We start from the raw sequence: 144,179 nt of genomic DNA, 5'->3' as shown, positions 1-144,179 counted from the left end.
GCAGCTAGCCACCAAGGATCATGTGAAATCTCATTTCTCAGAGATATTAAAGATTTGATTAAACAAATGCTTGGAGGTTGTATGAGGAACTTCCAGACATCTTCCCCAGCTTGTAACTGTGAGATAAGGTGCTTTAAATGTAATTCAGAGTCATGATAGAGCCTTTGCCTGGATATCCAATCATTCCTATGTCCTGAAGTCGCAGTTTATCACTACATGAATCCCACTCCATATTTTCCCATGTTTTCTTCTGTTTGATTAGTCCTTGAGGTTCAGATCCAGTTCATACCAACTCAGACCTACCCCGTACCCTCTCAAATGCTTTTTAAATCCCACTGGAATTTTGCCAGCACTCTTTAAAGGTGGCTAAGGGAAAAATCTTCTCTCTGGATAGTGAAGAGATCCAGAGACCTCCCACTGTTAAGGGCAAGAGACAGCAATGCCTGGGGTGATTCAGAGCTGCTTTAGGCATTGGAAGGTGCTCTGCGATATCGCTGAAGTATTTTCTTCTTTAATTCCTTCCATGGGCTGTGTGCTTCTGATATAAGAGATTTGGCAAAAGAAAAATAAATTATTCTTCCACTTTACCCTGGTGTAGGTTTGAATTTGAATTTTCCACACAGAACACAAGATGCAGCTTCACCATCATTTCCAACCACAAAGATTTGAACAGACACAGCTCAGCCCAATAATAAATAGGAGAGTTTAGGGCTAATTATAGCAAGCCTTTTAATTTCGATCTGGAGTCACAAAATCAATGGAAACTCCTTGCTTCATTAAATAATTGCATTTGCCAATAGCTGGACCTGTTCCATTTGCAGGTGTGCTAAAAACCTCCTTATTTAGTGGTTGTCTTGCTACAAAGCCCATTGTTTTTTTCCTAAGGAATGAAGCCACAAAACTCCAGAGAAAGTGACGACATGAGGAGAGGGGAACATCTTGGGCTGATGTGAGAGAAACAGGGTTTGTGCTTTTGTCCTCCAAAATTCAAATGTGATGGATTCCTCCTCCCTCCACCTCCAAATCTCCAGCATTGCATGGAGAGATGGAGGCAAAACAGTCTTGGTTTACGTGGGAGAAAAAAATAGGTTCTCTTGGCCAAATTCATCATGTGGGTAACAGCAACATTTGAAAATGAAGTAACAAAGGTTATTCTGGTAGCCATGGACTAAATAAGATTCAGGAGGTGAAGAAATGAAGCAAAACCCACCTAAAACCCATGTTTTTTTCCCTTTCCAAATCTATTTTCTGTACTGGAAAAAAAAAAAAAAAAAAGACAGACCAGAAGCATGTCTTGATAGCCCTCAATTACTCCTCTCTACACAAATCTGTCTCATCATTTGTTATCTTTATCCTACTGACTTGAAGTGTTCAAAATTCATTTAATCTCTTTAAAAAATCCAATTGGATTTCTGTGTTTCTGGAAATTTTACCTTTCCAGGGATAGGAGGAGACAGTAAAACCTTGAACCAAAGGTTGGACTTTTGGTTGCAGATTGGACTCGATGATCTTGAAGATCTTTTCCAACCTTGATGACCCCATGACTCTAATAGGAGGAGTGGATTTAAGGAGATATCCTACAAACATCTGGAATTTACTTTGACAAACAAATTTAAAGTCTGCAGACTGATAATTCATGGATAAATTTGATTTTTCACATCTAACTCCCAAGAAACAGGAGTTCTGGAGGTGAGCACCACCAAAGGGAATGGCTTTCAGTGAAAGTGAGGATGAAATTTAGTTCCAATATTAAAACATAAATGAAGCTGTCTCAGACTGTGGGATATTCTGCTGGCTGGAGACACTGGTGGCTTGTGCTCATTCTCTGCTCTTGTGAAACCAAAATTCATTAAAACAACAATTCTGGAGCTTCTTCAAAAGTCTCCCTTTGGTAATGAACAGCCTGATGCCTCCCCAAACCAATCCAAGCTGCAATCTGTTCTCCTGCTGAGTTCCAAGCAAGTCATCAGGGTTCCTCAAGGTGTTTACACTGAATTATAACAAAATCTATTAGGATTAAGTGACGACTGTAACAAGCTGAACTGCCTGGCACAGTGTACAGCAGCTTTTCCATCTCCCATCTAAATATTTATGAATCTGTTTTTTAGTAGCACCAGCTGGCTAGAAGCTGCCTGAATATGTGGATGTCTAAAAATCTTAGGTTAATTCCTTAAGGTCAAGGCAGACTCATCATTAGCTATAAGAAGAAATCTTTATTTTTGGGAATAAAATCTAGCAAAGTACTGGGCGTAAACAACATGAGCATTTTGATAAAATTTTGACTCACATATCTTCAGCAAAAGAGAATACCTGACATTTTCAGGGAGTAGCCAGCGTGTGAGGGTGGAACTAAAGGAAAGTCAAGGAGTATCATGTTGGAACAAAACAGGCAAGCGTCACCTTAGCATCCACAACTTGGAACAGACAGAAAATATTCTCTGTCTTGCAGCTTAAAATGAACGTTTCAGTTGTTCCATTCACAGTGTGCCTAAGGCAGTCTGTAGTGAAGGGTATTAAAGCTTCTTTTAAAACACATTTCCCCCAGAACTGCTTGGCTTTGAGGGAACCTTGAACAAAAGGTGAACTGGAAAAAAGGAGAATTATACAGTGGAATTCAGCTTCTGTCTGAGCAGTTTCAAGTGTATGAAAATGGAAGAGGAGACTTCATTCTTTCCCACGGGAAAGGGAATTTGCCAGCAGTGCTTGCAGCTGATGTTTGGAAGAGTGGTTCAAGATTGATCAGTGTTAATGAGTTTTGTATTCGCTCTCCATCCATCTACCAGAATTTGTCATCTTTTCTGTCATGCTCTTATTTTTAATTTTTTTTTTTTTTTTGGTGGAGGCTTTTGGGTGATTCTGCAGGAGTTCATAGAATCATAAATTCATACAATGATTTAAGTTGGAAGGGACCTTAAAAATCCTCTTGTTCCAGCCCCCTGCCATGAGCAGGGACACCTTCCACTGTCCCAAGCCCCATCCAACCTGGCCTTGGACACTTCTAGTGGGCAGCCACAGCTCCAGCAGATAAAGGACATATATTGAAAGCTGCTGAGGGCAGCTGGAAATGAAGCTGCAAATATCCACTGTGTGGAATACTGCACTCAAGAAAAAAGCAGACTGTGAGGACTGGGGATTGATAATGATATTTAAAATAGGGAGAAATCCAAGTGTATCTCAGACCTTAAGGAGCTGAAACAAGAATACAGCAAATTTGGGAGCATCTTGGGCCTTGCTTTTTTTACGTGTGTAAGTGACCCAGAGCAGGCTGGATGAGGGTCTGGCCAGCCTGGTCTAGTGGAAGGTTCCCTGCCCATGGTAGGGGTTTGGAATTCAATGATCTTCCAACCCAAATCATTCAGTAATTCTGTTCCTCTGTGACTCTCTGCCTCTGTGTCTGCAGCTCTCATGCACTCTGAGCCCTGGGCAGTTCCAGGTCATCTCAGTCATGGTCTGGTGAAGTTGCCTCTCTTCTCCAAACAGGAGCTGTTCTGTCCCCTCACAATGCACAAGAGGCCATAGGAGACTGGGAGAAGAACGGTGTTAATCTCAGGCTGTCTACCCATCCAACCCTTGCGCTCCCAGCTTGTGAATCTCTCAGGTGTGTCTGCACCAAATTAACTCGAATTGCTCAAGCAGAGCTTAAAAATTGACCCTGTTCAGTGACCAAGGGCACTCAGCCTTGCAAGGACAGATGGTGCAGTTAAGGAGAGCAGCTCTGCTGCCACATTCAACATGGTCACCCTCACTTCCACACGTGTCCTACCATCTGAAGAGGGCTGAAGGCCAGCCAGGCATCCCTGTGTTTGTGTTTCCTTGGCAGATACCAGAGGAATAAGATTAAACAGCTCTGCTGAACCCAAAGGATTGGGTCACCTGCGAGGCTGGTGGTGAGATGGTGATCCTCACTTCCTGCAGGCCAAACAGCCTGAGTTTTTACCCACTTTGGGCTTGATTTCCCATCTTTATTACTCTGTGGAACTGAGGATCAGTGTAGATGAAGATGATGTTTCTCTTTTTGAGAACTGAGTGGAAAAATCCCCTGTGTCAGAGAAATAATCAAGGAATGACAGCACAGAACAAATGTACTATAACAGCTAGGTCAAAGATAAATATGATGGACAGTTGTGGAGAAAGAGGAGGATTTTTGAGGATAGCCCAATGGGATCCTGGGGTGCATTGGGAAAAGCATTCCCTGCAGGTCAAAGGAGGTGGCTCTGTCCCTCTGCTTAGCCCTGGTGAGGCACATCTGGAGTGCTCTGTCCATTTCTGGGCTCCTCAGAACAGAAGGGACAGGGAATGGGTCCAGTGGAAATCTGTGAAGGGGATTTGGGACTGGGGCATCTCTTAGGAGCAAAAGCTGAGGGAGCTGGGGCTGTTCATCTTCAAGAGGAGAAGACTGAGAGGGGACCTCATCCCTGTCTGTCCCTGTCTGCAGGGAGGGCTCAGAGAGGGACCAGGCTCTGCTCTGGGGGGCCCAGCAATGGCACAGGAGGAGCAGGCAGGAACTGATCCCAGGAACTTCCACCTGGACATGAGACAGAACTTCTTTCCTGGGCAGTGACCAGGCTCTGAACACAGACCAGAGAAGCTGTGGAGTCTCCCTCCCTGAAAATATCCTAGAACCCTCTGGACACAATCCTGTGCCCTGTGCTCTGGGATGGTCCTGCTGGAGCAGGGAAGTTGGGCCAGATGACCCCACTGTGGTCCCTTCCAGTCTGGCCCATTCTGTGATTCCACAACTTTGTGATTTTGGTAAACCCCTCCTGCTTCTCTTATTTTGGCTCAAATTAGAATGAATGGATGAACACAACCCACAGACACAGGTCTGTGCCAGTTGTTGAACACTCCCACTTTTCTCCACCGGAAGACAGAGAAAAGCTCAGGAATGAGCTTGGCCAGCTAGTTTTCGTGCTGGGAAACAAATCTGAAAATCCAATCTGGCAGATGAAGCTGAAGGACTGTAAACAAGGGATAGAACAGTCAGATGAAGATTGAAATGGATCAAAGAGATCAGAACAAACAACAGTCGTGCCTGTGAGAAAATGACACTTTTGGGGTCAAACTTTGATTCGAAACTATTTAGAGCCTGTGTTTCAATGTCACAGGGACAACTACAGTGAAGACCAGCAGAGAAACTGGTTGTTAGAAGCATCTCATATCATGATATTACATTAAATTATCTCTTAAGCTGGCTGGTTTGTTCATTTACTGTGGTACATTTTGGAAGTGATAAAGGTGTTTTTTGAGGATCCCAAAATCTTCCATGCTGGAAAGGAAAGTTTTCCATTATCATTAGGGGAAGGATGCTGGTGATTGCTCAAGAGCACATTTAAGGGCAAGCAGGATGACTCAGGGATCTCGTGGTCTTGGTTATGAGAAAATATTGCCCAGATATGACCTTTAGTTATTTCACCTCAGATGAATAAGAACTCATCCTGCCTCTAGAAGATCCTGGAAGCACAGCCATGGTGAGATCTCCAGGACTTTTCACAGCAGTAACTAATTCATAGATAAAACCTAATAGGTGAAAGAGGAAGGAGATTGTCAGAAGCCTCAGGAATCCTCAGGAAAAGTCACAGTGAATTATTTTGCAACAAATGCCACCAAGGCTCTCATACCACCCATCTCAGACAAGAAATTAGCTGGTTGGCATCCACCTCGGCCCAGAATGTGAATGCCTGGGACTTGTAATGCATTAATGACCCATTAGAAAACTTGATTTAATTATCCTGGGGCTCAGGGCTTGGTGGAATCAAAGATTTGCCTTAAAGCCCATCTGGTTTCAAATTTCTGCCATGGGCAGGGACACCTCCCACTATTCCAGGCTGTTCCAAGCCCCATCCAACCTGGCCTTGGACACTTCCAGGGATGAGGCAGCCACAGCTTCTCTGGGCAACCTGTGCCAGGGTCTCACCACCCTCCCAGAGAAGAATTTATTCCCAATATCCCATCTAAACCCACCCTGCTTCCATTTTAGGCCATTCCCCCTTGTCCCCTTGATGACAGTTCCAGTGAAAATATTTTTAAAAAAATCAGTTTTTCTTCCGGCAATATTCATGAAAGAATTTTAATGTTTCTCCAGAAGTCATATTGGGAGAATGTGGAGTTTTTTGCTTTCTCAGTTTTTCCCCTGAGTTTTATTACCCAGCTGTCTAAAAGTTCAGAAGAGATGAGGACGGTTACTGGTAAAGAAATGCATCTCTCCAAGATGTTTTGTTATGACTGGCACAGGGATTGAAACATTTATTGGTTTACTGCAAGTTCAGATCCCACAACCCCCCATAACTCTTATTCTGACTGCTTTACAGATGCTGCCCTCTTCAAAATTCAGCCTTGAGAGGACATGTATTGTTCCCTGAGATATTTAATGATTGCTGAGCCCAGGTAACTGTTTCTACCTGCTATGAAGTTGGGTTTGAGCAGCCATCAGCAAGATTTTGCAATTTAACACCTCGCCAAGGCATTGTTTAATTGACAGTAACTCTCTGAACTCAATGCTGCAATATTGAGGAATTAGACAGGAGAACAATTTGTGGACAACAAGTAAGTGCTGAAGCCTCTCCCTTTTCAGTCTTGTCACTTCAAGCTGTCATTCAGAATAGTCCCTTATCTCACTTCTTCTCCACTCCCTTCGCTGGGCTCACCTTGGAAGGGCTAATTAGCTCCTTGTCAACCACTGCCTACTCCTGAGTCCTGAAAAGGGGAGCTAAAATCAATCTGTCTATCCAGCAACATCAACCAGGAAGGAAGGAAGGAAGGAGAAGTCAGGTGACAGAATGAGTGGCAGGGAATAGTGAAACCCCTCAAAATAATTATACCAAGAGCTCAGATGAGTTTTTATCAGTTTAATGAGGAGGGTCTGGGCTGAGTTATTCTATTTAAAAGAGAGAAAGTGAGGCACAAAATAGATCTGCTTGTGGTCAATCATCAGCAGGAAGAGGAGTTCATGGAAGTTTTTGTGGATAATTCCACTGGCACTGCTGCATTCAGTACCTTGGTCCCAGTTGTAGGCAAGAACTTCCTGAGTTTAAGTGAGAGGCCTGAAATGCAAAACCCACCAAGAAAAGGGATTTCTGCTACAGAATCATGGAATTAGGTAGTTGTTAAGGCTGGGAAAAACTTTCAGGTCCAACCTTTGGCCAAATACCACTATGCCCACTGAACCATAACAAAAAGTGAATAATTTAGAGACCTGAGCATCCAAGAGATTCTCTATGAAAGGATGGATCCCTAGAGAAGCCAACTTAATTCCCAGAAAAACACTTACTATTTTTTTCTTGTTTTTTAATGTTTTGGGGGGGATGTTTTTCTTTTTTACTGTTGTATTTATTTATTTATTTATTTATTTATTTATTTATTCATTCATTCATTCATTCTTGAGGAAGTTTTAGAGTTGCCACAATATTAGAGTGCTTTGGGTTGTTGGATTCACCTTGGGGAACTCTCTGAGGTCAAAGAATTTTCCAGTTGTTTGGGGAAAGGATTTTCTAAGGGTCCCCAGACAGACTGTATTTTTTCAGGGAATACAAGCAATTGGCCACTCCAAGAAAAAAGGCAGTTGCATTTCATGGAATGCCATATATATGACAATAAAAGTTCATTTTTCTCTAGGTAATTTGCCTCTATTTCTTCCTTCATTGTACAAGTCCTTTGGGAAAGTCACTCCATGAAAAAAAATAACTGAGGAAATTGCTAATACTGTTTGATATCTGGCTCGCCGTATCCAGGAAACTGGATAACAGCTGTGCTATTGACAGTGGATTTGAAATGGGCATTAAGTGCAATTTTTGAGATTTCTGCTACTGGAAGTCATTATTCTTAAGCATAAATATTTTTAAAATGGACAATTTCTGTGCAAATTAATTACATGTTCCCGTATTGTTTACCACTGGCCCATTTTCCTCAAAGAAAACAAAAAACCCTCTTTCCTAAGGCTTCTAAACAGTCATAATTCACATATGGCTTTTCTGGAGCACAGTTTATTGCTGGGTTCAGTTAAATCTTAGGGCAGCAGAATTGTTCCAGCTTCAAAAAGCAAAATCTTTGTAGATGCTCCCAGGGAAGGCTCCAAAGCCAAATGGGAATTTTGAACTGCTCTGCTCTGCCTGGACCTTGAGGCAAGGCTACAGGCAGGATTTTCTCCCAATTCTGACCTTTCTTGGTCACAGATCTTCAGGTGCTCTTCAATTTCTAGAGGATTTGGCTGTAGCATCACAGTCAGTGCAAGGAAACTACAAAGGGTCACATCCATCCACCCCTTTCCCAGATAAAGCTTTTTCCTGTGCCTTATTTAGATTCTTCGGTGCCCTATTTAGTTACTTCCACAATAACTTGCAAAGTTGGAAAGAAAGAGACAGGGACATTGAACTCATGCAAGATGCATGGTTGCGTTTGTGAACAGGAATGGAGGTTGCCCCACTTATTTCCTCAGGAGAGGTTTAAAGTGCCTCACACCCATTAAATCTTATTTTTAACTCTAAGTGGGTGCCTGAATTGCATCGCTTTCAATGCAAAATGAAAAGGAATTGTATCGTTTTCAATGGGAAAATTAATTTCCTTCCTGAATAAGAAGGAGTCAAGCCCCAAATCTGGGCATTAAATTTGAAGGCACTGACAAATAAAGGATGGGATATATTGTTTTATTTTTTGATCATTTTGCTTTCTCCCCAGACGTCACCCACTAAGTGTGATACATAGGATAGGTCCCAGTCATATTTAAGGTCTCAAATTGGGCATCCTCCAAAGGCTGCTGCTTCTGTTTTCATTGTTCAGAGTGCCTGAGGAGTCTCTGTAATTTAGGCAGAATACCTGGAACGAACCCATACTTGGTGCACTTTCAGTCTCCATCACTCCAGCTTCTCTGGGACAAGAATTTCTGAGTATATCCAGAATTTTGCCCCAAATTGAAACACTCTGTGCACCTACCCCAAAACATCTTCAGTTTGTCATTCTCCCTTTTAGGTTTGACACATTCTCCTAGAAACATGGCACCTCAGCTTGTGTAAGGCCTGAGACATTCCAGGAAGTCCTGAGACCTTTCAGGGTGAGATCCCCATGTAGACCCTAAATTTCAGGTGTCTACAACAGATGGTTATCTGAGGCAGCTGATCAGGTTCCCACCATGGGCAAAGGAGGTGTAGTCAAGAGAATCAGAGAATTCACCCCGTGCTTCCTCTGGCCAAGGCAAGGGCCATTATCTGTTTCAGGATAAGATGAATCATGGAATGGTTGGGGTTGGAAGGGACCTCCAAGACTGCATGGGTCCAACCCCCCTGACGTGGGCAGGGACAACCAGAGGAGGTTGTACCAAGCTCTGTCTAACCTGTCTTTGAACATTTCCAGGGATAGGGCAGCCACAGCTTTTCTGGGCAAAATTTCTGCCAGGGTCTCACCAAACACAGAGAGAAGAATTTCTTCTCAAGATCCAATCTAACCCTGCTATCTTTCAATTAAAAGCCATTGTTCCTGGTTCTATTATCCCTTTTAAGAAGGACAAAACCTCTTCTCCAGAGACCTGTTCTTTACATTCCAGAAGTCTATGGCTTCCCTTCTCTGTTTCCTTCATGTGTGAGATGTGGACATTGCCTTTTAAGAAACCCTGCCCATATCCCTGCAAAAAAACCCCACTTTTCCCCTACTCCTTGAGGTTGTTCCAACTCATTTGAGCATGATGGGGATCCCTTCCAGAAGGAGTTTTGAAGGCTTCCAGGGATGGTGACTACACCACTTCCCTGGGACCATGTTCCAATGCTTATCCACTTTTTCAGGGCAAAGCTGTGAGACACTGGGGCCAGTCCAGATTGGTCATAAACCAACCTCTGACAGCTGTAGCCCAGCTTGTCTTTCATTCCCAGGGCAGTGCAGCAGCTGGATGGAGCAGGAGGCTCGGTCCTGTCCAACTGTAATTTATGCCCTGACATGTGGGGAAATCTGTGCAATTTATGCTTCTTTTAGTGCAGATGTGACCTGTTTGAGCAGGACTCCACTTTTTGAAAACTGAATTGTCTGAATGACTTTGCAGGTTATGCTTGCTCCAAACCTTGTGTTCAGTGTCTAAACTAGAAAGATGTCTTTTGATTTCTTTTAGCTTCATTTAGGTTATGTTAAAATACACATTTTGCATGGAGAAGGGAAGGTGGATGAATGAGGCAGCACTCTCAAAGAATATTCCCTGGCTGCAGCAACTATTTCAGTGCTGGAATAGCTGGAATGTTGCACCATCCCTCCTCTGAATGGGTCTCAAAATCTCCAGTTTCATGGTACTTCTAAACACAAAATAATATAAATATAGTGCTTATTGGTTAATAAAGAGATATTTGATAGCTGTAATATGGCAGCTTTGGCAGCCCCAGGACTTCACAATGCTTTGCATTCACAATCTGAACCATAAAAATACTCCTGGTCTAGGCATGTGAACCCCAAACCCGCTCAGAAAGCAAAGGAAAACCCAAAGCAATCCTGGCCAAATGGGTGAGCAGCAACTGGTAGATTTTATAGCCACCTCTTTGTAAGATCTCTTTACCTTCAAACCCTTTGTTACTTTTAATAACATTTTAATCTCAAATTCCACCTAATAATGAAAGTCATATCCCTTCTTGTTGTATCCAGAAAAACTCTTTTCACTCTTTCCCTCTCACCACTTGGTCCAAGCAAACCCACTCTGATCTGAGAGATTCTTGCCAAAAGCAGCAGATGGAGGGTCACCAAATGTGCTACGTTTGCAATATTTTCTTTCCCCCTCTTCGGTGTTATATTTCCCTCTTCTAACATTTGACAGAAACCAGTGTGGAAAAGGGAACAGGAAAATACGAGGGTGTTTAGGTCTCTCTGGTTCTGTGAATATGAAATTTTATGGTGCTGGAGAAACAAAGGTCACCCTCCCTTCCCCTCTCCCACCTCCGTTTGCATTATAAATCTCTCCCTCGTGTGTAAATTGAGGAGTGTTACTTACTGGTAACCTCCTTCCTTCAGAAACACTTTCAGCTGCCTTGTTTAAAACTGGATATTCACAAACTACCAGGAGGTTTTATTTTATTTTCTAAAGGTGTGTGAATAAATTACCACAACTGAGGTGGAGCAGGCAGCACACAGGGACCTGTGAGTGGGAGGTGAATGCCACAAGCATCTTCCCATGCTGTGCTCTGGTTTTGGTGCCCCACAGCTTGTCTCTTAGGCTTCCATTCCAACAAAAGCTGGGATTTGTTGTTGTTGTTATTATTATTATTATTATTATTATTTCCTGGTAATATTTTGTAAAACACAGCAACACGATAACAGCAAGCTCAGCCTGTTCAACAATATGTAAATATTTTCCTGTGGGAAATGAGATAGAAAATTCATGTCCATGGATTTCAAAAGGTCATTTGGGCAGGTGTTTGAACACCAGCTATCTGCATCCCTAGCATAATTATATCACTCTGGCAATAATTCCTGTTTAGGTGCTTACCAGGCATGGAGAACATGGGAAGTGAGGTGTGTAATGGGGATGGCAGAGGGATTGAGATGGAGGACAGGAGATCAAGGCACCAAACAGGAGAGGTGAGAAAGAGACACAGCAAGGAGGGTTCTTCAGACACAAATTTGGTGGCCTGAAGTAATGCTAAAGGCATTTCCCAAAATACTCATCTACAAATATCACTGTTTTTCTGTTCCAGGGCATTTGGCACCTCTTGGAATAATCAAAGAATCATGGAATGGTTTGGGTGGAAGGGACCTTCAAAAGGCACACGGTGACATTCTTGGGGTGTCGTGTACAGGGCCAGGAGTTGGACTCGATGAGCCTGATGGGTCCATTCCATACGATTTTGTGATTCTATCATCATCCAGTTCCAACCCCTGCCATGGGCAGGGACAGCCTGGAAGTGTTGAAGTCTGGGTTGGATGGGGTGTGGAGCAACCTGGTCTAGTGGAAGGTGTCCTTACCCCTGGCAGGGGGTTGGAACTGGATGATCTTTCAGGTCCTGTCTGACTCAAACCATTCCATGGTTGTATGATTTTTTAGGGGTTTCCTATGGAGGAGTAGGCTTAGCATACTACGTCCTGTGCCTGATTTATTTTAAAAACACTTTGCTTTGCCAGGTTTCTTTCAACCGACATATTTTATTTTCTACATTGACTCTGATTTACATTTTCTACTCAGGCAATGACTCTTGCATTCTTTATGTTATCCATCCTTTGTCTTTAAGGCTGTTTATTTGTCATTGACTGCCATCAGCCCTTCTGAAGCAGATTGAAGAGGTCTGAGATGACAAAAAGAAGAAAAGAGAAGAAAACCTCTAGCCTTCTTTAGCTGGGTGCAGAATTTTGCCTTGAAGGAGGTAAAATTAAAGTGCGTTTGTGCGTGCATGAAGTTGGTGTTCAATCCTCTCCTCTGTTTCTGAACGCTGGGGAAGTGGAAATAATTCCTCCCGAATTTGCAGGGATCAGTGCACAAAGAGACACAGAGCACTGAGTGGTGGTCCTGGGTCACAAGAATCAAGATGGGTGGAAGGTGCTGACACACAGACTCAAATATGCCTGTAAAAATTTGAAATATCTCTACAAGATTCATTTTAAGGTTTTCTTTATGCAGGTCTTGGACTTGAAGTGCCTAAGAGAGTGTGTTTGAACAGTGTGAAAATGTCACAGCATTTTGGGGGATGCAAAGCTTTGTTTTTCATCAGGCCCTCTGGCAAAGCACAAAGGACTGAAATCCCACATCACTGAAATGAGTCATTGCAACTCCTTTTGGGGTGGGAAGCGGAAGCTTGGACTTGTTCAGAGTGAGGAGCTTAAAGATTATTCCAGTAACCAGGATGAGTTTGATAAAACCTGGTTCTCCCTTCTTAAAGTCCTGACAAAGAGCATTTGCCTCCCTCTATGTAAGTTTTTAATAATGTCAATATGGAAATAACATCCAGATTTTGCTGCCAGGTTTTCTTTCAGAATTTTTTCCTCCCTCTCTCCTTTTATCTCTTGAAAAAGCTCATTTGGATCATTAAAATAATGTAAAGGAATGTTTAGGGTTTTTTTTTTTCAAACTGTGGTAAGGAGAGTAAAAAAAAATCTCAACTTTATGACTTTTCACCTTTAGGAGGAAAGTACAGAAAGTTACACTTCACCTACACTGGAGTCAGGACTTCATCTTTTATCAAACAGATAAAGTACCACAGATTGGTCTCAAATATTTTTCTGTACATGCTCAGTTCCAGGCATCAACCTTTTGTAGCACATTTCTTTCCTGGTAGCCACTTTGCGCTGAACATTCTCCAAGCCCCCCCTAGCACGGAAAATGGCTGTGTAAGGAAAAAAATGTTCAGCATTGCTCAGAATTCCTAATTTTTTCCTGATCAAAAGTAAGTGCTGCCTCCATTGTAATGCAGTGGCTCTATATTCAATCATGGATGACTTCAGTGCTTCATTTTATGTCCCAAAGTCATTCCAAGTTTTAATTTTACATTTATAAGGAACACAGTAATTCAGATTAGGATTCTTCCCAAAACCAAAGGATTTTTGCTATCAAACATGGTATTTTTTCTGCAGAAAGGAATTATTTACAGACACAACAATTCCTGGATTAACTCAGTGGTTGCAGGGACATCCCTCCATGGGTGCACATTACAGCCTGACCTCAGTGTCACACCCATAATTCTGTTCCTGCCTCTCACCCTGTTACCATTCCCAGGTAGGTTCTGAGTGCAGCTCCAGGAGTTGATTCCAAAGGCAAAGAGCCCAACATTCCCACACCCTGATCAGGGCCCCTTGTTCTGGACTGGGAAAATCCTGGTTTTCCAAATGATGACCCAAGCACGTGGAGTCTGATTTGCTCTGGTGACAAAGCGGGAATGCAGGGAGAGGTATTAATCTGAATTTGAAAAGAAGAGGATCATTTGGTGCTAATACAGATTCCCCAATACTGAAATGAGATATTTGGATTTCAAATGCCCATCTTGGCTGGCTGTCTCCTGTTGACTCGTTGGGATTGGAAATCCCTCTTTGCTTCAGTCCTGACATAGGCATGGAAAAGTTTTCCAGCAGAAAGCCAGGGAAGATCAAGGAGCTAGGAAATCTCCCGCCTTTTATTCCATGGGAGATTTAAACCTGTTCCTAGCCTGGATCCAGCCTGTGATGACACTGCAAACGTGCTTAAGAGCATTAGTCAGAATGCCAGCATTTATCCACTCAGCAATGACTCCTAATTCCCATTACAGGCAAATCCCCATCTCTCGCTGCAGCTTGATTACAAGGGTGATTAATTTGAAAGTCAACATATTTACCCAAAATATAACATCATTAAAAAGATTAAACATAAACCTGCATATTTACAAATATCCTAACCTGATGTGATTAAAACAAACAGCCTCCTCTCTGTTTGTCTGGATCCAGGCAGACGAGCTTCTTTTCCACCTTTATATTTTCATGTCAATAGATGGCACTAGTATTTTCTCAATTTTTCACTACAATATTAGATTTTCTTATGATACCTCCTGCCCTCACTTGGATTTTCAAAGGATGGAATTGTTCATTTCCAAGGGGATATTTTATCCTTAGTAAATACATAATATCACTCTAGTTTGGCTCTTAGCAAGTAAATCTTTGCATGCTTCATAAAGCCTCAATGCCACGAGACAGATTTTTTCCCACTGTAAAAACAAAATGAATTTAAAGTTTTCATTTCCATACTGATGGAAGAGTCCACCAGGAAAACCCAGCAGGATCTCTATAAAGGGTGCCTTAAAAATCCTATGGATTTTACTCCATCATCACAGGGAAAATAGAAAGACATTGTTCCTTTTCAATTATATTTTTATTTGAAGAATGAGCAGTGGGTTGCATGAAAAGCAGAGATATTAAAAATTGTGAGTAATATTTTACTCTACCTTCACAAATACAGGAACTGGTGAAGCTTCCCTTTGCATACCAGCTCTGCTTTTCTAATTAAACCTACACTTTAGGAAAACCTATTTTAACAATCCAGTAGATGTTCTTGTCTCTGTCAGTGCAGAGCCCTCTTGAATTAAAACAAAAATTCAGCTGATCATCATCATCCCAAACAATTTTTAGTTTCATTTGCCAGTGCTTAGAGAGGATGTTGATGTGAGCATCTCCTTCATGGTGGGAGAACCAATGGGTTTGGATATTATATTTTATATATATACTATCAAAAAATCTATACTATTACAGAGATAACAAGAGTAAACAGGACAGAGATTCAGTTTATTGTCTTGCCAGAGAGACTCTGTAGGAATAGTGTCAAGACAAAATGAAAAGTTTGCTGTCTCGGTTCCCCAGATGTTCATAAAAACTATTTCTTCAACTTGTGAGGTTATGGTGAGGATAAAGATAATCGCAGGAATTCTTTTCATAGAATTTTTTCATAGAATCACAGAATGGTTTGGATTGGAAAGGACCTTAAAGACCACCTCATTCCAACCTTTCCACTATTCCAGGTTGTTCCAAGCCCTGTCCAACCTGGCCTTGAACACTTCCAGAGATGAAGCAGCCATGGAATTCCTGCACAACCTGTGCCAGGACCTTACCATCCTCACAGGGATGAATTTCTTCCCATTATCCCATTTAATTCCACCCTTCTTCCTCTTCAAATCATTCCCCCTTTTCCTGTCCCTGGGGTGCTTTGCCATGTGTGCCACACATTGAACAGGATTCAAAGGGAACTTCGGCGAATCCATCAGCCATGGAGCCTAATTAATAAACATGCAAATTTCCTGATATCCATATATTGGTCATGCTCCCACTCCACATGGATTTAGGAAAAGCCACAAGTTAAATCAAGGCAGGTCAGCGATGGGTAAGTCCCTGTGATGTTGTCCTGAGATAACACAGGTCGTGACTAAGGAATTATGATTAAAACCCAAAGGAACAAGCAAGCCCTGAACCCCACAAGTTTTGTTCTCCTCAGATCTCTGCATTATAGACAAATCTGTTTAACTCTGGTGGGTAATTGTCAGCTGGCACAGGGCAGCAGCATTTTGCTGTTGCAATTTTATGCCTTTTAACAATTGTGGTGCCTCCTTTTACAAGCACAGAACTAATTAACATGCCAGTTAAAGCACCTGAGTTTTGACACAGGGGCAAGGAGAAAGTGCAGAAATCAAACCACTACAATTAATTATGCTTGCTTCTTGGAGCTAGGCACTGGTGTTCTGGGATTTTCTGCCTGTCTTCATCCCTTTTGTTCATCTCCCTCCTTGGTAATAATGTAACACTTGTAGAAATTAATTTGGTGGAAATTGATTAAAGGTGGACATTGTTTGCTCAGGAAGGTAATTGTCTCTAACACCTGGTGATGGGAAAGATGTGCATCTAGAGATGCAGGAGGGTGCACGTTAATCTTCTCTTGAGCTGGAACTGTTAGGAATTGAATCAAAGGGGTGATCTTGGCCAGAAAAAACAGGAAGGAAGAAAAATAAAATGAAGGTTACATGGAAGGAAAGTGAGTTCAGCAGCAGAACTCAGCAAGAGAGAGAATTATCACAGAATCACAGGATCAGAGAACGGTTTGGGTTGGAAGGGAACTTCAAGACTGTCCAGTTCTAACTCTCTTGGGCAGGGACATCTTCCATTTGACCAGGTTGCCCAGGGCTTTTAACTCTTCAAGAGATAGGGCAGTCAGAGCTTATCTGGAAAATTTCAAGGGTCTCTTTCCCTTCACAGGTCAGATTTTTTTCCTTATATCTGACTTAATTCTACCCTCCTTCTGTTAAAAATCTTGTCCTGACACTAATTCCATAAATCTAAAGGATTATGCCTGACTGAGCCAACTCAATGAAAGTCCACTCACACTTGAATATTTGGGTATAATTTCTGGTCATTAATATTTCCTGCAATTAGGCTTTTGACTCTGGTCTTCATTCCTTCTCCAGTTTATGCAGGTAAGACTCTCCAGGGAATAGGTCAAACCCATCTTGTGGTTCCTCCTGTAATAACTTGAATGAGGTATTTATTTGAACAGATATTTATTTAATTATTTGTTTTCCAGCCAGTCTTTATTTATTTTTCCAGCCAATCTAGAAGGGGATCTTAACAACCTGGTCTAATGCAAGGTGTCCCTGCCCATGGAAAGGGGTTGGAATGAGATAGTTTTTAAGGTCACCTCCACTCCAAACTAATTGAAAATTCTATTAATTTCCCTTCTTATCTTACGCCACCATGATCAGTAGGGGGGAATCTCTCCAGCCAGATAATTTCCCTGTTGTCCCATCAACAAATGAAGGTGAACTCAGTCCTCCTCCACCCATTTCTCTGCCAGTGGAAGTCCTGGATTACAGCTGAAACCAAGGGCTGCTCTGTGCCATTTGACATCACGTCCAAGACCTGACCCAAATGGATTTTAGCCTGGAAGTCAAGGATTATCTTCCAGACAAATCACTGAGCCATGAACAAGAAAATGGGAAGGTAAGGAAAGGTGATTATGGAACAGCACAGAGGGTGAAACCTAAGAGGAAAATTCTAGACAGGGAGTAAGAAAACCCTGTTCTGGTAACTAAGATCCCAACTGGCTAATAAAACTTCAGCAATTTTTCCATTATTAGTGGAGTCTCAGATCATAAATGAAAAAGTCATAAATGAAAAAATCATAAATGAAGAAGAGAGCAGAGCAAAAATCAGAAAGAATAAATTGGGAATGCTGCAGCTTCATGAGGGATTTAAGAAAATTTGCTCATCTCTCGCTAACATCATTTTATCTCTCTATTTCTTTAATATCGATTTTTTTTGTCAACCAGACAAATTATTCTGCAGTATTTTTAACACTTTTTTTTTTCAGAGAACCATCTGTTTGCATGATAATTTCCCCCAAGTCCTTATAAGGGCTGTAATAATCCCTTCATGTTAAGTTTTAATATTTGATTTCCAACTGCCTTAGCTCAGAAGAAGCAGCACAGGGAAATGTGTGTATTAACAAATAGCAGTTCCCCATAATTCCTGCAGAAATTAATCATAAAAAAAGGATTAAGTTTCAACCACCTCATCAGGGCACAGTATTCACACAGGTAAGGGTTGGAGTTGTGAGGACAGAAGTGCAGAGGAACAGAACAAACACAGCCTGGCTCCAAAATAAATTAAACTTGAATGTTTGGGGAAGAGTAAGAACAGAGCACGCAGAGATGACACATTCTCAATTTTCTTCCATTTTCCAGCAAATTTTAGTTCCATATCTGAGATTGTTGTAACTTGCCAATTTATTAATTTGCAACAGGAATTTTTTTTGAGTGTTCACTCAGCTTCAAAGGATGGCTTGAACCCAAAATTGTCATCTTGCAGCTTTTTGCTCTACCTATTAAATTGTCTTTATTTCAACTTGAAATTGTCAGTTTTCCCCTTTTGTTTCTCTTCTCCCTCCTAAGGAGGTAAGAGTGAATGCTTGGATGGGGATGAGCTGTTGGGGTTAAACCACAATGAAATCTTTTAAAAATAACTTCCTTTGGATTGTTTTGTATCTGCCTTCCAGTCATTTATGCAGCAAGTTCTGGCAGAAGAGGTGGTGAATGGCCAACCCTCACTCAACTTCTCTCAAGGCTTCTGATCTTCCAGCAGCAAAGAGGGGGACACAGATCTCTCCTGGAAAAGATTGGAAAGATGAGATGAACTGAGCTGAAGAGTATATTTAAAGTATCAATGTTTATATGTGCAATACTCAAATGGTTCAGGCAATTAACCACACACACACATCCCATAACAGAACAAGGGCACATTTGGTGTTGCTACAATATTCAGAGGGGTCCTCAGCCTTCAAAACTGCCAAAATCCCCTTCCAAATACTTCTCCTTCCTCTTTCAAGGAAGATAATCCTAAACATCAGACTTGTGCTGGGACCAACAAAATGCACCCATGGGACATTGTGACAGCATTTACCTCTGTCTCACATGGAATAAAGACCATGTGCCCTGGATGTTTCCTCCTTGGGAGCTAAATTCCCCATTCTGTGATTGTCCCCACACTTTGGTAGCAGAACCTTTGATGTTCACTTTCCAATATTGGATTAAGCATTACATGAAGACTTTGCCTTTCAGATTCCTTTTGCTGTACATTATAAATTTGCCTGCTCTGCAGAAGAGCAGAACAAGGACTTTGTTCTTTCATTCCAGCTGAGAGACAATGTCAATAGATAAGTGTGTATTAAACTTCAAGATCATTTTATTTATACTTAATTCAATTAAACTTTTTTTGTGCTTTTGTTGGCAGTTTTCTATTAAGGTCATTCAGTTGAACTTATACTTAAAAAGAAATAGCTGCAGAGTCTTGCAACTTAATATAGAGGAGTGCTTCAAGTGCCAAAGTCCAAGGTGAGTCAAAGGGAACTGTTCAGGTAGATCAGAACGTGCCAGCAAAAAACCAACTCCAGCCAATTCATTCCTGCCAATCCCAAACAAAGATTCTTTTGTCACTTGATTGTTTTATTTGTGTCTTCTTTTTATAGGGGCTCTGCTCAGTCACAGAGAAAAGTGGGACTGCACTGAGTTTGAGAAGTCTCAGCAGTGGAGCAAGGTCCCAAGAGCACTGGGAGTTTTCCAAGGGGAAACGTCTATCCTGAGTTTGAAGAACCGTGAATATATTTGTGAATCTATGCGAAAATCATCACCATAAAACACTGTGGGAGGAAAGTTGCTTTACAAGAGCACAGAATGAGAGAACCACAGAATGGTTTGGGTTGGAAAGGACATTTAAAAGTCATCCAGTCCAACCCTCCTGCAGTGAGCAGGGACATCTTCAACTACACGAGGCTGCTCAAAGCCCCATCCAATCTGGCCTTGAACACTTCAAGGGATGGGGTCATTGACCACCTTTCTGGGCAACCTTTTCCAGAGTTTCACCACCCTCATTGCAAAAAAATTATTCCTTATTTTTAGTCTAAATTTCCTTTTCTTTTTAGTTTTAAACCATCACCTTTTGTCCTATCTCATCAGTCTATGCAACAGCTTGGCCCTGTTTTCCTTATAGCCCCCCTCTGAGCACTGGAAAGATTGTACAGCATCCAATACTCCCCCTCTCAGAGCCCACCTTCAATCAGATGTGAGCAAGGCCAGAGAGATTTGCATTTTGGATGGGATCTAAATCCTAGAAGATGCCACCTGGTCAAGAAAAACAAGGAAAATGAGGGTATGAGATGTGCTTGAAGCTAAAACAGATTTTGAAATGGACCACAATCACCCAGAATCATGGAATTACTAAGGTTACAAAATACCTCCAAGATCATAAATTACAATATTTGACCAAACACCACTGTAACATCAGCAAAAACAGGAATCCATGGCTTCTATCCCAGATAAATTAATACTCATGCCAAGTGCTGACCTGCCTGTAACAAAGGCTTCTGAGTCTGCCACAAAGTGTAATTAATTGGGTGGAAAGATCTCCCTGGATTTCAGTGGTATCTGCATCAAGAATCCCATTGTGAAGGAGAGGCCACTCCTGGAGGGATCTATCAAGGCCAAAGCCATGTCCTGCACACTCTTGGCTTTCACTTGTCCTAAGTCTGAAACTGGAGCTGGCAATAAATATCTTCAAATATTATTAGAAATCTTCAGTTCAGTCATTTTGGGATGTTCCTGCCAATAGACATTTGCAGTGTCTTGGTTGATGTCTCTGCAGAGGCATTTCCTGCTTACTCATGCAAGTATCTACGCCTGAAAAGATTCTCTGTAGTGATGTGGAATCAGGGATGCCAAGAATTGTGCCAGAAGATTTCATGGTCCAGACACTGAGATGCTTCAGACATCTCTCCATCCTACTTTCTAAAAATCCTATTTTTTTTTTTTAATTGATTTCTCTTGAAAACAATTCATTCTGTGATCTGAATGGAAAGCAGAAACAATAATACCGCACCAGTAGCTGACCAAAGCAGAAAAAGATCATGAATAAATAGATAATTTGGGTTTGCTGGTATTGGATGTCAAAGCTCTTTCTGTGCATGTATTCACCACGGTGTTGCTGTCCTTTCAAGCTACATTTAAATCTCCCCTAATGAGTTCTAAAATAACCAGAGAGATGTTAGAATTGATGGAGAGATGCTGTTTATACGAGAAAAATGTATTTGTAAGAATAGACAAAAATCATTGCAAGATGAATGACAGTTGTGTCCAGGATAGACTCTAAGAAATCTTCTTGTCAGCTCCTGCACTGAATATTTTTTTTCCCAAAATATGTGCTTCTTTTTCAGACTGAATAGTGGCAAACCGAGGGTTGTCATGAAATCTCCTTCTTTAAAAGAAATCATGAGGGAAGAAAAAGAATGCCAAGCAGATTGAAAGACTCACAAGAAAATTGCCATTAAGAACATTGATTTATACAGACACAGACCAAGTAAATATCCAGGAACACATCCAAAGCAATAAACTATCAAAAATTACACTGTGTCCAAAATGGCATGGCCAGCAGGACCAGGGCAGTTGTTGTCCCTCTGTGCTGGGCACTGGTGGGGCCACACCTCAAGTGCTGTGTCTAGGTCTGGGCCAACAATTAAAATACTTAGGGGCTGCAGCATGTCCAGAGAAGGGAATGGGGCTGGGAAAGAGTCCAGGGAATAAATCATGTGAGGAGTGGCTGAGGGGGTTTAACCTGGAGAAAAGGAGGCTCAGGGGAGACCTTCTTGCTCTCCACAACTCCCTGACAGGAAAGTGCAGCCTTGTCAGGGTCAGGCTCTTCTTTCACGGAACAAGGGACAGGACAAGAGGAAATATCCTCAAGTTTTTCCAGGGGAGGCTCAGGTTGGACATCAGGAAGAATTTCTCCATGGCAAGGGTGCTTAAGCACCGGAAGATGCTGCCCAGAGAGGTGGTGGAGTCCTCACCTCTGAAGGTGTTCAAGAGACAACTGGATGTGGCACTCAGTGCTCTGTGACAAGATAGGGATCAGTCACAGGTTGGACTTGGTGATCTTGGAGGTCTTTTCCAACTTATATGTTTCTATGTGAAAATGAGGTAAAAAGAAAAACTTCCTCGAAAATATCAGACATCTTTGTGGTCCTCCTGGTTCTGGAGTGGGTGAAGTAGAAGCTCTCATCTCTATCACAAATAAATAGTGCCAAAACTATTCTATAAATCTCTTTAGTTTTAATATTTCTCTGTGAAGTGTTTAATTGCTACTCTTTTGCTATTACAGCCAGACTAGCATATTCCTGAGAATTTTAGATAATTCATTACCATACTGCTAAAGACTGCAGTTCCTGGAGTCTACATGGATTTTCTGTAATTATATCATAAAACCATCATAGGAAGGCTTGGGTTGAAACAGACTCTGGAAGCCCATGTGTTTCCAATCCCTCTGCCATGGGCAGGGACAACTTCCACTATCCCAGGTTGCTCCAAGCCTCATCCAACCTGGCCTTGAACACCTCCAGGGACCCAGGGGCAGCCACAGCTTCTCTGGATAACCTGTCCAGGGCCTCATCATCCTCATATTGAGGAATTTCTCCCTACTACCCAATCTAAATCTCTGCTTTTTTAGTTTGGACTGTAGATGTCATCGCCCTGATTTCTGTGTGTGCTGTAAAGATGGAATTATGAGAAAGGAGTAGCTTTACATTTCTTCAGTTTATTATCAAAGTCTATATTGGCTCTTCTTACCAGTTTAGCATCTCGAATGCCCCCACACATCAATGCTAAGAGAAATGTTCCTGCAGCACAAAGGCCATCCTGTTTTACATTTCCAAGTTCATCTGTGAGGTGCTGTTACACACAGATTGAAGCATGAGATGCGATTATTCTGAAGCCAGGCAAAGGTAATAGGATGGCTCTACCTGACCTGACTTTGAAGTGTGGTTAAAACCACTTAAGAACAAGAAGAAATGTGGCTCCCTGATGCTCATTTTCATGGGCAAAAAGCGAATCACAGAGTACAGCAGAAAAATATTCTCTTATTACCAGAAGTTATTCAAGGATTTGATGGAGATGTGCAATAGGGATGTGAACTGCAAGATCAAGTGATAGATCCAGGACACTATGGTTGAAAATCCCACTGTGAGCTTCCTAAAATGATGGGATTTTCTTACATGCACAGAGTGCTTTCCAAATCTAAAGATGGAAAAAGCACTCAGTGCTGTTATGAAAGATTCCTCAATAATTGATTCACTATGTTAATCCTTTTCCAAAATCAACCTATATCCTTCTTTCAGTCTCTGCTGCTCAAATCTAGTCACAAAAATGGGAAAAATAAACTGCTTGCAACCAGTCTCAACAAGGAAAAAAACCCCAAAATTTCTCTTTCTGGTTCTTTTGCATTGTTTATCGATTTGTTCTTAGAATGTGGTTACAATTATTTTATTATCTCCTTCTTTGGTAAGTTTCAGTTTTTGCTCAATGGGATTGTCTTTTGATATTTGAAAGCTGATCTTTTCATTTCCAAATTTCAAAGAGCAGGATGCAGGAATCAGTCTATTGGCAAAGTCCATTTTCAAGTAATCAGTTTTTCAGCATTTTCTGCACTTGTTGACCACACCAGGATCACTGGATTTCCAATTATAGAATTCTTGTAAAATTCCATCATGCAGAAACTTAGTTAAGTGCAGCCTGCTCTCCTCCAAGGAGAAAATAAAACCAAACAAAAAAACAAACCCAACCCTCAAACCCAGTTATGTTTTGCCATAGTGAATCAGACCTGTTATTCCTGCCCCTGGATTAGAATAACAACCTTAGAGAAGAATATAGAATTTATTCTTGCAGAGATCAGAGGGAAAACTATATCCAGTGTAGAGATCTAGACAACAGACCACTTTGGGTATCTTTGCTTGTTCCTTTCTTCCCTCCCAGATTTTCAAATTTGGAGAAAAGCCAATATTTCCCTTGCTGAGGAAGCCCAGCCATGGAAAAAGGAATATCTGACTCCAGGATTCAAGCTAGAGGCCATAGGTGTGTGAATTACAAAATCACTGAATGGTTTGGGTTGGAAAGGACCTTGAAGATCAGATCATTCCACTCCCTGACGTGGGCAGGGCCATCTTCCACTATCCCAGGTTGCTCCAACCCCTGTCCAGCCTGGCCTTGGAAGCTTCCAGGGATGGGATGTCCACAACTAAAAAGGCCACAAAATTTTTCTGGGGAACAGTAAGCACAGCCTGGAGAGATCCATAAAACACATAAAACCTACAGCAGAAGGAATGCTGGGCTGGCAGCCACAGCATCTAAAGATTCTCTGCAGCAGCTCCTGAGGACCTTCAAACTCAACAGAAATAATTGTTTTGCAGAAAAACGAGTCCTAACCACCCTCAGATACACTCAGATATGCATCTTGATCAGTTTGAACTCTTTGGCATCTGCTGAATGTTTTTTTTATCTCAGCTCTTCTTTAATTTATGAAGGAAAAATCACCTGCCTTGTCACTCAGGGAAGGTTGTTTGTTCCTGTGTCATCCCACACTGCCTAGTCCACACCAGGAACATTGGAATGGCAGCTGAGGAGACCACATTCCTATTCACAGTGAGGGAAAAAAGAATCCAAAGACAATAATGACAGGATGAGGTTTCCTTGCCTTGTGAGTGTGAAAGTCGTTGTTTGGAAAAATAAAAACTGGTTCAGTTTAGTTTAATATTTGCCAAATAAAATCTAGATGAGCTCTTCATTGCTTCTTCCCTGAGCAATGGCTCATGGATAGAACAGAAAAATCAGTGAGCTGAGGCCCCCTTCAATGGCACTCTGAAGTGCAGTACACGAATTGTCACTGTTGTCATGTTTAAAAGCTGTGGTCTAGACCCCACTTCTCATAACTACTCTGCAATAAAGCAAAACCAAAAACTCATTTTCCAATTGTTTCCTCTGACAGTTAAAATACTCCCAACATCTCCCACTTCCCTCAGTTCCTTCAAGCAATCATGTGAATTTCAAGGATTTAATTGCAACTTGGAGACCATTTTGTAAGACCAGAGGCCATAAAACAAACCTTATCAGCCTTGGTAGAGACACTACAAAAAATATTGTGGGTTTTGTGCCTTCAAGGGGAGGGAGAATGTAGTGATTTGGCAGAGAAGACAAGAAGGAAAAGAGAGGCACAGAAAGTGGGTAGCACATGAATTATTATGGGATAATTTTGGTTGGAAAAGACCCTTAAGATCATTATTGCACCCTGTAAAGATTCACAGTGTGGAAGCTGCTCATCATGAAAATGCAAATTACTCGCTCTGTTCTGAAGAGACAGCAAAAAATAGTCAAGGAGTTGCCAGGGTTGACAGGAGAAGTGTTCAAGCAGATGAGCACCTCACACAACTAGTTTAAAACAGGCATTGGTTTTTATATTAACTCAACTGGCATTTGAGGAAGAGGGATATTTTGATGGGAGAAGAGGAAGGAGGCATTAGTTGAAGAAGGAAAAGGGAAGAAGTTTTAATCCTGTTGATATAGAAGGAAAGAAAGGGGTGTAGCAGCTCTTTTTCCTGACCTGTGATGAACAAACCTGAGGTCACTCCACAGTGATGACAGCCAAAAAAATGTCCCAAAAGTTATTTCTTAAGTGAATATTTGCTTTCAAACATGACTCCAGCTGGTGAGACTTTGAAGAGACTTGTCTGAAACGTCACCCTCACACAAAGGACTTCATATGGTCATTGTAGGATAAAAATGCAGGCAAAAGGATTATTATCCAGATTTTATTTGGGAATTGATCTCTGAATTTCATGGCTCCCATGCTTTCTTGAGGTGGGGAAATGGTTCAAACAAACTTACAAAGAGGCAGCCACAAAACTCGGCCACCACACCAGTATTTTAGGGAAACTGTCCCCAGGTCCTTTTCATTATTAGGGAAAATAAACAAGGCTTTCACTTCTCTGCATTCAGGTTAAACTATAAGAGTTGCAAATCCCCAGTCCCCACACTTAATTCCTTTCACCCTTTGGGAATTGGTTATTTTATGGCTGAACTATCTCCATGGATTTTTGTACCTTTCTTTAACAGTCATAATGACAACTGCCAAGAAGTTTTCCAATAGCAGTGAGGCCATTTGCCTGATCCTGTTCTGGAATATTAAAATAAAATGAAGTTGAAGAGAGCTGGTGAATGAAAGAAGAAATGAAAAGTATCAGACATGGGAAATAAAGGAAGCAACTGCCCCCAATACAAAACTCAGGTGAGTTTTTTGGGTTTTTTTTGGGGGATGGGCTTTTGGGGTGGTGGCGGGGGAGGGGGGGGGAGAACAGTGCTGCTGAAATTGAATTTAGCTGGAATGGACCAATCCTGATCATAAAATAGAGCCTTCATCTTGAAGAGGCTGACAATCAGCAAATAAATCAAGGAGAGGCTGCACTTAATTTCCCCTTTGTTTCTTAAATCTTCCCTTGGCTGGGGATAAGTTCAGCTTCTGCACCACTGTGATATTCTTGGGCTGCAGGGCATGAGGGTGTGCCTCATGTTAGAGGGAACTGTTGGAAAAGATAAAGATTTGACAGGAAGGTCTCACAGATATGTATGTATAACTGAAAGATCTTTGAATAGAGAAGCTGAAGAAGGAATAGAAATGATAGCAAATTTTGATACAGAGGAAAAGAAGTATCAAGCCAGTTTTACTGGATGACTAATAAGGCCAAAGGTATGTTAGTATGTGAGTTGGAGGGGGTTTATAGCCCAGAGAAAAGGATGGATTCACCTCAAACAAAAGATGTTTTTACCAAGCAAAACGATTTTCAGAGGCAAACAAAAATACCTGTCAAAAATACAAATATGATGCAAATAGAAAGAAAAATCTCAAAATTTTCCACTGGAAGAAAACTGAAAAAAACAACTTTTACCTTAAACTGTAACATGCCAACTTTTTGTGATTGGAAAATAGTAACATGAATATGGTAATGTTAGTAGCTGCAATGGACTACAGGTAATAGCAAAAGTATTAATTAGTTGTCATGTTTTAAGATGCTCTGCAATAAAAAGTATATAATGCATTGAAACCAGAACTAAAGTTGGCTTCAAACGAACCCACAGCTGTGGCTAAAAGGGCTGTGCTAAAAAGGGCTGGGGTCTTGTTACCCATGACCCGTGAATTGCTGTATTATCTAGATACAATAATCTGCATTTTGAAGAGCCTCCTGGAGCCCCACATTCCTCATTTCAGCTCTTACAGGGAACCACCAGTTTGGTGGCAGTGGATGCTCTCAGATATTCCCACAAATATCTGATTTTATACTTCTAAGCCACCAATATCTCATCCAGCAGAGAAAGGAGGGTTGGAAATGTCCTCTTCATAGGGAAGGCAGATTGTTACCCCAGTCCATGGATGGATTGTATTAGGTTGCCTTTCCTGGCTGGAGTCTTCCAGGCAGCTTCACACTCGGCCCTTGGTTTCAGTGGAATTCCAGTAGTAAATCCAGAGCTGCATTTGATTCCTCCCCTGTCAGAGAGATGCATTAGGTCTTGCAGCAGGGTCTGCTCTCTCATTTCTTCCAAAGAAAGCCTGCAGGACTATTTTGGGCAGCCTAAAAGGAACAGGCTACTTCATCAACTCATTCATGACTGACTTGGCACTGAGCAATCCTGCCAGGAGATGCAGTTTACTGTAATCAATACTTCCTGGAAGACTGCTGAGCTCTTCTCCAAAGGCTTGGAACTCCCCTAGTGTTGCTCATTTACTGGCCTGGATGAGATAAGCAGAGGCTTTTGATGCTTTTGTGTATTCTCTGAGTGAAACCTCCCACCAAGTGAGCATTCTGACTTCCACAATTTTCCTCTCCAAATTTCCAACAGGACGTCATCTCCTAGCAGGTTGTCCTAGGGATCAACCTCTATTGTGGGGTTTCACTGGCCCAGGTGCCTGGTTCTGCATGGTAAGAAGAGGCAACAGAAGAACTGGTAAACCTCTGGATCCATTTTGCCAACAACTCAAGGTGTAATCAACTTTTTCTTTTTTTAATCCTTTCCTAAAATTCAGTCACTCTCTTGCACTGGTTTATTCTCCTACTCAGCTGTGGGTCTGATGTCGTGGGACAGCTCTGTGCAAATCTCATTTCAGATGGGTCATAATTTATTGCCTTATTCTTCAACTGTGATTTTTCCCCCTGCTGTTCTGGCTTCAGGGACCTACAATAATCATCCAGTCCAACTGCTTGGCCAATTCAGGCCTCACTGAAATTTAAAGTGCTTTTTCCAAATGAGTCTTAAACACTGGTGGACATGAGGCATCAATCACAGAATCAAGGAACCATTTTGGTTGGAAAAGACCTTCAGGATTATCAAACCCAGCATTTGACCAATCTCTACCTTGTCACCCAGCCCAGAGCACTGAGTGCCACATCCAGTCATTCTTGAACCTCTCCAGAGATGGGGATTCCACCACCTCCCTGGGCAGCCCCTTCCAAGGGTTCAACAAACCTTTCCATGATTAAATTCTTCCCGATGTCCAATCTGAACCTCTCCAATTTTCTCCTCAGGTTCCCTCCTCAATCCCCTTCTCTCCAAACTACACAAACCCAGCCATTGGCTTCAGCAGCCCACCCCAGATCCTACAGATGGAGCAACAAATCCTTCTTTTCAGACCTCAGTTTGGAGTCATGAAGAAATGTAGTCCTGGGAATCACTTGGTATCAAGTTTTCATTCAACCACCTCTCAGTCTTAACCAAAGAATTGCTTGGAGGGTGTTCATACTCAACCCAGATCCACAGGTTTTTGGGCTGTGAGAGCAGAACATCCACAGGGCTGTGCTATTTCTCAGCCACTGTCAGTTGCCTTCCTCTTGTAATTCACTGCATGTTCCTAAAAGAGAAAATGTTCTTGTCATAAATTAACAACACTGGGCCCAATCCATGTCCAGGCAAACATCAGGAGTGTGAAAAGTCCAAAGCATCTGGCATGTTTCAGCAGCTTACTGGACTGTCTCAGTTTTTCTCTGGGCTATTATTTGTTTCATTAGAAAAATATTAATAACCAAGAAGAAAGAGGACACAGCATGTGACTTCTCAGTCATCTGAGGAGGAAGAATTATTTCCATGTGTTCCACTCCTTGATTTATCCTCTGCTTTTTGTGCTTTCTTGCCTGGAAGGCCCACACTGGATAATGAGCTCTTGGAATAACAGGTAACCCAGTAAAACAAATTCTTGACCTGCTGATATCAATTTTCCTTATTTCCTCATCCCATCAGGTGTAAATGCTGTGAACATCAGCGTTCATTATGATTTTTGGTTATGTCTAATTAGTTCTTTCCTTTCTTCCTCCCTTGTTCAGAACTAGGTGTGCCCCAAACCAGGTAAAGCAATGCAATCATCCCACAAATCCTACATCCACTGCATAAGAAGATAATTTAAAATTATTTTGGAATACATGAATATATTACTGGGGCTGGAAGAACCAAGATGGCATTAAGAGGATTGCTGGTGATCTGCTAATTATAATGTAAATCTTAATTTTTCTCGCAGCACAAAACTTTACACAGCTGGACACACCTGAAAAACATAGCCAGCTTTTCATGAATGTGAGGAGTTTATGTTTTCTCTCCATACAGAATATGTATCCTTTTTTTCTGGGTATCTTTAGCCCTTCAGCTGAAGTGATAAATTTTCTTTCAATTTGCTTTACTGGTAATTCATTCAATCTTGGCCCGTTGGCCCAAAGGACATTTGTTACACACCTGCAACAGAGGCAGAGAAATGTCTGGGGGAGCAATGAAATGTTTCAGAGCTTGGTTTTAAAGTTGTCACTTCTGAGCATAACAAAGTTGCTGGTCATGGCAGAATTTGACCAGTGGAAAAGTTATTATGTGAGTTTGTGGGAGATTTCCCCATTCATTGCATTTATTGTTTTTTCTTGACCTGCTTCCAACAAGATAAACGAGTCTAAAGGGCTGTATTTTAGAAGGAAGGAATGAAACAAGAAGAAAAAGCAGCATAGCCATCACTGACCTGCAAGGAATCTCAAGACTCCTTCACATGAAGGAAGGACAGGAATAACAGGTTCAGAAGCAGAAACCAAAAAGACCCAGAATAGTAGAAGGAAAGAGAAGAAAACACCCTTTCCCCCCCTCCTTTGGCTGGAAGAAGCAATGAATCAGTTAAAAATCTTCAAAAGGGTGACATTTTTGAAATATTTTTGAAGTATTACTAGAAAGGTACTGTTTTCCAGGAAAATGGAATTCTTTTCCTTTCTGATATATATAAAATGTACTGAGCATGATGCAGCCAACATGCACTTGGTGGAGGAGAAAGAGAAGGAAAGAGGTGACAAAGCTCATGTTTTCTGCGAGCCAAGGGGCAACACACACGGGGTGAACGGCAGTAAAAGGGGATGAAGGACAAACAGCTTCCACCAGTCCCTCTGGAAACCCTACCCCCGCTGATATTGGGAAAATGTTAAGATCATAGAATAATCATCAAGAAAAATCATAGAATTCCAGAACTGATTGGGTTGGTAGGGATCTTCAGGATCATTTATTTCCAAGGCCATGCTATGGACAGGGACATTTTCCACTATCCCAGGCTGCTTCAAATGCTGTCCAACCTGGCCTTGGACAATTCCAGGGATCCAGGGGCAGCCACAGCTTCTCTGGGCAACCTGCACCAGTGCCTCAGCACTTTCAGAGGCAAGAATTTCTTCCTAATATCCTGTCTAAATCCACTCTCAGTCTGAATCCATCCTCCCTTGTCCTGTCACTACCTGCCCTTGCAAAAAATCTCCCTCCATTTTATTTGCAGGTTTCCATCAGGTACTGGAAGGCCACAATTTGGTCACCCCAAGGCTTCTCTTCTGCAGGCTGAGCAATCCCAAATCTCCCAGCCTGTCCTCACAGCAGAGCTGCTCCATCCCTCTGATCCTCTTGGTGGATTCCTCTGGACTTGCTCCAACAGCTCCACATCCTTCCTGTGCTGAGGACTGAGCTTTCTTGATCTCTTATTTCTATTAATAATGATAATGATAATGATAATTAATCCAGCTGCTCTGTTCAAGATCTACTTCACTTTCTGGAAAAGGTTGCATTTTCCATCATGTCTATCTATTCCCCTTTCCCACCTTTACCTTAAGTCTCTCCAAACTGCCCACCTGGGCTCCAGGTTGGAAGTGTCCTGCTCTTTTCCTCACTCTGTAGGCAATGAGCTGAAATCCACGTGCTCATAACCAACCAACACACAGCAGGGCCCAGCTGCCCAGCAATCCAGGGGATTAAGATCCACTCTTAGACCAGGATTTCTCCTCCTGATGGCAACCATTTGATGTGTGCTCTTCAGGCAGGTAATTACCTTGTCCATGCTCTGAGCAGGCACAAAAAACTCCATCACCAGCAGAGTCACAAGTTCACCAGCTCTTCTTCACCTTTAAATCCCATTTGCAAGCATTTCTTGTCCCTTACACAGTCCCAGAGATGCCTCACGTAGGTTTTTGTTGCTCTTTGAAGGGCTGTGCACATCATGCCTATCAGAGCATTATCTTCTGCTTATCAGTCACGCTCTCTAGTCCCTCATTACTCCAGTTTGGGGTTGCTATAATTAGACTTCACATTTTTCAGACCTTTGTAGCAGTGCTCTAGTTCACAAATTGAGGAGTTCGTTCATGCCAAAATGTTTTCTTTCCTTATCAATTTCTTCCTTTTTTATTTTTAATTTGCCCAGTGAACCAAAAGATCAGTTATTTGAGGAGCTCTAATTTAGAGAAGAAATTAAGAAATACATTTGCAAGACTCTGCTGTTAGCTGTTTAATCTGCTTAACTAATGGTGTGATGGATTCTCCATCCTTGCAACTATTAAATCAAGAACTTTTGAAACTTACAGTGGATTTTTCTTCTTTAGACATTAAGCTTTAGCATTAGCATGAGTATTAGATTTCAAGAAAAAATTAGAACTGAAAAATCCCATTTCCTATTTCAACAGGCAGGAGGTCAGAGCAGGTAATCACAGCACTCCTTTCCAAGCAAATCACCTGAAATGCAGAATACACCATTTATGGTGATGTTATATCTTGATCAAGTGCCCCAGTACCATTCATGCATGACCAGTAGACCCCAAAACTCAACTCCAACCCTCTCTTACACCAATCCTAAGGGCAGCAGAGGCAGAAATCTGAATTTCCCCCGAGGAGCAACAAGAGATTCACATGCCGAGGGCTGATCTCCATCAAAGAAGTTTCTCTGGGGAGGTTTTACTTTGTCTTTCAAAGCTTTCTCCTAAACTGAGAGTCTTAATGAGCCCTAATTCAGCAGCAATTCAGCTGCTGCAGGTTTTTTTTCAGATCAGTCTTCCTTTTAATTCAAGGTATCAGGACAGGCAGGGCTGCAAAATTGAAAATTAGCAGCACTTTTAGCAGAATTAGCAGAACATTAACTTCTCTCAGAGTAGGATTGTAGGTTTAGATTAGATATTAGGAAGAAATTCTTCCCTCTAAAGGTGCTGAGGCCCTGGCACAGGTTGCCCAGAGAAGCTGTGGCTGCCCCATCTCTGGAAGTGTCCAAGGCCAGATTGGAAGGGTTTGGAGCAGCCTGGGATAGTGGCAGGTGTCCCTGCCCATGGCAGAGGTGGAAATAGATGGTCTTAAAGGCCCCTTCCAACCCAAAATATTCTGTAATTCCATATTATGTGACTCTGCTTAGGATGGCTCTTACGGTTATCCCACCCTGTTGTTGCATCACAGCCTTCTCCGGTCTGCAGCATAAATATGGCCACTAAAAATTTAACCTTAAAAGAATTCACCCCTTAAAATTATGTATTTTTTAAGGGAGTATAGGACAAGAAGAAACTAAGATTGGATGAAAACAATATTTCTTTTTGTTAACTCTTTTCTTTATGTTTGCTGGAAATAAGATGGAACAGGGAGACCCAGAAGGGAAGATGTTTTATTTTGTGCAGTGTGGAGAGTGAGGAGGCTTTGGCCAAAGCTGGTGCCTCAGCCATTGCAATCATGTGCTTAATAAATATTACTCTCACATCCCTAAAAGGCAGAGAGAGGTGTCCTTAATTTTAGCCCAAATATTGCTCAAATTTTTATCCTGACATCAGTCAAAACTTGACCCAAATTTCATTGTAGGCTCACAGCTCACTCTGGAATTTCCATTTAGCAAAACTGAGTTTTAGGTCAGTGAAAAAACCCTTCAAATTTCACATCTCCTCCTTCACTATAATCCCCCTTGCCTCTGAAATGCTGGAATTCGCTCATTGCTTGAGGCAAGAAATGTGAACAAATGGACCACAGTCTAATTGAGTCTAATAAATCCTGTGTTCCTCAATAAAATATCACATTTTTAGTTCCCTGTTGTTTCTCTGTGACCAAGCTGTGCTTTTGAGACTGCTGAGCACATTGGAAAGCACAAGTCTGAGATGTTCACATACACTGCAGAAATGCCATGTTTGCTGAAATAAACCCCACAATTTACACCTGAAAGCCACAATGACTGACCTGCAATTCAGTATTGATTGACCTTCAATTCAATATCAGGTCAAATTAATAGAAGGAATTCCAGCAAATCACATGATAACAAAAACACATTTCCCCTGTGATTCAGATCTTTCCTTTTCTTGTGTTTTCTGTCCAAGATGAAGAATATTAAATGATATCCTCTCCAGGGGAGTGTTTTTAATGATGTGCTGTTTCCACACCAGCTCTGTAACTGCAAGCTCCACGATGCCTTGATGGGTTCATCCTCATTGAACCTGCAGGAGCCCAGGGTTTGGAATCTGCACTCACCGTCCTCGTTGTCAGGAGGATTTATGGAAAGATGGTGACAGCACCACAACTCATTAGGTAATTAGCTAATTACTCCAATGCGAAATTCACCCTACAATGCTTCTGGAGAGAAAACCAGCTCAGACAATGTCTCTATAACCCAGAGAGTTTTAGTAAGGAACAGGTCTTGACACTGGATTGGGACCATCCAGGTTTTTCCCAAATCTCTGCAAGGTCGCTGTCATCAAGAAAGCGAATATTCATTACATTTATGATTTCTTTTTGTCAGCACAGTGATATGGTACGTCTTTGGTGCGTGGTGAGCATTTTTACCCCTACTGGGACAATGACAAAAGGGATGGAGCAAAGGGAGCTGGCAGAGCTGGGAAGATCTCTCTGAGGATCTGTTACCCTGAGGTTGTTTTCAGCATCTGGATAGGACAAGAGGAAATGGCCTCAAGTTGCATCAGAGGAGCTTTCGATTGGATATTAGGAAAAAATTCTTCACTGAAAAGGTGTTCAAGCACTGTAAGAGGCTGCCTAAGGAAGAGTGGAATTGCCATCCCTGGAAGTGTTTAAAACGTAGATGTGGCACCTGGGGACATGGCACAGTGGTGGATTTGGCATTACTGGATCAATGGTTGGACTCAATGATTCAATTGTCCAAAGGCCTTTCCAAAGTGTAAGTTTTGCATAAATGTTACAAATTCCTTTGCATCCTCTAAAAAAAGAAGGGCCAGGACTTTTCTTTTAGCTCAGCCAAAGAAAATTCAGGGTTGCTGAAATTATCAAAGTGCCTCTCCTCAAGTACCTTGATCCATCATCACTCTCACCAATGACTGTGGGTCACACATGTTTTTTGTCATCTCTGATAAAAACTTATCCAGGAGGTTCTTCATCCTCCAGATGCCTTGAATTTGGAGTCCTCGTAAAATGAAGTGACATTGTGAAATTCAACAAAATCAAGTGAAGTCACAGCTATCCATGTTTAATATGGAACAGTAAGAGACAGCCCAGGTGATAAGGACAGATCTTGTGTCCAGTGCCAGACCAGTTCTGGTCCATTCCACCTTTTACTGGACAGTCAGCACAGGATCAGTGAGGGCAGAAGGCTCCTGTGTCCTGCTCTAGTATCGATGGTCATGGAAAGTTTTATTGGACCTCAGGGATGATGACACAAGAATTATGACATCCTGCAGGAGTAAATGAGATTCTTAACCTGGTCCTTGGTGCAGAGACAGAATCACAGAATCACAGGCTGGAAGAGACCTCTAAGATCACAGAGCCCAATCCAGACCAACACCTCAACTAGACCATGGCACTGAGTGCCACATCCAGTCTGTTTTTAAACACATCCAGGGATGGTGACTCCACCACCTCCCTGGGCAAACTATTCCAGTACTTGATCACCCTTTCTGTAAAAAACTTTTTCCTGATATCCAACCTATATTTCCCCTGACACACCTTAAGACAACCCAAATTCCTCAGCAGGACCATCTTGGCTTGCCCAAGTCTATCAGTTTCTGTTCAGCTCCAGCCAAATTTCAACCAAAATCCAATTCTGCCAGCAGTGTTTTGAAAAAGGTCTAGCATTTATTTTCAAATTCTGCTGCACCCATTAATAGCCCATCCCCTCCCTTGCCACCAAGGGAAACTACTGTGTTTGTTTTATCCAGTGGTGCCATGAGAGAGAATTTTCACAATCAGATTTTAAAGAAAGTAGGAAAAAAACATCCCTCACTCACCTGTACAACCTTACTTTGAATTTCAGGCTAACATTATTAGTATATAACTAATGATGAGTTCTTCGGAATCTGAGCTGCCAAAAATAGTGTGTTTATACACTGAGAAGGAAAATGATGAAGTTAATGAACCTGAAGTAAAGTTTTGATCCATCACAGTAATAACAGCAGCATCATTCCTTACATTTGTCAAATGTTCCATTACTGCAGCATCTCACAGTCATTAGTGCCTGAGCTCAACTGCCTTAGGAAAAATAACCTCCATTTTACCTGTTAATATTTAAGGGACAAGGAAGTTACACGACTTACTTGTCAAAATCCACCCAGGGCATTTGTGCTATTGCTGGGAGCTAAATCCAGAAATCCCAATTCTCAACATCTGTCAGAGCTCTGTTCACTTCCAGTCATTAACACACACACAAAAAGAAAAAAAAAAAAAAATCAAGATGATGTTAGTATTGTTCTGTCCTAGACCTAACTTAGATGTTAAGAAGGCCTGACTGGAAATGCTTGTCCTTGGAAAAGTGTCCATACTTTAGTATCCAAGAAATGCTGAGAGACAGGAGTAAAGGTGTGCCTTGAATATTTTCATATAACCTTTTAAAGGCTACAGCAGAGAAGACACTGATGCTGTTTTCACAGAATCAGAGAATGGTTTGGGTCAGAAAGAACCCTAAAAATTGTCTCATTACACTATCCCAGTTTGCTCCAAGCCCCATCCAGCCTGGCCTTGGACACTTCCAGGTATCCAGGGGCAGCTACAGCTTCTCTGGGAAATCTGTGCCAGGGCCTCCACACCCTTACAGGGAAGAATTTCTTCCCAATATCCCATTTATCAGATGATTTGAATTGCTGTGCAAAGGGCAAGCCAGGATTTGATGGACAGGGTGAAGCACTATCCCTGCAGATAACCAGGGAGAACTTTTACCTGGAACAAAGCTCTCTTCCCTCTCCTCCAATATTTCCATTTTGTTCCCTAGAAAAATTGAGGTCAGGAATGTGTTAGCAAATTGCTTTGTGAAACTGGTCTTTCCTCTGTACAGAGAGGAAAGAAATTCTGCCACAATCTATGGCAAACAGCCCCAAATTCCATCTGATGACCAGGAGACTTCTTGTCTTCATAGGGGTGAAGGTGGCCTTTTTCTGCCCAATTTGCAATGGTAAATATCTGGCCATTTTTAGTTTCTCACTCAGAGAACGAGAATTATCACCTTTAGAACAAGTCTGCAACGAAGCTTGATTTCATTCAGATGGATCGAAAGCAAGAAACAAAATATCATCTTTTCATCAAGGCAGATAAATCATATTGTCCTTCACACTTCCAAACTGGTCAGAAAATTCCAGACCTATGACGTGACCAGTCCTACCTCCACTAACTCATGAGAGTCCAGAATAGATTAAAAATAACTGCCCAAATTTATGTTTTGGTTTTGATTATTTTTTTTCTTCTGAAATTTTAGTAATATCCAGTTAATTTTGGTCAAGATGCTGACTGACACAATTGTACTTGTCCAGCCTGGGCACCTCAATCTTCCTCTAACATTTCCCTGCTGTTCTCTTCCCATTTTCCCATGTCTTTTCCACTGGCCAGCTGCCACTGACTATCTTAGAGCTTCATTTTGCTGTGGAGAAGGCTGAGCTGTGTTCATGGAAACTTTTTAAAAGCAGGTTTTTAAAAATATCAGTTCAGGAGAGAAGAGCAGATTAATTTTAATTCTGCATTTTCTCCTCCTCAGAAATGTTGGCAGCTGCTTGAACTCCACTCATGAGGGCTAAAACACTTCCTTATTCTCGCTGCATTTTAATTCTCCCAAAATATATTTCAATACTGCTCAAATATCACATAAAGGAAGACACTTCCCCCTGCTCTCCACCTGACAGGGTAAACTTACAGGAGCAAGACCAAAGTGAAAGAGATCAATTTCTCTGTCAGCATCATTTGGAATACTAAATGAAAATGAGGCATGTTTGCAGTTTGCCTTTCAGCCTTTTGATGGCAGAATGAGGGAGAGCAGAGTCTCTGCCACGCAGGTTTTGAATCCAGCTGTTCACAGGAGCGATTTCTTCAAAAAGGCTTTGCCTGAAGCAGGAGTACAAAGTCACTTTTTATTTGGGTACTCGAGCACAAGAGAGTGATCTGTACATGGAGATCATTAACTTCACTCACTGCCAGCGATTTCTGCTGCTTTGCAGCAGCAAAAAAAACTCCAACCTTGTCACTCATTTCCCTTCCATAGAGATGATCACTGAAGGCAGATCACTGAAATGCTGAAATGCACATTTCCTGTCCCCCAAGACAAGAAATAGGTTGGCCTGTTGGAACAAGTCCAGAGGAGGCCACTAATTTGGTCACGGGGCTGTCCTTTGGAAACAGGCTCATAGAGATGGGATTGTTCAGGCTGGGGAAGAGAAGGCTCCAGGGGGACTTTAGATCCCCTTGAAGTGCCTAAAAGGGACCCGCAGGAAGGATGGAGAGGGACTTTTCACAAGGATATGTAGAGATAGGACAAGGGGGAATGGATTTATGTGATAAATTTAGATGGGATATTTGGAAGAAATTCTTCCCTGTGAGAGCACTGAGGCTCTGGAACAGGTTTCACAGCGGCTGTCCCATCTCTGGACGTGTCCAAGGCCAGGTTGGATGGGGCTTGGATCAACCTGGGATAGTAGAAGGTGTCCCTGCCCATGGCAGGGGGTGGAATGACACCATCTTGAAGGTCCCTTCTAACCCAAACCATTCCAGGATTCTATAAATATTCAAAGAAATGTTGTTTGTGCAGCACTGGCTGCTTGGTCTCAGGTTTAATCCAGTGCCAGACTGAACAGTGCCAGGCACTGAGGAGGAATCTAAATGAGGACTTTTGTCTTCAGGACATTTCCAGCCCATTTAGAAGAGGATCCCACTGGAGAGCCAGAAATAATTAAAAAAAAAAAAAAGAAAAAAAAAAAAAGAAAAAAATAAAAGTGGGCATTGTGATGTGTGTTGGTGAGTCCAGTGGTCTGTTTTCAGACTTCTGCCATGGTAAATATCCATTAGGCACTCACTAATTACTGTGTGCCTTCCCAATTCCCCTGCCTCTAACAGAACTGAATGAAATTGGAAAAGATGCAGGCAAAGTTGATGGGGATTATCGGGGAAGTGGAACAATCACTTTGCAAAGCATGAGTAAATAAATTAGGCTTCATCATTCCAGAAAATGAGACAGTTGGGAAATGACTGAGGTCTGCAGGGTCCTGAGTGGCCTCAGAAAGGGAGTGACTGTTCATTCAGCATCTCCTTTTTAATGCAAAACAGGACAAGCAGAACAAGAGGTACTGGGAGTTCTGACATGGAAATAGCAGGTGGCAGCCTCAAAACGAGCTAAAAAAATTCACACAGCAGGGGAAAAAAAAAAAAAAAGGACAGGATTTTTCTAGCTGCTAAATATTTGCACATCTTCAACAATTGATGAGACAAATTAATGGAAAAAATGTAAATCAGCTAAATACAGTGGCACCTTTTCCAGCTCCACAGGTATCTGTAGGGTAGAGTAGCACCTTTCTGTCTTTTCCTCTCATCCTGTCACTTGAGACTTGGGAGAAGAGATGATACCCACCTTTTCCTCATCCTTTTTCACTGTGGTCCCCCCTCATCCAAGAAATTATGGAGACTCCTTTCCCCTCCTTTAACTGTTGTGATGCATTTATAGAAACAGTGCTTTTATGTCACTGCCAGAAAAATGAAATTGGTGACTCTTGAGCACAAAAATAAAAGCCGAGGTGTCTCATTTTGTACCACTGTGAACACAGGTCAGTACGAAATGAGCCCAAATCAGGTTTGCTCCTGAAATTCTGCCTAGAAACAGCTGGAAAAGGTCTGTGGCCTCCATAGTGACTCTCACCACAGCAATGCCTTGTAATTCATGAAGGTTCAAACACATCAGAAAAAAAAAGGGGAGAGAATCTTCCCAGACAAAAGTCCATGAGTTGCTTTATGCCTAAAAAACTTTAGGCTTTATAAAAATTAATAAATGTTTTTCTCCCCATGTATCAGGGAAAAAATACTGCATAAGTAAATGAAAGCCATAAAGAAGCAAAAGGGAGGATAAAAAGCAAGTATGCATTTATAAAATAGAGCCATATCCCATAAACAGAAGTGAAGCAAAGTATAAAACCTTTTCAATAAAAACTTTGAACATCACAAGGCATCGCCCTGCTCTAATTAGAAACACTTCTTGTGTCTTTTCAACCAACAGTCATGATCTATGTATTAAACTTTCAGATTTTATTTTGCCTCACAGTGGCAGGTTATATAATGCTTTGAAAATGAGCATATAAGCAAGGTTTATTACTATTTAAAACCCCAAAAGTGTGGATTGCAACATTTTAATTCCCTTTTTTTTTTTTAATTAAACTGAACCAAGGCTGACAGCCTCTAGGAAATAATATATTTGTAAGGATGCACTCCAAAGACCTGCAAGATCTACTACTACCCTCAAAAAATCCTAAATCACAGCCCTTCCCTGCTAATGCATTTTGCTTCCCATTATCCCTGACTTAGTAAAGAGCTGTTTGTGTCATTTGTAACCTCACTGAGTGCATTATAGATGGTTTATTTAACAGTTATAAGTCACTAATGTCAGGTTGCAGCTTCTCCTAAGGAAGATATTAATAGTACAAAAGTGGAGCCCACAGTCTGAATAAGTTCAAGATCTTTGGATGCTGCTTCGTGTGAATTGGTTGCAACCCCTCCATAATCTCTTATTTTAGTCATTCTGACCTAAAATCAAGAAGAACTGTGAAAATTCAATGGTTCTTCCCCATCTTTAACATCCAGCTGAGGTGGATGAGGACAGTGTTACATGATACAGCAGATGTGTGTCACTAGAGGAAGAGAGGGTGACATCTCACGCCTCTGCTGGTGTCTGGACAATATTTTGGGGGGTTTTCTAGCCTTTAAAAGAATAAAACAGCTCCTGGAAACGCCTTGGTGCTGGATGCAGTTGGAGGAATCCTGGCTGCTCTATCTGGGTATCAGCAACTCACACAAATGAATGTCCACCTGTTTTACCTCTGGAAATGAAATCATCCCTCGGGGTGCTGACAGGTGGTGGTTTGTGGTCGCTGCCAGTGGAGAATGTCAGGACTCTTCTGAGAGAATATTTAACAGAAAAGGTCCATTTGTCAGACTCCCAGCCCCTTGCAGGGCTCAGCTGATCCATCAAGGATTCTCTGCTGTAGCTGCTGACTCCAGGAACTCACTCTGCAAAGTTCACAGCTTCTAAAGTCCCTTGCCAAAGTAGTGATGGTCATGTAGGAGTGTTCTTATTTCTGCAAAATATCTGTGTGACACCAGCCTTTGCTCTTCTCTAATGCAGGGAAATCCATCAAGTATTGCCCCTGTGGGCAATGGTAAAGGACCTCACCTGTAAAGAACTAGAATTTCTTTCCTGCTGCTTCCTGGCTATCCCTTGGTTTGTAGTTTGAAGGATAAGGAGTTATTTCCTTTCTAAAGAGTGAGATTTAATGAACCTCTCTTGCTTGCAACCCTATATTATCATAGAATCACAGGATGGTTTGGATTGTAAGGGACATTAAAGTCACCTAATTCCAACCTCCCCTGCCTTGGGAAGGGACACCTTCCACCAGCAGGTGAAAAGATGTTGAAGACTCTTTGAACCTTGCTGGAATACAATTTAAATTACCAGAAAAAAATGCATTGTGAATTCCAGGAATGCAGTTAAATGCTCCTCAGGTCCAAACAGAAAATGCCCTTGATTCCTGTTGGGATCTCTGGACCCTGCTCCCCCTTCCAACTACCCACAGACAGATTTCTGCTGATTCTTTAAACCAGGCTCCCTTCCAAGAGAGGAAGCTGTGGCAAGAGCTTTCCTCAGTAATAAGACCTGTAGGGACAGGGATTTTGATTATTTCTGTGTTGTTTAAACATGTTTCCCATAGTTACAAACCATCAAAATAAGTGACATGTGCATTGGAGGCAGAAAAAAAAACCACCAAAACAATCAAACAAACCAACAACAAAACAGTTTCATACTCTTTGTCCAGGGTTCTTATGTTTTGCTTCTCTTGGGGGCCACAAAGTTTCCTTCTGACACTGGGAGGAAACAGAAAGAAAAAGCCATAAATCAACAGTGTTGAGGTCTCTGCCAGGTACAGAACAAATGTGCAGAGAGGCAAAGAAAAGCAGATGCTCACAGTACCCAGAGGGCTGACTCTGCATTTCCCAGCATCTCCTGTTGAAAGATGTTTCTCTGCTGGGCTGCTGCTTTTCCTGCTGCCCACCTGAACCCCAGGCTGGGAGAGTCACATGAAGGGACCATCCTCTCATATCTCCAGTCCCCTGGGGCTCCATGTCTTACAAATCAGGTTATTTAAATTTATAATAAAATAAAAGAATTGTTCAGGCTGGAAAAATCCTCAACGATCATTGAACTCAACCATTAACCCAGAAGTGACAGATCCACCACTAAACCACATCCCCAAGTGCCACATCCACACATCCTCTAAATCCCTCAAGGGATGGTGACACAACCACTTCCCTGGGCTGCCTCTTCCAGTGCTTGGCCACCCTTTGGGAAAATAATTTTTCCTCATATGCAATCTAAAATTCCCCTGACACAACCTGAGGCCGTTGCCTCTCATCCTGAAGTGTTTTGCCTTCTAAGGAGTCAAGATTTTAGTTCAGTTGAGATCCTATTTCAGCATGTCTCTCTGACAGCCAGGAGTCATCCTCCCATTTTCAGTAAATTTTTTTTTCTGGCCTAAGTAAATTTCTTTTTTCTCCACCTGTACTAACTTTCTAATGAAGTGACTCTTCTCCTTTTATATTAAATGCTCCTGGTGCTCCTCTATGTGATCACCTCATTTTAGTGAACTAAGCCCGGTCTTATCTTCTTTGTTTCTTCTTCAACAGGTGAGCTTTTCACCCCTGTGAGACCTTCAATCACATTTTTCTCATCCTCATGTTTATATTTTTTCTTTCCTTGTTCTGGGTTTATAAGATGCACATGTTCCATTTATTTTATGGATTGCCCAGGAACAGGACTGTGCGTCACAGCTCCAAGAATTATTTCCACTAAGAAACTACTCCTAATACATCCTCACCATTCATGTACCCTGGATCCTGAATGCTTTAAACCCTTGTCACCACTATGGTTTGGCTGCAAAAAAACAATTGGTAGGACTAGAAGAGGATCTTCCTGGAAATCACACTTAGAGGAAAGAAAGCATACAGAAACTGGCCTGTCTCTAGTTTTTAATGATCTAATCAAAGACAAATTGCTCCTTGTCTGCAACATGTAGAAACAAAGATTAAAAATGGACAAAGGTTGGAGAAATCAAAGAGGGACCAGACCCACAGAGATGTTTTAATTTCTTCTGAAGTAAATGGGAGTGGAGTATTTTAATGACTTCATGGGTATAAATGGCTAAATGGCCTTGGTCTGCACACTTTGAGAGGTCATTTTAAAAGGCATTTGCTCTCATTATTGAAAGCTCTTTTAAAGTTTATGAAAGTGGAGAACTGCCACAATAAAGATCACAAAATCACAGGATGGGTGAAGTTTGAAGGCACCACAGTGGGGTCATCTGGGTCCTCCTCCCTGCTCAAGCAGGGACATCCCAGAGCACACAGCACAGGATTGTGTCCAGACACTTCTGAAATATCTCCAGTGAGGAAGAAAAAAAAAGGAAACCAAAGTTTAATATATCTGATGAGGGTGAGGGTAGGTGTTTAAAAGTTTTAAGGAGGAAAAGTTACTTAAAAGAGAGCATCATTTGTTGTCAAAAATTACCAGCAGTGTATGGAGCCTTTGAATCCCACTAAGAGATTACTAGTTCTGAGATTCCTGAGAATGTGGAGGCAGGATTATTAAAAGTAGTGCATTGCAATGAAGTAGTGCAGGAGATCTGATGACACTGGCTCAGTCTTTTGCATAGTTAATAAGCAATAATGAAGGCCACAAGTGAGGTGTTCTCTGCTCTCTCCCCACTTAACATCCACAGACAGACCATTTCCACCATGCTTTATTGTTTTCCATATTTGCAAAAAAACCCCAAACCAACCAACCAACCAACCACCCAAACAAACAAACAAAAAACCCCAAAACACCAAACCCCAAAAACCTCTCAGAACTAGGCTCCATCTGCAGCTTGTGAGGCTGCAAAAGGCAAAAAATTCCCCCAAGATTGAAAGCAATAATAGGTTGTTCTCCATGCAAATTGGGCAAAGCAAATGCTGGGTAATTGGCTAAAAATGAGACTCTGATGATCTCTGTTCCAAACTGTTATTTAAGACAAACAAATGTATTTGCATGTGAGGAACTCTGCCAGGGTAGATCCGGAGGAATCTGAATAGCTGGGGTGTTGATTCAGGCTAAGACTGCACCATGAGGGGTGGCTGGAGAATGGGGGATCAAAGAGAATTTGCTCCATAATTGTAGGGAATTGGGGAGGATTCTGTAGGAAGCAGAAAGCTCCTGTCTTTGTTGATACCTTCAGGAATGGTTATTCTGAGACAGGCTTACAGAACATCTGGTGACATAACCTGCCTCTGATGACAGAGCAAACACTTCAGGAAATTAGAGAGTTGTATTTCCCTAAATATTCCCTCTTGGAGGTTGAATTGGGACTTTCTTTGCTGTTGAGAGACTTTGGGGGAATGGATTTAGGTCAAAAAAAGGATACATTTAGATTGGATATATGTATCAGGAAAAAAACCCTGTCATCTTCTGACCTGGAGAACCATCAGTGGAAAGACTGGTAAAGATAGAGGCTAAATGAATTACATGGAATCATACAACTGATTTGGTTGGAAGGGATTTTTGTTGGAAGGGAGCTTAAAGATCATCTCTTTCCAACCCGTGCCATGGGCAGAGACACCTTCCACTATCCCAGGTTGCTCAAAGCCCTGTCCAACCTGGCCTTGGACACTTTCAGGGATGAGGTATAAGTTCTCTGAGCAAACTATCCCAGGGCCTCACCATCCTCACAGGGAAGAATTTGTTCCTGATACGTAATAATAATAATAATTCATAATTTAAATAATTCATAACATAGCACTCACTCTCCATTGTAATTCAAATCTTCCCAGTTTCTTCTAATGAAGACAGTTCCCAAAAGAGTGATAACTGGGGGAGGAAAGCCCAATGATGAGCAACCGAGCATCAGATGTAAATAAAGTCCCCTCAGGAATGCACATCCTGACCATCTCCAGGAACATAATGCTGTAAACACAGCAGGACATTTACCATGCCATGGGTTAAACAGGCTGACCCCAATCTTAATTGCATCTAGGCTGACAAACCCTCTGGCAGCTCCTGGGAAACAATAGTGGGATAACTGGGGAATGTGCATGGAATGTGCTGCTGTGTTAGCAGCGGTGTAGCTGCGATCCATAAATCCTCCTGCAGGAAGAGGAGCCAGCTCAGGTTTAAAGCACCTGGTTGTGGGCAGGGACTGGGCAAATGTCAGTCACAGGCGTGGAGTGCTGCAGAGAGGGCGGCACAGGAGATGGAATACTAAAGGTGCCTTTTCTAAAGGTCTCTCACCTTGTTCTCATTCTTCTATGGAACAGCCTAGAAAGATTGTTCCAGCAGAACGAAGGCTTTCAGTTAAACAGAATCATGGAATCAGAGATTTCTTAAGGTCAGAAAAGACCTCTAAGTTCATCAAGGCCAGCTGTCAACCCAGCACACTGCACCGACCACTAAGCCTTGTCCTCAACTTCCACATCCACACTTAAAGTGTGGGTGACTACACCACCTCCCTGGGCAGCCTGGTCCTATGCTTCACAACCCCTTCCATGAAGAATTTTGTTCCTAATATCTAATCTAAACCTCCCCTGCTGTAACTTGAGGCCACTTCCTCTTCCATTTTTTGGAGAATCACAGAATTAGGGTTGGAAAATACCTCTGGATATCATCCAGTCCAGTCCTGCTGCCCAAGGCAGGGGCACCTGGAGCAGATGACACAGGAACACATCCAGGTGGGTTTGGAATGTCTCCAGAGAGGGAGAATCTATGACCTTCCCGGGCAGCTGTTCCACTATTCTGCCACCCAGCATTGAGAGAGTTTCTTCCTCAGGCTGACGTGGAACTTGTAGTGTTTTAGTTTATGGCTGCTGCTCCTTGTCCTGTCTCAGGGTTCTGCTGACAAGAGTTTGGCACCATCCTCTTGGCATCTTCTTTACCTGCAACAAGATAGCTATATATATATATATATATATATATATATATATATATATATATATATATATATATGATGTATATTATATATATATTATAATAAATATATTTTATTATATATATATATATATATATATATACATATATATACATATATATATTTCCTTTTCTGCAAGAAACCAGGGTCCAAATATTAAAACTCTGCATTATCTTAATCCAGCACACAAGATACTGTGGGTTTACATGGCACAATCAGGGCTAAAATAATCAAAGAAACTTTGTTGGTGGAGAAGTGCAAAGGCAAGAAATTCCTTTTAGGTGTGGGACTGAAAAATAAAAAGTGTTTTGAAGCAAGAGTGAGGAATAAAGAGTCCAATTTCTTAATCCCTGTGGTGAAAAATATCTCAGCAAGCAGCTCATGGAGATGCCCTGGACAGCAGCATGGAGATGACAAGAAATGCAGGCTTCTGTAGGAAACAATTTGATTTTCTGTCCTGCTAAGAGAGAACATTTTTAATTATCATTCTTCCCATACCTGTCTGTCATTTTACCCTTTTCAACCCAACCTCCCAGTGCTTGCTCCTGACAGCTCTGACCTTTTGTAGCAACTCAAGCACACGAGGGTGGGTCAGACAATGTGAAAACGTAGAATCAGAGTTGGATTTAAGTGTAAGGATTGATCCTTAATATACAGCATGTTTTGTTTTTTTTTAATAATCATATCTAATAAAATAAAAAAATAAGATAAATATTTGAACAAGCAGTTAAATAAACTGGTGTGTGTGTGAGTATATGTGAGTGTAGACAAAGTTTCAAGAAATAAATAATAAACATTCACAAAAATAAATATTTAAGTAAAATAATGCAGACCCTGCCAGTGCAAATCAGAAATGTATCAAATAAACACCTCCACTGATGCCTGCCTCAAACCAGCTCCAGAGTTTTGAGCCTGCTCTAGTGATGCAAGAATTATAACAGATTTCTGATCTTAACTTTTAGAAATTGTTTTTATTCCTCTTTCTCCCCCCATAATTCTGACATCTCTGCTCCTCAGTAAAGGTCCAGAACTCAGGCTATAGCAGTATCTGCACTTTCACCTGTCCATCCAATCTGCAAACATAAAAACCCCCTCATAATTGTGTTTCATATAATCACACTTAATGTAAGTAATCAAATAAATGGGCTACTCACACTGACCTCTCTCTCTGTCCCCATTTAGCTGTGAATCATACCTGTGGGATTTTGTCCTTTAAAGACACAAGGAGTAATAAAACTTTATGTCCAGGGAGAATATTCTGCCTCAACCTTTTGGCTGTTGGAAGTTCTCCAGTGTAAGAGAAGAGTCTCAGTTTTTGGGGTTCCTAAAAAAATGACATCTCTCCATATGCAAAGATCTATAATTAGGGCAGATTTAAAGATTTGGGAGTAATTCCTTGCTGAGGCTGAATATTAAGACTTCACAGAAACCTCACAGAAGGAGCAGGAGTTTTAAAGAGAAGATGCAAATTAAAGCTGTGAGTCTGCTCCAAAATCCAGACCTGTCTATCATCCAACCTTCAATCCTTTAAAGAATTTCTATGAGCCCCAGGAATTAGGAGTGTGAAATTGGAGCTGTTGGAGGTACAGAACAGGATCCTTTTCAGGAGTCAAAATCTGGTTCATGCAGCAGGAACCTTAAGATCAAGAAATGTGTTACAATCTGTTCCATCAGCAGTTACTGCTGATATAGCACATCTACAGCCTGGCCCAAATGTGTGTGGTCATGGCTTGCAGCTGACTCAGGTCAGGTCTAAATTCAGGCTTCATCATGGACAAATAATTTGATATTTCTCATTACCGGTGTCAAAGAATTCATGCTACACAGAAATTCCCCATTCCCCATTTAAAGCTGTTGACTACAGCAAGCCGGGAAGCTGAAATGACATTCCTGAAGATCTCAGATATTTCCTTGACCCAGGAACTCTCTAAAACATATCTTGTAACCAAATTTATCTTGTAATAAATAAGGAAACTCATGAAGATGTTGGATAAACTTCTCTGGATGCAGCCTGAGGCCTTCTGGAAAGCCTGATGGAAACATTTGTGAGGAAATGTGGCCATGGAGAACCACTTGTTTTCCAGGCAAACAGACAACAGGAAAAACTTCGGCATGAAGCTGTTTGCTATGCCTGGTGAAGGTGACAAATCAGACAAGAGACCAAAGAGTAAAATGGGAATTGTGTCACTTCTCATGCTGAGGAAACGAGTCCAACCCAAACCCTTGGTGTTTAAATAACAACATTCCCAAGCAGAGCCCAGGATTAACTGTCCCCTTGCAAATCTTCACTAAAGCAATCACATCAACCCTCCACCACCTCATTTTAAAGATCTGTTCTCCTCTACAGCTGAGGGTCAAAAGCTGAGGGAAAATAAATTGCCTGAACATTGTCCTTTTATTTTATGGGAGCTGCTGGAGGCCATGGCTGAGTCACATCTCACAGGGATGGAGACTTGTCTTCTTTTTTTTCCCCCTGTAGAAAAGGGTGGAGAAGGTGCCCTGTTCCAGGCCAGGTTGGATGGAGACCTAAGCAAGGTGGTGTTGGAAATAGGAAATAGATATTCTTTAAGGTAATTTCCAACCCAATGCAAAGCATTGTAGGATCCTATGGCATGAAGGAGGGATGAGGAGTACTACTGTCCTGGATATTGTAGCTATAAATCAAACCTGTCCTTGAAACTGCATTGGAAATTTTGGTTATGAACATCAAAGACAATGCTACAGGTCCAAAACCTGGAGCTCTTTAAATTAGGAGTTTCTGAGCTCATTAAACTCGTTGGAGCCCAGATTTGTGGATAAGTGAGCAGATCCAGGAGCAAAGGATTCAGGAACACAAATCACAGAATCATGGAATGGTTTGGGTTGGAAGGGACCTTAATGATAATCTCATCCCACCTTTCTGCCATGGACAAGGACATCTCCCACTATCCCAGATTGCTACAATCCCAGTCCATTCCTTGAACACTTCCAGGAATGGGGCAGCCACAGCTTCTCTGGTCAACCTGTGCCAGGGCCTCACCACCCTCAGAGGGAAGAATTTTTCCCTAATATCCAATCTAGACCAGGTCTTAAACTTAAAACCATTCCCCTTGTCCTGTCGCTCCATGTCCTTGTCCAAAGTCCCTCTCCTGCTCTCTTGGAGCCCCTTTAGGCACTGGAAGGGCCTCTAAGTTCTTCATGGAGCTTTTTCTGAGAGAAAAGTTAAATATGTAAGGTGTTTCCTCACATTTTACAGATTTTTGGAGGCGTACAGAAATATCTGTGGATGCACAGCATCCTCTGCTAGGATTGATAGGGACAAAATCACTTTTTTTATGGGCAGGAGTTCACTGAACCAGGCTGTGAACTGTGAGGTGTGAACTGTGAGACCCTGAGTAGCTACGTCCCAAGAATCCCAATGTCATTTCATGCTGCAGAGCTGGAGAGATAATGGCAATTATCTTTGCTTTTTTTAATGGGATTTAATACATTAAGAAATCTCTCCTGTCTTAAGTTCGATGCACAAACTAAAAGGTTGTGTGAGAATTGGGGTCGGTGACAGATACAGCTTGTAGCGATGAATTTAATTTAGAGACCAATTGAATCCCAAATTTCCTCTACTTTTTAAGCTGCTGATTCCAATGCTCCAAGTCCTACAGGTAAAAAGGCCACTGAAAGTTCTCTCATCTCACCTTGTTTCAGCAGCCAGCAAAATAATGGAGGGACATGGGAACAGCCATCCATAAATAGCAGGAATTAGAGCCAAGAATGGTGGCAGCAATGCCACTGACTCCAATTCATCGTTCCCAGAGGATTATTCCAACACCTTCTTGCATGACCCAGCTTCTCTTTGTGCAAATGACTCAGCCCAAGAGGGTGTTTTAAATGACATTTATTATTTACATTTTTATAATGCCTTTGGAGATTACTTCCCTTTCCCCCATGCCCCCAAATCTTTCTTTTCATTTCTGCTCCAGCTTTCTCACTGTGCTGTATCATCATGACTGCGAGAGGCAGAGATGAGGAATAAACAGTGTTTTGAGCACTGCAGGAGTAAAATAAATTCAATGCAACAGCTCATCTGTTGAAATTTTAGCCATAACTGGGTGCACTAAAGCCTGCTCATTGTTTGTCAGGGAAGCAGTGTGTATTTCCATGTACAATTTCCTCCCAAAGGGCTTTGTAGTAAAGATGATTTAGCAGACAGAACTCTTCCCTTGTTTCCCACAGTTTTTGTGCTCATTTTAGCTCGGAGGTGGCTGCTATGAGGGGTAAGAGCACACGGATGAGGAGGAGCAAAATTATTTAAGAGTAACTCTCAGTTACAACAGAATGCAAAATTGTTTTTCCGTGATGTGATGCACATTAATAGCCTGCTTCCAAAACTTCCTGTCTTTTCCAGTGATTTCTATGCATTTCATTGCTTTTGAATGAGAAGAAACAAACTCCTTCTCTTTGCTTGGAAAGCGGAGAAGCCGCTTCAAACAAACTTGAAGTCTTTGCTTGACCCAGAGAAGGGATTTTGGCCAAGACAAACATTACCTGGGATCCTTCTGGGAGATGAAAAAGAGCTTTCTTCCTTTATTTCCTTATTTACAGTCACATGGTAATGTCTTTTGCTCCTACAGAACTCACTTGGCCATCCAAGGAGATGTCCAAGGCTCTGACATTTTCCTTATGAATCTTCCTTACCACTCCTGAAGAGCAGCTGAGATAGCTCATATGAGCAAAGGAAATCTCACTGTCAGTGATGGATGAGGTTACTCCATATATCCCATATTTTAATAGGAAGTCCCCATGAAACTACTTGTCTGAGTATGTTCCTCATCCATAAAGAGTAGAAATGTTATTTATAAAGTGTATAAAATAGTCAGTTTTCCCTGTATTGATGTCTGAGCTGATTCACAGTGAGAATTATGGGAGGATTTGGGTTGGAAGGGACTTTAAAGATCATCCAGTTCCACCCCCAGACACAGGCAGGGACACCTTCCACTACTGCATGTTGCTCCAAGCCGTGTCCAACCTGGTTTTGAGTGCTTCCAGGGATGGGCCATCCACATTCACTCTCATTTTCAGGAACGCTGTGTGTTTCTAGGTGTGATATGTAAAGATTATACATTTTAAAGGATAATTGAATGTAAATATGCAGCACCTTTCAGCCGAAGTGCTGATTAACTCTCTCACTTTGCTCCTTTTGCCCTTCCCTTATGGAAGATATTCAGGGACAGGTTGTCATGTTAGGACAATAGGAGATAACGATTTTCATTCCCAGCTGCAAAAGAAAGGGGAAAAGAAAGAGGCAAAGAGTTTATGACATCCCAAGCCATTCTAGAGCTCAGGATAGATTGGAGTGGGAAAAGCCTGACCCCCCGACATCAGCAGGGATTGTGATGCTGGTTTTCCTCTGTGCTGGCCCAGACAACTTTGGGTTGTGATCAGAAAACTTTCTGCTTCCCACCCAAATGAACAGGACAAGGGGAAATGGCTCCAGTTGCACTAGGGAAGGATCACATTTGATATTAGGACAAATTTCTTCACTGGAAGAGTGGTTAAACACCAGAACACACTGCCCAGGGAAGGGATGGAGTCATCCTGGAAGTGCTCAAATACAAGTGGATGTGGCACTTGTTGATACGGCTTAGTGGACATGGGAATATTAAGTTAATGGATGAACTTGATGATCTTGGAGGTCTTTTCCAGTCTTAGTCATTTGTTGATTTTAAACGAGTCCACTGTTTTCACAATTCCAAACCTGTGCTCACCTGTTGGTCTCTGCTCCCTGCCCAGCTCAGGGCAGGGCTGGACAGAGGTACAGGAGGTGATCTCTGATATCTTTGGGTTGTAGGTGGTGAATTGCCAGAGACCTTTGCTCACAGATGAGAGCAGGAAGCTGGGGATGAAAATTCAGTGCTCTGACAAAGAGACTGACTTTTCCCCTTTGTCAACAAATGAATGGATATTGCAGAGTGCAAGATGTTCCAAATTCAGGATTCTGCTGTTCTGGGCATGTTCAACATCTTCCCCTAAAGAATAGTTAGTTGCTGGAGGGAACAAATCCTGTCTGGAGAGACCTGAAGGGTGAGAGGTGTTTCTTTGGTGTTGAGATGGGTTTTATTGCAAGTGAGAAGGGACTGTCTCAGCAGGGACACAGCTGGGAGGCAGTGTGAGCATGTGGCTGCTACCCCACAGCAGGAAAAATTGTCTGTGGCTTCTCTGATGCTTTCTTGAAAGGAATTATTTTGTTGCTGTTTGGAAGCAAACCAAAAAACTGCCAGATCCAAAGGAAATGTTTCAAGTCACTCAGCGCTTTGAACTGGGGAAATGTTTCAATGGAGCTTTTTTCCTTTGTGTAAAATGAAGAAAATTTAGAAATGAGAGTCTGCTTCAAATGCTAAATATCTGTGTTTCATACAGGGGAAAATGAGAGAATTATTATCCTGCCTTTTCAGTTTCCTCCACTATTCTCTTGCTCTGAAACCTCAAATGCCCTCCAGGCTCTTTGTTCATTTATAAACTCCAGGAAATTGTCCTCCAGGTTAAGAAGGAAACTTGTCAAGAAAATACAAGGATATTTGAAAACTCAGAATCAGTAGCACAGAATCTGTTCCATCTACCCATGGACTGTTCTCATTCACCAGTATCACTGGGGCATCACCAGCCTAACAAAGGAGATTTAGTTAAAATTATTTGGAAGCTGCCCAGGCTGGCATGGGGTGGAAACACAAATTCTCTGAGAATTAGTGCTGACTATTGCAAAGTACCACTGTTGTCATGATCCTGCAGACTCCTGTGAAGGCACTGATAGAAAGGCAATAATAGCACTTTGAAAATGATAAGTGGCACATTAAACTCTGCTCCAGTTGCTCAGCTCCCAGCGATAACAAGTGTTCAGCAACAAATATTAGTTATAAAGATGCAGCACAACGTGTGCCAGGAAATTACAGGCAGAAAAAAAATAATCGATCACCTCAAAGGATGTGGATGCAGCACAAACCTGAGCTTGGAAAGTCAGAACTTCTGGGTTTGTGCCTGAAATACGCTGGCAGAAGATAAAGGTCTTATCACTTTGCTAAAATGAAAAGTACAATTTTTTAAGAACAGATTTCTGAACGTCTGGAAGAAATCCCAGCATTAATTTTTAAATGAAGGATTTCAGTATTCCGTCTTCCAAAAACTTAAGGAAGATGGAGACGTGTGGTGAAGGAGATGGAATAATTCCCTGATTTGCAAATTCAGAGTCTCGCCCTGTTGGTGATGTTTGTAGAGATCATACTTAATGTGAGATGAATAAAATAAAATTTTCCAGCTCTCCTGGACTCTGCTGAATGGCTCAATAACCTCCACATGAATTTATAATTTGCTATTGCTTTTCAAAACACCAAACACAAAGTGAGTAGGAGGAAGACTCAGAGGGGTAGTTAGTGAGGGGAATGGGTTACTGGGGAAGATGATTGAAGAATCCCATTGTGCTTGGATTTTCCTGACATTTCCTTTGCAGGGAAGGCAGGCTGAGATCAGCATTTCCCCTCTTCTTGAAGTGTCTTATCTTTGCAGCCATGTGTTCCTGGGCTGTGTTAATGAGTGTGATATATAATACATTTCACACCGAGCTTGATTTACAAAGGATGGGGTGAAAAACCTGCCATTCCGATGGGATGGGAATCTTAATGGAGCAGAATTTTCTGCAAATGCTACAGAGTTGTAAATAATGGAGGAAGGATAAGAATAGACAAGTCAAGTCAATACCTGAGCTGCATCTTAATTGCTCAGCTCAGTACAAAAAAGTAACAACACATGTTGCTTATGGTGAACTCAGCTGGAGAGATTTTCATGGGTTTTGCTAAATTTGTGCAGCCTGCAGTTGTTATCAATCATAAAATCACTGAATAATGGAACAGTTTGGGTTAGAAGGGGTATTAAAGATAATTTCATTCCAACATCCCTGCCGTGGGCAGGTCCACCTTCCTCTAGACCAGGTTGCTCCAAGCCTCTTCCAAGCCTTGGACATTTCCAGGGATGGGAATGCATTTATAAGGTCTTTCACCTGGGAAAACATAAACCAGTGCAGCATAGGCTGGGATCTACCCAGATGTGTGGAGACCTTAAAAGACGTTCTCCAGTTATGGAGACACAGGAGGCTTCTCTCGCAGCAAACCCGGTTCTGTACTGCTCTGCTCCCTGGGTCAGTCCTGTGCCCCCTTCCCTGTCCCTCAGTCTTTCTGTCACTCCCACCCTGTTTCCCTGTTGGCTCCCACGCCCCAATCCCACCTTTGTGCCTCCCCCATGTCCCCTGGTAATTAATTGGTCTCTGATGTTTCCCCTACCCAGAACATCCCATGTACTTGAACCTGCACCCTCACCACGAGGTCTCCTTTGCCTTTTCCTCTGACCCTGGATTATCCACGCTCGTGGCTGAAATAAATATCTCTGTGCAACCCATACAAAGGCCCTTCCTGCCTCTTTACCTGCAGCCATCTTAACAGCTGTCCAGGCTACAACACAGGTGGGCATCAGCTCTGTGGAAAGGGTCCTGCAGATCCTGGTGGACATTGAGCTCGATGCGAATGAGCAGAGTCCTGCCATGGACAAAAAAGCCAACAGGATTCTGGGTAGCATCAACAAAGTCATCACCAGCAGAGATAAATATCTTTATCCCACTCAACTCAGCTGTAAGGCCACACCTGGAATGTTGTGTCCAGTTTTGGTATGTGCCATGCAAAAACTTGTGGAGAGACTGGAGGGGGTCCAAAAAAAGGATCAAATGTCTGGGAGACCTGAGACGAGGAAAGACTGAGATAAACAAACTGTGCTTGTTCATCATTGAGAAGAGTCATGGGAGACCCTGTCACTCCATTCCAGTATTTAAAGGCTGGCTGAAAGGAAGAAGGAGACTCCTTTTTTTTTTTTTTTTTTTTTTTTTTTTTTTTGAGCAGTCACATGGAAAAGAGGAGAGGAATTGGGTACAAGTTACTCCAGGGGAGATTCTGATGGAACACAGGAAGAAATGTATTCACCACGGGAAAAAATGAGGTGTGGAAGGGTCTCCCCAAGGAAGTGGTGCGTTCCCCAGCATTGAATAATTTTAGGATTCAGCTGGAAAAAGTGTTGGACCTTTCTGTCTAGACTGTATTTTGGCCAAAGAGGTTGGACCAGATCCTTGAGACTCCTTCCAACCTAGCATTCCATGATTCCATGATTGAAAAGTAGGCTTCTCTGAGCAGAATGAAAAATTTGTGGTATGTGTTCAGAGGTGTCCATGAAGATGCTCCAAGAGCTGGAGAACCTCTGATCTGGACCCAGGCTGGGAGAGCTGAGAATGTCCAGCCTGGACAAGAGAAAGCCACAGGGAGACCTCAGAGCCCCTTCCAGTGCCTAAAGGGTCTCCAAAAGTGCTGGAGAGGGAACTCAGACTCGATCACAAGGACATGTAATGACAGGACAAGGGGAAATGACTTTAAAATGCCAGCAGGATAGATTGGGTATTGGGAAGAAATTCTTCCCTGTGAGGGTAGTGAGGCCCTGGCACAGGTTGCCCAGAGAAGCTGTGGCTGCCCCATCCCTGGAAGTGTCCAAGACCAGGTTGGATGGGGCTTGGAGCAACCTGGTCTGGTGGAAGCTGTCCCTACTCGTTGCAGGGGGTTGGAACTGGATGATCTTTAAGGTTCCTTTCATCGCAAAACATTCTGTGATTCTCGGGTTCTGTGAAATAGAGATGAAAACAAGTGGTGACCATTAAAATCTGAAATGCTCCTTCTTGCCATGGTTCATGAATTGCTCTTATGACAAAGCACTGTCCAGACATGGAATCAAAAGAAGACTTTATTTTTCTGGGAGTTACCCTTGGAAGCCCAGAGACCAAGCTTCCCATGGACTTGTGCCTCAGGTGTTTTTGTCAGACTCCTTTCTGCTGCACCCAGGGCATTCTTTTAAGATAATTGCAATATAAGATTCCTAAATATAGATCCAAAATGGATATGCCTTGATCCTGATGTTTACTAAATATCCACTCCCAATGGTCAGTTTTCTAGGAAGCAGAAACTTGGAATTATGCACAGTGAGTGTCTGAATTCAAAAAGAGAAAAAGAAGTGGGTGTGCCTCAGCTTGATGGATGCAAAACTGAAAGTCAAGGTGGTTCAGGTTGGGGATTTAGTTTCATGTTTTCTTCACTTGTAATTCAGAAAAGCCTCTTCCAGCTAGAGGCTGGAAAAAAAACCCCAAACAACTGTATTTTTTGAAGTCAAGGTGTTTTTCTTCCACAGGATTTATTAGATATTTTTCAAAATGTTTCAATAGAAAATTAATGCCACAGAGGGCATAACTTAATTTACTGATTTATTTACTGGTTGAAGGGAATGACCAACTAAACTCAATGGAAAACATTTAAAGGGAATTTTGATCCCTTTGGGAGTCCATCTTCTCTTCTCTTCTCTTCTCTTCTCTTCTCTTCTCTTCTCTTCTCTTCTCTTCTCTTCTCTTCTCTTCTCTTCTCTTCTCTTCTCTTCTCTTCTCTTCTATCTTCTTCTTTTTCCCCCTTTTAGAAAAATGAAACAAATAAGGATAAAACCCTACCAAACAATACCAAATGAAACAACTCCATAAGTCCATTCAGATATATCCTGGAAGAATTTGTTGGTATGTTGGAAGTTAAGACTTCGCTTGGTCATCTTTTATGGGCCAAAAAAAGTCTCAGTAAAAATCATCCAGACTTTCCAGACCACCCTCAAAACATTTTTCAACCCACTAATGTTGGTCACTTGTAAAACTTACAGATGCCTTACACAGGACCAAATTAAGTTTTAGCTTAATGGTGCAGAAGAATTTATAAAAAAGGAAAAATACTCCTTTGAGATTCTCCTTAGGTGCATGAACTTCCTTCCTACACTTGCCAGCGATCACCATCTCCTGCATGAAAAATGGTTTTGATTAGAAAAACAAACAAAAACCCTCAAAAAAACAAACAAAAAACCCCCAAAACAATCAAACAAAAAACCTAAAACAGATAATAAAATCCATTTCTGCAACATGAAAGCCACCAGAGCTTCTTTTATTTTATGCTCTTCCCCCTCACTCTATACAAAATATTTTAAACAACATTTTTCTTTAAATTACACACACATTAAACTTTTTTAGTATTTAAGGGAGTTTCTTTTAATGTTCTTTCTTGCAGAGCCCTTTGCTGGTAAGTACATGTTAAAATAATCATCTCCCTTGTGTAACCCAGCAATAAAATGCAGGAGAATAAGCTGATAAATCTTAATGCATCCAGAAAAAACAAAGGCCCTTGTAGAACAAAGAGATGGGAAAAAAACCCCAAAACCAAACCAACCAACCAAACAAACAAAAAAAAAGGGAATGAAAGGGAGAAAAAACTAAAAGATTTTGTCAGATTGATTTTTCTATTAAGAACTCCTACACTGTAATTCAGAAAATGAGGATATATTTTCCTGAATCATGATGTGCTCCTGTGATTTCTTCAGGGGGTGATGGGCAGCTGGGAAAAGGGGATCAGGAGGGGAATGTTAAGTTACAGGGAAGCCACAGGAGCATTTTGCTAAAGTGACAATTGACAGGGAAGAGGAGGAGCTGATGTTTAACCACCATCTGTATTGGCAACTGAAGCGTTCCTCGGTGTCTCCTCATCCAGAAGGTTCACTCCAATGCCACATGGGGCTCGACAAGACTTCAGAGCACAACTTAGGGCAGAAATCCTATCCTGGTGAACTGGAGTGGGACCTGCAGGATGAATAAACCACTTACTCCTTTTGCCCTTGTAACATTAACCTGCACTGCTGGAAGGACACATTTTCATGCCTTGAAATCAGGATCAAGAGCTGACAGAATAAATTTATCACAAAGTGCCACATCTACTTGTTCTTCCAACACTTCCAGGGATGGTGACTCCACCACTTCCCTGGAACTCCAGCCCGGGCAGCCTGGAACTACAGATCTAAAAATCCAGAGCTTGGAACTACAGATCTAAAAATCCAGAGCTTGGATCTGCCAAAGAGGAAACCAAACCAAGCACAGGTCACACTTTTCACCACAGAAATACCAAAACCTCATTGATGGATTGCTTCCTGGCATCAGTTTTAAGTGGGAAGGTACAGTCCTGGCTGATCCCTCTGGAAGTGTCAGATCCAGCTGAAATGTCCTTGTTTTGTTGGGAAACACCCTTGGAAAAATATGTATATCATAGAATTATGGAATGTTTTGGGCTGGAAGGACCCTGTTTAAGGGCCCTGAGCAACCTGGTCTAGTGTGATGTGTCCCTTGGGAGGAGTTTGGAATGTGATGATCTTTAAGGTCCCTCCCAACACAAACCATTCTGTGATTCTTCAATGACTTGCAGTCTTCTGAACCAACCTGATCAATACCCAGTTAATGAAAAGCACAAAGACAACTGATCACAGGGAAATTAGAAAGCAGGATTGGACTAATTTAGTCCAAAGTTATGGAACTGAAGTTTGTCTCCGTACAACCCTTGTTGAGTGCATAAAGAGAAAAGGGAGCATATGATATAAGATTTAAATGATTTATTTACTTTGGGTATCTGTACTAAGATGTTCCAAACTCCATTGCTGAGGTTTTCTAGCTTTGCATGGCCTGCCATAGGAGTTTGGAATCATCAGCTGAGGTGTCTGTGTCCAATCCAATGAAGTGTTCTGCTTAAAATCTCTAGTCTGGGACTACAGAACCATCACAAAAGTGAAAGTTTTCCACAAGTACTGCCCAAACAACCTGTGTGCCAGCCCAGAATCCTGTCCCACCACCTGGGCTCTCATTTAAATCAAGCAAGAGGTTTTCCATTGCTCTGGAGAATGCTGTTTGAGTTTGTATTCACAGCTCACTTGCCTTGGAATGCTCAGAGGAAATGTTTCTGTCTGTTTTCCTTTCACATCAGTGTTTCCATCTTGGCTGGTGGGGCTGGGGTGGTTTATTACAGTGTGAATAATTGTGCCAGGGACTTCATACGTGAAAAATTAATGTAAGGGGAAGCCGATTAATTTGTCTGATCTACATGTGAAAATAGAGAAAGAAACCCTGCCTGATAAGGCCAAAACGTTCTGTTTAAAGCTGTTGGGAAGGTGATGCTTTCATCAAGGGCAGTTATAATTCAGCGTTGTAGGGGCAGTTTCATTCCTTGATTCCCTGCAGCACCTTCGCATTCCACTCTCTTCACTTTACCCATTCTCATCCACAACCCCATCCCTGGAAGAATCTAAAGCCAGGTTGGACAGGGCTTGGAGCAACCTGGTCTCGTGGAAGGTGTTGGAATAAGAAGCTCTTTAAGATCCCTTCCAACCCAAACCATTATAAAACCATTTTAAAATTGGTTTCCTCTGGGTTTTGCATGGACCAAATTAAACCCATAATGTGTGCAGATAAATGTACCATTACCCAGCACTGAGATATCACCCAGCTCTTTATTAAAACCACTTTTCTTTTTAAATCCTACCCAGGGACCTGGGAGAGAAGGCAAATGCTCCTGTGGCCCATAAACTGGCCTGGAGACACCTTCCCTGCTCTGCTTCCCAGTGACCAAATATAAATGTATGAAAGTTAATCTTTGATTAGTGTGCAGAGAAATAAAATTCCTGGAGCCAGACACAGCTTCCAGAGCAGTGGATGGAGGCCAACAGCCAAACTCCTCTTGAAACCCAAACCTTCATTAACCTCTATATCTGGAATTTTTTAAAGACAGATTACATCCTTTTGATTGAACCAGAGCAGAGATTTGAGGAAGTCCTGGGATACTTTTATTGTCTGAACCCTTTAGTGAATTAGAAAACCAGATGTTTAATAGTTTTTCAGATCACTGCAGTCAACAGCTTCTTTGTGCTTTCTCTGTTAAACTGGTTCCTTAATAAAGAGGAGTAATCCTTTAGTTCATCAAATCCAAGCAGGCACCACTTGTGTGGATCCAGGACTGGATACAGGCAGTTGTATCAATTTGGGAAAGCAAGGGAAAAGCATCTTTGCCAATAGTCTTGCCAACGTGGAAAGGATGGTTTTAAATCAAGTATTGCAGAAGATGGTGGTACCAGCTGATGGTTAATTAATGGAACTGGACATTAGGGTGGGACCTACTTAGGGGAAGGCTGAGATAAAGGCCCCAGGAAGGATGAAAATAGGTGAGAAAATGATCCTCTTCCCACATTTGTGAGCAAATGTCTGGAAAACACGCACAGAGAGAGAGAGAGAGAGAGAGAGAGAGATCTGCTGCACAGAATCCCTGGAAATGATGGAGATAAAGTGGGACAGAGGTGTGCAATGGATGAAAAGGCAGATAGGTTACACCAGTCTTCCACTTGTACAGGAACCTATTTTTCTACTAAAAAAATTGCTGCTAGGGAGGATTTTTCTCATCCTACTCTGAACGGTCAAGAAAACACCATTAGAATAGTTTGTTTCAGGGGAGAGTGAGCATAGAATGTGTGTTTTTAGAGTCATTTCCAAGCACAGACAAAAGAATATGACTGGAACAGCACAGGAAAACCAACAACCCCTTCTGTTACTGGAGGTTTTCTTGTTTTCTCATGAGAAAGAGGAAGAAAGTGTGAGAGGTGCAAATAAAAGACATGGTGGAAAAGAATAGAGGTCAAGAAAAGAAGGATAAAAGGGGATGGGACACAAAGACAAAACATCTAGGAAAAAGAAGAAGGTAGACATGGACTGGTTTTGCTAAATGAGAAATAACGAGGATCTGCAGTGCTGTGTGAATGAGCCAGAACCCGTCCAGGGCAAGGGAGAGAAAGGGTAACGGGAAAAGAGAGAAGGAGGGAGAAATTAAAGCAGCAGCAAGCGAAAAATAATCAAAGATAAATAAAGCCGACACAAAAAAACGACTTTCATTTTCTGTTTCTGACACTCCAAAGTGAGCCGTAGGAGCAGAGTCTTTAATTTGCCTCCTCCCCACAGTCTCAACCCCGCTGCTTCATCCAAGCTGGGGAGGCTGCGCTGCTCGCAAACCTCCAGTACCAATTTATATGTTAATGGATTTCGTTTGTAAATCAAGGCAGGCTTCGGCAGTGCCTCCCCCCACCCCAAATTCACTGGTGCGAAATGCTGTCCATCTCCACAGGGCTGGGAATTGCCCGACTCAGAGACACAGAAGACATAAAATCCTAAATAATTGGATCATTGATGGAGTTCATCCCCATGGATTAGGTTGTTGTTTAATCTCAGACCCTCACCTGCTCAGTAGGAGCCTTTCTAAGAAGTTTTGTAATTAGTCAAGCCAAGGAGAGGAAAAAAGTTCCCTCCTCCTTTTCGTCTCTGGTGTTCCCTGATTTCCTTCTTCACTTTTGAAAGAGTCTGTGAGTACCTGAACAGGGCAAGTTTGCTACGACCCTGCCCATATCCAGGATGGGAAGCAAATGGAATTATGAAGGTCCTGGGTTATTTCCTGTCTCCTGCTGGAAGACTCCTGAGGGACAAAAAAAAAAATAAAAAAAATCCTGATCTCCCAAAGGAAAGATGTCTCTGAAAGCTTTGAAAGATCAAGAAGTCTGTTTTCTCAGCAGAATTAGAGATTGTGCTCAATTCACTTCCAGGTTAAAGGTTAAAATAAGATATTTTGATTCCTTCTGTTCCCAGTGACAGATTTTGAAGGGAGTGAGGGAGGGAGGGAGGGAACAGCAAAAGAAAAAACAATTCTTAACCTGGAGGATGCTGATGGTATAAAAATCCTTGATTATAAGGACAGAAATTCAGGGTGCAAGTTCAGATGTGATTTCTAAGTGGCAGAGGGGTAGTTCCAACCTGGGGTCTGAAATTGGAACCTCTCACTACATGGTGCTGCCTAAGGATTATGAATTCAGGTAGGCAGAAAGGAACATGAATTTGGGTCTTCTCCTCTTCAGAGGACACACCGGCTCAGTTATTTGAACAGAAAGCCTCTGACAATCACTGGCTTTTCACAGGACAGTGAAAACAGCTCAGTTTGGTATGCACAGGTCGTTATTTGGAATAATTGACACCAGTCCTTAACACTTCAGGATTCCCAGACAAGTTTCCAGCAATCAATACCAAAAAAGGGGAAATTACAGAGCAGTCATGTACTTCTATATTTAAAAGCAGCCCATCTTTGGGGAAGATTTTCTTTCCATATATTTTTGCCCAGGATTCTTTCTTGCTGCCAGCTTTTGTGGTTTATGGCACTCAAAGGATTCCCCAGTATGAGCTACAGACAGGAGAAACCCACTGCTCAGTCTAGGCTGGACCTGAAGGTTCTAAAGATATATTTTGGTTGAATTTTCCTCTTTTGAACTCAGGAACTTTAAGAAATGCCACATTAACAACAATGGATATCAATAACAAAAGACATTCACATCTCCCAGGCTGCAGGTCAGGGTTGCCATGCCCTGATCCCACAGTGTCATGTCTCTTTATGGGAAATCATTTCTAATGATTTTCAAGGCTGATTTGTGTTATTATTTCTATCTTGAACCTGTTTAATGCAGTTTGCTGCAAATCAGGCTGGCTGGGAGCAGGGTGGGAGATTTGGGGCCACCAGCCTCGGGAGCTCAAAGATCCTGATGCCAAACTGGGGGCAACTGCTGCATAGACCAAGCCTAGCTGCTGGAGAGACAAAATTTGGGTGTAAATATTTTATTGTTTCAATTCTAGATGGCTGTGAAGAAGAGGATGGAACCATCCATGCTGTCCATGGTTGTGAGAGTGCTGTGTGTGCTGATGGGGTGCTGGTAAAGGCTCTGCTCTCCAGGTTGCTCATGTCTGTATATTCCTGCTGGGAATACATGCTCCCCCACACTGATATCCTGACTTGGGAATATGGATCTGGGACAGGAGGAACACCACCAGCTCACTGAGTGTGGATGTCTCTACCACCCTTTTGTTGAACTGACAAATTCTCCAAATTTTCTCTTGATCCAACCATGTTTTTGTCTCCCCATCTCTCTCTCCCTCAGGTAATGATTACCACACTTCCACTTAGGAATCACATCCTAACTCCCAATCTTGATTTTCTCATTTCTATCTTTAAAAACAGGGGATATTTCACCATCAGCATCGTTCAGGTTAGAGGATTCAACCATGAACCTCTTGATGTGCTTTAAAATTACTAAAGGAGCCAGGGTCTCTAAGCCTGACCATGGGGTCTTGGTTCCAAATATTCCTTCCCACTTGGAATCCCTCTTCGCTGTCCATGGTTGTGCTGGGCTCACCATCAAGGAGACATCAGGACTTTAGGCAGCCCCAGGACCCCTCAGTTCCTGGACACACTCAGTGCTCCAAATGAATTTCACCATGTTCTTGCAAAATATCATCTCCTCTCCTTTACTGCTACTGGAAAGGCCTTTCCTGGTACACCCCAAGCTTGACATTTTATTTTTCCATGGTTGAAGATTTCCCTGGATGCATCCAAGCCTCTCTCTCTTGTTTCTCCCATCTGTTCAGCTTCCCAGACTGAAGCAGCAGCTCCATGGCCGTGCACTCAGTTCTATGGAATGCTGATCCGTTCCACTCCCTGTTCTCACCAGGAATCTGCTTCTCCTTGGATGACATCTCAATCCTTCTCTGTATTGACAGTGTCCTTCAAAGTTTTGCCTCCAAATCTTTTATTGGCAAGCAACTTTTTTTTTTTTAATTCCAAGGTTTCAAATAAAAAATAAAAATATCAAATAAATCAGCTTAATGGTGGAACATTTTTATTGGCTGGTGTCCTATTCCTATCATAGCTATCCAACTATCCAGCACTTTTTTTTTATCCACCACACACATGAATTCCCATTTTCTCCTCTAACACCACAATGAGATGTTTTGGTGAAAATAGACAAAATATTCTGATCACAGATTTAATATCAGGGAAATCAGCTGCTTTATTTAATGAAGATAATTAAATACAAAGGACAAGTACTCTCTGACTATGTGTGCTCTGTGATGCACTTTCCATTTCCTTTTATTTTTACTAATTCTTACAATGCCTCCAAAGCCTTGTCTGACACTTAACAGGGATGAGCCTTTGTACACCAAGCTGATTTGCAGTGAGAGCACCAACGAGGCCAATCTTTTAAATCACTTTATTTTGACAGCTAACAATAGGTGCCAGCCCTGAAATCCAGCCTTTCCCCATCTCAGGAATCCCTGTCCATGGCAGAGGGGTTGGAATTAGATGGTCTTTGAGGTCTCTTCCAGCCCAGGCCATTTTTGATTCAATAATTCTCTGATCTTAGGTCAGAAGGGAGTTTAATCCATGGGCAGCAACTGAGACTCAGCAATTCCTTCCTTGCCTTCATCCTCTTCCAGAAAAATTCAGCAAAATTGGCTGAGAGGATTTTACACCTCAAGAGGTACCAGGGCTTGGCCTGAAGGGGTTTCTGCAGAGGAAGCAGATGGTCAGCATTTAGTCCTTCCCTCCAAGGCTGAATTTTCTGTGTTCAAGTCAAGCTTCTCTGTCTTTCCTCTGTGCTCCCATATTTCCACCAGGTTGCCAACCCTTTGAAGAGGACATGGCCTCTTATTCCCCATGGAAATGCAGAACACCCATGATAGATGGAAGCTTGTGTTGAAGCCTCAAAGCTTGAGTTACAATATCACTAATGGTACAAACATGACACAATGTGAAAAAGCTGCCAATTATTTCAACAATTGATCAAAGCCAAGAAAATCCCTGTATCCATTAATCAACTCTGATTGTCCATCCCCTAAAAACCCTCAACCCACACAGAGTAGGAGAGGACATCTTCCCTTTTCATTTACTTTTTTCTCCTGAACAGAAACTCTCCTGTACTTCTACTTCCTGCAGAACTCCTTCTTTCTCTCCTGCTTTCAAATCGTTCCCAATATTTGCATAATTTCCTTTGGTCGTTGCCACATCTTGGCAGAGGTCACTTGTCAAAGTGCTGCTACAAAGTGTTGTATTTTAATTTTGAATTTCTGTGCCTTTGAAGCTCAGATTTTCCATTAGAGAGGAGAAAAAAATAGCAGCCTCTGCCCTGCTGTGTGCTGCATAAATCATAAATCATCACGGAACCATAGAATGGTTTGGGTTGGAAGGGACCTTAAAAATCATCTCCTTCCAACACCCTGCCATGGGCAGGGACACCTTCCAGTACCCCAGGTTGCTCCAAGCCCCGTCCAACCTGGCCTGGGACACTTCCAGGGATGGTGTAGCCACAAATTCTCTGCATAACTTGTGCCAGGGCCTCGCTATCCTCACAGGCAGGAATTTATTCCCAATATCCCATCTAGCTCTGCCTTTCTTCACCTTAAAATCATTCCCCCACATCCTGTCAGTCCAGGCCCTTGTCCAAAGTCCCTCTCCAGCTCTGTTGGAGCCCCTTTAGTCACTGGAAGGTCTCCCCTCAGAGCTGACCATCAGGATCATCTGTCCTCTCTTTTCCTCCAAAATCCAACATCTGTCCTTTCTTTCCCAATTTAGAAATTTAAAGAACTCTCCTCAGGAGCCAAGAAACGTGGCTTTTCAAAGAAACAAACATCTGTGAAGCAGCTGGAAGCAGCTGGTGGGGACTTCATTGAGGAGTGTGCTTAATTTGCCACAGCTCCTCTGGCCATGGTAGTGGCTGATGGCCTCTTCAGAAGCCATGCTATTACTTCTTAACGTGACAAATACCTTTTATTTTTGTTTGTGCTTTCTGGGACACAGGAGATGAGCAAGGCCCACATCACTGCCCTGGAACTTTGTTTGGAGAATGATTGAAGATAGATCTCAGTGAACAAGTACCTGGAGCTATCTTCCACAGGGATCCCTTGAGGACTCTGACTTCCTGCTATGAGTCTTTTGGGGAAACCATGAAGGGAACAAAAAAAAAAAAAAAAAAAAAACAACAGTCTTCTTTCTTTATTTCTCTGCTTAGATCTAGTCCTGAGAGGAGCTCAGGAAGAGATATTTACCTCAGGCCCTGATTCATCTTGGACACAGATAGGAGTGCTGTGAGCCCAAGCACTCCTTGAGTCACAAAAGAGAGAGACTGGAGACAAAAACCTCCTGTGCTGGTCCTAAATCTCCCTGAAATGTTGTCTTGCTCCACATAGGCCTTTTCCTACATAGGCAGTTGTAGTGAAGGGGTGATTTAGATCATTGAGAGGACCACTGTAAAATGTATCAGCCAAAGTGGGGTTAATGTGATGTTGTAAAAGCAAGGTTCACTGTTATTTAAGATAAGGAAGAAATGTACAATGGAAAACTGAGTTGGAATCAAACTAGAAGGATTTACAGAGAGATGTGAGACACAGAAGGGTAAAGGAGACCCTCTAATTGAGTCACAAATTTCAGAGTGGCCCCCCTTGCTGTCTAAACTCCCAATAGAGCCAAGCCACAGTTAGGTCCAATCTTAGTCTCAGATTTGGGCAATGGTTTATGTCTAATGGAATTGTCCACACCAAGTTTGTAATAATTAATACCGAGTACATAGGTTGGCAATATTACATTATTATTAATTCAGCTTGATGTCAGAAAATCACTGAGGATCTGCCACAAGTAAAGATCTCTCCACTTTGGCCAAGGAAGGATCTCTAAGTTAAGGAATCTCAAATGTTGAGGGGTGTCACTGCTCCAGGAGAGTCTCTCCTTGCCCACAATCCAGTTGGAATTCAGGGACAACTCAAATGGGACTAATCCAAAGATCCAGTATTGGGAACAGGTCTCTCTGCCTTGTGCTGCAGCCTTGAGAGGTGTCCCAGCTCCTGGGGAGGAGATCACTCCCATGCTAGTTCATAGAAGGCTCACTTAGGCTGTCCTATTTATGGACCGAAGAGGTCGACTCAGAGTCAAATTGCATCAAATGAAAATGTATGAATGAAACTCCTTGTACTCACAAGTTTCTCCATTCCCTGATAAATGAGCCTTGGAAAAGCCACCTGTTACTCATGCTGTGATCAGTGCTCCAAGCTCATGTGCATTGATGCTCACTGTGCCACTCTGCTCCTCTGTGGTTTTCTTGGAGGAGTTCTTGGCCTGGATACAGTTCAGGCTTTGTCTCCTCTGGCTTTTGGACCAAACTACTGCTGATTTGCTTAAGGGGTCAAGTGAATCCATCAGAACTGCCCAGATAACAGACTTTGCCTTTTCTTCCATTTTAAGATTCTTCACAATTTTCCAGCACAACCATGTTTTCCCAGTTTAGCAACCAAGACATACAAATTCTTGCAAGTGCAGTGTACAATTTATCTACCCCCACAGCATTGCTGTGCTTCATCCATGTGAGATGACGGTGAGTTTAGAGTTAGAGAATGGGTTGGGTTGGAAGGGACCTTAAGGATCATCTCATTCCACCCCCCTGCCATGGGACACTATCCATTAGACCAGCTTCTTCCAAGCCCCATCCAACCTTGGAACACTTCCAGGGATGGGGCAACCACAACTTCTCTGGGTGTGCCAGGGTATCCCCACCCTCACAGGGAAGGATTTCTTCCTAATATTTCATCTTAATCTCACCTCTTTTAGTTTAAAACCATTCCCTTTGTCTTTTTACTACCTACCCATGTAAAAGTCCTTCTCCCTCATTTTTATAAAGTACTGAAAGTCTGTGATGACGTGTCCCCAGGTGTTCTCTCTGCCTCAGGACTAGGGCCTGGGATGGCTGCAAGGAAAGATCACAAGGACACAGGACAGTTCAAGGGGACCCCAGGAGTCCCCTTCTAAGCTAAATTGTCCAGTGACCCTCCTTTGCAGCCTCACCATGCAATAACCACAGTGCAAACCAAAACCACACTGACCTCCTGCCTCTGGAACACACACACACCTCAGGCAGTGTTTTCATTTACAGTCCCAGGAGCACAGTGAGAAGTGCTCCCTCCTTCCAGCCTCCTTTGGTGGGAGCAGCTCAGGACCTCCTGAGCCAGCTCTAGGCCACTGATCCAAGGCTTGGGTCCTCGTGCTCTCCCAGCCCATCACCTCATGAAGTACCAGATGGTATTTCCCTTCCCTAATGCTACACAGTCATTGAATTCTTCAGGTAGGAAAGGATTTTTAAAATCACCAACCCAGCACTGCCAAGTCCATGAGGGATCATGGAATAGCACATGTAGTGTAAGAAAACACCTCCACAGGAAGAATGAAGGCCTGGGACACACCATCAAGTGCTGCTGGTTGAAGAAATGTTGGATCATGGCTCCGGGAAGGGGAAACTGGGATAAGAGCCTCCAGGCTGCCCCACAGGTCTGCAGTCATTCCAGATTTTTCAGAACATCCACATTATTTCAGCCAGGCCAAGATAAATCATTACATCTGAAGATGTATTGGGCTATGATGGCTTTGGATTAAGGCTCTGGAGAGCAGCAGTCCTGGAGTCCATTTTCCCAAGATTTAGACTTCATGTAGTCCTACCTATAATCTTAAAATGTAAAAGGTGATGGAGCAGAGTCAGGGAGATAAGGATGCAATTTTTTTTTTTTTAAAGATTCCAGCCACTCGAGGATAAGCACCAAGGCAGTGAATAATTTGTTGCTCAATTAATTTTTTGTCACATTTTATGAGTGATATCCTCAAACCCCTGTGCACTGAGCTGAGCTCCTGCTCAGAGTCTGTCTGGTCATGCAGGAGGTGACAGGGAAATCCAAGTGAGTTTGAGTCTTCCAGTACCTGATGGGGGACAAATAAAAATAAATAGAGGTGCTTCTTACAAGGGCACTGAGGGATTGGACAAGGAGTATGGCTTTAGGATGAAGAAGGGTAGATTTAGATTAAATATTGGGAAGAAATTCTTCCCTGGGGGGGGGGTGGGGGGGTGGGGGGAAGGCCCTGGAATAGAATTCCCAGAGAAGCTGTGGCTGCCTCATCCCTGGAAGTGTCCAAGGCAGGTTGGATGGGTCTTGGAGTAACCTGGGACAGTAGAAGGTGTCCTTGCCCATGGCAGGGGATTCATATGAGATGATTTTTAAGATCCCTTCCAACCCATGCCATTCTGGAATTCTCTTGATTGGTTTTGCAGAGATGTGGGCAGGATGGCATCAGAATTACCATGGCCTCACTGGAAACTTGAACCCCACACCCCTGTCCTGTACCAGAAAAACTGCCAGACCTCTGTTAAATCTCAGCTCTTCACATGCTACAATACTGGGAAGGAGGCATCAGGCTGTGGGTTTGAGAAACCTAAATACAAACAAGCTGCACTGCATAGACAAGACGAGTCCTTGTGCCTTGCAAATGTACTTTATTGGGACATGTATTTTTAGAGGTATGGAGAGGATGCAAAGCTGAAATTTGGGTAAATTCAGCCCCTCTTCCAGAATAGAGAGCCCAGGTGGCAGCTGTGGGGCCAGGAGAGGTTCCCCAGCCCCCAGGAGTGATGCAAAGCACACATGGGGTGCAGGTAGGGGCGCTTTTAAAAAGCAGACAGGGCTGGAGTTTCCACCTCTTTTATTAGAAATAAGACACATTCATTTTGTGCTCTGAAAACTGTACAGGAAAAAAAAAAAAAAAAGGTGTTGACAAACATGGAGAGGGAGGGGGTGGAAGGCATGGAAGGAGGGCAGGACATGAGAAAACAGGATTAACCAGAGGAGCTGAGCAGAGAAAGTTGAATATCAACAGTTTTTAAACAAACATTTATCTCTGTAATTACATAACATTGTTAATGTCCTGCAAAGGTGGCTGCAGTGAACTAGTGAGTGGGGAAGGTTGGAGTGAGGAGGGCAGGCTCAGGTGGGCAGGGGAAGGAAAAAATAAAACAAAAGATAAAAGAATTAAAACACAGTAGAAAGATAGCTGTATGCTAAAATTCATAATGTGTAATTATAATAATTACAATATCATACAACCCAGCATTTGAGGGAGGCCTTTGTGCTTTCCTGTTTCATGAATAAGGTAAAACTGAACAATAATATCACAGTTTTATGAGCAACCACTTCCCCTATTTTTAACTATTTGGATTCATTTAAGTTTTTCTTTCCATCATTCATATCCTATGGTTACTGGCAAGGTAAATGCCACTGTCCTTGGAGATCACCCAGGTGGCACAAAGGGGAGTCAAAGCAGAGATCTGTCACATCAGGCAACATCTCCCCATGGGGGAAGCACAGCTGGGGGCAGTGATTGCTTTGCATCTTGTACCCATTGGTTGTTCTCCCCTAAAAATGTGATGTTTGGTATTTTTTAATTAAAAGGAGATCCAAGTACAGTAATAACTCAGACCCTGTTCAAGCTTTGCAGCTGTCTGGCACAATATGGCCACTCACAACCAGAGGTTTGTCTCCATCCACCTCCAAAACTGGGAGAGTTGGTCCAAACATGAGACAGACAGTGCTGGGAATAACAAAAATAATAATAATAATAATAAAAAATAAAGTCTGTGTGTAATGTAACTGTTCTATTATTTTAATGATAAAAATATTGCACAACACTTTTTGGGGTGAAATGTAGACACCTTTTGTTTTTAATAACCTTGAGAAATGTTTAATGAAAAAAATTAGTTTTTTTTTTTTTCGTAGTGAAATGAAAAGTCTGCATTTTATGAGGGGGAACATCTTTCTCTCCTGATCAGCTCCACTTCTTCCTTCTTGTCGGACCATGAACCTGCTGCTGGCTCTGGGCAGTGGGGAGGGTGGACAAGAGCCAGCGAGGGGAAAATAACCAAAACCCAAACTGAATAAAGCAAAACAAAACATTGCAAGCCAGTGGTGAAGGGGCTGTGTATTCCCACCATCCCAAACTTTCCACGGAGCAACTTGCCTTCCACCTTCAGCAGGTGGCATCATCACCCCATGGCTGTGCAGTCCTACGGCACAGAAAGGCATTCGAAATGACAAGAGCCAAAGAAAAGAAAGGTCTTGGGTTTCAAGTTCTCTTTTTATTGAAGAAAAGAAAAGAAGAAGGAAAAAAATAGATTATTTTGTTTTTTTTTTTTTCTGTCTGTTTGTTTCCAAGTGGACGTTATTCATGTTGTCAGTTTGTCTCAATGTCCTAAGGCAATGTCTCTGTTTACCAATATCTCCAGGTACAGCGGCAGATCTGTCTTTCCTTTTTCTCTCTCTGCCTTCCAGGGAGGGGCAGCTTGGAATAAATTTGAGTCCGAAAGCAAGGACAAATAACAGAACCAAAAAAAAAAAAAAAAAAAAAAAAAAAGGAAAAAAAGGGAAAATAAAAAGGATGAGGCCAAGAGGACCTTCGCAAGGCCCATGCTGAGTTTATCTATTTAACAGTCAACGACATGACCTACATTCTTTTTGTTGGTCTTGTTGTCTACCACCTTCCACCCTCTCCCTGGCGATGGGGCGAGCAGGGTTTGGAGATTTGGAGCTGGTCCTTTCCTCCACTGGGGAGGGATGAGAGGAGGAAGCCCCACCTCTCCTTTCCTCTCCTCTCCACCTGAGCCATGGGTGATGCCACCACGTCCCCATCCACACCAATTCCAGGTCGTGGCGTGGCACCCACGAGTGGCAATGTCCTTGTGGCCACTTCTTGGCGCGTCCCATCTCCTTCCTTCTTGGATGAGCTGGTGAGGGAGAGGTTGGGGAGTGAGGGTCTGCCCCTGCCAGGCCACATCCCAGCAAGGCTCCTGCAGGTGTCCCCTGTCGGTGTCCCCAAACAACCTCGACCTTCTGGGCCCTCTGTGGTGGCTGCTGGGTGTCCTTCCACACTTCCCTGCGGCAGAGCAGGAGGGCTCCTGGTGTGCAGCAGCGACCCGAGAGCATCTTGGCAGGGCTTGTCCCCTGGAGCCCCTTCCCACCCTCCTCCTCTTCCTCTTCCTCTTTCTCCTCCTCCTCGCTCTCTTCCAGGCTCACTCCTCCAGTCCTGCCTGGGAAAGCTCATGTTGTCCTGAACCTACAGCTACTATACTCTATAAAGTAATATTCCCCCTCTCTGCTGAGAACAATACAAAAGTTACTCCATCTTACCAAAGGTTTCAAAAGAAACCAAACACTTCTCTTGCTTGGTTCTGATTTAATTTAATCATTTCTTTAAAACGTGGTTTTGTTTTGTTTGTTTCGTTTGTTTTCTGGAAAAAAAAAAGGAAGTCCTTTTTCTTCCCTTTCTGCTCAGACCTCTGTCTGAAGGTCAATAATGTCTTGTCCCACCAAGGGGATGGTGGCCCCTGTTTTCTCCCACTCTACAGTTTTTAGTTCTAGGGGAGACTGTGCCACAGGTTCCATGTCCTTTTTAACCCATGATGGCGGGGACTGGACTTTCCTGATGCCTTCCCAGGGTCTCTTGTTTGGCGTCTGCTGTTTTTCTTGCTGCAGGAGGAGGAAAGTGTAAGAAAGGAGAGAAAGAAAGAAAAGAAAAGAAAAGAAAAGAAAAGAAAAGAAAAGAAAAGAAAAGAAAAGAAAAGAAAAGAAAAGAAAAGAAAAGAAAAGAAAAGAAAAGAAAAGAAAAGAAAAGAAAAGAAAAGAAAAGAAAGAAAGAAAGAAAAAGAAAGAAAGAAAGAAAGAAAAGTTAGTGCAAAATGCAAGAAATTCCATGATTTTACCTCCTCTTGTATCAATAAATCAAATTTTCTGTGCAGCTTCTCATGCAAAATAAAGTGAGGTACCAATGAAAATGACACTTGGTGTACAAACTGTCAATTTTCAAGAAGAAAATGTTATTTTTCTTTCCAGTGCCACCTCCATCACCTAATGACTGGATATTTCAGCTTTCAGCTGAAGTTTTTGCTACTGAAAAACTGACTGTGGTTTTGAGAATATCAGATACTTTTCTGCTTCCACAGATCAGGACAAGGGGTGATGGCTTTAAGATGAAGGAGGGTAGTTTTAGATGGGATATTGGGATGAAATTCTTCCCTGTGAGGGTGGGGAGGCTCTGGCATAGGTTGCTCAGAGAAGCTGTGGCTGCCTCATCCCTGGAAGTGTCCAAGGCCAGGTTGGGACAGGGTTTGGAGCACCCTGGGATAGTGGAAAGTGTCCCTGCCCATGGCAGGGGGCTGGAATTATAGGATCTTTTAAGTTCCCTTCCAACCCAACCCACTTAAGGAATCCAGATTACAACGAGGTCTTTCTGAACAACCATCGCATTTGATGCCCATTCCTTATGCAGCACAGTTATTTACAGACTCTTTAATTGCAGCAAAACCTGCTCCCTGTTCTGCCAGGGAACCAAATCTGTGCTGCTTCAGGAGCTGGAGCTCAGCTTGGAGGCTGAGAACATTTCCATCAACTCCACACCAAGTTCTGCAGGCTTTATTGACCCAGTCTCCCACTAGGACCCCACCATGGATATTGATTCAGAAAAATCTCTTCCTATATTTGTGCTGACACGCACCAAGACAAGGCTCTGGGGAGGGCTGAGGGGCTGGAAAATGGGGGTGCTCCTCAGTGGGTAGAGAAAGGAAAGGTTTTAAATGAGCTGTTCCATTCAACTTCTGCCCTCCAAACACCAGTGATGCTTTACACACTTAATTATCTCCCAATAAAAACCTCCAGCACTGGGCAAGAAAAGGCTTCCCTGGATGTGACAGAGCCATTCTGAGCCACCTGCCAAAGGAGAAGTGGGAAGGAAAGCAGCTTGTGGAGGATGAGAACAAGGAGGGAAAAGCCTGGAGAGAAAGTGGGGAGCTGGACACGCTGCCCAGGACGTGTCACAGCTCGATGCTGTCACCAAAATGAATTGACTGAGGGGAGGTGAAGCCCCGTGGAGGCTGTGGGGTCACTCCAGGATGCTGCTGAGATCGTTGTAGCTCTGTAGGACACCTCAATCCCCATCTGCTGCAGGCTCATCCAGCAGCCTCTCAGTTTGTCCTTCCCTGTTTTTGTCAGGCTGATGTTTGTCCCAGCTCCACACTGCAGTGCTGACAGGAAAGCTGCTGTGGAATTATCCCTGCAGGGGCATCGGATCACCCAAGCCAGGAATTCTCCTCATCTAAACTTGAATATAAAAATAAGATGTGCCTGAAGTTGGTCCTGCACCTCACATTTCCCAGGAGGAAAGCTCTGGGTGACAGTGTTTGGTGGTTCGGGGGTGGAGAATGTACAAACCAGGTAAACAATTAAAAGTGAAGTGAAAGCATTCTGAAATAGTTTTCATTTAAAGGGAGAAAAAAAAAGTTTTTAAGTCCTTTTAAAGATAATCATTGTTTGGTTTTTGTTTTGGATTTTTTTTGTGAATCAGGTTATGTAAAAGTATTGCTCAAAAGAATGTAAAAGACTCAATTCTCAATTTCTTGAAATCTGTGGCTGAGGTTTTCATTAGACTCTACAACACAAAGCTTTCCTTATGCTGCTGGTGTTATTCTTTATTCCATGATATAACATGACAATGATTAATCCTAATATGACAGAGAAAATGATAAAATTCATTATTTATTCCATTATCTTTTTTTAAAACTTATTTTAGAACCACTGCAACTAAAAAGTGGAACCTATTTAACTCTCATGTGTGTGTTAATGAGACAAGCTGGAAATTTCCTGAGGGGAAATTTCCATCTACAGTGTTTTTTGGAGACCACCAGTCTGCCTGAAAAGATACAGCAGGAAGGAACATAGAGGAACAAATACAAATAGAGCAAAAACCGGGATGAAATTAAGTTTCCCAAAAGGTGAAGAAAAACAACCTTGAACAAGACAGATTTTTTTCCAATGGAAATTATTTTTTTTCTCCCACCACTGCTGTAATGCCACAAGTTTTCAGAGCTGCTGATGTCCACAGCTGTATTAGAGGGCATCACAAGTGATCTTATTCATGAAGTTCATGAATAATTTGATTTTTCCCCTCAAACACGAGCCCTTTTTTGATGGCATTATTTATGGCCACCTTCAGCACCAGGTTCTGTTTGCAGCCAATGCCTGTTTTAACAGTCTCTCTCCATCTGCCACACTCCTGACCTTCAGCCTCTCCTTCATGCTGCGAGGATGCTCCCAGATCTGATCATGCACCCTGAACGTGACCAGCAAACCTCAGAGCCCTCCCTGTCATGGGCTAGTGAGCAAGAGGAGATGCAAATCCAGGGAGGGAACAGAAATTCAGGGCAGGAAAAAAAAATATTAAAATTATGTATTCACATCTACAGCAGTGACCTCTGATCAGCCCTGTCACTTGGGAACACCAGCAAAGGGTGACAATAATTACTCAAACCCCAGGCATTAAATGCTGTGAGCTGTTGAGAAGAGAAAAATTAAGAAAGGAAGAGGGAATGAAACAGGAAGTATTATTATGGCAGTGCACAGCTCCATTCTGCACCTGCATCTTGAATATTCTGGGCACTCGGTTGGCTTCCTGAGAAAAGAATAAAGGGAAAATGATAAATGTGGCTGGTTTCCAGCTATGGATAAAGTTATAGAGAATGTCCTGTGGGAGGAAAGATTACAAACTCCCACCTCCAGGCCTTAAAAGATGGTTGGATCTAAAAGAGGTCTGGGAAGCTCTGAGAGACTTGTGGATGATAGGAATGGACCACTGATAGTGGGGACTGGGACAATCTCCTCCAACAAAGGAACTCCAGAGCACCAAGGAGTGAACTCTGGGAGCTGGGCTACCCCACAGTGCCCAGCCAACCTCCAGGCCATCCTTCCACAGCTCTCTCTATCCATCCTGAAAACTTCCAAACTCAGAAATGTGCATGGAAGCACTCACAAACCCAGCATCCATTCGGTGCTATCCAGTGAAGTGACAGCACTCTGCATCAAGGGGTCTCTGAGCACAAATTCCTGGAGTTTTGGGATCTTTTTGAAGATGCACCACCACAGGCTGGTCCTTTCAATTTTCCCAAGCTCCTTTTTACTCTGCCATGGAGAGGAGGCAGAAACTGCCCTTGGGTAGAATTCCTACCCACAGGTAGAATTCCTTTGTCCTTATCAGTATGATATCTGCCTGTGACTGTGGTGGGCTTAGTGACTCCAAAGCTGTTTATTCACAGTTAGAAGATGAAAAAGAGTTCTGGAAAATGAGGAAATGAAGAAGGGAGACTTTCTGTTAGTTCTCCATTTCTCAGGAAAGGATGAGACTTCTCTGGTGATGCTCTGAGGGAAGTGCTGGCTCAGGGCTGGCTGCAGGAGGACTCGGTCTGGGATCTCTGAGCAGGTTAATCAGACTGGCAGAGCTCCGGGAAGGATGCTGGGAGACAAAAGACAATCTCCTCTTGGCACAGGGCACCCTGGGAATTGGTAGCAGGCTCCTGGGAACGGCTCCCCTCTTCTTTCCCTCCATACGGAAAAGCGTTTTTATGGGGTCTTGGCCACTTGAGCAGCACAGAGAAACAGGCACTGGGCTCATGCTCCAACCCTGGCATTTCCCTCCAGCTCCACTGTGGGGTCTTAGCAATCCTTGCAGACAGGAGGAAAAACTGAGCTATGCATAGAAAAGAAAGAAAAGATCTGGAGAGAGGGATGTGTAATCTGGCTGGAAAAGGCTGGCCCGGGGCCTGGTGACTCTGAGACAGCCAGGACTGGCCCCAGACAGGGGCTGAAAGCACCAGAAGCTTCTCTCCCAGGGACAGAGCCATCGCTCTGGCCTGACACAGCCCAGCAGCTTATGGGAAGCAGGTAAATGTTTATCAGTCCCTGCCTGGTGCCAGGATTGTGGGGAAAAAAAAAAAAAAAAGGGTGGGAAAGGAGGGAGCAGCCACACTCAGAGCTGGGGTAAAACCAGCTCCAGACTGCAGGTGTTCATCATCCTGGTGGCATTGGGAGTCTCCTTCATTCAGCCCTGACTTTCATTTTAGTTGCAAATTTTTAAGGTGGAGGGAGAGGATTTGTGATAAAAGGTGTTTAGGATGCAGTGCCAGCAAACCCCCCAAATCTCTGATGAAGACAGAGGCAGAGTGCATTGAGATAATCCACACATCCTTCTGCTAAAGCTGCTCCTGGCAGACTGCAAAGTCACCTGTGCTGGACTCGTGGGTGTGGAAAGGTGATGGTGGGTCCCTACCTTGGGTCTTCAGATGATTATAAAATCACAGAATGGTTTGGGTTGGATGGGACCTTAAAAATTACCTCATTCCAGCCCCCTGCCATGGGCAGGGACACCTTCCACTATCCCAGGTTGCTCCAAGCCCTGTCCAGTGTGGCTTTGGACACTTGTAGGGACCCAGGGGCAGCCACAGCTTCTCTGGCAAACCTGTGAGGGTTTTGCCTCCCCACCCTTACAGGGAAGAATTTCTTCCCAATGTCCAATCTATCCCTGCCCTCTGGCAGTGGGAAGCCATTTCCTGTGCCCTGTCCCTCCATCCCTTGTCCCAAGTCCCTCTCAAGCCCTCCTGGAGCCCCTTTAGGCACTGGAAGGGGCTCTGAGGTCTCCCTGGAGCCTTCTCTTGTCCAGGCTGGACATTTCCAATTTTCACAACCTTTCCTCACAGCAGGGCTGCTCCATCCCTCTGATCATCTGGGTGCTCCATATTGTTCCTGTGCTGGGAACCCAGAACTGGATAAAAGGTTCCAGCTGGGGTCTGACCAGAGCAGATTTGAGGGGCGGAATCCCCTCCCTGGCCCTCCACACTTTCCTGTACTGCCTCCAGGAGTCCAGGATGGCTTCATCCCGAGCTCCTGTATCCCAGGGCAACTCTTTTCCTTCTGAGCAGCATCCCTGCAGGACATGAACACAGCCCAAGAGTCTGCTCTGAAGCACAGCTTTGATTCCCCACTTCAACCAAAACCCTTGAACCGCTCAGGCTGCTCCTGCTGCACCTCCCTGTGTTTGTTTTGTAGGGTTTTTATTTGTTTTTCTGTGAGTTTTCTTTTTTTTTTTTTTTTTTTTTTTTTTACACCCAGTTTTGATGGTTAACCTGAATAACCCCAGGAGCAATTCAGGGCTTTCTGCTGAGCGCTCAGTGACAACTCCCCTGGAACCAGCTACTCCCATGCTGCTTTCCTTGCCTCTGGTGTCAACTTAAAAGATATTTCATGACCCAAATGGTCTCTCCCCATGACACTGATGACTGTAGGACCATGATGAAGTTATTCAGAGCGTAGAACAGGGAATTTGAAAGACAAATGTGGCTCACGCTCATCTAATACATACTCAGATCAATGTCGATGAAAAGTGATTAGAAAATGGGAAAGCTGTCTTGTTTCTTTAGACAATGATAAATTTTCTTTTCTTCTCAGAAACAAGTAGCTGCAGTTCTTTTATTTTATGCTACTGAACTACAAAGATTATGCTTTTTCTTTTTTTTCTTTTCATTTAGGAGAAAAGCGGAATAAAAGGAAGTGGCTGGCTTTGTTCAGAATTTCATTACATTAAATTGAAAAAAAAAGTAGAAATAATTTGTAGTTTTAACTTGGAAATCAGTTAGGAAAATTGAAACACCCAGCATTTGCTGGGCTATAAAAATTTTTCTTCTGCTTTTGATTCCCTGAAGTTCATCCATTATAAAGGGGTTGCTGTGAGACAAATTCTAGTGAGGCCACACCTGAAGGTGAACAGGCTCTGGATCAAGGAAGTTTTTCACTGACTCCAGAAAAGCCTGAGGGCTGCACAGAACACCTGTGGTCCCACCAGCATGAGGAACAGGCTGTTTTCCAGAGAATCCCTGCTGTTAATCCAGCTGGTCCAATCCAAACCCTTTTTTAGGACGATGCTTATGGTCTGTGAAGAGCCCACCTGGAAGACTAAAATTCCCTAAAATGCTGAAAACTCTCAAAGCTGCCTCATGGGGGCAACTGGGAATCCAGGAGGGGACCACGAGCACCCAGAGCACAATTTTTTCATAAAGTCTTTTATTTAGACTCTATAAAGAATTAATCAGATTTCAGAGTATAAAAACCCGGCAGTTTCAATGCGTTGGTGGCACTGCTGGTGTTGGAGCAGAGGATACAGGGAACAGGTTTCCCTGGGACAAATTTTGTCCCCTAATTCTTGGGACAAAAGGTGCTGATTGATCTGCAGAAGGAGGTGAACATCTAATTGAGGGTGTATTTTGATACCTGGGAGCTGGCAGATGGTTTATGGCTGAATGAATTGAGATTTGACATCATTTTCATAACAGAATTTATTGTGGTAATTATCGGACTTTATGCAGAGCTCCTCCCTATAAAAGCTGCACTAATTGGTCTGTTAAAATTTGCCTTTAAGCAGTGCAGACAGGATTAAAGATGCGACCCAGAGACACCCTTCCTAAAACTAGAGCTTCCCTTGCAGAGGGACAACCAGCCAGCAGATTCTAAATTTTCCAGTTCCTGTAGCAGAGCACACCAGGAAGACATAGCCCTGCCTGGGGATGAGCTGCAATATTGATCAATATTCATAAAAACATAGAATTATAGAATCATAGAATGGATTGGGTTAAAAGGGACATTAAGATCATCTCATCCCACCCCCTGCCATGAGCAGGGACACCTCTCACTATCCCAGGTTGCTCCAAGCTCTGTCCAAGCTGGCCTTGGACAATTCCAAGCAGCGACAGCTTCTCCGGGAAACCTGTGCCAGAGCCTCACCACCCTCACAGGGAAGAATTTCTTCCCAATATCCCATCTAAAGGTGCTGTCATCTTTAGGCCTTTTGCCCTTGTGCTGTGACTCCATGCCCACTTCATGGTCCTTTTTTCTCAACACTCCATTAGGTTGCCAAAGCCAGTGCTGGTGGAATGGGCAAATCTCCAGATGCCCAAAGAGGAAAGCTAAGAAAAATCTCATTGTGAGAAAAGAAAGTGAGGAATCCAGACAGAAACACTGACCAGAAGGAAATAAGGAAAAGTTAGGCAGAAAAAAACTGTACCTTTAAAAAATGGGATTTGGAGCAGGTGCTTTTCAGGTTCAACAGAGATTTAGGACAGGATTTGAGAGTTGTGTTTTCTCCCAGAGAAGCTGTGGCTGCCCCATCCATGGACGTGTTCAAGGCCATGTTGGACAGGGCTTAGAACAACCTGGGATAGTGGAAGGTGTCCCTGCCCATGGCGGGGGGATGGGATGAGATGATCTTTAACATTCCTTCCAACCCAAACCATTCTGTGATCTTGTGAATTGTAAACTGAGTCCAGATCCTGCTTGTGAGCTGCAGAACAGGAGCCAAAGCAAAAGCCATTCCAGCTGCAGGGAGGTGAATGTCACAATGTGACAGGGAACTCTCTAGCATGGAGAAAATCCAAGAAATTTGCAGAGCTCTGTCCAGCACTGACCTCAGCACAAGCAGAGAGCTGCTGTTTAAAATGAATGCCAAGCAAGATGCTGGCAGGAAAAGAGGGATGTGGATGTGATTCCAGCTTCTCTAATGGAGCTGGATCAAAGGATTCCTGCTGAGGGGGAAGGCTGGAGCGTCACTTCCAGTGCCATCAAATCATAGGAGAAGCAAAACCTTGGCTTTTTTAAAAGCCTACAAAACCCTTTCAGTGTCCAGCTCAAACCCTGGAATTTCTTTAGCAATTAACTTCTAGGGAGCAGCAGCGTTGGAGATGGTAAACCCTGAGAACACAGATCTGCACAGGAAAAATATGTTCTGTGTAGTACAAAGCAGCTTGAAAACAACCACTACCCTGCTTTAATGTGGAGAACTCTCAGCTACAAGAATTCAGACCTGGGTAACTCTGTGTATTTAGGAGGAAACAGGGGAAGAAATTGCATGGTGGAGCCTGCAGTCTGCCAGGCAAAGGTCAGGCTTTGAAAGGGAGAAACAAACTTGCAGCAAGGTTTTCCAACAATGGGATTTTTTCTTTTTTTTGGCAATTGAGGCAGTAAAGGAGGAGTCAAAGTGGTGGCAGTGATTAGGAAGGAAGAACTCTGCTATCTGAGTCAGACCCAAGGTAACACTCAAATATACATCCAAAATCTCCCTTACATAAAGAGAGATTTATAATCCATGTGGAGCTACTCACTGCTTATTGCAGCCTTAAAAATGAGGGTCTGGTGCATCCCAGACACCAAGAGAGCTTTAAATTTTCATCAGGATGCCTGGTGGGGGTGGCTGGGCATTTTAATGCAAATCCTGCTGTGGTTGTCTCCAAGTTTTTGGTTCTTTTGATGCTTCCTGGTTGCAAATAAGCTGTCAGGGGGATAAATATTCCACACACACAGAGCTCATTCAGTTTTCCGCTCAGGGGTTACACCAGCTTTCAGTTTGGTCTGGGATTAAATGGAAGGGGAATGGTGTGAAACCTCCACAGGTTTGGGAGGAGGGTGAGCACAGCAAGCCAGCTGCTTCTGAGGTGCTGTTTTCAGATTCTTCCATCTCTTCAGGTGGACAGAGAAAATCTGTCCCAAATTCCAGCAAAACTGGAGCAAAGAATTCCTGCCTACAACCCCAAAACTTCCTTCTGAGTTAGGAAAAAAATCACCTCTACCTTCCTCACCTCACCTGAAGACTTCAAGGGAGAAAAAATTTACCACAGAATATCCAGAGTGGGATACCTGCCAGGATCATGATGAGGTCATACAGAGAACCAGCAGTGCATTAGAAACCTGACTTTTCAACTTTGCAATCATCAGACCTCCCTGGATGTCATCTCGCTCCTATCTTAATTCCCTAGTATGGAAAAATTAACTTTGGGAATTAATGTTTACATCCCTGATCAGTCCATACAGCCACAAATCACAGAATCCCAGAATGGTTTGAGTTGGAAAGAATCTTAAAGATCATTTCATTCCAACCCCTGCCATGGGCAGGGACACCTTCCACTATTCCAGGCTGCTCCAAGCCCTGCCCGACCTGGCCCTGGACACTTCCCGGGATGAGACATCCAAAGCTCTGCTGGGCAACGTGTGTCAGGGCCTCACAGGGAATAACTTTTTCCCAATATCCCATCTATATGTCCCTCCTTCAGCTTAAAGCCATTTTGAGTGTGACCATGTTTTTCTGCTGCGGGGATGAGGTGGCCAAGGTTTGAACACCACCTGAGTGTGTGGTCCTGTGTGCTTTGAACATGGATCCAGCTGGAAAATGTTATTTTAATCAGAATAGTTGAGGGTGCTTCCAAAGGGAGCATTTTAGAGTTGAGGAACAGACAAACTGCGCGTCACATGGAATAAATTTTATGTAATAAACTGGAAAAGAAAATATGGAAAAATCCATGTTTATTCCCCAAGGAAGGGCAATTCTTTATTACTGAACTCGGAGGCTCAACTTAGTTCACCATTACGAATGTGCTTTGGTTTCCAGCAAAAAAACTGCAGGGAAACTATTACTGTGGCCAGTGCCACATCCCTGGGAATGCCTGGAACATGAGCAAGATTCAGACCTGACTGGCATTCCAGGAATTATCCTGCTTCCTGTAATTCTCTGCCATACCAGCTCCACTCATTAGGAAGCTGATGGCAGTGGGGACACCCCAATCCCAGATGGATGTGGATCAGGACTCCTCAGCCACAGGTTGATGGCAAAGCAGAATTCAACCCCGAACCCGTCTCCAGTTAAAATTCCCTACAACTCCCTGGAAGGAAGTTGTATCCGAGTGGGGGTCAATCCCTCTTCCCAAGGGATTAGACAAAAGGAAATATCCTCAAGTTGTGCCAGGGGAGGTTTAAGTTGGATATCAGGAAAAACTTCTTCACTACAAGGGTTGTCAAGAAAGATGGGATATTGAATATTGGAAGAGGTGCCCAGGGAAGTGCTGGAGTCACATCCTGGGAGGAATTTTTAGTTGTGGCACTTTGGGACACAGTTTAGTGGTTGGACTTGATAATTTCAGAGGTCCTTTTCCTTAATGATTCTGTGAGTCCCTGATTATGTTCCAGCACTGCCAGAAACTTTTCTGGGACAGTGAGCAAAGGACATAAGTGCACACAGCACCAACATTTACCCCAAGTCTCCACCTGTCAGGATATATAAAAAGGAGGAACATGTTCTTTTATAAACCTTTGTGTCTTGGCTGAAAAAAGGGGGGTCTAAAAATCATATTTTACCCTTGACGCTGGATAATATAAACGTGATGAAGCTGGATAAATAAACATGATGGTTGAATTTTCCACCCTTTCTCCTAAAGAGACTGAATATCTGTTCCTTCATCCCATTCTTCTATTGGTGGTTCCTTAAAATCTGACAATTGAAGAGTCCATGTGAAAGGAGCTTTGTGCTTAGTGTGATACGGTAAGCGCACTGCAGTACCGTGGAGATGGCATTTACATTAAAATCCCTAAAAAACTGTTCCCTAAAAATGGCCAGCACCATTCCTAGGAATCCCCACAGGATGCCTGTCCTGTGCAAACATTTAGTTCCAGTTTCATCGGCACTTTTCTGACCTTGGAGTTGAGGGAGGAGAGAGGAACAGCAAGATCAGGACAAGCATCGTATCCTGGAAAGGACTGAGGACAATGGGACACACTGCCAGGAGAGGATGGGAAAATGCCAGGCTTAAAGAGAGACTTGGGAGCTTGACTTTGTGGCTGTTTATTTAAAAAGGGAATCAGAGAGAACAGCAATGCAGGCTTGAGATGGAGCAGACCCAGGAAATATCCCTTCTGCTCTGGGATGAGGAAAGGTTTGGGGATACTCCTGGTGACCTTGGTTCATGCCCACAAAGACACAGAGCTTTCTGCTGGTTAAGGAATGTTTGGATTCATGTCATGGAAGGGGTTGGGATAGGTCCAGGATGCTCTGCAATGCAAATGAAAGCCAGACTTACACTAAGGTTTGTTTTATCACTGCCACCAGAAGAAACACTCCATCATTTTATAACCTAAACATACATAAAAGAGAAAACATTCTTTTGTTGCTCTTTTAATCCCTGTTATCTGCTCTTTGCCTTCTCAGGGTGAGCTGGAGATAAGGCCTGAGTTCCAATGGGGTCCTCAGCAGCAAATGGCAGAAAAAGGGCTGGAAAAAACCTATTTATTTGACTTTGTATTGCTTTGAATGTTTTTTAAACCAATACCCACTCCTGACTTGCCAATCCTGCTCTTCACATGTTCCCCTTCTCCTGTTACATCCAAGGGAAAATTCCCAACTTGAAAAATATTCAGTCAATATGCAAAAGCCACCTCAGAACCTCCTTCAGCAGCTCAAAGCTCTTTGAAGCTGACAGCGGCAACTTTACTTCTACATAAACACATCTCTGAAATGCTAAAACCTTCCCAGTTTATAAACCTCTCCTGAAAATAGACCACAGATTAGCTTTTACACTGGATTTAAGTATTTTTTCGGTTTACAGCTGCATCATACAGAAATAACTGAAAAAAAAAAAAATAAAAACAACAAAACCCTGAGAGGTGACACTGAGTGAGACACTGGGATTCTGGGCCAGCCAGGAGTCTTTGATCTGAACCTGTAGATCCACTGCCTCTCACTCTGTTACACTGGATAGCCCATAATGACACCTGGCCACATGCAAATAAAAGAATTTGCTGGGGTAACATCTCTGGAGCTCAGCACAGCAATGCTGTGAGGTCAGAACACAGACCTAAGGCTCTGTAGTGCTCTGATTCCCTCAAAAAAAAAAAAAAAGAAAAAACAACCCCAAATCTCTTTTTCTATCACCCCCTGAGCTCTTGCCATCAAAATAAGCCTCACCAGTGCCACACGTGCCACCTTGCAGGGGGTGCCACATCCTGGATCTGTCTTAGGATCATGGAATCATTGAGGTTGGAAAAGATCTCCAAGATCACTGATCCAACTGTTAACCCAGCAGTGCCAAGGCCACCACTAAACCATGTCCCCAGGTGCCACATTTACACGGTTTTTGAACATTTTCAGGGATGGTGATTCCACCATTTCTCTGGGGCAGCCTCCTCCAATGCTTGTCCCCCCTTTCACTGAAGAAATTTTTCCAAATATCCAACCTGAGCCTCTCCTGGTGCAACTGGAGGTGGTTCATCTTGTTCTAGCACTTTTTACCTGGAAGACTGACCCCCACCTGGCTCCAAAGTCCTGTCAGGGAGTTCTAGAGAGTAGAAAGTTCCCCCTGAACCTCCTTTTCTCCAGGCTGAGTCTCCCAGCTCTCTCAAGCTCTCCTCAGCAGACTCATGCTCCAGACCCTTCCCCATCTTTGTTGCCCTTCTCTCCCCAGCTCCTAAATCACCAAGAATCATTATATTTAGTTCACCTTGCCTCTCTCCTGAGTGCAGGAAATTTAATTTCTTACTGTCAGCCTGGCTCTGCTGCTTTGTTTTTCTCTTCAACTGGAGCTATAAGATTTCCTTGCAGCCTTTTAGTCCTTACCCAGCTGGCTGAGACACGTGGAAGGTGCCATCTGCCTGCTCTTCCTTCTTTCATTATCTACAACACCAATTATTACAGAAGCTCCCGATAATTTTTTCCAATCCCAGATCTTGGCCCCTATGTAAGGCTGAAAGATCCTTCCCTAAGTCTGTCTCCTTTACAGGAGTTTCCTTTTCCCTGGAACTTGGCTTCTGTCAACGAAGAACATGGATATGTCAGGATCACAGAATGGTTTGGGTTAGGAAAGACTATAAAAATCTTTTCATTCCAATCCCCTGCCATGAGCAGGGAGAATTTCCACCATCCCAGGCTGCTCCAAGCCCCATCCAACCTGCCTTGGACACTTCCAGGGATGAATTTTTTCCCAGTATCCAATCCAAACCTACTCTCTTCCATATTAAAGCCCTTGCCCCTTGTTGTTTGTCACAGTCTTGTCACTACATGAACTTGTCAAAGTCCCTCTTCAGCTCCTGTAGGGACTGAAAGGCCACAATAAGCTCATCTAAGAGCCTTTTCTTCTCCAGACTGAGCAATCCAAATTTTCTCAGCCTTTTCTGATAGGAGAAATGCTCCAGCCCATGGAGAACCTTCATGGTCTTGTCTGGACTCACTCATTTACACCTGCTCATATCACAGGTGATCAGCTGTCACAAATAACCTACATTTAATAGGCTCCAGTCCCCAAAATGTGCTCCCAACACCACACCTTAAATCCCACTGCTGTGGCCATCCTAAATTATCCCATCACTGCCACCTTGCCCTCTGCCTCAGCCCCACAAGGGAGGGGAGATGCTTCCCCTCTTTCTGCCCTCTCCATTTTCCACCCAGATTTCCTCATGTCCAAAACAATTTCCAGTCCCTACCTAGGAGTGGATGAATAAGGCACAAAGGGATGACCAGGAAGGGAATGCCAAGAACAGACACAGGGCAGGCAACACCACGGACAGATGTGGGGACAGACATTCTTCTCTGGGGCTGCTGTGTGGTGCACGTGTGTTTTTTTGCAACATGCATGGTAGAAAACCAACTTCCTGCTGTTTCCCATTTTCCTGCTGGCAGCAGAGGGCTTCTGGAAGTGTCTGACTAACCTTGCTGTCCGTTGTTGGAGACTCCTTCTCCTTCTCTGCATGCTGGAGTTTTCTGTTCAGGTCCTGGAACATGTCTTGGTGACGTTTCCTTGTGTGCATGATTTTCTGAAGCAAACACAAAGGGCCACAGGTCAGCAAACCCTGTTCCTGTTCATCAGGAACCCATCCTCCCACCAGAGCTACATCATTAAATCCCAGCTTTGTCTCCCTGCAGGTGCCCAAAATACCTTCAGCACTGAGGACCCACTGCAGCACTGCCTTTACTTTCAAGGTGAGATGGTGGGAGAAAGTGTAAAATACTAGTTTTTGACCTAAAAAAACCCATTAAACTTGCAACAATAAAATTTTTATGCTGCAGAATTTGAGCTTGACTATCAATGTCCTAAAGAAGGTTTGCTGCTCTTCTTTAGCTGATACCTGTCTCAGTGCCCAGACTTTCCTTGGTTTGTCACCTCTGTAAATGTTTTCAGAGCTCACCCAAACATGTAGAATTCAGGTAGTTTCATTAGAAACTGTTCCACAATCCTATTCTCTTTTTAATTTGACCCGTCTGCATTTCACTTCTACCTTCTGCTGCCCAGAAGAGGCAGGACAATTTCTAGAAGGACTTCCCTTTCCATGTATGAGCAGGCTGAATATGGATTTCCTGTGCTCTGGCAAAGGTGAGATAATTGGAGAGGGTGACCAAAAAAAAATCTTGGACCAACATTCAGAAAGGGATGTACTCACCTCAAAATCTAACTCTGCATACCGGGATTTCCGCCTCTGGGTATTTGGGAGAAAAAGAGATGATGGGTAAAGGTCAGTAAGAGGTTAAAACAGGAAGAGTCCTTCTCCTTTTCCTTTTCCTACACCTCTAACATGTTTTTCTGGCTCTTCACAATAGGAAGTGACAAATATTTAGTTATTGAACCATTTATGTTAGAAAGGATCTTAACATCAACCAGTTCCAAACCCCTGCCATGGGCACGGACACTTTCCAGCAACCCAGATTGCTCCAAGCCCTGTCCAGCCTGGATCACTGGGTTTTTCTCATCTGTATCATGACTGAAACCATCAAAATGGTAAAGAAGGCAGGGGATATTAAGGGGAAAAAAATAAGGCAGACCATGTGCCTAGAATTAAAATGAACAGCCTTTGACAAATTAATGATTTTTTTGCAGCACCTGGAAGGATAAAAACTGTAGATCAGTGTAGAGTGTAGAGCAGTGGAATGTGCTCTGGAAGTTGTGACAACGCATTCCAAAACATGATCACACACCAGTGGTCCCTCAGGGTAATATGACACTGGCATTGCATCCTGAGCTGCATTTTCCCTGAAGTTCATCTTTTCAACCCCCTGGAGTGGCCAGATTGAGGGCAGAACACCACCCTGGGCTGAGAACAGCACTGCAATTTCCACGCTCACCTCCAAGGAGCTCATGGAGAGGGTGGAGACGGTCTCGCTCTTGGACACCACACCCGAGTTCCCTGAGTCACCCGTGTCACACAGGTTGTTGGGAATCTGTGCCTCGTTGGACATGCCCTGTGGAGCCAGCTGCTGCTGCTGCTGGATCATGGAGGAACCCTGCACCTCGCTGCACGCCATGGTCACCGGCTCCCGCGGGGGACTCTTGACCACGAAGCCGGGGTCGGTGGCCATGCTGAGGTGGATGAGCCGTGTCTGAGGCATCTGGTCGATGTTGATGCTGTATTTGCTCTCATCTTTGGGTTTGGCCCTCAAGGTGGACGTGTTGGTGGGCAGGATCACGTAGCTGGTGTCCAGAGTCTGCTCTTGCGCCCGCGAGAGCTCCGAGTCCAACTTCTTGAAGATGTCCCCGTCGCAGATGTAGATGGATTTTGGTGGCTGGTTCTTGTCCTTCTTCAGGGTGAGGGAGTGGTTGCTGAACTCGTTTAGGTTGATGGCCCCCAGGTAGTGTGGGGAGCCCTGAAGATGCATCTTGGAGACATTGGCTGGAAGACTGTTGAAGTTGGATGAGCCTTTCTGGTGGTTGAGTTTCAGTTTCTCTTCATCGGGCAGCGACGGGCGCTTCAGGGTCCCTGTGATGGTAGAGGTTCTGCACGTGGTGATGTCTTTGTTCAGCACTGGGGAGACAGAGAAGTGTCCTCAGCACCTCACCTGGGGTTTTGTTGACACATCAAGACACCTCCCACAGTCACTCCCCGCCAGCACCTCCCCCAAACAGTGTTTAACATTATTTATGTTTTTAAAATCCAGGATTCTGGATGCAAAATTGGAGCTAAGGAGGAAAAACACTTTGTTATTTTGGGAGAGTTCTCTGTGATGTGAGTTTTCCAACACAGCCATGGCCAAAACTCCCATCTAGGCCAACGTATTGATAACAACACACTGAAAACCAAAGGGATTTTTAGATACATCTAGTATATGCATGTATACATGAAATCTATACATTATTAACCTGTGGAGTAGAATTCTTTAAAATAAAAGGTTGCTGTCATGTAAAAAAGAATTATTTTGATTCAAAAAATAGCTGAAATACTACATTATCAATGATTCATACAACTATAGCAATATACAACTATGGCCTGAGCTGGAAGAGAACTTAAAAGATCATCGAGTTCCAGCTCCCTTTAAATTTAATTTTTTTGTATTAACTCACTAAAATACTTCAGGTTGCTCTTCTCCCTTAGCAGTTCCAGTGTTAATAAATTGGTATTTTGAAACACACCATATTTTGCTATGCATTTCAAACTGGTCTCCAAAAAAATTTTACATTCCAGTAATCATGGCAAACCTTTGTGAGAGCTCATTATTTAGCAATGTTTGATTTCCCCTCTGGAAAACAAGTGGTTGTGGGAATATTCCTTAAAAAGAGAGGAAAACTTTAAGCTGAGGAGGAAGCGAACAGTCATAAAGGACATTTGGACACCCATTCCCACACAACACTAATAAAAAACCAACAATAAAAACCACATTTGCCCCTTCTCCAGGCATAATAATCTCTTGCTCAGTTGATTTCAGGCTGCAACAAAGATCTTAGGAAAATATTGATGTTAACTTTGATGTCTCCACTGTATGGAAAATCAGAAAAGCATGGAAATCAGACTGTGGGGCAGGGACAAACTGTCATGGGCTACTTACCTAGGATCCCAGCACAGGAAAGAGAAAGAAATGTGTGTTCCCCTTTCACCCATCTCAGGAGGAAATAAAAATAGGTAAATGCACATGTTTTAGAACCAGGGAGAAGGATTTTTGGGGTGAGCTGACATTATTCAGTTGCTCCATCTGGGATAGAGGTGGGATGTGGGCATCCCTGGGCACTGAGGACACAGTGATTTTCCTACCAGATCCAAATGGGAGTGAGGGAAGATCAATCATCAAGCTCCCCCCCACAAAGACTACAGAGCAGGCAAGGCAGGATGAGCAGCGCACCAGGGAGAATAGAAAGAGCTTGTAAAAAGGTTTTAAAGCTGAAAACTCTGTCAGCCACGATCATCTTGGCATTGCTGGGATATATCAGAGCAAGTCAAACCCTTCCCTTAGGAGTCCCAGCAAGTTTTATTGATCCAGGCTCTTTTCCATGCTCACATCAGCTGCAGAAAATAGGTTTGGAGAGGTTTCCACTTGATAATCTCCAAGCATGGAGAAGAGTGAGCCTTCAACACCGAGCCCTGGAGCAAATCCTACCAGGGGATCAATGTGAGGGGGTTATGAGTACTCTCAGCCACAACCCCAGTCCATCACAGGAGGGAAGATGATGCCTCCAGGAGAAATGATGGCCAGAAACCATTGGGCAGGTTCCTGGCTTTTATTATTCAATAAGCAGAGTGCATGGGATGATGCACCACTCCAAAAAGGTCTCTGAAATGAGGTTTATTATTGACTACTTATCTTGGCACAATATAATAGCAGTTCATGAGAGGAGGAGAATCTCCAGGCAGACAAATATAAATTGTAGAGTTTGATGCTGGCAAAGGAGGGGAAGCTTGGGCTGTTGGCAAGCTGCTGATCCAGGGGCTCCTGCCCTGAAATCACGTGAAACAAATCAGCTCCTTCCCTTTCTCTGGAAAACTCGATTTGGGACTAAGAGGTGTGGTGGCAGATCCAGAAAGGCTTCTGTAGAGGAGGAACCTGGGGTCTGCAGTGGTTTAGAGATGACTCTGTGCCTGGTGAATGCTCCCTCGACACAGACATGGCCCCACACACACGTTTTTCACCCGTGATTTTTTGAGACTGAGATATTTGGTGTCAAAAGAGAAGTGGGGAGACAAATAAGAAGAGGCTGACAGCTAGAAATTAGATTAGAGGGTGTGAGACAGAAAAACAGAAAGAATAAAAAAGGACAGACCCTGAAAAGAGATAAATGGACAGAAAGAGACCATGAAATAAGACATCACAGGAGTAAGTGAGATAAATATACTGTGACTGTGATAAGCACAGGGAGAGGGAGTGAGGCAGAGAAAAGGACAGGAAAAGATAAATAAGATATAGATAGATATTAGACAGATAAATGATAGTGACAGTGACAGACAATACACAGAAACACAGTGACAGGGACAAATGTTGACAGATAGAAATACATAAATAACAGGTACAGCAAGACAGACAGCTGAGGACAGAGATAAATAAGTGATTGCGAGACAGAACGAAAGAGATGAATTATAGATAAATACATTAGAAGCAGATAAATAAATGATAGATGAGATAAAGAAAAAGATAAATGAAAAGGACGGGTAGATGTTTATAGAAAGAGAGAGGATGGGAGAAAGAAAAAAGGCAGGGCAGGGAAAGAAGGAAAGAGAGAAGGAAAGAAGACAAGAAAAAAGGGAAGAAGGAACACAAGTAAGAAAGATTAATAAAAAGACAGAGAGAGAAGCTTTGCCATAGTGGAAACTGAACACAGAATGTGCTGTCCTTGGCTTGGGAAGATCCTGGTTTGGAAGATATGAATTATGCAATTTCCAAGCAAGCTGGTATTTCTCTTACTTGGCAGAGGGGAGAAGTCTGGGAGGGCAAATGAAAGCCTCAATATCTACAAGGGGTAAGAAAAATAACTTCAGCCACAAGGTCAGGCATGCCAGGACCAGGAGAGGACGAGACCTGCAGAGAGGAACAGGCAGCCAGGGAGAATCCAGGCAGCACAGACACCCCCGGAATTATTGGGAAAAGGAGGCTGTCAACTCATGCACATCCTCAGGATCCAAAAGAACCTGTGTGATGAACACACAGCAGAAAGGAGCAGGCAGCGGAGGAGAGATCCAACCACTTCCAGGTGCACAGAAGGGTCTGGAGCCAGGTGGAGTGGTGGGAAGGCTCTCCAGATTCCAGACTTTCTACAAAGACACCCTTCATGAGCACAGAGCTGCCCGAGGATGCCACGACCCCCTTTGGGGCTGCTGGAACAAAGAAGGATGGCAGTAGGAAGAGATGGATCCCATCTCTTCTTCTTTGATGATCTGCTCTGCCACCGTGTTGCATGGCAAAAAACAATTCCTAAGAGGCAAGGGCTTAATCTCAGCTAAAAGGCCAAAAGAGCTACAGGAGATAAGAAAAGCAAAGGGAGAAGTCAGGCTGTTGCTTTCTTTTGGCCGGGGTTGAAAGGAAAGGCAACTCACGAGAGGACATGCAAGGCACCAAGACACACATGAAGGAAACAGAAAGGGGAAAAAAAACCGGCCTAGTTCAATCCCCAAACCAGGTCACTTGCTGATTCTCACCTGTGATGTGCTCACCTGATCTACAAGCCATGTCCACGTCCTTCTCGAAATCGGTCTGAAAGACAGAGAATGCAGAGGATGTGGTCAAAAGGGGGTGGTGAAGGACAGGAAAACTTGGACAAATGCAAGTGAGGTGGGCACAGTCTTTTCCAGGAGAGTGGAGGAGAGAGGTTTGGCTTGGATTTTCATACATAGAAAACACACCACATTTTTCCACCTGTTGGCTTTTGAATTTTATCACTGATAAAGGTGGAACATTGCTTTTCACCTGGGGTTCATCTGCTTATCCATTCACACTTATTCCTGGGCTGCAGATTAAAATATCCTGCTGGAACACATTTATGCACACACCTAAAAAAACCAGGGAACAGGTTCCTGGCTCGAATTGTTTTGGATATATCACTCCACATATAATTTTAAGTGGATTCCCCACCCTTTATTAAAGCGATCTGGGGATCCTGCTGGGAATGCTCCACCCCCAATGGGCTTTCTTGTGATCTGTCATCAAGTCACATGAAAAAGGAACAAGTCTCTGCTTCTGAAACTCTTAACATATAAAATCAATGGCTCCCACAGGCACAAAGGCTGAATAACTTTTTCAAATGGTCTGTGCAGCCAAAGGGAACTCCTTTCTTCTCCCAGGAGGAGTTAATCCTTTTTCTGAAGCTTTGAGCAGATAACATTTCAAAGAACTGGATAAACTGAGTCACAGCAGGCTGTGAGCTTTCATGGAGTAATGGGGAAGCTGCAGAACGGCAAAAGGTAGAAGAGTTCACTGATTATTTCTGGTATCATTTCAGAAAGACACTTAATATAATTGTATTAATGTGATGAAATGAAATCCATTTGAATACTGAGAAGAATGTGGGAAAAATCCCCATCCCCCTGGGATAAACACTTTAATGCTAGCAGGTTGAGAGGCAAGAGTTTTTCAACTATCTCAGCCTTCTTGATGTTAATTTCCCAGTAAATTCTTTGGGATATCAAACAAATCTGAAAATAACAGAAGAGAAATATGACTGAACTAACATTTGAATGGGCAAATGGGATGACACAGAAAAATATAATCTCATTTTCATGATAGGAATTCCAGAAAAATGCAGCTGAGCAGCCTGCACTAGTTCTGCTGATAAGTAAATGAAAGACAGGTTTATATTTAATACCAGTCAATGAGATTTTGTAGGGAAAACAGTTCTACTCAGCTAATGTCCTTTCCACGTGTTGGGCAGATTTGGAGATAAACGTAAAAGGTAACAGCAAAAATGCCATCCTGCAAAAGCTTTTGAATTCTTTGGTAATTTTACAACAAAATAACATCGTACCCCTCTAAAAGTACCAGTGAGGAGTCATCACTCACAGCCAGATTCAGCAGCTTTTTGTACTGGAATGTGCTTGTAAGCTCCCTGCTCCTCCACACACCCACCAGCAGTGCAGGAGGAAATGCAACATTGCTGAAAAACTTGTAGCTGACACAGAATTTCGCAAGGTGGCTGATAATGAATGGAAACGTGGAGTTGTACAGAGATGCACAACCCTGAAATTTGGGGTAGCGACAACAGACTGAAAAATAGAGGTTCCATTTTTTTTTTTTTTTTTCAGGATGCTGAGAATCTGGAGGGGACTATATAAATAATTAGAAGGCACGTGATTTACAGAGGGAGAATAGAGAAGATCTGGGTGTTAACTTATGGAAAAGAAGACTGAGACTGGGTGTGATTATGGTGTCTGTTATGAGGCAGCCAAAGCACCAGGCTTGCAAGGGACCCTCTAATTACCCACAATTAGGCAGAGAACATGTCTGAAAATGAGAAGACTCCACATTTAAATGAGAAATGAGGCACCTGTTTTTAGTAAACACCACCGAGGTGTGGCGGAATTAAACCTCTGGTGATGTCTTGACTCCAAGATTGTGCTGTTTGAAATGAGGCCTCGTACCCAGGCAGAAACTGCTCAGCACAGGAGTGACTGGAAAAAAACATCATTGGGTTGTGCTGTCGTACTAATATTAATACAGAGTTTTTGGAAGTTGCTCAAATCCTCTGCTTCTCCTGATATCTTTATCTTAACCTCCGAAATCAAATGTTTCTTGTATCAACTACATCATAACAGTGGAACAGATGAGGGCAAAGCCCCACAGATTATTCCTTTACTGTTTGCAAAGGACTTACACAACAGGACGACAATTTACAGAGCTTAAACTATTCCCAGTGAAGAAAAGTGTGCTTTTGAGAGAAAAAAAATCCCTCTGAGACAGCATTTTTATGATAACAACCCAACAGACCGTGATTAAAACAGTATTAAACTACTACTGCCTAGCTTCATCCAGGACAAGGCAACTTGATGAGGATGAAAAGGTCTGGAAGACATAGGAGGTGTATTTTGGTTCTTAATTTTTCTGGGAAAGAAAGGATCCCGCCTTTCATCAGAGACATGTCTGCAAAACCTGGTGTGCAAGTTGGAGATCCTTAAAATTACATTGGAACACCCCAGATATGTGTGAAAAAAGTCAATTTTAAGTGCTGTGTTTTCCCAAGCAAAAGTTTAAAAGAAATAGGAATGGTGGATTCAGGATCAGCAATAAGCAGAGCACTCTGCTCATCAGTTATGAGTAAAAAATTCCCAAAAACCCCCCATTAGAAGGGAAGTGGGAGATTTCCCTACCATTAGCTGAGCGTGTCCATTCTGAAATGACCCCCCTGAGTCTCCATTCCCTTCCTCCTGACGATCCACAACCCGGCACTTCACAGCATCCTGGACCTGCAGGGACAGATTGGCAAAGGTCAGAGTCAGACTGACCAAACCACATTCAATTCTGCTGAAATACAAAATAAAATCAGTCCTTGTTAGATCAGAAGGGCAGGGACCCTGCTTGAGCAGCACCCAGGCATTTCTTTCACATGGCTTGTGTGTTACATATTTCACACACTGAAGAGCAACTCAGAGGTTTTCCAGCAATTCTGGGTCACTGCCTAGGTCGCTCCTATTTGCTTGATTTATACAGTCAGGAATGAAAATGTCCTTTATTTTGCAGCTTGCAGTAAGTTTACAATGGATGCTCCCACATTAATCATTGTATTGGTGTCTGCAAAGTCTGATTATGATCCTGTAATATAAATCTGATCCCAAACTCACTGAAATAATTGGAAAAAAATCCCAGTGACTGCAATGGGAGTTAAGTCAGACTCATATTCATAATGTAATTAGTGGAAGGAGTCTCAGCCAAGCCAGTGATGTAATTCCTTTGATTTCATTGGCCTGACATAAGAAATTAATCTGTTTTACTTAATTTAAAGGGACTGTAAGAAGATAAAATGAATATTGAAAAAAAAGCCCCTTCCTGTCTCTGTTATTAATAGTCTCTCCACTCCATAGGATGAAAAGAATGAAAGAAACATAAAAGATTCATCCTTTTCTTCCCCGATAAAATTCACCATTTTAAATCTCCACAGGGAGGCTGAAGAGAATTTCCTCAATTTCCTTGCCTGATTATTCCTTGCTGCACTTCCTAGCTGGAATATCAAGGTGTTAATGCCAGCACAGATTTCATCCTGCAAATCTCAGTGCATCTTGAAATCACACAAATTACTTCTTTATTGTGGCATTTTTTGAGGTGAGGTGTGAACATTCTGGAAATGGGAATTTTGGTGGTAAACAAGCAAAGCCTGACATGCTATCCCATCCCAGGCTGCCCACCAAACTCCATCCTGATTCACCCCTCCCTCCCTCCCTCTGACCGAAAATGTCACGTTCACTTTTTGCGGTCATCATCTCCCCAAAGGAAAAAAAAAAGAAAAAAAAAGTTTGTAGGGTTAGAGAAGTTACCAGAAGGCTGACTGGGTACTTTTCCAGGTGATTTTTATGGGAAATAACGTTGATTACATAACAGATAATGACTCCTCCCTCTCACCTCCCGCCTGAGGATGCAGTGGACCATGACGATGACAAATCCCTCCAAGGAGTCGAAGACGGCAAAAAGGATCTGGAAAAGTGCTGAGCGCCGGTCGGTGATGGCCAGGACTGCGGACATCCAGGTGAGAGCCAGCAGGGGCAGGACCACACAGGAGCTCCAGAGGGATGCCCTGTCAAGGGAGAGGGAAAAAGAGCTCAGCTCCACCTCACCCACTTCCAGGTGGGTTCCTAGTTCAGCCTCCCGACCTCACTGGGCTGCAGAGGGTTTCTCCAGCCAGCATCTCCCTGTGGGAGACCTTTCCTGAGACCCTCTCCCAGGGAAGCAGGAAGAAGCTTTGCACACTCACGCTACCCAAACAGGGGGGACAGTTTCCCAACACGTGCAGTCATGCATAAAACTGGAGGTGGGGAGGAAGGATGCGGATCCCTCCCTCCCCCGTTTCATGCCCTTCCCACTCTGCCCCTAATCCACCACCACAGCTTTTCCCCAGGGAAGGAGACGGAATACAATCACTGCAGGTTGCCAAGGGGGAGGGGAACAGTTGCAGCAGAGACTGGTCTGTCATGATGGCTGTCGGTACTCGGGTCACAGACACTTGGACTTCCACAGCACATGGAAGACACCAACACTGGGACGTGTCACGCTTTGGAGTGACTCAAATTGACAGGCAGAGAGCTGATGTGCAGACTGAAATACTTCTATTTCTCCTTTAATCTACAGGTGATGGTCCCCAGGACTCTGAGAACTAAAACCTGACCTCATTTCACTGTGGTCAGAAAATTTTCAGTTTTCTTGTGTGACCTCCCCAGCTGATGCTTTGGGGGGAAAAAAAAAAAGAAAAGAAAAAGCTTTTCGTTCCATGTTTGACAATTCTTGTAAGTTTATTCCCGTGTGCACATTAACTTGAGATTCAAACTACATCTCTATTCGCAAGACAGAAAACCAGAGAAAACAAGTTTTCTGTGAGGCTGCCCCAGGAATCTCCACTTGAGCTGTGAATGATAGACCTGCAAATGGGAAAGCAGCTCTTTTCCCAAGGACTCTTTAGGCATCCATCTCTCCAACCAAAAAAGATCCCAAACAATTTTAACAGCTGACTAGGGAGATTTTAAGCTGTCACTCATCTCATCTATTTGGCACCAAGAATTTCTCTGTGGGCTTTTACTAACAAACCAGAGAAGGACTCGAATAACAAGTGGAGCTACAAGAAAACCTCCAAATACAAACAAATACAGGCAAGACAAGAGATTACAGGACAGATACCATGAAACACGTTTTTCAGTACTTACATGGGGCTTGCTCACCATTTCCTGATCTATGACCAAGGGTTTAATGTTTACTTGCTGGTTACCTCACAGACCTCAGTGAGGTTTTACCTGAACAAAGCTGGAGCTTGGATACAGGTTTGAACATCAGGATAGAGCGCCCTGGCTTCATTAAGGGTTTTTCAAATATTGTTACATCAGTTCTGCAATGACCACACACTGAAGTGACAGTTTATTTTTATAGTCAGAATGAGACCCTGTTTGCAAATATTCCTACAGCCTGTCCACACTTGGATCATGTTATTATTAAGAAATTTAATTTACTTAAGGGAGCAGGGAAATTGAATTATTTTTCTTTTTAATTAGAACAAGCATTATGAGACCTCTGTGTAAGGTAAAGGCCATGACATAATCTGATACCTTGCAATTTTATCTTGGATGGCAAATGCTGTTCTTTAATGTGCAAGATGAGCTATGATTTCAAAGTATTATTTTAAAATACCCCAAAACCCCCAACAGACAGCCCTCAACCAAACAACTCGTAAAGAGAAATTACTTATTCTAAAATAAAAATACTTATTTCTCTGAAATCTGCCTCATTACACTGAAATGTCTCTCTGCTGGCATTTGTGGTGGTGCCTTCATTAATCTGGCTAATCAGCAAGCGCATGAAAGAAAAAAATCAGAGAGGCAGAAAAGCTGAATGGAAAGATAAGATTTGGTTGATAAAGAACCTCTCTACACAGGTCTTCCATGCAGGTATCAGTCAACACCACATGGCTGAGCAGCTGAAACAATTCCAGCAGCAAGGGAAAACCATAAAATTTAATAAAAGCTGCTGGAAAAGGTCAGCAAGAGACAACTCTGCTTCCTGGAATTATCTGGTCTTCCAGAACACTCTTGGTACACCCATTCTGTGGATGTTTCTGCCACCAATGCACAACAGGACACCTGGCAATGGCTCTGACCCAGGTCTGAACCAAACTTCTAAATCTGGGTGGGTTTTCCACTCCTGAAAAGAAATGCAGACTAATAATGACAATGACCTGGATCTGGATCCAAGATTTAGATGTAGATTTGGGGTTGTAAGGGATGCTGCTGAGAAGGTAAATTATTTATAAATTATGTTTCTCTACAGCAAATTGTTGGATTTGAATCCACTGGCTTCAAATCCTGCTTCAGGAATGAATTTTTTGAGTCAATTTGCTCTGCCCTTCCAACCAGATGATGAAAACATCTGCCCTTCCAGCTCAGCTGATGACCATATATTCAGCTGGATCAAATCAGGATTTTCCCAAGTTGTGCTGACTTACACCAGCTCAGAGTTCTGCTCTCTTTTTGATTCACCTTCCAGATGCCTCCTCAACAACATTCATCCCTTACAAAATTGATGGAAATTCTGCTTGCTACTTAAATGCATAATCTTTATTCTCAGGCAGCAGGTGGCAACAGGTCACAGAAAATAGAACTCACTCTAATTTCACTTGCAGGGCTCTACTTAGATTTTTGAATTATTGAACTCCGAATTAAAAGCTCCATTATAGAAATCTGGTGAAGACTGACATTTCAGGCAAGAACTCATGGGAAGACAAGTGAGTTTTCTGTAAGACTGCCCTTAATTCTACTTGCTGTGAGCTGAATTCATGGCAGGACTCATACTTCTACCACCTTCCCACCTGTACCTTATTTTAAGAGGCACAGTGTATTACTTATGGGACCTAGGAAATATCCCATTAGGGTGCTTATCACAAGATGTGATACGAAATGATCAATTGTTATACAACGGCATTGTGACCACCTAACGTCTTTTCATGGATTAACCATGACCAATAAATCCATGATTTTTATTGCCTGGGACAAAGGAATTAGCCGGCAGATCCTCTTGTTTATCCCATTTATGACAGCCCTCAGGACAAGTGACAACAGCATCCTGTCTGAGGTTGGAAAAGACCTCCAAGATCGAGTCCAAATCTCTTCCCAGCACTGCAAAACCCAGCACTAAGCCATGTCCCCAAGTGCCACATTTACACAGCTTTTAAATCCTTCCAGGGATGGCCCTCCACCATTTCCCTGGACAGCATGTGCCAGGGCTTGATCATCCTTTCAGTGAAGAAAATTTCCCCAGTATCCAACCTGAACTTCCCCTGGTGCAACCTGGGGCCATTTCCTTTCATTTTGTCACTTGATAGGAGAAGAGACCAACCCCAGCCTGGCTCCAACCTCCCTTCAGGAAGTGATAAGGTCCTCCCAGTCCTCCTTTTCTCCAGGATAAACCATCCCAACTCCCTCAGCCACTCCTAATGTGCTCTAAAACATGGGATCTACCATGGGGAACCCTCATACTTATGAAAGCATACACCAGACCCTGCCCTGGCAGCATGGATTTGGCCCAAATGACAAAATCTATCTGTGGTTTTGTCCTTTATGTAGCTGGAAGCATGGAGAGTCTTTGTCTTGGCAAAAGAAGCAGAATAAATGAATTACACTTAGAGGAAAGCAATGGAACAAGCAAAAATAATGGGTTTGGAGATAAAGATCTGCATGAAGAAAGATGAAGATTCTTGCACCCTGAGAAAAGGCAGTGCAGGGGGACACACAGGACATGCCAATAAAGATGTAAAGGGCCATTGGAAAGTGCAAAGTGATCAATTCTTTTCATTACTCAACCCTGATAGAACAGCAGCAACTTAAGTTAAAGAAGCAGCAGAAGGAAAAAAAAAATCACCTTATAATTAAAAAACAGCTCCTGGAGAGGAGCTCTGCAAAGGGAATTGGTTGCTGGACTCAACACATAATGGATGTCTCCTTACACACCAGCAGTTCTGCTGCAGGAAAATCATAGCACAGGGATGTACTTTATTTATTCTCTCGTGCTTCTCTGCTCCTCTGACTTGTATTCACAGAATTACAGAATCATGGAATGGTTTCAGCTGGAAGGGACCTTAAAAATCATCTAATTCTACCCCACTGCCATGAGCAGGGACACTTTTCACCAGACCAGGCTGCTTACAGTTCCATCCAACCTGGCTTTAAACACCTTTTAAATGCTTACAAACTGCTCCTCCCAAAAGCAAGAGTGTTGTCCTGATTTTAGGGATACTTCCAGAGCAAATCCCTGTAACTCAATGCCCATATAACCAAGATAGGAAACCTGTAACTAGAAAAGATGGGAAATTCTGCTTGCTCTTCTCATGCACAGGCAAGAAAAGAAACACCTGCTGTGATTTCTGTTTTCCCCTAAAAGATTATTCTACTCCCAATATAAATAATGCTGCAATATAAATAATTAAATTAGGGGAAGAGAAAATCAAGGGACTCTGAACTGCTCTGAGCAGGCTAGTCTCGTGGAAAATGTTCATAGTGGGGGGTTTGGAATGAGATGAACTTTAGGGTCCTTCCCAACCCAAACCATTCTGTGATGATTTTCAGACACATGAGACAGGCAGGTGATGAGGCAGCTATGACCAGGCTGCTTCATTATTCACCTTTAATTAAGGAAGGTGTTCTCTGAGAGTCCAATAAGGACTTGCAGGATCCAGGTATTACCCCCAGGTAAGGACAAGTTTTCAAGTTCCTTGAACCATGAGGACAACACTCTCCTGAGGAACAATCTCCTTCCTAGACCAGCCATGCGTGGAAGCATTGACTCACGTTAATCCTGGAATTACAATACAGGCAGAAAATTTGACATCCAAAACTCCCTAAAAGGATATTGAGCCAAGAAAAAGGGCAAAACACTTAGAGGGGAGATTTGACAAGTGAGTTCCTAAGGATTTAAGAGGAATTATGATGGTAAGGGTCACAAGGAACTCCTGATACTGGGTCTTGGGTTGGGTGCCTGGAAAAACACACAGTGACAGGGTTTTAGTCTTGGGCCAATCTCTGCCCACTGCTCAGGGCCTGAGAGTCCAGATTTTTCAATGAGTTGCTTGGCAAGAATTCATAAGATCGTGGAATGGTTTGGGTTGGAAAGATCACTGAAAGAAAAGATCACTAAAGATCACTTAATTCCAACCCCCTGCCATGGGTAGGGACACCTTCCACTAGACCAGGCTGCTCAGCATTTGATCCAACCTGGCCTTAGACACTTTCAGGGATGGGACATCAACTTCCTTCCTTCCTTCCATCCATCCATCCATCCATCCATCCATCCATCCATCCATCCATCCATCCCTCCCTCCCTCCCTCAGCACTCCCTGGCATCTGCAGTGGATTCCCTCGTTCACAGCAAGTGCCAAGAAAAACCAAGGCCCTGAGACACGTTTTCCATCTCAGATAAAATAATTTCCACAGGTAGCAAAGCCAAATTAATTATAAGGCAACATTTCACAGGCTGAGAGTGCCCTACAGGCAACAATGAACGGGAGGAAATGTAGGAACAGAGGTCTTCCCTTTGCAAGGATAAGAGCATGGGACACTTGAGGACAAACAACAGAACTGATACTGGACACTGTCATCTGAGGTACCCAATCTTCTGGGAAACAAAACACTAAAAAATCCTCTTACAAGAACCCTCCAATTTCTATCAATCCACTTAAATTAGAGAAGCAGGATGAATAGATCTGGCTTTCATATCTCTTTTTTCTCCTGATTTGGCGATGAATCAGAATTTGTGATTTATCACAGACCAATGTCAGACACTGTTGGAGAGGGACTTGAGACTGTTTAACTTTTAAAATTAATTCACTATGAACAGAAAGCCTCTCCTATTTAAGAGTCTAATCTATTAATAGTAAATTTTCTGCTGGTTTAACATTGCTCTGCAGTTACAGGAATCCAAAAAGCAGCGAGCTGCTCATTCCAGACTTGTGGTACATGTGTCTGGACTGATTCCATCTCACCATCCCAGCTGGGCACTGCTGCAAAAGGTGAGTAAATGACCTTAGCAATGAAAAATAAATCAATTTTTGTTCAGTTCTCCATTTCACAGAGAAAACCATAGAATCACACAATGGTTTGGTTTAGAAGGGGCCTTAAAGAACATCTCATTCCAACCCCCTGCAACGAGTAGGGACAGTTTCCACGTGCTCTTGAGTTGATTTTCTTTTATCTTTTTGCATTTTGGGATCTGGCACTTGGCTGCCTCTTTTAGTTCAGATTAATTAAAGGTACAAATTTTCAAACTGCAAATGATCTGACACTGTTTCCTTCACATGTTTTGCATGTACTAGTTCAGACATTGAAACCAAAGAGTAGCATCACTTGAATTTGATACAGACAATAAAATTTCCAAAAGGGAAGGAAGAAAGACAAACCTTCCCTTATCACTCTCCCTCCAACCTTAACCTTTGGGAAAAAAGCCAACCACGCAAATAGCTACGATTTCTATAGCAGAACAAAGCTCTGGCATGATTTTAAAATTTTTCTTTTATTTTTTTTTCTTTTTAAGCTAACTCCAGCGGCATCTGAGATTTAACAGCATTTGACTTTTGTAACTCAGAGCTATGAAACACTTTAAGATTTTGAAAATTAATTCCAAGTGCTTTCAGGGGTCCAAAAGAGGCAGTCAACACTTATCAAATCAGACCTGCAGGCCTACGAGGTATTACACTTAACTCCAGCATTTCATAAGAGGAGAAAAAACCCACTTAGATGGGATTCACCAACTCACTTAAACCACACTCAGTGCTCTGCAGCCTCTGGAGGAAAACACTCAAGCAGGTGCTCAAGTGGTTGACAAAGCTTTTTGATTTTGAAGTCCCTGTCTACCACCAGAATTACTGGGAATCACAGCTTTAAGTCTGGAACTCCAAGAACAGGGCATTAAACAAATTAAACATGGCTTGCAACAAATGCAGAATCCCTTCGTCTTCCATAGGCTGCTCACATGCTTAAATCTTAAGTCTTAAATCTAGGCATGTCAAAAAGCGCTTTTCAGGATCCAGCTCATCAGCTCCAGGGGTGTTGCAGGAGCCCTGCTCTACTCATGGCCCACAGAATGAGGTCAGGGAGAGCTGGGGAATGTCAGGGAGGTGGGGAGAGAAAACAAACACGGGCTGGTGAGTGCAGGGAAATGGAAGAGGGAAATAAAAAAAGGAACTGAAAAGCGAAAATCAAAACTAAAAGGAAAAATGAAACAAACAAAAAAAAAAGTGGAAAGAAAGAAAGAAAAGAAGTTGAAATTAGAGGAACTAACATGGCGTTACTGGTGGCTGTGGCCGAAACTTCAGCAGAAGAAACTACTCCACACTTGGAACATTTGAGCGTCATGCCGTAAAGGGGCACTGCCATCTGACTGCAATTAAAACCAAAAGACTGAAACAAAACAAAACACTTCGCTCATGAGCACAAACGTCGAAAGGAAAGGGGAAGAGAAGCCAAAAAAGAAAGGAAGGAGAAAAGGGAACCAACCAACCATACCCAGTTTGGGAAGAGAAATGAAAGACAGGCAGGAATTAAAACTCTCTCATCTGTACCACTCCAGATGCGGGGAACGGGGGGAAATGGACAACTCAGAGACTTGCTGGTGCTGCTGGGGAGGGTGGAACTGTGTTGGTCAAAGTCTTGCCAGGTTCAGGGTGTCTCTCTCGGGCACCCATGGAAGAGAAACCAGTACTAGTCTCCCAGTCTCCACCTCCTTCTTTTAATTTGGGATTTTTTATTTTCTTTTTGTTTTGTTTTGTTTTTTCTTTTTGAGAAATTGCTCTTTTCCCTCCTGGCCTTTTTGCTCCAAAACAAAAAAGGTGGCAGGGTTGTGCAGTAGAAGGCAAGAAGTAGGGCTGTGGGGGCTGTGCCTACTTATCTTCTGTCCTAAAGCAATGCAAGGGGTAAGTCACTTATTTCCTCTTACTGGGAGCTGGTGAGACCAGGACAGAAGCCATTCTTTGGTTGCTTCACCCTGATGAAGGATGGGACTCTTTTATGTCCTGAAATTTATCCTGGGCTTGCGTGTTTCCTCTGACCCTCAACCTGCTCTGAAAGGAACCTGACTGGCTGACTGCTTCTGTGACATTTCTTCTCTCAGATCCTGTTCTGGAGCCAAAAACATCTTCAGGATGAACCTTGAGAATAATTCCTACCTGCTGGTCCCCACATTTTCTGCATGTGACCAACCACAGAAACAGCCCACTGAGGGCTGCTGGCATGAGGGGATCTGCTAAAACACATCCTTGGGATTTTTAGCAGCTAATATGTGGGAACCCCACATTCAGCTCTTCTTCAGGAGCCCAGAAGCCACATTAGCTTGGCATTGGCCCCATTTCTTCCCAGAATTTACTGTTTGTGTGCTCTCCCTGGGCTGCACAGATCCACACCCACGTCAGAGCTGGCTTGGAAAACGGGAAGGAGTCTGCAAAACATCCCCCAGACCTTCCTGCTGTGCCTGGCATCAGAGAAGACATGAAATCACTGCCAGAGGACAGCAAGGCTGTCATCCCTGGGGATGGTGGGGATGCTGCTGAGGGAGGCTGACCCCAACCAGGAGGGGTTTTACAGACCTGCCCTGCCTGGGAGAGAGATCAGGAGACTCCACAGAACATTTCTTAGCTTTGGTGGCTCTCTGTTCCATCTCACTGCAAAAAGATATCCTGATGAGCACCAACACAGCAGCAGCAGTGGGCCCAGTGAGCCCCTTTCAAGTGGCTATTGATTGGTCTTTTCATTAATTACAGTGACATAAGTCATCATTCCCATCCAGAATAATGACTAAGGTATCCCACAGAAGCTTTCAGACACAGAGGAAATTAGCTCCTGCATCCACAGATAAATATATTGCAGAAAGGATGGTTTAGATCCTGTGACGACAAAGGCTGAACTAAAGATAAAGTGGGTCTGGAGAGGCATTAGGTGCACGACCCTTAAAAAAAAAAATACAACAGCTTATCCCCAAATCTATAGGCCACAAAGAACAGATAAGCAGAGAGACAGAGAGAGGCAGAGATAGGCAGCAAAAGAAAAAAAGTAGATTGACTTGAGGAATTTGATGGGAAACTGTACCAGAAAAAACATGAATGACACTGAATCACAGAGAACTGGCCAAAAGACCACTGTAAACACACAAGTGTAGCTGCTGTTGGGTGTGTTTATGCAGAAAGTTGCAAGCAGTGGGCACAGATGTGGGTACATTCATCTCCTAATTCCTTCTGGTTGGGGTTGTTAATATATTGAATTTCCATAGCAGGTTTAGATTGGCGCCTGTGCATATGAAAGGGTAGCTAATTAAATAATCACAGTGAATAATGCCTTCATTTAATTTAGCTTTTTCTGCTTCCTAAACATCTCCAAACAGCACATGGGCTCATCTGGTGTGTTCACTGGGCTTTGCTACCTTTTACTGAGCAGTGCTTTCCACCATGCACAGCCCAAAGAGCTGGAGCACTGCTTCCAACAAGAACCATTCCCAGAGGAAGGGCAATCCTAATCCCTTCCTGTTTTAGTGGAGTTATTACCTTCCTAATCACTCTCTCCCCTCTGTGCTCTGACAACCCAGCTCTGTTCCACCCCACCAGGACACCTGCACGGAGTTTATTCCACACAAGGTTTTGGGGCAAACTCTTCTTGGGTGGTTTCTGTGATCAACAGAGATAGAAGAACAGGTCCTCTAAGGGGGGACAAGGCTGCTGTCTCTCCCCAGGAGTGGCAGAGGAAGCCCAGAGAGATAAAATTTAGCTAAAATTAGCCCTGGTGAATATCCCTTTATGGTCTCATTCTTCCTCCCTGCCTGTGTGAGCACACAAATGCTTGTGTAATAAATGCTGGCTGAATACATTTAAAATTCATTTTAAAGGCTCCTGACATTAAAACATTAATTTTTTTGGTAGTAATCCCTTCAAGAGAGCTCAAACACTAGTGGTGGAGTTGGCCACCAACAGAGACTGTTTTGCTGTGACAGTTTTCTCCATTCCCAGACAGATTTTGGGTCAGCTGTGGCCTTTCTCCAGCTCTCTAGGCACTCACACCCCCTTCTCTACAGCCTGGTTTTGTGATCCACGCATAAAATCACTGCCATTAGAAAATCTGCATTTTCTGACAGAAATGACAACAGTAATCACAGCTATTTCCACTGCTAAGTAGAGGGCAGAATTCTTGTGTCTCAGGTATTATTTAATGAGAACCATTGGCACTGATGAATTTGTGCCAAACAATCTGTGGAGAGTGCGCTGGGTTCCTCTTAATATCCAACATCTCCTTTTTTCCCTATTTTTTGGGGGATTTTTTTTTCACCCTTTTGAAAAATTGTTTTTGTATCACTGAACCATACTTCTTGCCTCTGCTAAAGGAAACACAACGTTTCTTTAGACCATCTCCTCAGGTTTAAACATCTCCAAGGCCGTTACTCATTCTGATTTTCTTCAGATCTACCTTCCAACACGGTTCCCAAGCCCAGGCCAGAAGCAGAGAACTAAAGGGAAAGGGGCACCAGGGCTCTCAAAAGTGCTCCCACACTCTCAGCAGGGGCACTTGGGAAGGGAGAACAAAACCACTGAGCACAGATAAGGCTTAAAAGTGCTGCGCACACACACACACACACGGACACGAAAGAAGGGGGGGGGGGGGAAGGAGAAAGAAGGAAAAAACAAACAACATCAGAAAAAAATACTTTTTGTTTGGTTTTTTTGTTTTGTTTTGTTTTGTTGCCTCACAGGTTTTGTTTTTAAAGCCCAACTCTGAGTGTGATCAATAACCAGCTGCTGTGTATTAAATAAGGTCACTCTGTGCAGTCTGGATTAGAGAGGGAGGGACTGAGAGGCAGCAAGTCACTGTTTTGCTAATCCAATAAACCATTTATTGCAGTGCTGACTTTCAAGTGCAATTACCCTGCTCCAGACCCTGCCATGCAGCCTGGGTGTTTTTTTGAGTTGTCTCTTTGTCAAGGAGGCATCATCCAGAATGAAGCACTTGTTTGTTAGCAGCTGCTAGAAGCAATGCACCAAGGTCACTTCTTCACATATTTTTCAACCCAGCAGCAGCTGATAGCTCTGATCACCCAAATCTCCTCTAGTTTTATGGCCATGGTACTGCTCAGGCACCAAAATTCCCCTTGGCTGCACCCAGAGACCCTGAAGTTTGGCCATGTCAACACTGCTAATACACCATGAGCCTAAACAGGTCCCTGTGTTTTTCACAAAATTGTTAAGGTTGGAAAAGACCTCCAAGATCGATTCCAACCTTTGACCAAACCCCACCATGGCCACTAAACTCTATCACAAAGTGCCAGGTCCACTCGCTTTTGGAGCACTTCCAGGGATGGTGACTCCACCACTTCCCCAGGCATCCTGTTCCAAAGCCTGGCCATCCTTCCAGGGATGAAATTTTACCCCAATATCCAACCTGGACCTCCCCTGGTGCAGCTTGAGGCCATTTCCCTTCATCCTGTCACTTGTCACTGGGCAGTAGATTCTGGCCCTCACCTCAGCACACCACTCCCTGTTTCAGGGAGCTGGAGAGAATGATGACGTTCCCCCTGAGCCTCCTTTTCTCCAGGCTAAGCCTCCCCAGCTGCCTCAGCTGCTCCTGGTGGCTCAGACCCCCCCCCACCCCCCCAGCCTGTTCCCTTCTCTTGATGTGCTCCAGCCCCTCCAGGTCTTTCCTGGAGTGAGGTGCCCAAAACTGAACACAGGATTCGAGATGCTGGGTAAGAACTTTACTCTATCCTGGGTTTTGCCTCTGCACTCAATTAAAAACCATTTCCACACAACTACTCCATAATGCAGTGCCAGGAATATTGAAACTCATCCATATTATCCACCTCTGCCCTCTGAGACTCAGTGGAGACCTTTCCTCCCTCCTCTTTTACAGACAGGATATATCCATGTATCCTGTGCTTTCTCCACCTCCAAAGGTTTCAAATTTTGCCTCCATGCAGAGGAACCAGAACAGCTCTTGCTTTCCTCATTTCTTTGTAAACAACTTCTTCCTTCTAGAACACAGCTGTTACTCACGGTGATAAATCAAATTCCTGCAGTGGACAGTTGGGAGCAGAGATTCCTGCCTTTCCCAACAGCAGGTAAGGACAGAGCTTCTCTGACTGCAACAAGAAGCCAAGAAAGGCAGGGGAAAGTAACAAACATCAGCCTGGCTGACCTGGGCATCTGATGTGACTCAGAGTATCAGCCTGCCATTTCTGTCCCTTGCTCAGAGCAGAGCACAGCTCAAGGATAAAATCTGAGCAGGCTGCAGGGTCGTTCCTAGCAATGGAGAGGAGAGGGGCTCTCATCCTGCTGGGAGTGTTGGCAATGGCAAAACAGCCACTGCCAAAAGTTTGGGAGCAACCCAAGAGAGAGCCCTGCCTGGGAGCTGCTGCCTCAGCCAAACCCTGGGAGGCAGCAGGGTGGGGAGAAATGTGGAGTCAAGTCTTGAACTCCAGAGGAAACCAGGTAACATAAATCCTCTGGGTTCAGGAATGGAGGCTGTGGAGAAGATAAAGACCCTCAGATGGCAGCAGAACTTTTTCTCTCAGCAGAAGCTCTTAACTCACGTCTCCTACTGCATCCATCTGCTACTCTGCTCCCTGCCAGACCTCCAGAACCCGTTCCCTTCCATCACACACCTCTGCTGTCCCTGAGACCTGCCAGCTTTCAGACACAGCCCCTCTGCCACCCAGCTCTTGCCACATGCCACACTCAGCAGTGCTGAGTCTCTCTCTGCTGTCCCTAGGAGTTGGTGACAAGAGCCACTTTGCTCTCCCCCACTTCTGGGAGGATGCATCAGCCTGGGCTGAAGCCATTTTAACAAAGAGATGAACATTTATCCTTCCTGCACAGCAACACAGGGCTGCTTCTTAGAATTTTGTGTCATCCTGCTGCACTGAATGTCAGGACAAAGAGACTAAATCAAGTGGGGTTTTTTTCTCATTTAAATCTGGTTTTGCTTTTTATTTTTTGTTTGTTTGTTTGTTTGCACCCCCAATCTCTTTTTGCATTCCTTGCCTGGTTATTGATCACGACCTTGGGTATTTTTGTTTTTTATTTTCACTCTTAGATGTATTGATAAGGCATACCCTGCCCGTTCCTTCAGTTTCTTATCTGTTATTCCATCTTTGGATACAAGTTTGTTAAAAACCAGAATGCCAATAACCATGTTCACCTGTCAAAAGAGAAACAACACACAAGTTTTGTTCTCAAGTGGGTCAGGTCAAACTCAGTAACACAGAAGGGTTTTTCCCAAAGCCAGGTCACATTTCTGCAGGCCACCACCCCTTGTGTCCCTTGTCCCCACTTGTCCCACCTCCCCTGGCCATGCACCAGTGAGTTCAGGACAGCAGAATGCAGCTGGCAGCAGATCAAGGAGGTTGGAGAATCACTAAGATTGGAAAAGACCCCCAAGATCATGAAGTCAAACCTTCAACCAGGTCTCCATGAAGCAGGAGAGACTGGGAATTTCTCTGATTGCTGAAGGGTGTTTGGACCCCAACATTGCTTGAGGTCCAGCAAGGCAAACTCCAGGCATAACAACAGTTTTTTTGGCTAATCCAGATAGAGGGTGGCCAGTACAGAGAAGAGCAGTGGGTTGACACTGGCTGCTTCTCAAAGCACCTTCTGGAGTCAGTGCTGCCCCAGCAGCAGCATGGAGAGAATGCAGACAATGTGTCATAGTCCTTTCCAGGTGAAACCACTGCTACTCTCAAAATAAGAGGTGGAGGAGCACTGGAGTAAGAAGAAATGTCATCTGCTTTGCTGGGATGTCCTGGGAGATACTGCAGATGGCACAGCACAGAGAATTCCCCCAAAAATCAGTGGGCAATGACAATTCCATGCAGCCCTTTTTCCTTAGGGTGAAAGCAGGGATGTCTGTGTCCATCAGATACAAAAAATCCACAGTAAAATACAGGCTGGACAGAGCTGACATCCTGCAGTGACCCCAAACTCCTCCCCTGTGCCTTTCCAACTGCATCCACTGCTGCCAGCTGTATCTGCTTTACAAACCCCATCCCAACCTCAGCAGCCCCTTAGTGACACCAGCCCCACCCCCTGTGTGGAGGCACAGCACTGATGGTGGAAAAAGGTGACATTCTCCTGGTTTTGCTGTCAGTGGAACAGCTGGTGGTGGTAGAAACTTGTGGTCGATGTTGTTTTGCTTGTGGGGCTTGCAGGGAAATGTTTAAGGCCAAATTCAGAGATAAATTCATGTGACATCATGTGTCTGTGAGTTTAAGAGATCCTAAGGGTCTCCTGGCCCAAAGGGAGGAACCAAACCTCTGACTTATTGCCTATATCATCCTCAAAACAATGATAAATCTTTCTGCTGGTTTCACCAGCTCACTGATGTGGAGCCCACAGCTGGGAAACCATGGAAAATCTCAGAAGTTGCAGTTATTTTTGTTTGCATCAGCTGTTGGGTCAGCAGACAGCTGAGACCATTTCTAGAGTTCACCATGGTCTTGATTTAGAGAAACAACCCTGGCAAGTCAGGCAGAGTGACAAAGCCAAGGATCAGCAGGAAATCAAAGCCTGGTTATGAGCCTTGAAAGAGAGGGAGCACTCTGAAATCACTGATCCTTCACCGGGGAGGAGCTAGAGAAGTTTTTCCTTAAGGTACAGCCAGGTAGGAGGAAAAGTGGGGTTGAAATGTGGCTGGATTTGTCCTAGGGCTGGCCAAAATGTTCATGCTCATCCCTAAGGAGCAGGGGAGACAACAAGGAGCAGTTCTGCACTGGTTTTAACAAATCAATCGATCAATCAATCAATCTAGTACATTGATCACCACAATCAACATCCTGCTCTGATCCTGGCTCAAATTCTTTCCTAAGTCAGGGATACAACACGGATATCCTTCCAATAACATGTAGAGTAGCTTTACTTCCTTATCTCTGAGATAACATTCAGAAGCAAAGCCTCAAGTCTGAGATTCCTGGAGATCACCACTACCTGATTATGTCCTCACTTCATTCCATGAGCCTCCTCCTGCCTTCAGCCTACACACACAACTATCACCAGGCTGCTCCATGTGAGCTGGGTGAGGAAAACTGCTTCCAAGAGCATTGTGTTTAAGGTAGATCAGGATTTTTAAGAATAAAGGTCAAACCTTTATCCTTCAAACCTACAGCTGTTCAGTGTCAGTGGCCTGACTGTGAGTTATGAACATTGATGAAGCTGCAGGCAAACCACCTTCCAAGTATTATCAACTATTTCTTCTTCTTCTCCTCCTCCTCCTCCTCCTCCAAGCTCTTTGGTGTCTCTACCAGGGCAATACTCATTTGTCACTTTGGCCAGGAATGAATCAAGGAGTCTAAACAAGGTGCGTGGCCTCTCTCTTGGTGCTGATCAGGGCCAGACACCCTGAGAGATGATTCACCACTTCCAAATATCAGCTGCAGGAACCACCATTTGCATGTGCTCACCCCTCTCTGAGGACATTTCATTTCCTCAGCTTGATGGTGAGGGAAAACTGAGCTGCCAAATGGAAGAGGGCTCCTGTGTTTTCCTCACACTTTGAAAGTGCGAAAGAAAAAGAGAAAGATCCCTTCCCTCGTTGTTGGCACAACAAAAGCGAGGTGGTTTGAGGCAGCAGAGTGACTCTGGGCACTACCAAAGCTTCGTCCCTCTGAATCACTGTGTCACAGCCCCACATGAAAGACCTCAACTCTTGCCAGTTTTGATTTCTTGCAGAGGAGGAGCCACTGCTGGCTTTTCTCTTTGTCACAGTCATGAAACCATGGCACCAAGGTGGTTTGATGTGCAGTGACAGCACTGAGAATAGAGGCAGCCTGAGCTTTTGTGGAGTAACTCTCCTGTAAGCTCCTGCCACGGGGCATTTCATCCCCAGGCAGGGCAACGAAACAAAACCTGAAATGAAAAAGGAATTGTGAGTGTCAACAACACAATCCTGCAGGACTCTCCAGAGCCTCAGAGGGCATAAAGCTCCTCCACTGGATAAAACAATGGGCTGGAGAGAAACTGCAGAAAGATGTGCGGGCTCAAATATGGCTTTAAACCCGTGGGAAATTGCTGCAGCAGGGATTTCCTGGTGGAGCAGCAGTTCTCAGATTCTTTCAGCCCTGAGGTTTCTCATGGCCAGTGAGGCTTCAGCAGCAGGGAGGCATTGTCACCTCGAGTGACATCTTGCACTCAAATAGTAACTGGCCAAGGTTGGTGTTGGGGCTGTGTTGGAGCCAGGGGTGATGGGACAGAAGAACAGACTCCCCATGCAGGAGCTGGAGTTTAGGAATACCCACTTCAACCCTGCCATCTCTTTGAATTCAAAGCAAGCATTACATTTTTAAGGTCATTAGGGACCTCCTCAGCACTGATTTGAAGATTTCAATTTCACCTGCAAACAAGGAAATCTGCTCACATGCACTGGCCTGGGATGGACCAGGAATAAAAGCTGGTTGTGAGGGCACAACCTGGTCTGAAAACCAGGAACAGCATTTTTTTGAAGGAGTCAGTGTCAGAGTTTTCCACCATCATCCTGCACTTCCATCCAGACAGAGCAAAAACAACGTAAAGCATTAACCAGATGTTAGGGGACTCCAGTGAGGACAGAGGTGGAAGGCTGAGAGCTGAGATAAATTATAATTCAGAATCAACCCCATCCAAATTGTTAGCTTTGCTTGTTATTCCTGAAGGAGGAAGCTCTTCAAAACACAAGTGAAAATAAAGAGGGGAATTCTTGGGTTGAAAGAACAAGTAAATTGCTATAAGATACAGAGGAGGGAAAAAAAATAAAAATCTTTCAGACAAGCTTAAATACCAAAACGACAGCAGCCGCCGGTCCCACGAAGGCATAGAGGAGTCCTCCCTCTAATGACAGCCAGCAGCTGGAAAATGAAGAGAGAAGAGAAAGTCACCCAGTGGCAAATGTCCCCAACAGGCACATGATGGCTTCTTCCCCTTGCCTGCAGAGTTCAGCCTGGGAGGTGACACCCCATGGCAAAAAAACAAAACAAAACAAAACAAAACAAAACAAAACAAAAAACCTCAGACTTTCAAGCAAACAAGTTTTGCTTCCAATTTCTCCTGAACTTGCATAAAGGCTCCTCTGCCTTGGGACCTGCCCGCAGGATGACATTTGACACGGGAATTCATGCAAAATTAAGGAGAGTGCTCTGTTTCAGACCAGGTCCTGGAAGTAGCTGCAGTATTTTGCTGGCAAGATAATGCTCTTGTCCTACTTACATGGGAGAAAGAGTGGAAATTTTCCTTTGCTCATTTGCTGACCCCTGCGATTTCCAGGGGTACAGGACATTTTTTCCCTCCCTTTGAGATTGCTTCCATGGGGAAATTTAACAAGATAGCGGCGAGGTGGGAAATTCCCTGACTGGAATTTCTTATGGAATAAGCTGAATGTGTGGTGCCTCTTCTGAAAACCAGCTTGTTCCTTCTCCCTCACACCACATAACCTGAGAAGGACATCTCCCTTCTGCGCTGACCAGATGTGGAATTTAGGCTCATGAACTGCCTGGTGCCTTCTCACACTGAGGAAGGTCTTGTTTGAGGCCCTGGAAGAGTCCAAGGTCAGGTTGGATACAGTTTGGACCAACCTGGGATAGTGGAAGGTGTTCCTGCCATAGCACAGGGTTGGAATGAGATGACCCTGAAGGTCCCTTCCAACCCAAACCATTCTGTGAGTTTTTGTTTTTCAGGTTTGACTATAAAGTCAGAAAGGAAATTCTTTTTCCCCTGTGAGTGCCTGAGCCCTGCCAAAGGATGAGAAGAGGACTTGTGAAATCTCATCCTTGGGGACATTCAAAAGCCACCTGGGCACAGCCACCTCCAGGTGACCCTGCTTGAGCAGGTGGTTGGGCCAAAAATACCCAAGGCTCTGCGACAACCATGAACATCCACAGCAGCACTGGAGCTGAAATTCCCTTTTTTTTTTTTTTTTTTTTTTTTTTTTAATGGGGAATCCAGCAATTCAGGGCATGGACACACAAATTAAGTGCTCCAGGGCAGGAGAGGATGGGAATTTACACAGTGTCAGCAGCCCCTGGGGAAGTTCGCACACTTTGATAGGGCAGAACCCTGGAGAAAATGTGGGATGGAGTAATCCTGTTTCAGCAGGAAACGACCATGCACACACCACAGGAGAAGAACAGGAAACCACAATGGAGAGGGACCTCTCTCCAAGCTCTTAACTCAGCTCACCCTGCAGTAATTTATTTGCCCTGCCCTCAGCAAGATGCTTTCATCCTGCATCAGGAGAGAACTGATGCTGTCAGGGGAAAAAAAAAAAAAAAAAAAAAGGTCTTCCTGGAAACATTTCAGCTTCGTTGATCAACCTCATATTTTTTTAATTATATCTCAGTTGCAAAAAATGTTAATTTTTTTCCACCCCAAAACAAGGAACGTTTCTGAAAAGTCACACCAACGAAAGGGAAGTATTTCAAACTGAGAATTAGAAGTACAGTATTGGTTTTCTCCAAGATCTGAATCTTGTTTATGTCTAAATTAAACCTGTAAAGTGCTAATTTAATCAATTCTGATTTCTTCCTGATAGCAAGTTGCTCTGTCACAAGCTGTCTGAGCAGCTGTAATAATTAAATTAATAATCCGCTGAGGAGGGAGGCAGTGAAAATGAAGCTTTGGAGCTCTTAATGACTGGAAGTCTCCCTAAATGGAAGAGGAAGGCTCCCAAATCCCAGTCCTTGTCCAAACCTTTTTATCCAACACTCCGTCCGGATTTTTGAGATGTTTTTTCTCAGCTTCTCTTCTAACTGGTGGCTCAGATGAAGAAACCTGACAGTGCTGCACTGCAATCAGTGCTGAGGACTTGGTGCAAAGAGGGTTCTTATTCCTGTAGGGTCCCTGGCATCCCCTGCTCCCCCGGGACCATCAGGAATTGTGAAGGTGAGATCACACATCACCAAGCACTGATCCCTTCTGACTGCCTGATCCCCCTGCCACAGCACTTCATCAAAACATTTCCAAGGCTGTCAGAGGTGCTGGATGCCAGCAAAGGAAAGGAAAGGGTGAAGGGATATCCAAGAGGCAGAACTGACAGCAAACCCCAGCCTAGTGGAGATGCTTTTAGCCTCGTGCCTCCGAGGCACAGAAATATTTGCATTTTGCTAAGAGGTTCCTTTGTACTTTCCAAGGGATCCCTTCAGTGATTTCTAAAATAAAATTATCACTAGAAGGGAGGAAGTGAATGGTTTAAGAATTCCTAAGAAGTGTTTCCTCGACTGACAGCAGCTCTTGTGCTCAGCACAAAAAAGCCCTTTTTTACAAACAATCTGATATTTTTGTGACTCTGCCACGGCACAGATGGGAGGTGGTGGTTTTTGTCCTGGTCCTGGGAAGGTCTGGCTTCCACTGAGCCCTTTTTCACACTGTCCAGACCTGCCAGCAAGAGCTCCCACTTCGACCCTGTGCAAAATTAAGCAGAACCAACAAAACATTTTGTATAACTGAGATTACAGAGGGGAAATCAGGGCTGGCCCACCAGTGTTTATCCAGAGATCAACCCAGAAGCTGCTGAGATACCTGTGGGTCACAAAAGCCCTGATGCAGTGACACTCCAGGACCTGGAGAAATTTGCTGTGTGCAGGCTGTGCTCTCAGAAAACTTTTGATGGGCTCTCTTGTGGGGAAGGATGTGAGCTCCCAGCGCCAGTGGCACAACCTCAATTATTCACTTGGAGCTCTAGGAGGTTGTTTGCTAAGCTTTAGAGGTCCAGAGGCAGTCCCTGGAGCAGCAGCTAAAAGCAGAGTTATTATTCAGGCACTCAGCCTAATCTAAGGAGGTGATCAGTGGCAGGTCCCTTAGACCTCTGGTGCCCCTCAGACTTTCTTTGAGACTGAAGTGCTGCCTCCACCCCGCCCCAGCATGCTCCAAACAAAATCTCCTTTCAAATGCAGTTCAGACAAGAGAAAGGATAAATCCCCTTGTTGGAGTGTCCTGAGTAATAAAGGTTGAGTGAATGGCTGCTGGGAATCACCACTCACAGAACAGCACACATACACTCCAAATCCTCCAGCATGTACTCAATTTTTAATCTGAACCTCTCTCTCCATCCTCAGTCTATGACTCAGTACAGTCTGGCCAGCTAAACAGCAAAAATTAAACATACTAAAAGCTTCCTAAACTTACCACTGGCTCTGATCTCTCTGCATTACAGCTTGGAGACACAGCCAAGCCTTTGATGGGACAATTCTTGGTGGGACAGACCCCATCCTGCTGCTCAGCTGTGTTTTCATTGTTAGAGAAAAACATCCCATGTACAACCAAAAAAACAGGACCAAACTGGGTGAAATTCTGCTGAGGTCCCAGGCTGAACATCCTGACAGAATTTATATCACTGTGGTCAGGCCACCTTTGGTACATCCTGAAGATCCAGCTGGACTGGCAGTCCCAGCCTCAAGACACATCACACATTTCACACCCTGCCCCTTCCACCACCTTTGCCCTGAGAGTCTTTAACACCAAGATTAATTCTGCAATGCCTTCAACACTTGCAGCTGCCCCCAAAATGCCCTTGTGACCATGTCCTGTGGGTTGATGTCAGGGTTTATTTACCACTGTGAGTGGGATGAGAGAAAAAACTGCTGTTGAGTGGTAAATTCTGTGCTCCCCTAAATATCAGAGCCCTGCTTTCCTTTAATGTCCACCTCCACCATGGGAGCTCATGCACTGCTCTTGGGACCCAGAAATTGTAGGGCTGGAAGATGCTTTAAAAGGCTCTGTGTGGTTTATGTTTATGTGGGTTTTGAGAAGTCCATTGTGGTTTATCTTGTCACCTATTGTCCTGTCCTTCCCAGAGAAGCATGTGCTGAGATTAAAGCTCTTCCTTCCTTCTGCAAGCTGGAAATCCTGGGCCTTGAAAATCTGCAGTGCCCACTTGAAATTCTCCATGAGTGCCCAGGGGAGACAAAACTGGACCGAAAGGACCTTAAAGATCACCTGGTTCCCTCCCCCTGCCATGGGCAGGGACACCTGCCACTATCCCAGGCTGCTCCAAGCCCCATCCAACCTGGCCTTGGACACTTCCACGGATGGGGCAGCCACAGCTTCTCTGGGAAATCTGTGCCAGGGTCACACCACCCTCAGAGGTAAGCATTTCTTCCCAATATCCAACCTAAGCCTCAAATTTTTGAGTTCAGCTATGAAATTGCTGCTGTGCAGTGCTGACTTTGCTCTGGAGGAGATGCAAAACCAAGGGCCTCCCCACACAGCAGTGCAACAGAGCTCTTAAGCCTTTCTGAGAAGGAAAACAGGACTAAGTGTGAATGCACTCCTGTCTGGCAGGGTGCCCTGCCCAGCTGGGCCCACAGCAATATTTGTTCCGAATTTTAAAATGCACCAAAGTGTAAATGTAACTCTCCTTACAGAGGTGCTCCATTTTATTCAGCATCAGGGCTTGTGAACCCACCACAGTGCAAGTGAGCTCTGTTTAACTGGCTCTTGGTAAAGCCAACTCCAGCAGGAATTCAGAGAATCATGGAATGGTTTGGGCTCGAAGAGACCTGTAGGATTATCTTGTCCAATCCCCTTGTCATCGGCAGGGACACCTTCTATTATCCCAGGTTGCTCCAAGCCCAGTCCAAGCTGGCTTTGGACACTTTCAGGGATGAGACAGCAACAGCTTCTCTGGGCAACCTGTGCCACAGCCTCAGCACCCTCACAGGGAAGAATTTCTTCCCAGTGTCCAATCTGAATCTATCCTTCTTCAGCTCAAAGCCACTTCCCCTTGTCCTGTCACTACATGCTCTTGGAAAAGACCCTCTCCAGCCTTCTTGTATGTCTTTTAAGTACTGGAAGGTACCAAAGTGTGGAATTATGACAAGACAGCAGTGTTGGGGATGTCTGATGGGATCTTTGAGCTTGAGAGGAAGTGTTGTGCTTCTCATGACTTTGGTGCGACTCACCAGCTTCACCCCACATTGGGAAATGTGGAAAGGAAGCAAAAGGAGGGACCACAGAAACCTGGGATATCCAGGACCCACAAGGATCACTGAAACCAAACTCATCAAACTGGACTTGGTGGGTTAGGAAGGCCCCACCACCACAATTTTGGTGACAAACATCCTGACAGCAGAGCTGGGAGCACGGGATCCTCTTCCATCCCCTGGCATCCAGCCCTTGGATGCAAGGAGTGACAGAGTCCTTAGGGCTGAAAGGAGTCAGAGCATTGGCAGCAAAATGAAGAGAGCTGGTGTGACCAGGCAACCCCTGGGAACACTGGAAAGTCAGCCCAGCCCCTTGGCCACCTCATCCTGTGCCAACCTGAGAGCAAAGCAGGAGCCCAGCAGGCTTTGTCACATGTTGACACCCTCCTGGCTGCAGTCTGCAGGGTGGGAGATGCTGGCACAGTGGTCCAGAGCAGAAAACAGGGAATGCTTTCCTGAACGTTCCTCCCTTCCCCACCCAGGCACTTTTGTGTCGTCAACGCTGACCAAAAAACTCTTAAACATTTTTGACAGAGCCACAAAGGTTGCTGCACCAATTCCCACCAGTCTATAAACAAACAAAAGAGAAGCAGAAATATCCAGGACCTCCCTCCCATCTCCCTGAGGCTTGTTCTTTATTAATTGTTCTCGTGGACGTGCCTGGAGCAAAGTGCCAGAAGCAGATGACCCACAGAAAATCCAAAGGGAATTAATTTAGGATCTTGGTGATGTTTCTGCACACCAGGCTGTGTTTTGTCCTCTCCTGAGTCACACAACAACCAGTGGGTCCCTCTCCACCAGGACATGCTGAAGGTGTGACAGCTGAAGCATCCTGATGCCAGCCCAGACTTCAGGAATTCTGCCTGTGGATTTGTACTCGAGAAATCCACAATCCTGAGCCCTCTGTCATACAAAAACTCAGGTTGCAAAGCAAACAGAAAGCACTGCTGTGCTGCTTTAATTCTCCCCTACAATAAAAATGCAAACCCTGGACCATTTGGCCGTGGGTGTGCAGGATGTAGAGGGAATTGAGGGAGAGCAAGAAGGAGGTTCCACATGACATTTCCTCAGTGGGACGATTGAAGCCTCATCTGCTGCTGGCCACATCAACAGCTCCCGTCTCAAACATCACCCATGTGAGGCTGCAAACCCCTGTGCAGGAAGGCTCTGGAAAATGATGGGATGCAGTAGGGAAGAACCTGACTTACTGCTACATAAAATATTATCCTTGAACTGTCACCATGCATGAAATTTCTAAGATTTTTCACAACAGAGGAAAGAAATATTTTCTCTTTTTTCCTTTTTCATTTAAAGTCGTACTAATGCTCAGCTCTGAGTGAACCCAGCTTTGCCTTAATGCATTTTTTACTTCTTCCATTATTTCTTTTCTGTTTTCCTTCCCCCATTATGAGCACATAAAAGCTTCCTAAAGACAAAACCTGTGGAATTTGGAAAACAGGCAAACACAGGCTGCTGTCAAACCCTTAGTTAGCACAAGTCAGGCTCATTCTGCTGCCTAAAACTGAGCTGAGCTATTTTGAAAATGTGAGGCCAATCAAGCACTAAAACACGTTAAAAAAAAAAAAAAAGCTGCTTTTAATTTTTAAACATCCTAAACTTTAACTATTCTGCACTTTCCCCCTTTAAAAATACATTAAAAAGCTCTAAGTAAAAGGTATTTAGATCAAAGTGATGTCACTAATACAACAGTTAAACCTAATTAGTCTCTAAGAACTTGTTTTTAAAGGAACACACAATCCAGAGCTTGGTCAGATGATGGATTGAGGAGGCAGGGATGCAGGAAATATCCTGCACATGGAAATTGAGCTTCAGCCTGCCTCCTGTGGGTCAGTGACTAGGTTTTGACCAAGAGGATGGAGGATAAAACAAGGGGAAAAAGGAATCCTTTACTCACTAGTTCACGGTGCCGTATCCCTTGGCTTTAGTAAATCCCACAGAAATGGCAACCACCAAGGCAGGGAGCCCTATGGAAATGAAACAGGAGGAAACTGGTCATTTAATCACATGTGCAGCCCTTCTCCCACTCCATATTACCCATTTTTCCCAGAGTTATTCCAGCACCATCCCTTTCAACTTGGCTCTGTGGCACAGACTGAGCTCAGGACCCTCAAAACTAAAAGCAAGAACTTTAATTACCTCTGTTATTTAAATAAGTATCATGAGCTGTAATCAGCTCCTGCCCTGCTGTGGTCTCAGCAGCTGGGGGGGGGGGGGCGGGGAGGCATTCAATAGATTCAGATGTATAAAAATGATTTATTTTATTCTTAGGTACTTCATGGTGTCTCTGAAGTTGGACTATTCAGCCACAACTCCAAGAATCCAAAGATTAAGACCTTTGTTTTCACTCAGTGTAGGATGAGCACGCCAGTTCCACCCAGGTCCACATCTGCCCCAAATGAGACAGAAAAGGAAACTAAAACTGAGTTTCCCTATCCCAAACAGGTCCTGCAAGATCTGTAACGGAGCAGGTTCCTCTGAACAACAATGAGAAAGACTTTCAGGTCTCTTCCAGGATCTATGGAAGCTCAAGGTCCAGATCTCCCCTTTCCCTACAAAAATGCCTGGAGATCAGCTCATAACATTGTGTCTTCTTCTCTGGAGGTCTCCATGTGGCTTTTTATAACCCTTCTCCTTGTGGCAGGAGGAATTAAGCTGTCTCAACGCCGAAGATGGGAAAATCCCATTAAGAATCTGCAGGATCAGTAGCCAGCTGGGATTAGTGCCCCTTGACAAGGCCCTAATTCGGGAGCTGCAGAGGTCATGGCAGGTGATGCAGGAGAGCCCAGGAATGTGCAGGCACAGCTTCCAAACACCATTCCTCTGGGAAGGGGGCCCTCAGCAACACACATCATCCCAGGGTTGATTAATAGTGAGGCTCTGCAGCAGCTGGGAGCCACAGGGCCAAGCTGGCTGAAATGTGGAGCATTTGAGGGTTAACCTGAAGGGAAGTACATCTCTTCCCATATGAGATTTCCAAGCACAGGTCACGTTTCACCAGTCCAAACCCAACAGGCAGTGGGGTTAATAAGCATCTCTTTTAATATTCATTTCCATTTTTCTTTCTATTTTCCTTTTTCCTTTTTCCTTTCCTTTCCTTTCCTTTCCTTTCCTTTCCTTTCCTTTCCTTTCCTTTCCTTTCCTTTCCTTTCCTTTCCTTTCCTTTCCTTTCCTTTCCTTTCCTTTCCTTTCCTTTCCTTTCCTTTCCTTTCCTTTCCTTTCCTTTCCTTTCCTTTCCTCTTTCCTTCTCTCATTTTTTTCCCTTCTCCTTTCCCCTTTTCTCTTTTTTTTTTTTTCCTTTTTTCTTTCCATTCCTCTTTTTCTCATTTATTCCCTCACTGACTCTTGCTCCTCTCTCTGAGCCTCCTTCACACCTCATCTGGATAAATCCTGGCTGCTGCATTCCCTATGGTGCCATCAATACAGCATCCCACAGAAAAAACAACAACAACAACAAAAAAAAAAACCAACAAACACATGGGGAAAGGACATTTTCAGGAATACAGCTTGGTGCAAGAGACCCTGGGAAAGAGGAAATTTGGCAAAGACTGTGCCAAAAATAGCAACTTGTTCTTTGCAAAATGCTTCTCTCCGACGTGGTAATTATGCAGAAATCCAGAGTGGGGCTGTAAACTTGGGAGCTCCAGGGACTGGCTCACTCCAATGCTGGGTGAAAGCCTCAGTTTGGGCTGAGAATGGGTCTGGACAAGGAGCAGGTACTACAGGTGGCAGCTATGTCATGGTAGTTAAGCCAAAGAGCATCATAATGAGAGATGCAGCCCTGGGAGAGCTGTCAGTGGTCTAAGCAAAGTAGATGGGATTAGATTGAAAAAATCCCCACCAAAAAAAAAATCAGATTTTAATCTAATTTTTTTATTATTATTATCAAGATATTTATTCCTAACTGGCCTGTTCCATATACCTGGTGTGGTACAGGCAGTACCAGCAAGGCCTTGGGGGCATTCTGCACAAAGGGAATTTAACACTCACAGTTCCAAGTAAGCCCATTCAAAACCTCTTTCAAAGAGTTTTGTGCTTCCAGGTCACAGGAGAATCAGGCCATGTGTTCATCATGTTCCACTAGAGAAGATGTTTGCTAATAATTCCCAAGAGCCATTCTTGTTATAAACAGCTCTTCACCCACTCAGAGGCTGAGCTATGGCAGCATTAAAAATCCAGCTGTGGAAACTGTAACAGGGTCATAAAAATCCTGACAAAAATATTTCTTCTTTATTGGGGCTAAATATGATGACTGAGTTGTTCCCAGGGAACAATGTATATGTCTGTTCTAAATCAGAGAATATCCTGAATTGGAAGGATCCACAAGGATCAAGTCCAGCTCCTGACCCTGCACAACATCACCCAAAGAGTCACATCATGAACTCGAGAGCATTGTCCAAGCACAGACAAGAATCATTAATAATAATTATTAATAGTAATAATTTAAAAATCGAATTGCAAAGTTTCACATCCAAGAGGAGACCAAATAAAAAATAATCCTCCCTACTGCTGAAATTCTCTGCAGCTTCAATGAGCTACAGCTGAGAGCAGCTGAGAACTTGGCAAAGACGTCTCAAACTTAGAGAAATGCAAATATGCAAAGAGGGGAAAGGGGGGAGAATCAGCCCATGACAAAGTGAATTGTGCTAATTATTTCAGATTATGCTCTTTAAAACATTTTCGGCTTCTTTCCTCTTACAAGTGCCATTAATCCCAGCTCTACAGCTGAAGTCTAGCAGGATGCTAAATATCCAAAATTCCCTTGCCACCTTAATAGGCGAGAGTGTTCTTCAGTTCTTGTCCTAACCTACTCCAAATGGTTATTATGCATCATTTATCAGCAGTGCATCCCAGCTCAGAGCTGACTACATTTTACTAGCAGTGCAAATTATGCTTCTACACATGTAGGGCGATTTTTTTTTTTAATCTGTACAGACTACAAATGTGAATGTTGCTCATCCAAAATTCCCTTGGTTAACACACCCATCTGTCCCAGCTTTTACAAATCAGGAGGGAGAAAAAAATCCCTTTTTATTACCTAAGAAAGCTATTAGTCTGTTACATTTGATATCCCTGATGTTGCTGGAGTCACCAAGGAGGTATAAACACATGCATGAGCACACCCAGGATCCTGCAGCCTGTGCTCTGCAGGTATTGTGGTTCTGCTCCTGCTAACACGCAAATCCTGGATTTTAATAACACAATTTATTCTCTGTTGTAAGCAAAAGCTTAGGAAGGAAAACTAAAAGGGATGAAGGTGGTGCAACGAGGATGGCTCTTGATGTGCCAGAATAAATCACATCAGGGTGCTTGGTAAGCACCAGAAATCTCTTGCCTGGGGTGAACTGTGAGACTTCAGTAGTAAAATGAAACATTAATGGAGCTCAGCCACACTCCTTTCCTTCCCTTGCCTCCTCACTTCTCAGCAACTTTCTGTGCCATTGCTCCTTTCAAACACACCCTTGTTATCACTTTGAAAGCCCAGGTTTATAGGTTTGTATTTGTTTTCTACTACAGAATGCATCATTTAAGGCTAATAAATTAAACATACGGCAGAGGCAGAGGGAGAAAAATTAGTTACAAGCATCTGCAGCAGTCTTGCAGTTTATTTGTCTCCGAAAGGCGCTGCTGCCATGGAGACAGGATTTCAGTTTGCTTCACTCCAGGTTGTTCTGCAGAATCTTAGATCCATAAAACCATTGAGGCTGAAAAGACCTCCAGGATCATCAAGTCCAACCAGGTCCACCACCAAACCATGGCCCTAAATGCCACTTCTTTGTGGGTTTTTGAGCACTTCCAAGGATGGTGATTCCACCACTTCCCTGGGCAGACTGTTTGTTCCATGCCTGGCTTTCCTTTCAGTGATGAGGTTTTCCCTAATATCCAATCTAAACCTCCCCTGGTGCAACTGGAACTGTTTCCTCTTGTTCTACTCCTTTTACGTAGGAATAAATCCTGACCCCCTCTGTTTTCACCCTCCTGTCAGGGAGCTGTGGAGAGTGAGAAGGTCCCTTCTGATCATCATTTTCTCCAGGCTGAGCCCCCACCTCCATCTCTCTCAACCACTTCTGGTGCTCCACACCCCTCCCCAGCTCCATTGCCATCTCTGGACATTTTCCAGCACCTCCATGTCTTTCTTATAAAGAGCCCCAAACTGACCCCACAGTTTGAGGTGTGGCCTCAGCAGTGCCCAGCACAGAGGGACAATCCCTGCCCTGGTGCTGCTGGCCACAGCGCTGCTGATCCAGGCCAGGATTCCCCTGGCTGGTATCATGTACCAACAGAACACATCCAACACGGAGGGAGACAGACAGAGAGAGAAAAGTAGAAAGCAAGAAACAGACCCAACCCCAGAAGAAACCACCCCCGGAGCACCCTCTGAAACCTGAACTCGACTCCTCTATTTTCAGGTGCACTGGGCAGGAGGTTCAACTTATACTCTCTATTTTTAACCATTTCAATCCTTCTTCAAAGCCCTGCAAGGGTTCCAAGCACCCTGTGCCAAGCCTCCTGAGAAGCACCGGCCCTTCCTGCAGCCTGGCCCTTCCTTGCTCCGCATCCCCCGGATCCTCACCCCATCCGAGACACAAGAAGCGCTTGCGGATGATGCGGTTCCGTAACCGGCCCGTCACGGCCATGTAGGATTGCCAGGCCTCGGTCAGCACCCAGCAGAAAGAGGAGAGGAAGAAGAAGTGCAAGAAAGCCGCCACCAGCGTGCAGATCACCTGGAGAGAGGAGGAAAGGAGGACACGTGAGAGGAGCGGCAGGCGGAGAGAGCGGCAGGGAGCAGAGAGGAAGGCACGGGGAGACGCTTCCAAACCAGGCTCTGGAAGGAAAAGTCATGGAGATCAGGACATGGACATGCTGTTTAAGAGGGGGCAGGCTCCTCCATAAGCTTTGACCCAGTAAAGACCAAAGCTTTAAATTTAAGTATTATGTGGAAATCAGCTGGTCTTAAGCACAAGCTTTTGGATAAGGCCATGGTTAACACTTTAGAAGAATTGCGGAATTATAGAATTGTTTGAGTGGGGAAGGACCTTAAAGATCATTTAATTACAACCCCCTCCCAAAACAGGCAGGGACACCTTCCACTAGAAGTCTGAGCGCACATCCCATCCATTCAGCAGGATATATTTAATTTCCAAAACATCCAAATTATTGCCATGACCCTTTCAAGGCAGAGGGGATGGAGTAGTTAGTTATCTGCACTAATCTCAGCTCAAAAGGTTTGCAGAGCGCCACGTCCCTGGCAGCCCAGCCATGGAAGTGAAATCTGAGGAAGGCAATTTGGACGGTGCCCCTGCCAGAAAAACAGGGCTGAGTGAAAGAGTTAAGCTGTGAGAGCTGGGTGAAACCATGGCTGCCAGGGGCTGGGAAAGGACTACAAACATGAGGGTACAGTTGTCCAAGAGCACATAACTATCAATAGACAGGGAAAAAAAAAAAAAGAAAAAAAAAAGAAAAAAGAAAAGAAAAGAAAAGAAAAGAAAAGAAAAGAAAAGAAAAGAAAAGAAAAGAAAAGAAAAGAAAAGAAAAGAAAAGAAAAGAAAAGAAAAGAAAAGAAAAGAAAAGAAAAGAAAAGAAAAGAAAGAGAAACCCCCTAGATTACAAAGAATTTCATAATGGTGAGCTCTACTACTTGGTGGGGAAATCTCACAAGGGAAATGCAGGCAGCTTAAGCCATTTAAAATTAAACTGGGGAAAGAACTGGCAAATGCATTATGAAGAACAATCCCAGAATGCCAGGGAGATGGACTGGAAAGCTGACAAGCTTGTCTTTGTTTTAACTCAGCAAGGCCAAATCTTTCACTGGTGCAAATTGGTGCCGCTCTGTTTCACTCAGCCAGTTTTCCTCCCATCTGTGAGCTGAAAACTGTGAATCAATGTACTCAAGAAGAAAGTGAAGGGAAGAAACTCTAGTGGCTCCCAAGGAGAAGGGAGAGCAAATAGATTTCAAAAGTGACTCTGGATGAAAAAAAAAAATAAAAAAAAATAGTTTCAGGCATTTGGGAAAGGGGGGGTTTATAATCAAGAATTTCTTTGCTTTGAGTTATATGGGGAAACATGGACTTGGCTTTGCGGTCAATGAACCTTTCTCTTTTCTCTCTTTTTTCAACCACCAGCATCTTTCAAACCAGAGCTCTCATGCACAGAGTGGCTTTTATCATGATTTTATCGGATTGCTCTCAATTCATCCACTGGCACCACCCGACATTATCAGAGGCTGTGAATAAAAGCAAGACCATGTGTTCTCTGAGATAGGGACTGTCTTTTTTTGTTCCAGATTTGCATTTGACAACAAATCCCTCTGTATTCTGCTTCAAAGTGGATTTGGGATGACAGTTCAGTACAAATAACAGAGCTCAATATGATAATGTCCGGTAATTTTCACATTTTACAAGAATCCTAAAAAAAGGTGGTTCCTATTCATCAGTTTACAAACCCTATGTGAAACAGCTACAAACAGAGGATCCTTTCTAGAATGGATTTTAAGAGATTGTTATTTTAGAACCCTTTTCTTTTTTGACTGATATCTGGTACAACACTGTTAACACTGCCTTTTTGATTTTGTATCAAACCAACACAGATCTTCCTTGTAAAGGGGGGAGAATTGCTTTTGCTTTATCATTTTACTCCACAGAGATACATTCGGGTTTTTTTGTGGGTTTGTTTTTGTTGTTTTGTTTCTGGTTTTGTTTGTTTTTTAAAATTTTTATTGTTTTTTTTTTTTCTCAAATGAGTAGCTTTGATAGAAAGGGGAAAAGAGAGGAGGGGAAGACAAGAGAAACATGCACATCTCAGCTGGACCAGGATGAACTCATCACCTCAAATGAACTTGGCCAACTGACAGGCAAGCAAATATTTGCTTCTTTAACCTCTGCTGCAGGTTTTCCCTTCCTTGTGGGGAAAACCAAATATCCCCATGAAGGGCTAAGCACAGGGATATGATGTCCCAAGATCCAGCAGAGTCTGTCAATCTGTCAAGGCCATTAGCTCTTGTTTTCCTTTAAGAGGAGAAATCTGTTCCCTTCCAGCACAAGCCTCGGAGACATGGCCACTTCCTGCAGCATCCCTTTCCTTTGTATCCCCGAATTGCTGACTGTAATTTTTTTTAGCCTTTTCCCAGGCCTTTCATCTTCAAAAACCTTAGCAAATCCAGGCGTGGAATCTCGCCTTTGAGGTTACATGGATGGAAATCCAGGGAGAATTTGCCATTTCCAGGGAAGCCCATACCACAGAAATCTCCCGGAGAAGCCACAATTATAAATCAATCACCAACATTTTATGGCACTCTATTATTGATAATTGAACATGAATAAAATCTTAATTTACACTCCTTCGTCTCTCCTCTGTATAGTTTTCTTTCTCTGTTGCCTGCCAGAGACTGTTTACTAGATGGCTGAGAGGAAATCCAAGAATAACCTTTCTATTTCTGGGGTTTCATGCATATGGATGTGCAAAGAGCTAATCTGCCTCCTGCCATCACTGCTGGGAGCTCTGAATCCTCACCAACAGCTCCAACAGTGAACTCCCAGAGTCATGGGGCAAAAAAACCACCAGGGAGCACCTGAGTTTGGGTTTGTAACTGGGCTCTGGTGAGGGTGGAAGAGGAGGAACATATCCAGCTCCTCTCCTGAGGTGAGGAAGAATGACCAAAGAGGAAGTCCAGCCATGAATTTCCTGTTGAGCATCTCCCAGTTTCATTCCATGGAAAAAAAAGCTCCCAGCACCATGTGGTGTGGCAGAAAGCCCAACCAAGGAAAGCAGGAGCTTGGGTTACCCTCTCTCCACCTCTTGCCAACCCTGTTGGCAATGGAAGACAACTGTACTCTGGGAAGGGAGATTTTGAAGGGCACCTTGTAGCGGGAGCAGAGTTTGGCTACTTTTTTCCACACTTCTTTACACACACAGGGCTCCAGCAGCTGGAAAGCTTTTCCTAAAACAACCTAACCCCAACCCAAAGGGCCTTCCACAGCAATGAGTCCTTGATTCATGAAATCCATCAGCTTCTCTGCAGGAATCATAAAATCATAGAATGGTTAGAGTTTTGGGAGGGACCTTAAATATCATCTCATTCCAACCCCCTGCCATGGGCAGGAAAATCTTCCCTTTGTTCAAAGCTCTGTCCAACCTTGCCTTGAACACTTCCAGTGTTGGGGAATCCACAATTTCTCTGGGCAACTTGTTCCAGTGCTTTACCACCCTCACGGGGAAGAACTGCTTCTCAATATGCTTCCAACAGTGACACCATGCTCATGCTGCCAAAACAGGGGCTCAAAAAACCCAGCTGGTCATTGGTTCCTGTTAAGCAATAACTAATTTTTAACTTCAGATTGTGATTTTGGCAGCAGAAAGAGCGGAGGAGGCATCTTGCCTCACGTTTTTTGGCTCAACAGAGTTATGATGGTAGGAGCATTTGGGAAGCGGCGAAAATTTACAAGAGGAAAATACTAATGGTGAGCAGTGATTTGTCATGCCAGATGTCAACAGGGAACCTGAAAGTGCTCGAGCTGGGAAAAAGTCATGGAGGCAACACACGCCTCTCCAGCTGGGTCTGTAGGAAGAGAGCAACCAGTGCTCATGGCTTGGAAAACCATGCTGGGTCTTGCCTGGGTTGCTGGAGTCACTCTGGGATCTGCTCCAAGTCCCTTGTGGCCCTGCAGTGCTCACGGTGAATCTGGCAATGCATCCCCAAAAAAGGATGGACAGTTTTGTGCCTGTGTTCATTAACATCTGCTAGGTACTTTCAGCTCAGAGTAGAAAAACTGCTGGAGAAATAAATGTAAAGCTGAGAGGTTGTTTGTTTGGGGCTTTTTTAAAAGCCTTTTCTCAATCTGTCTTTGTAATTTTTTTTGAAAGTAAAATGGTTAAAGCCTTGCAAATCACCACACTTCTTCACCGTGCCATGTGCCAGCTACTCTAGGCAGATATTCAAAAATATCACATTGGTTTTAATCAAAGCCCTGAGGATGCTGACAAATTATCAAAGAGAGAGCGAGAGAGAAAATTGAAATCTGCCATTTAGCCGTGTCTTTGACATGTCGCTAATTAACAGATGGAGGAAAAATGAGGAAGTGCTGCCTGAATGGATCATTTCAGTGCTAAATCAGGGGGAAAGCAAACAAATAAACAAAGCCCCAGCGGATCCCTTACCTTATTCCGGGTCTGGGTCTGTCCGATCAGGATGAGAGCGTTGGAGGAGATGATGGAGAGGCAGAAGTTGATGAGGATGACGGAGCGCTCCGAGCGGATGTACCTGCAGTGACAGAAGAGGGAAGGGAGACCCACCTTGTCACAGCCTGCCTGGGTGACCTCTGACAAGCAGCAATCCAGGCCAGGCTCTACAGAATTGCCAATTTCCTGCAGGTTTTATGTGCTAGCCAGACAAGAACAAGGGGCGAAGGAAGGAAGGAAGGGGGAGAAGATGTCTCCATCATCCCTAATCAATGCTGGAGTTAGGAGCCAACAAATGAGGGGCCAGCCTAGTCTGAGCCCCTCCTAAAACAGTAGAGTGCTGCAAATCTTCTTCAGCTCTGCCTACTTAAAACAGGGGCTTGAAAAGGAGCTTGAGAGGAAACAAACAGGCAACACATGGAAAAGATTCCCAACCAAGAGCCACAGGCATGCTGGCAATGGAAGCAGATTACAAACACATGCACCTTGACAACAAAGTGTGTGTGATTCAGCATTCCCCTTCCTTCAGCCTTACAACCCCTCCTGGGGTGAGCACTGACAAGCATTTCTGGCTTTTTCTTTTTTTTTTTTGGTACCACTTCTCCAAACTAGGCCAAATACGTAACTGCAGCTGTGGGTTTGGGACATCAGGGATAGCAGTTAGGGAACTGTTGCCTTCAGCACCTTGCAGGAGCCAGCTATTTGTCATTTCTGATTTGCAATACAGCATCAGGCTTGCTGCCGAGCTAAGTGCACCACGATTAATTCAAACCACTGGCTACAGAAGGAAATTTCTTTGAAGGCACTTTTATGTAGCCAATAAAACAAAAAGGGAACTGCAAAGGTGCAAGTCCTCAAGGACTGACTCAAGAGCTGACCACACCAACGTTCACACACGTGAATTATTTCAGATATGCTGTGAGTGCCCTGCCTGAATGCCAGATGAGTGAAGAGGAGATGCTGATGCTTATATAAATTAGAAACAGATGTATTAATCAACCAGCTCATCCCTGGAGGCTAATGCAGGATTATTTCCTATATTCCAGCACATCAACTATTTATGTTGTGAATTTAATTTCATTAATTAATTTTAGCGAGAGTGAGTTGGTCGTGCCTTGGCTGCAGAGTTCTGAGTTTCTGATGAGGAGGGCAGGACAGGTTTACTGCATGTGTGTGTTCTGCCAAGGGTAAATCTGTGCTTTAGACCTAAAGGAGGCTGCAAAACTTTGATTTTTCAACTTCCCCTTGAGCTGCACTTTCAGACAAACATGAATGGTGAAGATATGCTTTCCTGGATCAAAAAAAGAAAAACAAAGGTAACTTGAACTCCTGTTTAATCTGTTGGAAATTTGGTTTATGGCAAGTTCTCCCTGAAACTCTCCCAGCCCCAGAACAAGCTGCAAAATGCAGGATCCCAGCTCAGCACAAAACTGGGTTGACAGGCTGCAAAATGATCATCTGGTTCCTTCCACAGCCAAGCTGAGCCCAAATTTCCTGATTTCACTGGGTTCCAAACAGTGCTGGGCATCAACTGGACCCTGCTCCATTTTTGACTGGAGGGTACCGAGACCTCAGTCTTTTTATGCTTTGATTGTGTGAAGTAAAACATCAATTTTCCACTCAGTAGTTTCTACAGGGTAGAAAAGGAGATTTGGGCTCTGTCTTGGTGGGAAGGAGATGTAATAAATCTGTGTAGCAACACTGTGATCCCACTGCTATTAGCATTAACTTCTCAAGTCTCCACTGGTCAGAAAAAGGTAAGAAATGAGGTAACCACAAATCTGTATTTTAATATAAGGGGATCATCCAGCTGCCTTGAGACTTTTAAGCCCCCTTAAACCAATTCACCTTTTTCCCTGCTTCTCTTCACACCCTGAGAATTTATCTTGTTCTCCAGATCCGTGAACCTCCAAAGAACAAGATGTGGATTGGCAATGAACAGAATCAGAATAATTTAGGTAGGGAAAAGAAAACCAAAAAACCCTCCCAAGTTCCCAATCCAATGCTATGCCCAAAAGAGACTGATTTCCAAGTCAGATCAGGTTTCTCAAGGTCTCATCTGACTGAGATTTGAAAATCACCAGGAACAGAAACGCTACCACTTCTCTTGGCTGACTTATTACAGCACTAAACTGCTTAACTTAACTGCTCTTGTGGTGAAGGATTATTTTTCTTTATCTCCAGCTGGGTTTTTTCCTGCTGCAGCTGGTGCCTCTAGACCTTTCCCTGCCTACCTCTGCAAGTTGTTTGGCTTCACCATGACTGCTCTTTAACAGCCTCCTCTTCTCCAAGTTTGTTCCCTTTGCCTCCTTTGACATTCTCCAGCTCCCTCAGCATCCACTGGACTTTCTGCAATGAGCTGAAATCTCTGGAACTGGGTGGGGATCCAATACTGGGCACCTTTTCCAGGTGTGGCATCAGGAGTGTCAGCCATTGTCCAGGTTGTTAAAGAAGACATTAAACAATGCTGCCCACTTTACCAACACTGGCCAGAGGTGACCAGCTCTTGATTAGGCCTCAAACTTTTGACCACTACCCTCAAATCCTGAAGGAATTCCATCCAGATATAAAGCCAGCAATCCAGTGCATAGTCCCATGACATGGATACAAATATGCTTTTGGAGACTGTGTTAATGGCCTTGGTAATGTCAAAATCCACACCAGCTGCTTCTCCCCACTGTCCATGTAAGCAGTCATCCCATCCCAAGAGGAAAACAGGGCAGCCAGGCACAACCTGTCCCCCATAAATCCTCACTGTCTATTCCAAATCACTTCCTTGTCCATCAATTTGCCTGGAAATAACCTTTAGAGCTACTTGCTCTTTAATCATCCCAGGGGCCCTGTAGGTTGACCAGGCAGTTGTTCTCTGGATCCTCCTCCTTGCCCTTTTTAAAGGTGGGTGTAACATTTGCCTTCTTCCAGCCTTCAGGATGCTGCCCAGGTGACAGAGAGTGGCTCCACAGTCACACTCAATGCATCCATGGATCTGCAAACATCCAGGCAACTTAAACAGTCCTCGTCTCTCTTTTCTTTAGTTTTCTTCCCTGGATTCTGCCTCTGTGGAAGAATTTGGGTGCCTGGGAGCCAACCTTGACAATAGAACAGGCAAAAAAAGCACTGGGTACCTTCACTTTTTTCAATTTCCTTATCCATGAGGCTGATTGCCCCATTCAACACCAGGTCAACACTTTACTGGGAAATTCTTTGGTGCTGACGTACCTCCAGAACCCATTCTTGACCAGTTTCAAACACAGCTGAGCTCTGACCATTCTAATTCAATCCTGCATTCCTGGGCAATTCTTCCAGAGTCCTCCCTGGTAGCCTGACCTGGATTCCAAACACTTCCTTGTTAAGTTTCTGCTCAGTCAGAATGCTAAGGAGACCTCCTGCCACGCTTGCTTTTTTCCCTTCCATTTCCTCTTCTCCAGCACAGGATGCTCCACAGAAAGAAATCACCATTTATCTCCAGACCCTCTGGCCAAAGAAGTCAGGAATTCATACAGAGGGGGGAAAAAAACATAGAACTTGATGGGTTTTGCCCAAAAACACATCTGCAGCAAAGACAGAGCTACTCCAGGGTGCTGCCTTGCAATCCCTCTACTGACACTGAGATTCTGTCTACTTATGAGAATATGCTGTACTCAGCCACAAAATTGGGGAAAACTCACTGCTAACTTAGGGGAACTTCTGCTCCAGCCTGTGTCCTACAATATATCCTGAGTTGGAAGGGACCCACAAGGATCATCCAGACCAACTCCTGGCCCTGCACAGGACACTCCAACAATCCCACCCTGTGCCTGAGTGCTGACCAAACACTCCTTGAGCTATGGCATATTTGGTGCTGTGACCACTCCCGGGAAGCCTGTTGCAGTGCTAAACCACCCTCTGAATTAAGAAATATTTCCTGAGAGCCAACCTAAACCTCCCTGACACAGCTCCAGCCATTCCCTCAGGTGCTGTCACTGGTCACCAGCAAGGATCCCCACACACTGCAGGAAGCTCTGCACCAGCTGGGATGGATGGAAAAGGTAGGAAAAGCCTGCAGTCCGTTTCTCTGCCCCCATTAGACTCCTCTCCACAAACACTGAGTCACTGCTGGTTTCTCACCGTGAGTACACACATCCCTCTTCACACAGCCACTTACTCATCCCTGCCACCTCCCACCAGGGCCAGGAGTGCCTCAGCATCCCCAGCACAGGCAGAGCTCCTGGGTTTAAAGCCAGTGTTAACAGCCCTTGGAGAGCTCACTGACAGCCACTCAATCAGTCCTGGGGAGTGAGAAAAGCTGGGGCTGTTCTCTTGCAGTGATGCAGCACTCACCCAGCTGCTGCCAGGCACAGAGTTCTGCCCTGCCCCTTATGCTGATGGGCTGGTGGATGAGCTGCTCGATAGCAGGGATCGATCCCCGTGCTATGGAAAGGTCACTGACTCCAGAGACTGTTGAGCACAATGAGTTCAGGGATGGAAAACACATCGGGGCACTCCAGAAATACCAGTGTGTCAAGGAGCTGCTTGAAAAGAGATGTCATTTCACCTGTTCTGACCCGAGTGGTCGGGTTTTTTCCCCGTGCCAGTTTTCAATTTTTTTTTCCTCGTAATTCCCCCTCTTTTTCCACAGGGGTGGTGGAGCACGTGGCCCACTCACAGATAGTGCCTCCAGCTGTGACCCAGGACAGTCAGTGCCGCGATGGAACAAGGTCACTCCACTTCTGTGGCCCACTGTGTCACTGACCCCTCTCGTCCAGCCCGCTAATAAGACCAGATATGCACCATCTGCAGCATGCATCTTTGCAGCCATCTGTCTACTGGGCACTGGAGTGGGGCCACCAACAGGCCACCAACAGCCGTCGAACAGAAACAACTTCCAGTTTCCAATGGGGCCGTGCCAAGTTGGCCGCGTCTAAAGTGATCACTTGCCTCAAAAAAGCTCGTGCCATTCATGCCAGTGGCTGAGTAGGTGCCACCAAGAAGCAGCCTTTATTTGGGGGTTTTGAATGGGGAGTGAAGGGTAAATTCATTTCCTCCCTGATACGTAGCCCGAAGCTGGGATGACCTCCCTGTTACTCTGACCTCTTTTCTTCACCGTGTTCCTCTCCCTCTTTCTCACCCTCCCTTCCTTTCTGCTTCCCATATATACAAACAAACCCTAGCTGGGCAAAATTCTGGGAAAGCTTCCAGATTGTCAGCCTCAGCGAGCTTATTCATCAGAAGTGTTTCATACTCAAGCTGGGTCTATGGATGCATGCTCCAGATGCCTTTGTCCAGAGTTCTGAATGGGAAATTTTCCGGCCAAAGCTCCCCGAAACAGCTGAGCTCTGGTGAGTGCTCTCAACACAAGATCAGGCAGCCAGGACAGGAGTTTCCAGCAGAGTGGAAAAGAACTGCTTTGATGCTGCTCCTCCATTTTACAGACAATAATACTGCTGATTCCATTTCTAAGCACTCCTCCAGCTGCTGTCTATCAGAATATACAACATTTTGGGCAAAATAAAGTGGGAGCCAGGAGATAATATTCAATACAAAATTCCCGAGACCATTAATAGGAAAGCACATTCACGTCCAGCAGCTATGCCTAAAATAAAAAGGACACACAGAGCGCTCAGGGCTCAGCCACAGGAATGCTGTGAAGTTTGGAAAACATGAAAACATGATCTACAGAGAAGAAATGGAACAAACTCAGCGCACCAAAGAGAAATTCTAGAGATCACCCGATCATGCTTTACAAATATTTACACAGAGAGACTCAGGATAAAGAGTCCTTTAATCAAGATATAGCTGGTCTCAGGATCACTTGGAAATATATGTCCATCCTTGGCTAGCTCAGAAATACCCATTCAAGCCTCCCATAAACGTGTCCTCCCATTCCTGCTCATTGTTTTGGGCATAAGCATAAGGCAAAGGGTAGAATGCGAAATTAAACAGAACATATTTGAAACAGGTCAGGCAATTTACTGTCCTCAATAACAGTAAATATTGGAGGGGTGGTGGGGAGCACAGTCCTGGAAAAAAATACATAATGTTATTCCAAATTACTCTGGCATGCTCCAAACTGATTCAGCCTCATGTCTGAGCTTGGGTTTCAGATCCTGACCCTGTTTCTGATAGGAAAGAGAGGGTGAGGCTCGAACGCTGGCTCTTTAATCTTCTATCCTAACTTTCCACTTGATCCTGACACCAGTGACCCCAGTAAGTCACCTACCGGCGCTGCTCAGTGCCGCCCAGCCTGAGGAAAAGCAGGAGAGGACAAGGACTTGAGCACATCCAATGATACCCCAGGCACGGAAAAACCTGAGTTCTAGATAAATGTTATCATGATCAGTCTTCAGCTGCCAAAATTAACCAGCCACTATGCACTGTCACAGTATCAACAGAAAAAAAGATGCATTTTTGCTCAGTTTTTACTCTCTTGTTTCTTTCCTCTATCAAAGTGCAGAAAAAGTTATCTCAATTCAACCTCTAAATGGAATTTACCCTTTCCTTCCTACCAAGATGAAGAACTGCCCAAATTAAGAGTCTCACAGTGACCCCTTCTCCCAAAAGGATCACCAATAATACCCAACTGTATTCCCTGCAGCCACTCCACTTGGATTTCACAGACATTCACCTGGTTCTGATTTGTCTTTGGTTGGTGTCACGCCATGAAGGTCTCAGCGTGTTTGCCATGGATTTAGGAGAGACATGGATCTCGTAGGATAAACTCAGACCTTGTTCAAGGCAATACAGGGAGAAAATCCCTTGTATACCTCGGGTCCTCCAGCTTAGAGTCACCAGAATGTATCAAACAGGGGCATGGGCCAATTGTTCATCAAAGCTTTGCTCCAAAATCCCTTCAGCCTCCATAAATTACATGTTTTTAGGTTCCACCTGACCTGTGTACAGGAGCTGTCAGCAGTGGGAGGTACTGAGGGATCCCATATGCATCTGAAGCTGAAGGCAAAACATAGCTAAAAGGTTGGGCAGTTATTTAGATGATTTAAGGTTTAACATCCTTAAGCTCCTGAAAAGTTCTGTCAGTTCTTCAGGCCAGATGCTTTCATGGCAGGCCACGGAGGTCTGGATGTTCCCAAAGAATTACCTTGCAGCAGCATCTGCCTGCCAAGAGGCCGTGTGTGTCCACCTCGCCTCTGACAAGGTTTCCTGGGGTACACAAAGGCATCGAAACCAGCAGGAGGCTTTTGGAAATGGAACAATGTCCCTACATGAGGGCATGGCACTAATTTCACTCTGCTAATTTCTCTGGCACTGAAAGGAGAGAATAATGCCAGCTAAGCCACCAGGATGACTTTCTGCAGGGCCCACTCATTCCCAAACAATTCCTTCTCAAGCACCAGACACCCAAAACCACAGAGCAAACATTCCAGGGTCCATGTAGGTCAAAGACAATTATTTTCCCCAAAAATAAGAGAAGAGAATGAAAGCCATACCTCCAAACAGAGACATAAATGATAATCAACAGCAAAAGTGTCAGCGAGGATACTCCACAGCCTACAATTAACGTGACAGAAGGGACCAGCACCTTTTCCATGTTCTGAAAGAGAGAAAGCAAGACATTAAAAAATAAGTTCAGCCAGTTCTACCACAAAAATTTCATGGCAAGAACACTCCTGTTTGTCGGTGTGTCCATTCAGCTGACCTTCACATCACACTGTGCATACAAACTGACAGGGAAGGAGACCAAGATCTGTTTCTGGTTGACCCAGCACTCCCCCCTCCCCCCCCTTTCTTTTTTTTGGGACCTGATCCTGCTGCCACAAACCAATATCAAGCCTGAGTAACAATTCTGATATCCATGGAAGGCAGGCATGTGAAAGGTGTAGGTTATGAGAGGAGGATCAGGCCCTTCATATGCAGTGTGAAACTGGGAAGATAATTAATGAAGCAATAACAGAACAATTACAAGAGAGCTCTTCTGGGACGGGTGGTGATGAAGGGTGGAGGATGAAGAGAAGGTGAAAATTTTCCACCAACCACAAACATTCATCTGGAAAAGGATGAAATGAAGCAAGGGAAGGAAAAACAAGATGTCTGTCCTCCCCAGGGACCCATTATCCATCAATTCACTGCTCTTACACCACTATAGAAGGCATTTTTTCATAGAAAGGGAGCACACAGGCTGGAAAACCTGGTGTGGAATGTTTTGGGGGGTTTTTTGTGACTGAATACAAAAGAACATCAGCTCTTGCAGCATCAAGAGGAAACACATGCTGTAACCTCTCTAATGGAGTTCTCTGCATTCTGTGGCTGTAACTACCCAACATCTGCCACGCTGATACCACTGAACTCGTCCTGTCCTCAGCAAGGAGTGAGGAGCTCAACCCCACCTGAATTTCTCTGCTGCAGGCATTTTTTTTTTTTTTTTCTTCCCCTGGCACGTTTCTTATTTCCACATCAGTGATCTCTGCTGGCAGGAAAGCAGAGAGAGGCAGAGCCCCATGGAGAACAGATACCCAAGAACCCTCTGTTTAGGGTGATTACACCGTTTGCAGAGGAGAGGGAGCCCATCAAGGTGGTCATTAGATTGGCACAGCACCAGCACCTCACACTTCACGCATGGAGATGAGATGGTTTCTGACACAGCAGGGGCTTAGCACAGGAGATTAAAAAAAGAAAAAAAAAAGTAAATTATGCATGAATTTGGGAATGAAACAGGCAGTCCTCTAAGGACTTGTTGGCAGGCAGCAGGCTGCTCAGCCTGAACCTCCAGTCAGAGGGATGCCATGGAGCTGAGGCTACAGCAGCTCTGTTCCAGGCTACTGAGCCTTCTGCAAAGCAAAATACATCAGGCAGGGCTTAATGCTGGGTTTAAATGGAGCCTGGCCAGCTCAGCACATGGCCAGAGCAAACCTGTGTCCACTCACTCAAGGCCCACAGTCACTACAGGGTTACTCCACAAAAAGTGATGAACAACCCTGATACACAGAGCTCAGAGTTGAACTGTCCCTGAATTTTTGAGGGCGTGGGAACATCCTCCTTATTTGCTTATTCTGAACAAGGGCACCTCCCACAACTGGGGGGAATTAATGAGGAACAAAACTTTCACTGTGCCACTGCAAGGAACCCTGCAGCAGCTGTCTGGAAGGATGGAGCAAGAACTTCCAAAATTCAGTGACAAACAGTAGAAGCCTAGAAGATAAGGGGATTAATGTGAATGTCACAAACACAGATTATTGTGGAGCTAACCAAGGATTGTTAGTAAAAAAACACCGTGAGCAAGAACAAGATGTGGCAGGAGAAGGGGCCATGTTGGAACCCTGAAGCCAAGGAGTTTTGAACTTCCTGTGCTTTCTGACACTGACCCTCAAGGAAGCACTGCTTTTAACTTAGGACCTTGAAAAGGGCTTCCAAATTTGAGTAGTGAGGTATGAATCATTAGTGTATAGTTAGAATAGAAGTGTGCAATTTCACATGGTGAAAGGTTTTTAATTTGAGGTTTCAAAATCTAGTAATAAGTACAAAACAAAATAAATGTTCTTAAGCATAGTCTCTTCCTTGTTGTTCCTTCTTCTTCATGATTTCAAGTAGTAATTTTTGATTAAATAAAAAGTACTGCAGTGCAGAACACAAGTGTTTAGTTATTAAGTCAAAAGTGTAAATAATATAAATGTTAGCTCTTAATTAAATAGTTAAACTTTAAAAAACCTTGTAACTAAATAAAATTACCTCAATTTTCCCACTTTTGGCTTAATAGCTAAAAATACTATAAAACTCTCTATACTTTAAATAAGGTTTAATAAACAACCAAGTCCAAACAAAAAAAATCCATCTCTTGAACATTCAATCCTAACTCTAAGTAAAAATAAAATTAAAAAAAAAAATTAAAAAGCCACCCTAACCACTTTCAGGGCCATGCATAGGTAGGGAAACACTTTTCTGGGAAAAAAACATCCTTGTTCTGATCCCTGGAGATCAGCACTACTCAACGCAGCACAGGCACAGCAATAAGGTCGAGAATTGGGCATGGACTATGAGGTGGATCAAGACCACCCAAGATCCCTGAAGGCTCCAACCCATTTCCAAGTGATTTGCACAGAAAGAGAGAGACTTATCTCCAAAGCAGAGAAAATTTCTCTATTAAAAGATACTTCCTGGGCTCATGGGCAGCCCAGGACCCTGGACACCCATCAGCTGGATCAATGCTGGGACCAGCACTGGTGATTTCTCTTTCTCACTTTCTCTGATCCTTCTTTGTTTCTCTCTCCCCCACTTTAATCCATCTCCTTTTTCCCTTCCACTCTACCTCTTTATCCAAAACCCAGTGCTGTGTGTTTGCACCAGATCAGGGACTAAGATAAAAATTTCCACTTATTAAACTTGGGACGCCTCTGACTTCTGCCATTCCTTTTGACCAAAATTTTGAGTGCTTCCTTCCCCTTAAGGGTAGGATGTCACACACATTCTTGAGAACCCAGATGACACCAGAAGGAGTACAGGTGGTCTGAGGAATCTTCACTGGGTGCAGACCAGCTACAGACAGGAAACCTGAGCCTCACCAATCCCTCCAGCATCTTCTTCTGCTTTGAGATACCCAAAATGCTCACGAATGTTTCACCTGTGGATTCCTGCCCTAGATTTTTAGAGACTTGGGTCGCTGTGATTTTTAACATCAACTCCTGACTGTGCTCCCACCCTGAGAATTTACTCCTGCCAAATATTCATGCAAAGTTAGAAGCATTTTTTTGGAAGCCAGCTAAACATAAATTTCAATGAAAATATCAACATTTTGATTTTGTCTTCCATCAAACAAAATTGAATTTGGACACCATCCAGACAGGGTGAGTGCTGATATTGCATATTTTTCTCTTTATAAACTGAAATGTGGAAAGGATTCTGGTTTAGTCAGGTGGGGTGTGGCAGAGATGGATGCAACATCCTGTAGCAAGCCACAGCTTTGTTCCTCCCCGCTGCAGAATCCTGGTGGACAACAGCCCTGTCCCACTGCAGAGGTGCACGGTTGTGATAAAACTGTAGATCACAAGATACTCAGCCATGGATGGCTCCTTGATCGCTCTCTCCAAGCTCTCTTCCAAGCTTCCCCCCCTCCCTGCTCCCCCCTTATGGCAATTTGAGTTCACATCGCACAAACGCTGGCCTGGGATGAGCATCGATTGTGACATTTGATTTAAGTAGGTCTCATTTCACTGACTTTTCATGGGTAACTGGATAAAAGTGGGGGAGGAGCTCCATTAAAGCAAAGAAAGCCCAACATGTAACTCATTCCTGAACCACCACCGAGGGAACAGAGTTTGGTTTTTAAGAGATGAGCAGGCTTTATCCCTAAATCCCAGCACTGCAACCCCAGCTGCCCTCCCTTCCACATCCTCCCTAAGATCCCTCCACCCCAAAAGACCTCAGGTTCCCTCACTGCCTTCCCCATCCACTGTGCCACATCATCCATAACCCTCTCCTAGGTCCTGAAGCAAATTAGCATCTTCTGCATGTACTGGATCATTCCTAGCTCAAATGTTTGCTTCTAGACAAGGCATTACACAAATGATGACTGGCCAACCTTAAGCCAGGCTTTAGGGTAGTAACTGAAGTCCATCTGCAGCTCATCCCACAGGAAAGACTATGATCTGCACCTCCTTCTTTGTCTCACAAATTTTCACAAACCCCTTGCCTAGAAGAAAGGTTTTTCTGAAGAGATGCCATGAAGCTCATCCCTCCACCCTACAGAAAAGGAAGGATTGATCCAGCCCTGATGGATTTTTGCTGGCATCAGGAAGGGGGGATAACCACAAAAATCACTGGCTGCAGGAAGAGTAGGAGCTCGCTCCTTCAGGAATAATCAGATAATTAAGGTTAGGAGAGAGCTTTAAGATCAGCACATCCAACAATCAACCCAACACCACCACCAGGCTGACCACCAAACCATGTCCCTAAGTGCCACATCCACATTTTTTGATCACTTCCAGGGATAGTGACTCTGCTATTTCCTTGTTTCAATTCTTTACAACCTTTTCCATGAAGAATTTTTTTTCCTAAAATCCAATCTAAACCTCCCCTGGTGCAACTGGAGGCCATTTACTGCCGTCCTAAGCAAGTCCTAAAGACTTAGACCCCAATATCTTAGGATTCTGCTTTCTTCCTTCATTATTAAGGTTTCTTTGTCCTCCCCATCTTCCTTCTCTATCCACCACATCTTCCCTTCAGCAAACAAACCATCATTTGTTTTATTTTTTTCCTGGCTAATTAAACCCCCTAACAGAAGGTGGTCAGATGCTGCAGAATCTGAGAATTGCGAGGGAAATTTCCTTAAAGCAGGAAAAACAGGGAAATCAAGGTTAGTTTAAAAAATAAAGATACTACACCAACAGAAAAATGTCCAAGTAAGAGAAGGAACAGTCCTATGGGATTTTCTCAGAACCACAACTGAGTAAAAAACTGGTTGTTTACAGAAGACCGGGAATAGGATCTCCACCTGCCTGGACTAGAGGTGGTCCCAGAGAGGAACTGCTGAGAGGGGCCACCCAAAAACCCCCTGGAACACAGACAAAGCTGTGCCTTGTTTGGAGATGGAAAGAAAACTTTTCCTTGGGCCAACTGGGAACAGAGCAGGTCGTTCTGAGTGCCAAGGGCTGCGATTCTGTCACCAGGCATGACAGGGGAGGAGGGAGGCAATCAATGACATCAGCCAGGATGGAAATAACAAGCGCTGCTGCCTGGGGCCTCTCGCTGTCCTGCACCTCATTGCACTGCCTGGCAGGGCAGAAGGATGCTCCTCCTTTCCTGTACAACTTCACCTTCCTTCCTTCTTTTTCCTTCTCCTCCTTTCTCCCTAATTTTTGCTCTCCTTTGTCCTCTCTGTTTCCCTTCCTTTGGCTATTTCCCGTGGCATATTCTGCCTTTTCTTCTTGCTCTTAATGCATTTTTCTGGCTCTCCCCCTTTCAAATTCTCTGCATTTCTCCCCTTCCTCCTCTGGCTTTCTGAAGAATGCTGTGAAAAGTGACTCAATTTGAGTTGTGCTTTTTCCATTACCCTGCTCTAGCTCCAGGGTCAAACAGGCTCCAATTAGAACAAAGTATTTCTTAATGCTGTGCAGTTTGCCCCAGACCTTACAACCAAGCTGTTCTTTCTGCTTTTTCCATCCTTGATACCAAGAAAGGCTTGAACAAAGTCTTAATAGGCACATCACACCAATAAAATCAACGAAAAATTAAGCCATTTATTCTGCTCTGAAATTAAACACAGGCACAGGAGTTTGGAATTTGGGGGGGTTGGGCTTTGTTTGGTTTTAGAAACGTGTTTGCTATTCATAATAGTTGCCTTGAGCCTGACTTCCTGCACATTTGAAATTAAAGATTCATGAAGTCAGAGAATTGCAGGAGCTCCAGATGCAAGGGGCATCTCCAGCTTTACAACCCAATTTGCTGCTTGGAGCAAGACCAGCACTAACATCAGGTGATGCTGGCGATGGCTTTGGCTGGATTTGGGAATTCTCCAAGATGGAGAGCTCCCATCCCACAGCTACCCATTCCACACGTCTCCATTGGTGATAGGGTTTTCCCTGAGGTCACACAAGGGGAGCTTTCGATTGGTTATCAGGAAAAATTGTTTTCACTAAAAAGCATTGGAACAGGCTTCTCAGGGAAGTGGTGGAATCTGCATCCTAGGAAGTGTTAAGGAAATGTCTGGATATTTCACTCAGGGATGTGGTTTAGCCATGAACGTGGCGTTACCAGGTTAACCGTCGGACTCGAGGGCCTCAGAGATTTTTTCCCCAATCTAAATTATTCCATTCACCCCTCAAGATACAGTTTGTATCTCTCCCCCTTGTTAAACCACCAGGCACAAGTGAGAGGAATTTGGTTTTATAATTTCTGTAACTGTCCCACAGGCTGTGACCAGAGCGCCCTTTACATCTTTGCAAGACCAAGCAAGTCCCTCTCCCTCCCCTCACAGGTCACGAGCTCAAAGCAACCAGGCTCATTCCACTTTCCTGACACAGAACTGGACCAGCTGGGTGGGATTAACTCCAAGAATTACACAGCAATGGTTTTGCTGTCCCCCTGGCCCAAAGGCTTTTTATTACTCCGGTGAAGTTTTTTTTTTTTTTTAAGCCACACTGTACTGATTTCACTGTTGGTTGGACAACTCTTGTCAAAGCACAGGGAAAGAGTTGTTAAAATTGCTGGAAAATAATGCTTTTAGCAGGGCTTACAGAAGCAAACAGCTTCCAGAACAAAAGGGTGTGTGTCAGTGCTGGAGAAAACATCTCAGGAGGGTTGAGTGACCAAGGGGTGAATGTATTCTTGTCAGCTGCCAAAAAAACCACTGATTTTTTTAATCCCCAGTTCTGCCAGATCAAGGATTTCTCATTCAGGCTCAGGCCCTGTGGATTTCACATTTACACTTTGCTGGGATGGGAAACTTCCATGTACCCTGGGCCTGCTCAAGGGAAGGCTCAGTTCTCTCCCTGGACCAGTGATTTCTTGCAGTGATTGCAAGACAGGGAGAGGGGGAGAGCAGGACACAAGCTCTTGGTGGATGTCAGGGATTTAGTGAAGGGAGGATTGGGCCGGGGTGAAAGGAGATTTTTTGGTGGGTCAGCCTTGTCAGGGGTCTGCAGGGTTCACTCAACTCAAAGCAGACGAGCAGTGGGAAAGGACCAAAACACTCCTTTTTTTCCATAGAATGACAGAAGAGTTTGTGTTGGAAGGGACCTTTGAAATAATCTAATTCCAACCCCCTTGCCATGGACAGGGACACCTTCCACTATCCCACATTGTTCCAAGCCCCATCCTACCTGGCCTTGGACACTCGCAGGGATGGGGCAGCCACAGCTGCTCTGGGCAACCTGTGCCAGGAATTCACCACCCTCACAGGCGAAGTTTCTTCCCAATATTTAATATAATTCCACCCTCTTTCAGTTTAAGCCATTCCCCCTCATCCTCTCATTCCATGGCAGCAATGGCACTGCCCAACAACCCAAAATATAGTCCCATGCTGGCTACTAAAATTAACCCTATCCTGAATTTAAACTTGCAAAAAAGTCTTTCTCCACCTTTCTTATAACACTTCACATACTGAAAAATCAAAAGAGGGTCTCCCCAGAGCCTTCTCCATCATTTAACCTCTGAGAAGGGCTTTAAGGTCCTTGCATGAAGATCACTCAGAGGCATCACTAATAAATCATCTTTTCACACATTTTTCTCGAAGATGTGATGCCTTCCCAGCTCAGCCCCTGCCACTGTGAGCCAGGTCCAGAGAATTTCCACCTTGCTTTGCTTTCCTCATATCAAAACCTGAGACATCCCATGTCAAAGCTACTAGTCACCCATTATCAGGAACACATTTGTAGAGCTCAGGGCTCCTTTTATGTTATTTGACCGGTCTAACAGGCAATTCTGTGTAATTACAGCACACAAAAATCACCCAGAGAGAGGCATTAACACGCTACTATTTATTAACAATCACTAACTCTTCAGTGGGTATTGAGTCTGCTCGCAAGATACAACGTGCCAATTTGCTTTCAGGAAACAGCCTTGATGAAGTTTTCAGGGCAGAGGAGTGGTCACTCAGCCTCTCCTTAATGGGAACTGTCAGGATAATTTTCTCCAGGCTGGCAGGGAATTACAGGAGATAACAGTGGGCATTATGTACCTGCCAGTCAGCAACGCCACGGTCACGCTGGAACTCCCAGGCTGCTCTCCCAGTGTCTCAGTGTCCAGTCCTGATATCAAGGATGGACAGACCAGCCCCATATTAATGCTGGGGAACACTCTCCTCCTGACCAGCCAGCTGTTCCCAAACTTTTTCACCATCATTCTTTAAAACACTCTAAGAGTTATTTGCTTGATTTGTCCCTTTCCGACTGCACCTCACTCAGCCAAGCGACTGAAATCCCTGAAAATGC

The 144,179-nt window shown here is 43.8% G+C and overlaps 1 protein-coding gene across 1 annotated transcript; it reads right to left on the bottom strand.

The window, feature by feature from the left end:
* Positions 1-71,216: 71,216 nt before the first annotated feature.
* Positions 71,217-135,850, bottom strand: ADGRB1 (adhesion G protein-coupled receptor B1). The gene is made up of 13 exons (XM_062514999.1): positions 135,750-135,850; positions 128,305-128,407; positions 123,725-123,875; positions 119,048-119,117; positions 111,999-112,065; positions 108,307-108,392; positions 95,101-95,272; positions 93,855-93,950; positions 91,194-91,248; positions 86,923-87,599; positions 86,244-86,279; positions 85,515-85,619; positions 71,217-71,651 (listed from the first exon to the last, which is right to left on the bottom strand). The coding sequence occupies exons 1-13, from the start codon at positions 135,848-135,850 to the stop codon at positions 71,454-71,456; spliced, it is 1,917 nt and encodes a 638-aa protein (XP_062370983.1). The 3' UTR covers positions 71,217-71,453.
* Between the last annotated feature and the right edge of the window lie 8,329 nt (positions 135,851-144,179).

This window comes from Cinclus cinclus, chromosome 1 (genome assembly GCF_963662255.1).
Source record: "Cinclus cinclus chromosome 1, bCinCin1.1, whole genome shotgun sequence".
NCBI classification, from domain to species: Eukaryota; Metazoa; Chordata; class Aves; order Passeriformes; family Cinclidae; genus Cinclus; species Cinclus cinclus.
The sequence above is the reverse complement of the archived record's forward strand: the minus strand, read 5'-3'. Positions and strand labels throughout refer to the sequence as shown.

Excerpts from the sequence above, each read along its gene's own strand:
- ADGRB1 (XM_062514999.1), bottom strand. The coding sequence starts at position 135,850 with ATGGAAAAGGTGCTGGTCCCTTCTGTCACGTTAATTGTAGGCTGTGGA. Across the intron at positions 93,951-95,100 it reads ACTGCATCCTCAGGCGGGAG|GTCCAGGATGCTGTGAAGTG; the intron begins GTGAGAGGGAGG and ends CTGTCCCTGCAG. Across the intron at positions 71,652-85,514 it reads CTCCAACAACGGACAGCAAG|CAAGAAAAACAGCAGACGCC; the intron begins GTTAGTCAGACA and ends CTCCTCCTGCAG.